The sequence below is a fragment of the Lissotriton vulgaris genome, chromosome 1_1 (genome assembly GCF_964263255.1).
Source record: "Lissotriton vulgaris chromosome 1_1, aLisVul1.2, whole genome shotgun sequence".
Classification (NCBI taxonomy): Eukaryota; Metazoa; Chordata; class Amphibia; order Caudata; family Salamandridae; genus Lissotriton; species Lissotriton vulgaris.
The window spans coordinates 24,098,412-24,242,590 of NC_141685.1; the positions used below are offsets into that span (position 1 = coordinate 24,098,412).

The 144,179-nt window shown below is 47.6% G+C and overlaps 2 pseudogenes across 2 annotated transcripts in view; both read right to left on the minus strand.

The window, feature by feature from the left end:
• Positions 1-7,466: 7,466 nt before the first annotated feature.
• Positions 7,467-97,164, minus strand: LOC147737012 (uncharacterized; annotated as a pseudogene). Its single transcript, XR_015308507.1, has 2 exons — positions 96,965-97,164; positions 7,467-11,545 (listed from the first exon to the last, which is right to left on the minus strand). The product of XR_015308507.1 is annotated as an uncharacterized LOC147737012 (transcript).
• Positions 97,165-142,242: 45,078 nt separating this feature from the next.
• The window catches only part of LOC147737013 (uncharacterized), a 99,892-nt pseudogene continuing 97,955 nt past the window's right edge, over positions 142,243-144,179 (minus strand). Inside the window, exon 2 of the transcript XR_015308542.1 lies at positions 142,243-144,179. This exon is cut by the window's right edge and continues 2,115 nt beyond it. The product of XR_015308542.1 is annotated as an uncharacterized LOC147737013 (transcript).

Consider the following 144,179-nt stretch of genomic DNA (forward strand, 5'->3'; position numbering starts at 1 on the left):
CTGAACTCGGACAAGACGGAGGTCCTCATCCTCGGCTCCTCACCCTCCGCCTGGGACGACTCCTGGTGGCCTCCCGCCCTGGGCACCGCACCCAAACCGACAGACCATGCACGCAACCTGGGCTTCATCCTGGACTCCTCCCTCTCCATGACCAGGCAAGTCAACAACGTCTCCTCGGCGTGCTTCAACATCCTACGCATGCTACGGAAGATCTTCTGGTGGATCCCCACCGAGACCAGGAAGACTGTCACCCAGGCCCTCGTCACCAGCCGACTGGACTACGGCAACGCCCTCTACGCCGGTACCACCGCCAAGCTCCAGAAGAGACTCCAGCGGATCCAGAACGCCTCAGCCAGACTAATCCTTGACATCCCACGAACCAGCCACATCTCCGGACATCTGAGAGACCTTCACTGGCTCCCCGTCAACAAAAGAGTCACCTTCCGCCTCCTCACCCACGCACACAAAGCCCTACACGACCAAGGCCCGAGCTACCTCAACAGCCGAGTCAACTTCTACGCTCTCAAACGCCACCTCCGATCAGCCAACCACGCCCTCGCCGCCGTCCCCCGCATCCGAAGAGCGACTACAGGAGGAAGGTCCTTCTCCTACCTGGCCGCCAAGACCTGGAACTCCCTCCCGACCGACCTGCGCCTGACCCAAGACCACCTCTCCTTCAGGAAGAAGCTGAAGACCTGGCTGTTCGAGCAGTAGCGGCACCCCCCCCCCCCACCCCCAGCGCCTTGAGACCCTACGGGTATGTAGCGCGCTCTATAAATGTCATTGATTGATTGATTGATTGAGCGCTGAGTTCAGAAGTTTGATGTCTTCGGGGGATTATAATTTGAGATAGAGTTGGGTGTCGTCAGCGTACATGTGAAAGTGTACATTAGATGCTTGTAACAAAGTGGTGAGTGGCTCCATGACTAGGTTGAACAATGTTGGGGATAGGGAAGATCCTTGTGGGACGCCTAATGTTTACGGGCACAGGTGGGGACATCAAGTTGTTGCTCTTGAATTTCTGAGACCGGCTATGCAGAAAGGAAATAAACTACTTGAGTACAGTCCCTGATACACCCATTCTGATATTTAACAGCTCAAGTACGTTCTCGTGTTTGACAGTGTCAAATGCTGAAGAGAGATCAAGTAGGATGAGGAGGCAGGTATTGTTCTGATCTAGGTTTTGGAGGGCGTCATCAATTATGTGTGTCATAGCTGTTTCCGTACTGTGTAAACTGTAGCAAGTACGCTGGTGTCATCGGCATTTCATTGCAATCATCGGTGTCATCAGCATTTATTTTTTTTTAAGCTTCAATGCAGCTCTCGATGATCCCAGAACTTCGGAAAGCAGAGAGCACCCGGATCGTTGTGTGCATCGCCGGGCACAGTCTGCGGGTCTTCTCCCAAAGGTCCCGGGAACATCAAGGGGGCCTTGGGAAGTCAGAGCCACGAGGCGAGGACCAAGATTGGTAATGCGGGCAGGGGGCAGATCCACGAAGCAAAGACCAGGATCGCCAATGCGGGCAGCGGGCAACTGGGGGCCAGGACGAAGGTGAAAATGCCGTCATCGGGAGCAAGAGCCTTTGTCAAGGCAGTGCGATGACACACACCGGGGTTCGGGTCGGTTCCCCAGCCTGCCTCGATAAGAGTTGCCGCGAGTGCCCCAGGACCGCTCCGTGAGGCTCTGCCCAGTCTGCCCCTAGCGCTCCACTCCGGACGCTTCACTTGGGCATCGACGCCAGCACTCCAAGTGCAGACCCAGTGCAGACCCAGTCTTCAGCAGTCCGGTGAAGGTGGGGATGATTCCAGACGATTCGGACTCCACCGATGGCCAGCACAGCTTCCCAGGAGACCGCAGGACTTTCAGCAGGCTCCAACCATCCGCCTCGGACTCCACCTATGGCCAGCAGCAGTCCGGTGAAGGTGGGGATGACTCCAGATGACTCGGACGCCTCAGATGGCCAGCACAGCTTCCCAGGTGACCGCAGGACTTAAAGCAGGCTCCAACCATCCGCCAGTCAGGTAAGAAGAAACAGTAAAGATTGCTGGTTACAATCCAGTTACTTATGTGTGTTGAGTTCCTCGAAACAGTGGGTGCAAACAGGGGTATTTCCAAAAGTGGGATCCCAAGCACTAAATAATTGCAGCACCAATAAATTACGTTCTGCCCCCTGTGGGCAGTTCTCTTTCAACATTTAATTTTCTGTCATAGTGGTGTTGTTTTACAACAAATACTGTGTGCTTTCCAAAATTCCGGCGTAGTTTGTGGAGTCTAAATATAAATCCTCAGCATCAAAGGCAGCATAATATTTCAAATCAGAAAAGAGAGCTTCAATGGCTTGGACATCTCAATCATCAGAACGGATGTTGTGTTTCACAACATCTCTCATTGAAACACGAAGTACATTAGGAACATTAACCACCTCTGTGGGTCCATGAATTTGAAATTTTACAGCATCTCATATAATCCCATCTAGCACAGGCTAGGCTGTGTTGTTGATAAAAGTATGGTCTCTTTTCATGATGTGTGATGAGGAGTGTGGGGCCAAAGTCCCATCAATTAATATGATTTTTGATCATTCAGTTATATAGTGTCCATTTACCAGACGGAAAAATACCATCACAAATCCAATCGACATGAACAAAAAAATGGAGATGAGAACCAACCACATGTAAGTCCAAGGTGGAACCAAAAAATGTCTTTTAAACCAAATAACAAAAATAGAAAAGCTCAATTGTACACTCGATGTTATAGAGTCAGAGTCAAAGGAAAAAAGTGACTGGTCAGCTAGACTAGTTTACACACCAGGCAATGACAAATCTGTGGGATATGTATTCTCAGTATCTTCATGTGGATCGCCAGCTGACGAATTTAATAATGGATTAGTGACTGTGAACATCTCTATAGCAAGGTCAGGGATGTTAGTGTCAGCAGAGGCCAAAACAGAATTTCTCAGCAGTGCTGGACAAGAGACAGCAGGAGTCATACTAAGAAGAATCGGCCACTCGTTGTAGTTTGACATTGTCAATGGAGTCGTACCTGTTTCCCTTGCGACCAGGAAGTGGTGGTAAAATGAATGGTCTTGTGACCTGCATGCCAAGCACTGGAATGGGTGCATGAAATGAGGGGCTGAACTCCTTGTTCTCCACCTTCTCACAGACCAGGTCACCAACTTGGGGTAGCCAGCTAACTACCGGAATTTACCGGAATCTGTAGAGCAGCTTCAGCTCCATATCTGGAGGGCAAGTGTTCCTTTGCAAGACTGTCTCGAGTCTCTTATAGGTTCTGTAACACAGCAGAAGGATTATCAACGTCAAAGAATACGGCTGTCGCCGCCATTTCTAGACCATCAAGGTCCGGGACAAACATTTTTATGCCAAAAAGCATTTTGTGCGGATCTGCCCACCCAGAGATCTTCTAGGAAGATTATTTAGTGCACGTAGTACCTAAAACCCTAGCTGTCAAATATTGCTTTAAGTCTCGGTTCATTCGCTCCACAACAGAATTGCTCTCAGGCCGGTATGGAGAAAAAAATTTCACCTGCACCCCAAAGACCCCATGGCTTCCTTGTACACCTTAGAGGTGAACGCTGGAGCTGATCAGAATGGAAGGTGCCACATGCAAAAATTCCCACAAGGACATGCAAATCTCGGATGACAGTTCAAGCATCAGCACTCCTTTGTGACCAAATGCAGAGAAAACGTCCACTGCAACTAAGATATACTTATACGCAGTATCAGCAGAAAAAGGTCAGCAGTGATGAAATAAACACAACCAAGTGGTCTATTAGATATGTACAGCGGAGTTTGTGGTGGCAGTGCAGCAGTTGAAGGTTTAATCTGCTGACATACATAACAAGAAAGGACATATTCCCAAGTTTATTTATACAATCCACGCCACCACTAACGCTGCTGTAAGATAGAGACATACGCTGAAACGTCGGCATGAGCCGAGTCTATGCCTTTGCGAGCGACTGTTATCAAGGGTAACCTGCGGTCCGCGTCATGAATCAGCCTGTCACGTTGTTAATTCTCACATAGGGAACCTTATCAGGACTTAAATGATAAGGGTATTTAGAAGGGAAACCCTTAGGGTAATTATCGCCGATCTCTGTAGCAGCTATAGCTGCCAAGATGTCATCATCATTCTTACTGTTGGATCTTGTAACTGCTGCTACTACATATGTTGCTACTGCCGTCTTTGCTGCTTCATCAGCAAGACTGTTGCCAACAGCGTGTACTCCTACACGCTGGTGACCAAGAGTATGAATAACATTTACGAGAGGCAGACGTTCTTTAATAGGGATTCCCTGATTTTGGTGTAATGCCGGTACGAGTAGTCTCGTGCGATTGGAATTTTTCCATAATAGACTATAAAAAACAAAGCTTGCTCTGACGCACCTTTCTCAAACTTTGCTATAATAGGGGGTTAAGAGTTTCCCCATGCCGAGGGCAAGCTTGACAAAAAAGAGGGACCATTGCTCAATAAACGGCTAGTAAGGGATTGGGACCTTTTACCCCTCATTCTCAGTAACCCAAGCACTAGAGCACGTAGCTCTGCCAACTGGGCGGTACAGTCACCTAATGTCTGCATGTGCATGACATCGGACTTGAATTCTCCATTCACCATGGTACCAGCCACGATTGCGCAGGCCACTGAATAAGAATGCTTAGATCCTCTCGCCAGTTGCATAATCGGGAATATAAATACGCCCGAATTTCAAAAATCCCAGCAAGAATTGTAGTTTTTTTAGAGTTGTAGGAGACCATAAACATGCGTATTTCTCCAGGAAGTGAGGTGCAAGACCTCTACCTTCATTGTTGAGCCCAGGAACAACACTGTGAACTCCGCAATGTCTGACTTTGCAAAGATAAATTTATAACCGAAGTCCGCAAACATAACTATGATGCGCTCAATGCGACACAGATGCAGCCATAATTTGTCATCCATTAGATAAATATCATCAATGTACGAGTACGCATCAGGATCAATGCCATCTAAGAAAGAGATGACACGTGTGGCAAAGACACCTGGGCTGTTTTTATAGTCTATGGCCAATCTTTTAAATTGTTTTTGTTTGCCGCCACAAGTGAACGCAGTCCATTGACTACTAACGGAGGACAGCTTATGACTATAAAAAGCCATTTGAAATGTCGTGTTTGATCTTAAATCTATTTCGCATCAGACTGTTAACGAGAGCTGAACTGTGGGTGTTCTGTACCGCACATGTACGACAATGTGAATTTAAATATTGATAATCCAAAACCAGAAAACACAAGAATATGTCTACACCCAATTAATTTTCAAAAACTTATTTCAGATCATAGGAGAAACACAAACTTATTGAGTTTGACCCGGTATTTTTATTTATACCTGTCGATTTCGGGAAAAAAAAATTCATTCTTCTTTTGAAAGTTTCGCAAAAAAGGAAAAAACTGTACATTCAATACATTCAAATTCCAACACAAGTATCATACATTCCACAAAAAATTCACTGTACAAACACAAAAAAATTGAAATTTTCAAAAAAGTGAATCTGAATTAATAAAGAATGAAGTGACAAAGTCAAAAGGAAGGAGCACAGCCTAAAATAAGGATGACTTTTACAACCAGCCAGAGCTAGTTCAAACGCTTAGTGATATTGATTGCTCCCTCAGATGTGCCGACGCGTTTGTAGTCCGAGGAAACCAGTACCCAGACTTTCATCAGCGCTTTGTCACTTTTCTGTGTAAAATGCAGAAAAACAATAAAGTTTTAATTATCTAGCTTGAAGCCTCTATTCTTTCTGGTATTGCACTAAACGATCTAAAATATGTACCTGTTGGTCTCTGATGTCCTGGCCTCTAACGCTATCGTCAGGCTCAGGGAAAACTTTTTTATGAATCTTTGTATTCAAGGAAGTGGCTCAAGCTGTGAAATAGGACATTTTATGTTGACTGCCTGTGATAGAAGGAAAAACTCTGATTTTCTCCACTCATTTATGTACACGAAGCGGGGAGGAGGAAGAAGATACAATCTTACTCATTCCTAACTCTTTTCCAGGCTCAGAGTCATAATAGCTGCAAGTGGTCTCCTGTGCTTCTGTTTTCAAAAGCAGGTTCTGATAAAAGAAATTGTGACAATATTGGACCCATAATCTTGTGTACCCAACACCAGCGTCATTTGTTGCCACCAGTTTGCTATATAACGTACCTTTGTCAATGCGTAGGTACTGGATTGAATTACTATATCCTGATTACCATCAATCACCAAGCCCGGCAGGGGAACACGCTCCCTGTGTCAAGAGAAAAGATCGATACATTTGTATCCGACCTGAGCAACACGTCTAAGTCCAAACGGATGGCTTCCTACATGAGGTGGGCTGTACATAGTTGATTCTTTTCTTTAAAGGTGTAACCCGAATAGCTTGTCTTTATCGCACGGCTCCTAAAATTATAACAAGACTTATTTACCACGTGTAGCTTTTAAATACACACGTGCTGTGCCGCTTACAGAGTCGGCATTTTTAAAGAAAATTTATTAAAACTTGTTCCGCTGCAAGAAACATATTGAACCTAAGCCCTATGTACCCCAACAAAAGAGATATAAAGTTGACACAATTCGTCAATCGGAGCATTGTGATAACGTGGATATGGTGTGAACCCGGCTAAGACTGGTCAAGTGGCCCCGGAAATTGACAAGGGACCTAACCGAACCAGATTGACGGTATGGGGGAGGGTGCCATTAAACCAAACACGATGCTGCCATGCCGAAATTGGAATCTCTTGTGTCCTATATGGAGTATAGTTTACCGGAATCGCAGTGTGAGTGTATGTATGAAACGTATCCTCATCCGCATTTATTGCAGGAAACATGATCCAAGAGTAGAAAAGCTCAAAGGGGAATGCCGAATCAGCAATCACCACAAAGATAAGACATACCATCGTCTGGTACTCCAAACTGCGCCAGATGACGCCGGAGCGCTGCCCAACTATGGTGAGCTATGTCAATATCACCCATGAGGACATAGAGAAGAAAAACAATTTATATAAATTGCAGTACAACAAAAAAGAGTAGTAATTCAAAATGTGAACCTTTTTATTAATCTCATGCTTGAATTAACCTATAACACATTCGTATAGGTAGGTTAATCCGTCACGCCTGTTAACCGGAAAAGGTGTTGAGGGTATTGTGAACAGATACAAGCACTAATCAAGACTTTGGGCGCCATGTTGCGGGAATTCTGCTCATGCACAGAACTATGCGCAGGAAACCAGGACCTCAGTGTAATGTGGTGTACCAAAAATCCACCTCAGTGCCCAGAACCCCTATCCGACTAGCAACAGTGTCTCATTCATTCTCCGTACTACAGCGAAGCTACCAATGAACAAGCGACTTTGGGACCTCTCAGGAATAGTGGGAATCAAGAACACTCTTTTGTTTTTATTCTCATAAATGTCCATAACATGAGCAATCAGAGACACTGTATAGTTTAAAATGTTTATTTTAACTACGTGCTCTAAGCTGCAGTATCTTTGCTAACATAAGTAAAAAGATGCATAAAATCAATACTATCAACATTGTTACAATTCCATAAAATACAAAGGGAGAAATCATATAATGATAGTGGAACCAGGTCTATAGCGCCTTGTGTACCACCCTCCCCTTGCTAGGAGCTAGGTATTATAATAATACAAGATCTCTAGGTTAAAACCGCGAACCCCATACCTCCAAAGTCAGGTGAAGTGAATGACATCCCAGATCAGCACAGCTCTTTCTTGATTGAAAGGTTTTTTCCAAGTGCTAGTCTCATGCATGCAGTGCAATATTAAAAGCACCTGAGTTTCAGAAATGAGCAGCTGTGTTTGTGTTGTGTCTAGAGCGTGGGCCGATCAACCTGCATCAACAGCATACATTGTTATTTTAACCTTGAACACTTTGTGCAGACTTGAGGTCGCAGTGCGAGTCTAGAGATATGAAAAACAGACCGTTCTCATGTGAAGGAAAAGCAAGCAGTTTGTCTTTATAAAAACAGAGACATGTAGTGTCATGTGCAAAAGCAGCAAAATGGCGTTTTCGCAACTAACTCACTTATGCTAATATAGCAATGTGTGCAGGCAGAATCATATTCATCCCTACACTTTTACAGGTAGCATGAACAGGAACACTTGGATGTTTTTCTTTGTAAATCTTCATCGCCAAATAAAAACCACCAGTGTTTCTTTTCTTTTATTCCACATTGAGCTAGTGTCCCAGTGGATTTCCTGTTATATAACGTTGTTGTTTTTATGTGCACCGAAGTGAACAATCACTGGGAACAGACACTTTCAATATTCTACAAATCTTTGGTTTTCTTCATTTCTTCTAGTCTTCATTCATCTGGTATTTGAATAACCCACATAATTATATACTTGTTCCTATAATTCCTTCATCTCACAATAACTGCACTGTTCTGCTCCTGTCTATATCCTCAGATGAGTTAATATTATTGTTAATGTTCTTAAGTTCTTTTTGAATTTACTGCATCTCTAGGATTATTTCTAAGTGAGTTAAATGAAGGTGTGTGTTCGCTGAGGCTATGTAGGATCAGAAATTGACAAAACCTCGTCACACTTTTAGTGCAATTGTACGGTTTACCCCAGGTGTGTTTGCAAGTGACAAAATCACTTCTGACATTCATTGCAATGCTCTTTTTTACTCTGCGTATGTTAGTTTATGTATCTGTAGGTTTAATAACTGACAGAAGATATTCACACATTCACTGCACCTGAAAGGATTTTTCTCTGTGTGCATTAACTGATGAATCCTTAATGCGAAAGATTTCCTAAAGGTACTTCTACACTCACTACAGTTGTACGGTATTTACAGAGTGAGTGCAAGCTGATGTCTATATAGGCTTGATAATTGACTACATTTCTTCACACATTCATTGCACTTGAAGGCTTTTCTTCTGCGTTTGTTCGCTGATGCCTGCTTAGGAGTGATAATGGACTACAGCTTTTCAAGCATTCAAGGCATTTAAAAGATTTGTTTCCCCTTTGTGAGCTCGCTGATGATTTCGTAATGCTGAAGAGTAAGTAAAACTACTGCCACATTCACTGCAATCGTATGGTTTTTCCCCTGTGTGTATTCGCTGATGTCTCTGGAGGGCTGTTAACCGACTAAAGCTCTTTACACATTCACTGCACTGGTATGGTTTTTCCCCAGTGTGTATTCGCTGATGTCTGCGGAGGTCTGTTAACTGACTGAAGCTCTTTACACATTCACTGCACTGGTATGGTTTTTTCCCTGTGTGTATTCTCTGATGTGTGTGGAGGTTTGAAATGTTACTGAAGCTCTTTACACATTCACTGCAATGGTATGGTTTTTCCCCTGTGTGTATTTTCTGATGTGTGTGGAGGTTTGATAGTTGACTGAAGCTCTTTACACATTCCTTGCAATGGTATGGTTTTTTCCCTGTGTGTATTCTCTGATGTGTGTGGAGGTTTGATAGTTGACTGAAGCTCTTTACACATTCCTTGCAATGGTATGGTTTTTCCCCTGTGTGGGTTCGCTGATGTTTTTGGAGTTCTTGTAACCGACAGAAGCTCTTCACACATTCACTGCAATGGTATGGTTTTTCCCCTGTGTGCATTCTCTTATGTGTGTGGAGCTGTGAAATTTGACTGAAACTCTTCACACAATCACTGCAATGGTATGGTTTTTCCCCTGTGTGCATTCTCTGATGTCTATGGAGGTTTGATAATTGACTGAAGCTCTTTACACATTCCTTGCAATGGTATGGTTTTTCCCCTGTGTGGGTTCGCTGATGTTTTTGGAGTTCTTGTAACCGACAGAAGCTCTTCACACATTCACTGCAATGGTGTGGTTTTTCCCCTGTGTGCATTCTCTTATGTGTGTGGAGCTGTGAAATTTGACTGAAACTCTTCACACATTCACTGCAATGGTATGGTTTTTCCCCTGTGTGCATTCTCTGATGTCTATGGAGGTTTGATAATTGACTGAAGCTCTTTACACATTCCTTGCAATGGTATGGTTTTTCCCCTGTGTGGGTTCGCTGATGTGTTTGGAGGAGTGATAACCGACAGAAGCTCTTCACACATTCACTGCAATGGTATGGTTTTTCCCTTGTGTGTATTATCTGATGTCTATGGAGGTCTGAAATTTGACTGAAGCTCTTTTTACATTTGTTGCAATGGTATGGTTTTTCCCCTGTGTGTATTCTCTGATGTGTGTGGAGGTTTGATAGTTGACTGAAGCTCTTTACATGTTCATTGCAATGGTATGGGCTTTTCCCCTGTGTGTATTCTCTGATGTGTGTGGAGGTTTCCAATTTGACTGAAGCTCTTCCCACATTCATTGCAATGGTATGGTTTTTGCCCTGTGTGTATTCTCTGATCTGTGTGGAGTATTGGAATTTGATTGAAGCTCTTTACACATTCACTGCAATGGTATGGTTTTTCCCCTGTGTGTATTCGCTGATGTCTTTGGAGGTGTGATAACCAACTGAAGCTCTTCACACATTCAGTGCAATGGTATGGTTTTTCCCCAGTTTGTATTCGCTGATGCTCTTTTAGGGTTTCTAATTGGCTAAAGTTCTTGACATATTCAGTGCAATTGCATGATTTTTCTCCTGCCCATGTTTCCTGAAGGGTCAGCATAGTTAATAAACCACTTGCGTTATTTTCACATTCCCTGTATGTGTGTGATATTTCCGATTTAACAATAAAATACAAGACTCACTAAATACCTGCCACATTCATAATATCAGTAAGGCTTCCTTGTGGGTGATTGCATCTTTAGAATGGATAATGGCTTTGCATGCTTGCGGGTAAAGCTTAATCTTCCTTCCGGTAGGTGCAAATTGGGACAATACTCTGTACTTCAGAGAGCAGAGCTCCGCTTTCCTTTAGCCTTCAGTTACTAGGCTCCACTTTGTTGTGCTTTTCCCTGGAGCCTGTGGTTTGGCTAGAAAGAGTTAACAATACACCTAGAGCAGTGAATGCTGGTCTGGTGCCAGTTTAGATAGCGAAGCACTGCTCTAGCCATATCATGATGGGGAAGCGACTCGTAATGTGTACAGCTACTCCAAAGAGTGTCCCGGGGCAAAGCACAGGTCAGAAAAGAAAGAAAATCGGTTGTTTCAAACATGGTCAAAAAGCCAAGTTTCCAACCATTTTTTAAACATTATCATGTTACTAACAGCTCAAAGCTGAAGAGGGAGTTTGTTCCAAGCTATGGATCCCAAATAGACACGAGACCTTCCTCCAACTCTCATACCGGCCTCATGATCAAAGCTGGTGTTGGACGCTTGACTATACAGCAGGTGGTTTGTCAGTTTTGTTGTCTTGGTTTTGTTGAGGTAATTTCTTCGTCTTGGGGTGTCTTGGTGCAGATCTCAGACTCGGACACTCACTGAATTGCCTTTGACTGCTTCTTCCTGGATCTGTCCTCTGCCTCTGATTGCACTGATGTTTTTGGAGCTCCTTATTTTTGATAATTTTTGCAGGTTTGATGTGTTATCTTCATTATTCATAATCAATCCGTGCTTTTAAGGCTTATTTTCTGTTGGATGTAAAGAAATGTAATATTACTAAATGCAAATGTAATACAATGTGAATACACAATATTTAACCAGCTGGATAAAACATCTCTTCTCTACCATATTTGAAATTTAGTAAGGAACATTTTACCATACATGGATATTTCTTTAAAACTGTGGTTGAACATGTCACATCTTATTTACTTCTGAGAAGGCAGTGATTTACCATTGTTCAGAGTAAATTACTAAGGAAAGGGCAGCTACAGAGCACTCATGTGCTACAGGTACAGTTTTGAGTAGATACACATGGATAAGATTTCATTTAAACAGAACAGATTGTGGAAAAAGAGAGGAATCAGGAAGCGCTACCATTAACTCAATTTCAGGAAGTGTCTAACTTAGGTAGCTCTTCAGGAAGTTTATAACCAAGGTAAGTCTTCAGGAAGAGTATAACAAAGGTAACTCTTTATGAACTGTATAACAAAGGTAACTCTTCAGGAAGTATATATGACAAAGGTAACTCCGGACATCTTTTTTCACAATGCTTTTCTGTTCACCCTGGATCAGCTCAAATGCCAACTGCCGCCTTTACCTTGCTTGTTCAAATCAAATCAATAAACTTTATTCGGATAATACATTATCCATAAAAGTACACACATAATTGCATACATAATCAAGATAAAAGAAAAATCACATTAACATGAGGTAGTATTGCTGAATATTTCCTTATTAAAACGGTAACCACAGAAAAGTACAAGGTGTCATTAACACATGTTTCGTGCGTCAATTAGAGCAAGAGCTTGCTAGGTCATTTAGCAGCATTATTTAAGGTGCCGGTTTTATAAAGTGCATAGTGTATGAATCCTGATTTGTAGACCATCTTAATAAAGTGCAAAGTACAATGTCAACCATTGATTGTTAAAGATAGACAGGATTCTACAACTAAGTGTATGCAGACAGAAAATAAGTAACCTCCTAGTTATTTTGTTTCATTATATTTACAAATAGCAACGTAGGTTAAAATATGGATGTGCAAAGTGCAAAGTGCAAATAGGCCTCTTCCAAGTACATATTAATCACTTTGATCTAGTTGAATGAATGTTAATTCATGGAGGAACGGGATCGAGTAGCCATTTTTAGTAAAAGCATAACAGTCATAAAAGCATACATTACAATAGCACAAAAGATCTACAGGTTAAAAAATATGAGCCCAACTTTTGAGTACAATTTCCTTTTAGTTTGCATTCATTTTACAGGATTAACATTAGAGACAATACCAATACAACTAGTTGTCCCTTAATTAAGGCAATTAATAACAGGTAAAATGAAAAACTTTCCATATGTAAATCAAAGATAACTATTATACAGTATTTCAAATCGATTGGAAGTGGAGATATTACAGCCACTCAATGCGCAGACACTTCTGCCCATCGGATGGTTACACTTTAGATTTGGTCTTAATGGGCAGAGGTATGACATACTGGGGTAAAAGTCATGTAGATCCCAGGTGGATATAGGGCCATCTCCTTTTTGGGGCTGCCAAGTTTGAAGATATGGGACAACGTGTTTCTTCCTAAATTTTACTAGTACTAGGTCGCCGGCAATATCTTTTGGGAGGAATCCTAGCCAGCACACACTTCTGACACTCATTATTCTTCCGTCCAAGTTAGAGGGGAGGGGTCTATTGTTTGTTAGCCAGAATGTGACCTTATTTATTAGGTCCTGATGTCTTTCGACTTTTCCGCTTGAACACAAACGCGGCCTCCGGTGGTAGGTGTATATCATGGGTACTCACAAACTTTCTCTAAGGGGCCAAATTTACAGTGTAGTTTGTGGCCGAGGGCCGCACCGGTGGGGGCGTGGTCAGTGAGAGAGGGGGCGGGGCTAGAGACAAAAAAAAACCTGTGACCATGAGGTTGAACACAGGCCCTGGCAGCGGATGTCTTTGTCCACTGAGCCACCAGACCGAGCATACACACATATCTCTCTCTCTCTCTGTCTCCCTCTCTCTCTCTTTCTCTTCCTCCCTCCCTATCTCTATTTCTCTACCTCCCTCTCTCTCTCTCTCTCCGTCCCTCCCTCTCTCGTCTCCCTCACTCTCTCTGTCTCCCTCACTCTCTCTGTCTCCCTCACTCTCTCTGTCTCCCTCACTCTCTCTGTCTCCCTCACTCCCTCTCTGTCTCCCTCCCTCTCTCTGTCTCCCTCCTTCTCTCTGTCTCCTTCCCTCTCTCTGTCTTCCTCCCTCTCTCTGTCTCCCTCCCACTCTGTCTCCCTCCCTCTCTATGTCTCCCTCCCTCCCTATCTCTGTCTCCCTCCCTCCCTCTCTCTGTCTTCCTCCCTCTCTCTTTCTCCACCTCCACTCTCTGTCTCCATCCCTCTCTTTCTCTCCATCCCTCTCTTTTTCTCCCTCCCTCTCTTTTTCTCTCCCTCTCTCTCTGTCTCCCTCACTCCCTCCCACTTCCTCCCTCTTCCTCCCTCCCTCCCTCCCTCTATCTCCCTCCCTCTCTCTGTATCCCTCCCTCTCTTGGTCTCCCTCCCTTTCTTTGTCTCCCTCCCTCTCTCCGTCTCCCTTTCTCTCCCTTTCTCTAACTGTCTCCCTCCCTTTCTCTAACTGTCTCCCTCCCTCTCTCTCCCTGTCTTCCTCTCTCTCTCCCTCTCACCCTCTTTCTCCCTCCCTCCCTCCCTTTGTCTCCCTCCCTCCTTATGCCTCTGCCTCCCTCCCCTCACCTGACTCTCTCTCTCTCCCTCCCTCTCCCTCCCCTGACTCTCTTCCTCCCTCCCCTAATACTCCCTTCCTCCCCTCAAACTCCCTTCCTCTGTCTCTCCATCCCTCGCCCTCCCCTCACACTCCTTCCCTCTGTCTCTCCCTCCCTCGCCCTCCCCTCACTCTACCTCCCTCTGTCTCTCCCTCCCTCGCCCTCCCCTCACTCTCCCTCCCTCTGTCTCTCCCTCCCTCGCCCTCCCCTGACTCTCACTCTCCCTCTCCCTCACCCTGCCCTGGCTCTCCCTCCCTCCCTTCTCCCCTGACTCTCCCTTTCTCTCCCTCCCCTGACTCTCCCTCTCCCTACCTCCCTCCCCTCACTCTCCCTCCCTACCCTCACACTCCCTCCCTCTGTCTCTCCCTCCCTCGCCCTCCCCTGACTCTCACTCTCCCTCACCCTGCCCGGGCTCTCCCTCCCTCCCTCTCCCCTGACTCTCCCTCTCTCTCCCTCCCCTGACTCTCCCTCTCTCTACCTCCCTCACCCCCCTGGCTCTCCCTCTGTCTCCCTTCCCTGACTCTCCCTCTCTCGTCCTCACTCTCCCTTCCTCAACCTCCCCTGCCTCTCCCTCCCTCTGTCTCTCCCTCCCTCTGTCTCTCCCTCCCTCTGTCTCTCCCTCCCCTGACTCTCCCCTCCCTCTCTCACTCCCTCCCTCGCCCTCCCCTGACTCTCTCACTACCTCAACCTCCCCTGACTCTCCCTCCCTCTGTCTCTCCCTCCCTCGCCCTCTCTCTCCATCTCTGTCTCCCTATCTCTGTCTAGGCAAGGTGTATTAATTCTATTAGAAATATCACGAAAAGCAAGAGCTATTTGCTGCACACATCGAACCACCTTCCCCAGCCTTCCCAAAATCTGCAGCACATTATTAGTGACTCCCTAATGTAGAGGGTGCACGAGAGCTGGCTGGACCACTGCAGCAGAGATCAGGTGTAATCGGTAGGGCAGAGATTCCAAATAAGGCTGGGCTGATTCAGACGTTCATCCCTTCAGTGTCGATAAAACAAATGCTACTTGAGGCTGCGCAGAGTGATCTCCAAGTTTATGCTCGGCTCGGTTCAATCAGTCACGGGGTTTGTCCTGGTCACTGTAATTGTCCAACAATCCCCCCCTCCTCCCCCCCTCCTCTGTGCTAGCCCGGGATGAGTCAGCTTGCCTGGCGCGCACACAGCAGGAGCACTTCACAGGTCTTTAAAAGACCATTAAATCGTTAATGAGGCTTTGTTCTGTTTTACCTCTTCTGAGGCCCCTGCAGCTCCACTCTATGGCTGGAATTTCCCGCCCCCCCCTAGAGCAGAGCCTCTCCGAGTCAGGCTGCATCAACCGGCGGTGTTTACTAAAACTCTTGAATTTTTTTTTAAAACTGGTACATGTCTGCAAGGTCCGGCGGGCCGCCAAGGAAGGCTTGCCGGGCCGCCACCGGCCCGCGGGCCGTACTATGAGTACCCCTGGTGTATATGATTAACAATTCTTGGCGTGTTGCCATGGTTAGCGACTGTCCCCTTATGGAATATGGGTTCTTTGCTCAACCCTACTCTTGCGGCAGTGCGCTGTGCTAATGTAGAATTGGTGGATACTCTGGGAATGTTTGGAACTGACGTAGCTGATGCTACTGGTTGGATTTGGACATTATTACTTTGTGCAGTTAGTTTGGGCACTTCTATGGCAGCCAGAGACTGCGCTTGATTAGGTCTTGCAATGTTTTTTGAGAGTATCAAATTGGCCTTGATCGTCTCCTCTATTCCCGTAAGCCTATCCCCTAGACTGTTCATTTTTTCTATCACCGGGGATATTATAGATTTGACCAGGTGTTCAATCTGGGCCAATAGGGTTGCCTGGGTAGAAGATGCAAAAGAGTCTGGTTTCCCAGCAACCTCTGAGGCTGGGGGGGGGGAGGTGATAACGGCCAATTGGGGGCGTGGGCACAATTTTAGTTGTTTTGCTTGACTTCCTTGGTGTTCAACCCCATTTCACTTTTTTTTCACTAAGGGGACCTGAGGGAGCACTATGTTTTGGGAGATGACTTTTGCAGATAGTAAGTGGGGGGTACCTAACAGACTATCATTTAGATGGGGTGATGTACTAGTCTGGGGACTTGTGCTTACTGTAGGACAGTTAACGGCACTAGTTTGCTTAAATCTCGGTTCCAGTGGAGCGTACTTGGTTTTACATAAACTGTTTAGTTCCTCCAGTAATGTTAGGTTTTGTACTATGTCGGCTGCCTGTGAGGGGGATCGCTTGTTGGGTGTACTATCTATGGGCGGAGATCGTTCAGGTTTCTCAGTTTCATGGGGAATGGGCGATGTTGTCCTATTTATGTAGTCGTCAAGTGTCCCGTTGAACGAACTCCTCTGGGAGATAGCATTTTTGGTAACCCCAGTGAACGCCAAAACTGCGGCAAATCTGATACTATCGGGGTTCACAAGTTAGTATTCATTGGAGAGGTCCGTAAGTGGGCATTAATATAATATCCAGATCTCTTTACCTCCTCTTGTTGAGATGCCAAGGGAGGTGGCCGGACCCGTCCTCCTCGGGTCACAGAGGGCCCGCCCTTTGCCCGGGCTTAGCCCGGCACGTCCCGCGTGCGTCCTTGCGGGACAAAGGAGCAGGCGAGTCTTTATGCGCCTCCTGGCACGTGGGAAATGCGCGTTCTGCCCCTGAGGCTCCTGGGGCTTGTAGTCAGGCGATGCAGTCCGGAGCGCTGGACCGGCGGAGCGAAGCCCGGCCGGTCGGTGAAGGCGGGGGGGCAAAGCTAAGCCCGGCCGCAAGGAAGGGAAACTACACAGCAACGAACACCAAGGGACTCTGCAACAGGCGAGTCTTTATGCGCCTCCTGGCGCGTGGGAAATGCGCGTTCTGCCCCTGAGGCTCCTGGGGCTTGTAGTCAGGCGATGTAGTCGGGAGCACTGGACTGGCGGAGCAAAGCCCGGCCAGTCCGTGAAGGCGGGGGGCGGAGCTAAGCCTGGCCGCGAGGAAGGGAAACCGCACAGCAACGAACACCAAGGGACTCTGCAACAGGTGAGTCTTTATGCGCCTCCTGGCGCGTGGGAAATGCGCGTTCTGCCCCTGAGGCTCCTGGGGCTTGTAGTCAGGCGATGTAGTCCGAAGCGCTGGACCGGTGGAGCGAAGCCCGAACGGTTGGTGAAGGCGGGGGAGGTGGAGCTAAGCCCGGCCACGAGGAAGGGAAACCGCACATCAACGAACACCACACCTTGCTTGTTACTAAAGACAGGGGTCCCTGGTTATACAGAGTGGTAACTCCTTGAAAACAAGGGAGATGTCTTCAGTCTTCTAGTCGGTATAGAATGTCGAAGGTCCAAGAGTTTCATTTCAGATTTTCGTTCCAGGATAATCTAAAGTCCTGGGGACACAGCACCTATCTTTATACTAAGAAAATGGGCTGGATTACCACCTAGGTCCCTCCTATCGGTGCACCTGGGAAGGGGGTGGTTACACCCCTTACCCTTTGTCCAGTATCGCGCCAGAGTGGGGCTGGAGTGCCCCAGCAACTGGTTTGAACCGGGCTATGCATGGAGGATCTTGTGTGCCTCAGGCAGTGTCTGGAAAAGCATTGTTCCATTCAACCCACACTGCCCTAATACACTACAGGCAGTCTGGGGAGGTCCTACCACCTTCCTCGACCGGAAACCCATTGTCCAGGCCTCCCTTGCTGGAGTTTCATCCAGCAGCAGGAGGTCAGCCTCGTGTCTGTGGCAGCAGCATCCATTTTGTGATGCTGAAGCTCTGTTTAACTCTAACCGGGTAAAGCAGTAACATACATGTCTTTTCCCTCTAGAATGGTGGAATGCTACCAAAGTGTTTGACACCTTACATCACATGTTTTGATAAAGCCACATCAAAGTTAGCATTTAACCGCAGGGATTATAATGCACTTAAGAGTATATGGTATGGCTATATCATAGAACAGCTATAAAGACATGGTTCTGAAAGCTGCAGAGAGGCTCAGCTCATGCTAGGACACCCTCTCACATAAAACCAAGCACTCTGCCTTGAGCATTGTCGGGGCCTACCATGGGAGTGACTTATAGGTGCATATGTGTCTATATATAAAGGTAGATAAAGGTATACTATATCTAAGTAAGGGGTGATTACACCACCTTACTCAAGCTGAGTGATCATCCTGTGGTGTCAGTTTGGATGGCCAGCCAGGGGTGGCATAATACATGCTTCAGCCCTTGGTAGGCCTTGGATGCACCTATGCCCTGGGTACCTTTGGTACACTACACAGGGGCTCACAGAGGTGACCCAATACCCAATCTGGTATGTACCTAAAGTACATGGAGTCCATTTTATAGGGAGAGCAGATAGCCTGGGGCCCTGAATAGCAGGATCCCAGGCCAACTAAGTCGAAAACCAGCAAAACACAAGTAAAAAAGTTGGAGTAACCATATAGTCAGATATCCACCTTCCTACATTAAGTGTCTTCTCAGTGTTGGAAATTATCAATTTTATTAACAGCACAATATTAACTCACCACTGCTGTGGCTTGCAGTCATAAGGCCATTATGAACGGACTATGTTGTGTGCCAGAATACCTGTGAATAGTTTAGCAAGAATGTTTGGGGGGGAGATTGGTCTCATGATGAGCAGGCCTATGGGGTTTTGCCAGGGTCTGTGAATAACTGTTATTACTGTTTCTCTCTTGGTGTCAGTGGGCTTGTCTATGTCCTCAGCTCTTTCAACGATGTTTGAAAACAAAACTAGTCAGATGATAGCTGCCAGGTGTACATGTTTTGCATGTGTAGAATCACACACTAGTAGCTGTAGTGCATGCATGATTCACTTTGTCAGTTTGTGAGCAAGTGAGCATTCACAGACCCCAATCTGACTATTTCTGACACTGGAAACAGTTAGAGTTTCACTTCAACAAAATGCTGGAGTAACTCTCTTTCCAGGGTAGGAAGAGAAATGGATCACCCTCTAAACGTGGTGGCGAGTAGTGCTATAGTGCTTATCTGGGAAAAACTGGGGAAATGGTACAATGCACTGGGAAAATGGCATGTGATGACAATGTGACATGACATTCCTACTAAAACTGCTTTTACACTTTTTTGAGCTGTCTGTGTTCAGTTTATCAAGGCCCAGGGTTTAGTTTCAAGTCAAGAGATAGTGCAGGAGTAGACTAATTATAATGTCATACATTCCAACAAATGCCTTTACTACGCAATGCCTTTACCCTGCAATGCCTTAAACACGTATGCCTTTACCACGTAACACCTTTACCATGCATATGCCTTGACCAGGCATAATGAATGATTTACAAAAATGGCCCTGCCAGTAAAGGGTGGGTGCCCTTGAGCCCATCCAGGGCACCCACATGATCAATGTTGAGGGCACCGAAAGTCCCGATGACGCCAGCGGGAGCCAGTATTGTTCCTACCCGTGGAGAGCAGCTTAAAAACCTGTGCTCTGCGGGCAGGAACAACTTTTTCATGTGTTTCTCTGCCCGCTTTATAAGCTGTATATTTAACAACAAGGGGTGGTGATGGACAAAGTCTCTGAATTAAGCAGAATACTCTCACCCAGTCAAGAGATCAGGGCTAGATCCAACACCGTTTTTTAGCTCACTGCACCATCCCAGCTCAGAACCTGGCTATATGCAAATTAGTCTGTTCCTGTCCCAGTGCATGATGGGAACAGGGCAAACCAAACTACCAAGCCAATTCTTACACTTGGAAGGAAACAAGCTTCCGGGAACCGGTTTCTGGCATTTCAGCCGTCGTCGGCACGGCTTGCTTGAATCCTGATGGTGCAATGAGCAAGGGACTCACATCTGAGTATACCCTTCCACGCTTAGGGTGGACAAAATATTTAACAACAAGGGGTGGTGATGGACAGAATCTCTGAATTAAGCAGAATACTCTCACCCAGTCAAGAGATCGGGGCTAGATCCAACACCGTTTTTAGCTCACTGCACCATCCCAGCTCAGAACCTGGCTATATGCAAATTAGTCTGTTCCTGTCCCAGTGCATGATGGGAACAGGGCAAACCAAACTACCAAGCCAATTCTTACACTGGGAAGGAAACAAGCTCCTGGGGACTGGTTTCTGGCATTTCAGCAGTCGTCGGCCCGGCTTGCTTGAATCCTGATGGTGCAATGAGCAAGGGACTCACATCTGAGTATACCCTTCCACGCTTAGGGTGGACAAAATATTTAACAACAAGGGGTGGTGATGGACAGAGTCTATGAATTAAGCAGAATACTCTCACCCAGTCAAGAGATCAGGGCTAGATCCAACACCGTTTTTTAGCTCACTGCACCATCCCAGCTCAGAACCTGCCTATATGCAAATTAGTCTGTTCCTGTCCCAGTGCATGATGGGAACAGGGCAAACCAAACTACCAAGCCAATTCTTACACTGGGAAGGAAACAAGCTTCCGGGGACCGGTTTCTGGCATTTCAGCCGTCGTCGGCCCGGCTTGCTTGAATCCAGATGGTGCAATGAGCAAGGGACTCACATCTGAGTATACCCTTCCACGCTTAGGGTGGACAAAATATTTAACAACAAGGGGTGGTGATGGACAGAGTCTCTGAATTAAGCAGAATACTCTCACCCAGTCAAGAGATCAGGGCTAGATCCAACACCGTTTTTTAGCTCACTGCACCATCCCAGCTCAGAACCTGGCTATATGCAAATTAGTCTGTTCCTGTCCCAGTGCATGATGGGAACAGGGCAAACCAAACTACCAAGCCAATTCTTACACTGGGAAGGAAACAAGCTTCCGGGGACTGGTTTCTGGCATTTCAGCAGTCGTCGGCCCGGCTTGCTTGAATCCTGATGGTGCAATGAGCAAGGGACTCACATCTGAGTATACCCTTCCACGCTTAGGGTGGACAAAATATTTAACAACAAGCGGTGGTGATGGACAGAGTCTCTGAATTAAGCAGAATACTCTCACCCAGTCAAGAGATCAGGGCTAGATCCAACACCGTTTTTTAGCTCACTGCACCATCCCAGCTCAGAACCTGGCTATATGCCAATTAGTCTGTTCCTGTCCCAGTGCATGATGGGAACAGGGCAAACCAAACTACCAAGCCAATTCTTACACTTGGAAGGAAACAAGCTTCCGGGGACCGGTTTCTGGCATTTCAGCCGTCGTCGGCACGGCTTGCTTGAATCCTGATGGTGCAATGAGCAAAGGACTCACATCTGAGTATACCCTTCCACGCTTAGGGTGGACAAAATATTTAACAACAAGGGGTGGTGATGGACAGAATCTCTGAATTAAGCAGAATACTCTCACCCAGTCAAGAGATCAGGGCTAGATCCAACACCGTTTTTTAGCTCACTGCACCATCCCAGCTCAGAACCTGGCTATATGCAAATTAGTCTGTTCCTGTCCCAGTGCATGATGGGAACAGGGCAAACCAAACTACCAAGCCAATTCTTACACTGGGAAGGAAACAAGCTTCCGGGGACTGGTTTCTGGCATTTTAGCAGTCGTCGGCCCGGCTTGCTTGAATCCTGATGGTGCAATGAGCAAGGGACTCACATCTGAGTATACCCTTCCACGCTTAGGGTGGACAAAATATTTAACAACAAGGGGTGGTGATGGACAGAGTCTATGAATTAAGCCGAATACTCTCACCCAGTCAAGAGATCAGGGCTAGATCCAACACCGTTTTTTAGCTCACTGCACCATCCTAGCTCAGAACCTGGCTATATGCAAATTAGTCTGTTCCTGTCCCAGTGCATGATGGGAACAGGGCAAACCAAACTACCAAGCCAATTCTTACACTGGGAAGGAAACAAGCTTCCGGGGACCGGTTTCTGGCATTTCAGCCGTCGTCGGCCCGGCTTGCTTGAATCCTGATGGTGCAATGAGCAAGGGACTCACATCTGAGTATACCCTTCCACGCTTAGGGTGGACAAAATATTTAACAACAAGGGGTGGTGATGGACAGAGTCTCTGAATTAAGCAGAATACTCTCACCCAGTCAAGAGATCAGGGCTAGATCCAACACCGTTTTTTATCTCACTGCACCATCCCAGCTCAGAACCTGGCTATATGCAAATTAGTCTGTTCCTGTCCCAGTGCATGATGGGAACAGGGCAAACCAAACTACCAAGCCAATTCTTACACTGGGAAGGAAACAAGCTTCCGGGGACCAGTTTCTGGCATTTCAGCCGTCGTCGGCCTGTCTTGCTTGAATCCTGATGGTGCAATGAACAAGGGACTCACATCTGAGTATACCCTTCCACGCTTAGGGTGGACAAAATATTTAACAACCAGGGGTGGTGATGGACAGAGTCTCTGAATTAAGCCGAATACTCTCACCCAGTCAAGAGATCAGGGCTAGATCCAACACCGTTTTTTATCTCACTGCACCATCCCAGCTCAGAACCTGGCTATATGCAAATTAGTCTGTTCCTGTCCCAGTGCATGATGGAAACAGGGCAAACCAAACTACCAAGCCAATTCTTACACTGGGAAGGAAACAAGCTTCCGGGGACCGGTTTCTGGCATTTCAGCCGTCGTCGGCCCGGCTTGCTTGAATCCTGATGGTGCAATGAGCAAGGGACTCACATCTGAGTATACCCTTCCACGCTTAGGGTGGACAAAATATTTAACAACAAGGGGTGGTGATGGACAGAGTCTCTGAATTAAGCAGAATACTCTCACCCAGTCAAGAGATCAGGGCTAGATCCAACACCGTTTTTTAGCTCACTGCACCATCCCAGCTCAGAACCTGGCTATATGCAAATTAGTCTGTTCCTGTCCCAGTGCATGATGGAAACAGGGCAAACCAAACTACCAAGCCAATTCTTACACTGGGAAGGAAACAAGCTTCCGGGGACCGGTTTCTGGCATTTCAGCCGTCGTCGGCCCGGCTTGCTTGAATCCTGATGGTGCAATGAGCAAGGGACTCACATCTGAGTATACCCTTCCACGCTTAGGGTGGACAAAATATTTAACAACAAGGGGTGGTGATGGACAGAGTCTCTGAATTAAGCAGAATACTCTCACCCAGTCAAGAGATCAGGGCTAGATCCAACACCGTTTTTTAGCTCACTGCACCATCCCAGGCCATTTATAAGCTGTGCATAATGGGGAGTGTAAGTTATAGTTAGCCTTAGCCGAGGTAACTATAACTGCTCACTTTCTACTATTTTGAGTATGTAAAATCTGAACCTAAGTAAACGTCTCTGTAACCTTTGTTTTTTTCGGTGTATTTCTAAGGTTTTTTTTTTTTTTTTACATTTTTGGAAGACCTTTATTGAACGAAAATCGCACATACAATCCAGCAAGGAGCCCGAGGGCTCACAGATACAGTACATTGCAACAGAGAAAGGCGCAAAGGATATGGTACAGAGATACTGAGGTCTAATTTTGAAAGGTTTTTTCTGAAGAATAGACAGAAGCAGGATATCGCAGAACAACGAGTTGGTTCCGGCCTCGTAGGAAAGGATAGACAAATACAAAATGTAATAAAATGCCAGAATCGCTGCCTACCACACATGTAGAAACGTCTAAACCCAGAAAAGAAGGAAAAAAGAAAAAGAATAGAAGGCCCATAGAACCAAAAAGAAAAAACAAACCCCCCCCCCCGTCCACCCCCGCCCTGCACCCCTGCAGCTGGCTACGGCCTAATCCCCCCTAGCAGTGTGCCTGTCGCCCAATAAAAGGAGTCCCGAAATATAGAGAGTAAGAAAAGAAGCCTAATCTACAACTCTCACTAAATAAAGAAAGGCGGGGAGGAGCCCACCACCCGTCCCCCGGCTACACCATCCCACAAGTTCACGAACAACACAATGTAGAAAGCCCGGCGATATTAATCAGTACAATCAGAGTAAATTGAAGGTACAGAATCGACATACAGCGCAGTAAAAGGCAGCAACACACCACCCACATGCCCAGGTCAGCAACAGGAAACCACCAGACCATAAGAATAAATGTTCACCCCTGGCCCGTTCTCTCTCCGCTACCACTGCGAACCATGGAAACCCAGATAGCCCAGGGAGACGTACAAGATAGTCCAAATGGGAAACATTGACCTGAGCACCCAACCATGTCGTGTATACACAGGACCAATGTTATCATGCTGGACCAAAAGTACATCATTGTGGCACAGAGCGAGACCGATCCAGGGAAAATAGTCTCAATGTCCGGCCCCTTCTGGAGCGATCTTCGGGTAGAGGAAGACACGGTGCAGGGAGAGAACTCCCGTCGTGATTGCAGTCCATGGTGTTCACTTCGGCCCGGGGATTAACCATCAGCAGCACGAGTTACCCCGGGACCTGGGGTCACTGAGCCATCACCACCACGCAAAGCCGCCATCTTGTCGCAGGCAGACGTGGAACAAAGAACACTGCTACAGTCCGGCGAGGCAGCCATTTTCAAGCATCCAGAAGCACTTAGTATAGCGTCCACCTTGCCGGTCAGGGTTCGTGCAGAGTATAACACATCGTGACGAAGGGAGTCAATAGCCGCCAACAGGTCTCCATAGCCCCGAACAGTTCCACGCTCCCTTCCGATCGAGTCCCCTTGCACCACACGTCCACGATCACTCCATAACACAGGCTCCCCAAGGCTTCCCTCCATTATGCGCTTCGCGACCACCAATGGAAACCCCTCGAGTAGTGCGGGGCTGCCGACAAGGAGCCTCAGGTTTACAACTCAAGGAAGGGCGTAAAACAGGTCCGAAAAGTGGCCATAGGCACTGTCCCTTAAACAAGCCGCCTGCTCGATATTGAAGGGGTAGAAAATTCGGGATTCTCCCGCTGCTAGCGGGGCTGTATGCAAGCATTCCTCCGCAATCGCTGTGTGGGTTTCTGCACTCGCGCAATCCTCCCGGATAACTCGCCAGGCACATCCAACTCAGTACCTGCAGTCCAGTGGGGCGCGCGTTCCAAATTCGGCCGCATCTAATGGGAGTGGTCCGACCGGTTCCAAACAGCTGCTGACGCCCGGTGTCGTTCACCCGGCAGCCGGCCCCAGCATCCACTCGAGGCCCCGGTCTCGGGTCCGCTGCGGGCCGCAAACTTCAGTCGGACATTACACCCGCTTGCAAAGGATCGCAAGCCTCAGGATTTCTCCACGGGCCGCCTGAGCACATCGGCTTCCGCAAAGTGCCTTCTAAAAACAGGATCGCCGGCAGGATAGACACAAAGAAGGAGACGGTCTCCGGAGCCGGGGGACTACACGTCCGATCCGGTCGCCATCTTGGCTCCTCCATTTCTAAGGTTTTTGATGCTATTTCCTACCTATAACGTCTCTGTAAACTATGTTTTTTTTTCAGTGAAAATATCTTTCTATTTCTCTCTCTCTCTCTCTCTATATATATATTACCTACTGGCGGTTGCCAGTAGGTATATAGTTAGGATTTTTTCTCTATGGAACTTTTGAAAATTCTATGTCTAATAACTTTGGTGTTTGTGGATGGAACCGGCTGAAATTTTCAGGAAAATAACATTTTGTTTCTGAGCAGCCCCTGAAAATTTGGGGGGGTTTCGTCAAGGGGGGGCCGAGAAAAAAGGGGGGTCCCAAAACGCGTTTTTCCCATTCATTTTTCCATAGGGCGTTTGGCCTCACTTTTAGCTTGAACGGCTGAATGGATTTACACGAAACTTGGCAAAATTGTAGGGACTGTTAGCCCGATGTGCCTTTGCTGGGTCTCAATATAAGTGCTCCAGTGGATTTTGAGAAATTAACGTTTAAAAAAACAGATATATCTGTGACCGTCCCGGATAGCGCTCCAGATCACGTACTTTTCGCGTAACGGAGCTTTGCGAAGCGAAGCTGATTGGCTCTCCGGTGTCTGTCAACATTCTAAACAGTCCGGTGCGGCCGCCATCTTGTCTCTCGGTAGGATCGCGAGACAAGAGGAGGAGAAAAACGAAGGGGGAATTTAATGAAAGGGGGCAAGGTAGACTCCTCTTGACCCCCTAGGAATGATGTTGGGGTTATTAAAGGGTCCCGTGGGGCAAATAAAAAAAATTTGATTTTTCGCGGTAGAAGCGCTTCTCGGTTCGCGAACCGGGTCGCAAACTGGTAGCGAAACGTGAATTCGCCATTTTGTGTTTCAATTTAATTAAATTACAAGATGGAGGAAAAGCAATGTGAGTATTGGGTATAAGGGGGTATGGGAGACGTATCCTGACCCCCTATGTTTTCTGAGGGTGGTTGAGGAGGCTCATATATGTTGATACTTGTCTTCCAGCGGTTGCGCGTGAGCGGTTTTTTTTTTTGCCGCTTGACTTCTGTTAACGTTCGATTCGAAGGAAATCAGGAAGTGTTAACATATTTTGGCACTGCAAGTAGATATATTGTTAAAAATAATTGTTATAAATTAATCCGTATTGATAAACATTGTCTGCGCCATCTTGCTTTTTTTCCAATGCCACACTTTTGTCGTGCACGGCAGCCATTTTAGATGCCTTGACCAGACCCACTCTCTGCACGCCGCCGATCCTCAGCATGGCTCCCCACCCTCGCAAGCATCTCCCCCACGCACTGGTCACCCCTGCTCTCTCTCTCATGCATGGGCCATAAACCTCCCCCCATCTGTGCTGCTCTTCCCTGAGTATCACACCCTGTGCCCGCCCGACACCTCCCTTTCACCCTATTCACTGTCGCACCCTCTGACACTCCTCCTCCTCTGTGTCTGATTGTCCAGGCCGGTCCCAGGCTATCACCTAGCCCTGCGGATGTAGTTTATGGCCCCAACTGTAAAGAATCACCCCTGTTCAAAGGAGTTACAGTAGATCAAGGCCCCCACCTCATGAGATCCGTCACACCACACGCGTTCCTACTATCTGATAACGATCCTGTATTGTGATTGGGGAGGGGATTCTCACTGTAAGGGTGTGTGGGACCGAGCCTGAAGCGGAAGATTCCAGGGATGCCTTTTTGTACATCAAAGTCTTCACAATTATGTGTCACATTAAAAATATATAGTACTCCAACAAAGTAGTAGGATTATAACACTTTAATAACTTATAAATATATACAACGCTCCAACAAAGTAAACAGGTTAAAAAAAAACTTTTTAAACAACTATTTACATGACATTGCTTTAACCAGGATAGACAAAGAAATGAAACAGTGATGTAAAAGTTTCTGAAAGAAATGTCAAGAACGTCCCATGTGAAAGTGAATTTTATCTGGCAATTTTTTTCTTTTCCTTCTCATGAAAAGAAAGTTAATGCCAGGTTCGTTACCTGCCTCATCTGCAAAAAAAACTCCCGAGAGGGACCGAAAAAAAATATAGCTATGGTAATCATACCATGCATCGCCACATGGAGAGGTGGCACCCTCTTAATTATTCTAAAGCACAACTTCGAGATTTGGTGGATAACCCCCGACCGGCAAAAACATCCACCAATGACTTAGCAATAAGTGAGTCAGAGGCAAGGGAAACGGTCCCAAATCTGCAAAAGAACTTTGGGCAGATGAAATTGACTTGTGTAGCATGTGGAAAATTAATTTCATGCGGAGAGATGAGTATTACTTTAATAAATAGATCATATGAAAATCATCAATGTCCAAAACGTCCTAGAAAGTAATTTTTGTCATTTTTGAGGAAGAGAGAGAACCTACAGTGGTACGGGGTCATTTTCGTTCGTACTAGGGGGGCCAGGTGGCATTCCTTCGGGGTGGCTTAGGGGCATTTAAAACAACTTCCCTGATACAGGTAGCATATAAAGTAGAGGCTAAATACCAGGATCTTTATCGATTGCTTTATGCTGTACAAAAATGAAAAACACATACAACAAACCTGGACCATTCATATTTTCAATGTTTCTGCGTACTATACTTTTTAACCCTTAACTAATTGAGCCGCTTCATTTCACCTGCTTTAAAAAAAAAAAAAAATCCGAAACAGTGGCTATTTATTCGAAACTTACCAATCTACGCGTTACAACTACGTTTGCTTTTTCAAAAACCTTTAATAAAAATGTTGGTGCCCAAATACGGGCCTACAACCCCGTGGGCCGGCCACGGAGCAGGCTGGCACTGTAAATGGGGGGAGGGGGGGTATTTATTTGTGGAAAACATAACAGAGAGTCAGTGGTCGTTGATTTCATAGTAAAAAGTGCGACAAGTGCAACAAAATCATATTGATAATTCATTGTGAGCAAGTACCAAAAGTGTCGACAATTCGAACCTTCAATAATAAATACAGTAATCAATGATGCATTAGAACTTAATATCAATTCATTGTTCGAACGTGTAATCAGTACCCGTCCCATGTCAATTCATTGTTCGAACGTATAATCAATACCCATCCTGGATCAATTCATTGTCCGAACATATAATCAGTGTGAGAAGTTGGCCTGGTATATAATGCTCACTAATTCTAGTGATCACTTTGTACCATGCCAAGCAACCCTTATGATGATGGTTGTAATTCAACCTTGTAGACCAGTTATCCTAGTGGTAACGTGGACAAAGCAGTCTTAGGCTAAACTCTGAAAGGCATGTGAAGCCAGCTGTTATACCATACAAAACCCCCTTGAATACCAAATGAAAGGGACACCACACAGATATATATTGAAAATATATATTGATTTATTAACTATTAAAATCCCCTGGACTCTTTATGAGCACAGAAGCACAAGCGTTAAATCACAAGACAGTTTAAAATACACAAAAGTTGCACAATATGGATGAGCCCTAGGGGCCACCTAAACCATATACTAAGAAAGTGGTATAAGAGATACCAAGAGGAAAGTGAAGAGGCCTAGGGCCTTGGGAATCGCTGGAGCTATTCGAGACTGGAGTTAACTAAGTCGGGAAAGGCCCACGGGACTCGGGTGCAGTGTTCAAAGTGCACGCACTTCTCAATACAAAGTCTATGGTGCGTAAAAAGCACAAAGTTAGAAAGTTAGGAACCTTCCGAGTGACCTACGGAGCTGAAACTTAAAACACAGGCCCTTGGGATGTGTACCAGTGCAGGAGCACCGGCGGAGCTGAGTTACCTCACCCACAGGAAGCGGGTGCACAGGGTCGAAGTTGTGTCGGGTTTCGTCACGCTGGTCGATGGTGCTTGGAGCTGAAGATGCTGCAGGCGGCTCGATGAGAAGAGTTCCGGTGGATCCAAGGGTGGATCAGAAGAGGTGAAGACCTGAAAGCAGAGGGGACAGTGTTCAAAGTCACTAGCCAGTGACTACCGTGGAACCAGATTGGAACCAGGCGATGTCGGGTGCAAACAGGCGTTGTCGGGTAGCTTCTTTCTGCAGCCACGTGGATACCCGGGGTCGAGGACGTCCAGGAGTCTGTCACGAGCTGTCCCACGTAGGCTTCTCGCTGTTGGTGGTGTCGGCGACCTGATCGGAGCAAACAGGCCTTGGCAAATGCAAGCCACGCAGAAGTTGAAAGATGCTGTTCACTCGGACCAGCAAGGTCAGAGCGGGTGCTCCTTTTCACAGGAGCTTGGGTAGGTCTGGAGCAACCAGACCTGCTGTGTAAATCTTCGGGTTCGTCGCCAAGATGGCCGCTGACCACGTGGCTAGTGGCCGGGATGGCGCGTCGAGTGGCACAATGCAAAAGGGCCCCACGCAGATCGTGGAGATGCTGGAGGGCTGATCTTCGGTGCAAGGGCTGCTCGGTGGTGGGGGTTCTCAATCCCCAAAGCACAACGTCGAGGATGCCTCAGAAGCTGCGCAGTCAGCTTTTCGAGTGTCTTTCAAGAGGTCCGGTCCCACGTCACTCGGTGCCTCCATGGGTCCCTTCTTCGCAGGGACTGTGGATCGGGCTCTGAGAGGTCTGGGAGTCTGGTTCTTGTCGGGCTCTGGGCTCGGTCTCCGGCGGGAGGCGGCGGCAAAGCAGACGTCGAGTTGCTGGTTGGTACCTGTGTTCACAGGGTGGCCACTCCTAGGCCACAAGGGAGATTCTCTTCAGTCTTCTGTGCAGCAGAATGTCGAAGTCCAGTCTTCTTCTTGTTTAAAGTTGATTTCGGGATGATCTGCTGTGCAATGGCACTGCTCCCCCTCTTATTCCCAAACTGGGGGTGGATCACCTACTAGGTCCCTCCTCTGGGAGGAACCAGGAAGGGGGGCGGTTACACCCCCTTTCCTTTGTCCAGCTCCGCGCCAGGACTGGGGCTGGAAGGCCCCAGAACCGGTTTGGACTGGCCTATACACGGGGACACCTTGTGTGCCCCGGGCATGTCTGATTCTATTCAGCCCTGTCCTACCCAATACACAAAATCCTGTCTGGGGTGGTGCTCGCACCTCCCAAGGCAGGAAACCCTTTGTCCAGGCCACCATCTGCCGAGTTTCGGTCAGCAGCAGGAGGCCAGACTTGTGTCTGTGGTGGCAGCGTCCATTTTGTGAAGCTGAGGCTCTGTTTAACTTTAACCGGGGTTAAGGCTACATACATGTCGTGTCCCTCTAGAAGGGTGGAATGCTATCCCCGTCGCCAGAATTGGCGAGGGGATAGTATTCCAATTCGTATGACACCTTACTCGACATGTTTTGATAAAGCCAAACCAAAGATAGCAAATAACCGCGAGGATTATAATGCACTTAAGAGTATATGGTATGGCAATATCCCGGAACAGCTTAGGGAGTTGTTCCCGACAGCTGCAGACAGGCTCAGCTCATGCTAGAGCACCATCTCACATATTTCCAAGCACTCTGCCTCCAGGATTGATGAGGCCTTCCATAGGAGTGGCTGATAGGAACATATGTGTCCAGTTTAGGATTAGGCACAGACATACTGTACCTAAGTAAGAGGTGGTTACACCGACTTACCCCAGCTGAGTGATCAGCCAGTTGTTACAAATATGGAGGCCAGGCCAGGGGTGGCACAATACGTGCTGCAGCCCCTGGTAGGCCTTGGATACACCTATGCCCTGGGCACCTAGGGTGCACTATTACAGGGGCTCATAAGGTGAACCAGTTCCAATTCGTAATGCACCTAAAGTGCATTGGCATCAATTTAGAGAGAGAACAGCAGGCTGTGGGTCTGATTAGCAGGCCCACAGCCACATTAAGTCAGAAACCAGTGAAGCAAAAAGCAAAAATTTGGGGTGACCATAGGATAGCAGACCCTACTCTCCTACATAACCCCCCCCCCCAAACGCAGGGACATTAGACTAACCTTGACATGTTGTGTCTTCATGTTCTAAGTGGAAGTACCTGGAGAGACCATCTGCGTTGCCATGGTCAGTCCCTGGGCGGTGCTCCACTGTAAAGTCCATCCCCTGTAGGGAAATGGACCACCTGAGTAGTTTGGGGTTTTCACCCTTCATCTGATTAAGCCATAGGAGGGGCTTATGGTCGGTCTGAATCTTGAAGTGAGTGCCAAATAAGTATGGTCTCAACTTCTTCAGGGCCCACACCACAGCAAAGGCCTCCCTCTCTATAGCTGACCAACGTTTCTCTCTGGGGGTCAGCCTTCTGCTAATGAAAGCAATGGGCTGGTCCTGGCCATCTACATTAAGCTGTGAAAGCACTGCTCCCACTCCCAACTCAGAAGCATCTGTTTGGACAATGAACTCACTTGAGTAGTCAGGACTCTTCAGGATAGGTGCAGAGCACGTGGCCTTCTTCAGGTCATCAAATGCCTTTTGACAGATTTCTGTCCACTGAACCTTTTTGGGCATCTTCTTGGATGTCAGATCATTAAGAGGAGTCACAATGGACCCATAGTTCTTAACAAACTTCCTGTAGTACCCAGTCAGGCCCAAGAAAGCTCTGACCTGAGTCTGGGTAGTTGGAGGGGACCAGTCCTTGATGGTCTGGATCTTACTCTCCAGTGGTTGAACTTGGCCTCCACCTACAAGGTGGCCCAGGTATACAACCTTGCTCTGCCCTATCTGGCACTTTGTTGCCTTGATAGTGAGGCCTGCCTTCTGCAGAGCCTCAAGCACTTCCTTCAGGTGGACCAGGTGATCCTCCCAGGTGGAGCTAAAGACAGCAATATCGTCCAGATAAGCTGCACAAAAGTCATCCAGCCCAGTGAGGACTTGATTCACCAACCTTTGGAAGGTGGCAGGTGCATTTTTCAAACCAAAGGGCATCACCACAAACTGATAATGCCCACTAGGGGTAGAAAATGCTGTCTTGGCTTTAGACTCCTCAGCTAACCTGATTTGCCAGTAGCCAGCTGTCAAGTCAAATGTGCTCAAATATTTGGCAGAAGCCAACTTGTCAATGAGCTCATCTGCCCTTGGAATAGGGTGTGCATCTGTCCTGGTGACAGCATTGAGTCCTCTGTAATCCACACAGAACCTCATCTCTCTCTTGCCATCTTTGGTGTGAGGTTTGGGGACCAGAACCACTGGGCTAGCCCAGGGGCTCTCTGAAGGCTCAATGACACCTAATTCCAGCATCTTTTGCACCTCAGTCTTTATACAGTCCCTGACGTGGTCAGGTTGCCTGTAAATTTTGCTCTTTACAGGAAGACTGTCACCAGTGTCCACCACATGTGTACACCAGTTAGTCTGACTGGGTGTCAAGGAGAACATATGCCTGTATGCCTGTAGAACTTGTCTGCAGTCATGTTGCTGATGTCAGTGAGGCTGCCACCTAAGGCCACACCATCAACTGAGCCATCCTCAGGGTTCTGAGTGAGCAGGTCTGGGAGAGGGTCACTCTCTTCCTCCTGTCCCTCATCTGTAGCCATGAGCAAGCCCATGTCTGCCCTGCTGACATATGCCTTCAATCTGTTCACATGGAGCACCCTGTGGGGGCTCCTGGGAGTTCCTAGGTCCACCAAGTAGGTAACCTCTCCCTTCTTTTCCAGAATTGTATGGGGTCCAGACCATTTGTCTTGGAGTGCTGCTGGGACCACTGGCTCCAACACCCATACCTTCTGTCCAGGCTGAAATTCAACAAGGACAGCCTTTTGGTCATGCCAAGCTTGTTGTAATTCTTGGCTAGCCTCACGGTTTTTGGATGCCTTTTCCATGTATTCTGCCATCCTGGAGCGGAGACCAAGTACATAGTCCACTATGTCCTGTTTAGGCTTTTTGAGAGGTAACTCCCATCCTTCCTTCACAAGACACAGGGGTCCTCTTACAGGGTGCCCAAACAACAATTCAAAGGGGCTGAAGCCAACCCCCTTTTGAGGGACCTCTCTGTAAGCGAACAAAAGGCAGGGCAGAAGGATGTCCCATCTTCGCCTGAGCTTTTCAGGTAATCCTTTAATCATGCCCTTTAGGGTCTTGTTAAATCTCTCAACAAGCCCATTGCATTGTGGGTGATAAGGAGTGGTGAACTTGTAGTTTACACCACATTCCTTCCACATAGCTGTCAAATATCCAGACATGAAGTTGGCACCTCTATCTGATATTACCTCCTTAGGAAACCCCACTCTGGAGAAAACTCCAAGTAAGGCCCTGGCCACAACAGGAGCTGTTGTGGTCCTAAGGGGAATTGCCTCTGGGTACCTGGTGGCATGATCCACTACCACCAGTATGAATCTGTGCCCAGATGCTGTAGGGGGATCCATTGGACCAACAATATCAATCCCCACTCTCTCAAAGGGAACCCCCACCACAGGTAGTGGTATCAGGGGGGCCTTTGTTGTTCCACCTGCTTTACCACTGGCTTGGCAGGTTTCACAGGAGCGACAAAACTCCTTGGTGTCTTCAGACATGTGAGGCCAGTGAAAGTGAGGGACAAGCCTGTCCCAGGTCTTGTTCTGGCCTAGGTGTCCTGCTAAAGGAATATCATGGGCCAAGGTGAGTAGGAAGCCCCTAAATTGCAGAGGTATAACCAACCTCCTGGTAGCACCAGGCTTGGGGTCTCTAGCCTCTGAATAAAGGAGTCCATCGTCCCAATATACTTTATGGGCACCTTGAGCATTCCCAGCAGCCTCAGCAGCAGCCTGCTGTCTGAGGGGTTCAAGAGAAGGACAGGTTAACTGAGCCTGCCCCAAGTCTGCCCTAGAAGGTCCCCCTGTCCCCAGAAACTCAACCTGATCAGGTTCAAGTTCTTCAGGGACAGTTCCTTCAGGGGTCTCAAGATCAGTTTCCTGTGAAGCCTGATCCTCACTTGTAGGCAGTTGGGAAGGCGCAGCCTTAACCCTCCTGTTCTTCTTCTTGGGAGGTACTTGGTCCATTGTTCCAGGATCCAAGACCTGAGGTTCAGAGAGGCACTTTTTGGCCTGTGACCTGGTCACAGCAAGGACATGTGACGATATCCCTAACATCTCTGCATGAGTCCTGTACTCAACTTCTGACCATAGAGAGTTCTCCAGGTCATTGCCCAACAAACATTCTACTGGGAGATCAGCACTAACCACAACTTTCTTTAGGCCAGTTACCCCTCCCCAGGAAAAGTTAACAAGTGCCACACTATGTGTAGTAGTGACATTGCTGGCATTGGTCACCAGGTAATCATCGCCTGGCATGTATTGTCCAGGGTCCACAAAGTTAGGTGTCACCATAGTGACACTGGCACATGTGTCCCTGTAAGCTTGAGCCACTTTGTTGTTAATCAAAGGCGTCTGTCTGTATTTGCCCAGGTTACTGGGACTTATGTCAGGGGTCAAATCTATGTCCCCTTCACAAACCAGAACAGCCTGTGTAAGAGTTCTGACTAGGTCAGAATCTCCTTCAGTTCCCAAAGTGATTCCCACTAATCCCTTGGCTTGAGGACCAGCACTGCTAACTGTACTAGTGGGTGCAGGTGCCTTAGGGGCTGCAGTGCTGGGGGCTCCACCCTTTTTACACTCACTTGTCCAGTGAGAGGTGTTCTTACAAGTTTTACACCAGGGTTTCTTCTGACCTTCTTTCTTCTTCTTCTTGGAAGTTTGGGACCCACCCTCTGTCTCAGTTTGGGGCCCTGTTGAAGACTTCTGGTCTTTAGCTTTCTGCTCCCCACCCTTCTGGTCTGTTTTCTTCTGGTCACCACCCTGGTTCTGGTTCTGGTTCTTTTGCTTAACTCTGGTTCTTACCCATTTATCTGCCCTCTTTCCCAATTCTTGGGGAGAGGTCAAATCTGAGTCAACCAAATGTTGATGCAACTGCTGGTTCTGACAATTATTTAAAATTTGTTCTCTCATCAGCAAATTATACAATCCTTCATAGTCTGTAACCTTGCTTCCCAGCAACCATCCCTCCAGAGCCTTAGTGGCACACTCAACAAATTCAGACCAGTCCTGAGTCTGTGTCTTCTGGGTATCTCTGAACATTAACCTGTACTGTTCAGTGGTTAAGCCTAACCCATCAATCAGAGCACTCTTCAGGACCAGGTAGTTTCTAGAATCCCCATCACTAACTGTGAGGAGTCTGTCTCGGCCTCTACCTTCAAAGGAGAGCCACAAGATTGCTGCCCACTGCTCCTGAGGGATCTGCTGTACTCTGCAGGCTCTCTCCATTGCAGTAATCCATTTATGGATATCATCCCCAGCTTTGTAGGGGGGCACAATCTTACTCAGGTTTCTATTATCAAAAGACCTGTCTTTATCCTTGTGGATATTGCTGCCACCAGTGGGTTCTATTACCCCACTCTCTCTAGGCTGTCTTGCTCTAGCAAGTTTCTCTTGGGCCAGGGCAATCTCTAATTCTTGTCTCTGGACTCTCAATTCAGCCTCTCTAATTTGAGATTCTCTCAATTTGGTCTCATGTTCCCTTCTCTGAGGGCTAGTCATCCTCCTTCTGGAGTGACCATGAGAACCTCTAGAAGCATAGGAGTTGTCAGAGTCACCTGAGTGAATCCTTCTCCTCCTAGGCTCCTGGTTAAGTCCACCTGGGGGTCTGAATGGGTTGTTACCTGATTCATTCCCAAGTTGACTTAAGTTAGCCTGGTTCAGTCTACTGACCAGCACCTGACTATCTCTGTCATCATCTGACTCACTGCTTTCCACTTCCTCCTCCTCTTCTTCTTCCTCTACATCTACCTGAGGAGCTCCAGTGGTGGAGGCTTCCTCGTCTACCAGGATGATAGGGGCAGGGGTGTCTACAGTGTCATCCTCTGAAGGATGGCCTCCTTCAGCATCCCCTGTGGGGTTTGCTTTAGAGGTCTTTAGAGCCTCAGACTGATCCAAGAGCTCTCTTAGGTGGTCTGTAGTAGGGGAAGGCCCTGTCTTCAGACCCCTTAAGACACAAAGCTGTCTTAATTCCTTAAAGGGAAAAATAGCAAACTGGGATGGTGCCCTTGGAGGGTCACTCTCAACAGGAGTAAGTCCACTGGACCCCTCTGTTCCAGACATTGCTCTAGTGTGGGTGGATGTGTTGCAATCTACCTACACTGGTGTTTACCTACTAAACCTATCTAGTAGTTGTAGCTAGGGTGTGCTACTCCCTTTGCTCTACAACAACTAAGTTCAGTAGAACTTAAGTATACTAGTCTTGTTTTATATGTACCTAGCAGGTACCTGTATGATCTTTCAAATGATAATCTCAAAGATTGTAATGGTAAAACAACAGCAAGCTCAGATCCCAATCCGCTGCTCACCAATGTGAGAAGTTGGCCTGGTATATAATGCTCACTAATTCTAGTGATCACTTTGTACCATGCCAAGCAACCCTTATGATGATGGTTGTAATTCAACCTTGTAGACCAGTTATCCTAGTGGTAACGTGGACAAAGCAGTCTTAGGCTAAACTCTGAAAGGCATGTGAAGCCAGCTGTTATACCATGCACAACCCCCTTGAATACCAAATGAAAGGGACACCACACAGATATATATTGAAAATATATATTGATTTATTAACTATTAAAATCCCCTGGACTCTTTATGAGCACAGAAGCACAAGCGTTAAATCACAAGACAGTTTAAAATACACAAAAGTTGCACAATATGGATGAGCCCTAGGGGCCACCTAAACCATATACTAAGAAAGTGGTATAAGAGATACCAAGAGGAAAGTGAAGAGGCCTAGGGCCTTGGGAATCGCTGGAGCTATTCGAGACTGGAGTTAACTAAGTCGGGAAAGGCCCACGGGACTCGGGTGCAGTGTTCAAAGTGCACGCACTTCTCAATACAAAGTCTATGGTGCGTAAAAAGCACAAAGTTAGAAAGTTAGGAACCTTCCGAGTGACCTACGGAGCTGAAACTTAAAACACAGGCCCTTGGGATGTGTACCAGTGCAGGAGCACCGGCGGAGCTGAGTTACCTCACCCACAGGAAGCGGGTGCACAGGGTCGAAGTTGTGTCGGGTTTCGTCACGCTGGTCGATGGTGCTTGGAGCTGAAGATGCTGCAGGCGGCTCGATGAGAAGAGTTCCGGTGGATCCAAGGGTGGATCTGAAGAGGTGAAGACCTGAAAGCAGAGGGGACAGTGTTCAAAGTCACTAGCCAGTGACTACCGTGGAACCAGATTGGAACCAGGCGATGTCGGGTGCAAACAGGCGTTGTCGGGTAGCTTCTTTCTGCAGCCACGTGGATACCCGGGGTCGAGGACGTCCAGGAGTCGGTCACGAGCTGTCCCACGTAGGCTTCTCGCTGTTGGCGGTGTCGGCGACCTGATCGGAGCAAACAGGCCTTGGCAAATGCAAGCCACGCAGAAGTTGAAAGATGCTGTTCACTCGGACCAGCAAGGTCAGAGCGGGTGCTCCTTTTCACAGGAGCTTGGGTAGGTCTGGAGCAACCAGACCTGCTGTGTAAATCTTCGGGTTCGTCGCCAAGATGGCCGCTGACCACGTGGCTAGTGGCCGGGATGGCGCGTCGAGTGGCACAATGCAAAAGGGCCCCACGCAGATCGTGGAGATGCTGGAGGGCTGATCTTCGGTGCAAGGGCTGCTCGGTGGTGGGGGTTCTCAATCCCCAAAGCACAACGTCGAGGATGCCTCAGAAGCTGCGCAGTCAGCTTTTCGAGTGTCTTTCAAGAGGTCCGGTCCCACGTCACTCGGTGCCTCCACGGGTCCCTTCTTCGCAGGGACTGTGGATCGGGCTCTGAGAGGTCTGGGAGTCTGGTTCTTGTCGGGCTCTGGGCTCGGTCTCCGGCGGGAGGCGGCGGCAAAGCAGACATCGAGTTGCTGGTTGGTACCTGTGTTCACAGGGTGGCCACTCCTAGGCCACAAGGGAGATTCTCTTCAGTCTTCTGTGCAGCAGTATGTCGAAGTCCAGTCTTCTTCTTGTTTAAAGTTGATTTCGGGATGATCTGCTGTGCAATGGCACTGCTCCCCCTCTTATTCCCAAACTGGGGGTGGATCACCTACTAGGTCCCTCCTCTGGGAGGAACCAGGAAGGGGGGCGGTTACACCCCCTTTCCTTTGTCCAGCTCCGCGCCAGGACTGGGGCTGGAAGGCCCCAGAACCGGTTTGGACTGGCCTATACACGGGGACACCTTGTGTGCCCCGGGCATGTCTGATTCTATTCAGCCCTGTCCTACCCAATACACAAAATCCTGTCTGGGGTGGTGCTCGCACCTCCCAAGGCAGGAAACCCTTTGTCCAGGCCACCATCTGCCGAGTTTCGGTCAGCAGCAGGAGGCCAGACTTGTGTCTGTGGTGGCAGCGTCCATTTTGTGAAGCTGAGGCTCTGTTTAACTTTAACCGGGGTTAAGGCTACATACATGTCGTGTCCCTCTAGAAGGGTGGAATGCTATCCCCGTCGCCAGAATTGGCGAGGGGATAGTATTCCAATTCGTATGACACCTTACTCGACATGTTTTGATAAAGCCAAACCAAAGATAGCAAATAACCGCGAGGATTATAATGCACTTAAGAGTATATGGTATGGCAATATCCCGGAACAGCTTAGGGAGTTGTTCCCGACAGCTGCAGACAGGCTCAGCTCATGCTAGAGCACCATCTCACATATTTCCAAGCACTCTGCCTCCAGGATTGATGAGGCCTTCCATAGGAGTGGCTGATAGGAACATATGTGTCCAGTTTAGGGTTAGGCACAGACATACTGTACCTAAGTAAGAGGTGGTTACACCGACTTACCCCAGCTGAGTGATCAGCCAGTTGTTACAAATATGGAGGCCAGGCCAGGGGTGGCACAATACGTGCTGCAGCCCCTGGTAGGCCTTGGATACACCTATGCCCTGGGCACCTAGGGTGCACTATTACAGGGGCTCATAAGGTGAACCAGTTCCAATTCGTAATGCACCTAAAGTGCATTGGCATCAATTTAGAGAGAGAACAGCAGGCTGTGGGTCTGATTAGCAGGCCCACAGCCACATTAAGTCAGAAACCAGTGAAGCAAAAAGCAAAAATTTGGGGTGACCATAGGATAGCAGACCCTACTCTCCTACATAACCCCCCCCCCAAACGCAGGGACATTAGACTAACCTTGACATGTTGTGTCTTCATGTTCTAAGTGGAAGTACCTGGAGAGACCATCTGCGTTGCCATGGTCAGTCCCTGGGCGGTGCTCCACTGTAAAGTCCATCCCCTGTAGGGAAATGGACCACCTGAGTAGTTTGGGGTTTTCACCCTTCATCTGATAAAGCCATAGGAGGGGCTTATGGTCAGTCTGAATCTTGAAGTGAGTGCCAAATAAGTATGGTCTCAACTTCTTCAGGGCCCACACCACAGCAAAGGCCTCCCTCTCTATAGCTGACCAACGTTTCTCTCTGGGGGTCAGCCTTCTGCTAATGAAAGCAATGGGCTGGTCCTGGCCATCTACATTAAGCTGTGAAAGCACTGCTCCCACTCCCAACTCAGAAGCATCTGTTTGGACAATGAACTCTCTTGAGTAGTCAGGACTCTTCAGGATAGGTGCAGAGCACATGGCCTTCTTCAGGTCATCAAATGCCTTTTGACAGATTTCTGTCCACTGAACCTTTTTGGGCATCTTCTTGGATGTCAGATCATTAAGAGGAGTCACAATGGACCCATAGTTCTTAACAAACTTCTCGTACTACCCAGTCAGGCCCAAGAAAGCTCTGACCTGAGTCTGGGTAGTTGGAGGGGACCAGTCCTTGATGGTCTGGATCTTACTCTCCAGTGGTTGAACTTGGCCTCCACCTACAAGGTGGCCCAGGTATACAAGCTTGCTCTGCCCTATCTGGCACTTTGTTGCCTTGATAGTGAGGCCTGCCTTCTGCAGAGCCTCAAGCACTTCCTTCAGGTGGACCAGGTGATCCTCCCAGGTGGAGCTAAAGACAGCAATATCGTCCAGATAAGCTGCACAAAAGTCATCCAGCCCAGTGAGGACTTGATTCACCAACCTTTGGAAGGTGGCAGGTGCATTTTTCAAACCAAAGGGCATCACCACAAACTGATAATGCCCACTAGGGGTAGAAAATGCTGTCTTGGCTTTAGACTCCTCAGCTAACCTGATTTGCCAGTAGCCAGCTGTCAAGTCAAATGTGCTCAAATATTTGGCAGAAGCCAACTTGTCAATGAGCTCATCTGCCCTTGGAATAGGGTGTGCATCTGTCCTGGTGACAGCATTGAGTCCTCTGTAATCCACACAGAACCTCATCTCTCTCTTGCCATCTTTGGTGTGAGGTTTGGGGACCAGAACCACTGGGCTAGCCCAGGGGCTCTCTGAAGGCTCAATGACACCTAATTCCAGCATCTTTTGCACCTCAGTCTTTATACAGTCCCTGACGTGGTCAGGTTGCCTGTAAATTTTGCTCTTTACAGGAAGACTGTCACCAGTGTCCACCACATGTGTACACCAGTTAGTCTGACTGGGTGTCAAGGAGAACATATGCCTGTATGCCTGTAGAACTTGTCTGCAGTCATGTTGCTGATGTTCAGTGAGGCTGCCACCTAAGGCCACACCATCAACTGAGCCATCCTCAGGGTTCTGAGTGAGCAGGTCTGGGAGAGGGTCACTCTCTTCCTCCTGTCCCTCATCTGTAGCCATGAGCAAGCCCATGTCTGCCCTGCTGACATATGCCTTCAATCTGTTCACATGGAGCACCCTGTGGGGGCTCCTGGGAGTTCCTAGGTCCACCAAGTAGGTAACCTCTCCCTTCTTTTCCAGAATTGTATGGGGTCCAGACCATTTGTCTTGGAGTGCTACTGGGGCCACTGGCTCCAACACCCATACCTTCTGTCCAGGCTGAAATTCAACAAGGACAGCCTTTTGGTCATGCCAAGCTTTTTGTAATTCTTGGCTAGCCTCAAGGTTTTTGGATGCCTTTTCCATGTATTCTGCCATCCTGGAGCGGAGACCAAGTACATAGTCCACTATGTCCTGTTTAGGCTTTTTGAGAGGTAACTCCCATCCTTCCTTCACAAGACACAGGGGTCCTCTTACAGGGTGCCCAAACAACAATTCAAAGGGGCTGAAGCCAACCCCCTTTTGAGGGACCTCTCTGTAAGCGAACAAAAGGCAGGGCAGAAGGATGTCCCATCTTCGCCTGAGCTTTTCAGGTAATCCTTTAATCATGCCCTTTAGGGTCTTGTTAAATCTCTCAACAAGCCCATTGCATTGTGGGTGATAAGGAGTGGTGAACTTGTAGTTTACACCACATTCCTTCCACATAGCTGTCAAATATCCAGACATGAAGTTGGCACCTCTATCTGATATTACCTCCTTAGGAAACCCCACTCTGGAGAAAACTCCAAGTAAGGCCCTGGCCACAACAGGAGCTGTTGTGGTCCTAAGGGGAATTGCCTCTGGGTACCTGGTGGCATGATCCACTACCACCAGTATGAATCTGTGCCCAGATGCTGTAGGGGGATCCATTGGACCAACAATATCAATCCCCACTCTCTCAAAGGGAACCCCCACCACAGGTAGTGGTATCAGGGGGGCCTTTGTTGTTCCACCTGCTTTACCACTGGCTTGGCAGGTTTCACAGGAGCGACAAAACTCCTTGGTGTCTTCAGACATGTGAGGCCAGTGAAAGTGAGGGACAAGCCTGTCCCAAGTCTTGTTCTGGCCTAGGTGTCCTGCTAAAGGAATATCATGGGCCAAGGTGAGTAGGAAGCCCCTAAATTGCAGAGGTATAACCAACCTCCTGGTAGCACCAGGCTTGGGGTCTCTAGCCTCTGAATAAAGGAGTCCATCGTCCCAATATACTTTATGGGCACCTTGAGCATTCCCAGCAGCCTCAGCAGCAGCCTGCTGTCTGAGGGGTTCAAGAGAAGGACAGGTTAACTGAGCCTGCCCCAAGTCTGCCCTAGAAGGTCCCCCTGTCCCCAGAAACTCAACCTGATCAGGTTCAAGTTCTTCAGGGACAGTTCCTTCAGGGGTCTCAAGATCAGTTTCCTGTGAAGCCTGATCCTCACTTGTAGGCAGTTGGGAAGGCGCAGCCTTAACCCTCCTGTTCTTCTTCTTGGGAGGTACTTGGTCCATTGTTCCAGGATCCAAGACCTGAGGTTCAGAGAGGCACTTTTTGGCCTGTGACCTGGTCACAGCAAGGACATGTGATGATATCCCTAACATCTCTGCATGAGTCCTGTACTCAACTTCTGACCATAGAGAGTTCTCCAGGTCATTGCCCAACAAACATTCTACTGGGAGATCAGCACTAACCACAACTTTCTTTAGGCCAGTTACCCCTCCCCAGGAAAAGTTAACAAGTGCCACACTATGTTTAGTAGTGACATTGCTGGCATTGGTCACCAGGTAATCATCGCCTGGCATGTATTGTCCAGGGTCCACAAAGGTAGGTGTCACCATAGTGACACTGGCACATGTGTCCCTGTAAGCTTGAGCCACTTTGTTGTTAATCAAAGGCGTCTGTCTGTATTTGCCCAGGTTACTGGGACTTATGTCAGGGGTCAAATCTATGTCCCCTTCACAAACCAGAACAGCCTGTGTAAGAGTTCTGACTAGGTCAGAATCTCCTTCAGTTCCCAAAGTGATTCCCACTAATCCCTTGGCTTGAGGACCAGCACTGCTAACTGTACTAGTGGGTGCAGGTGCCTTAGGGGCTGCAGTGCTGGGGGCTCCACCCTTTTTACACTCACTTGTCCAGTGAGAGGTGTTCTTACAAGTTTTACACCAGGGTTTCTTCTGACCTTCTTTCTTCTTCTTCTTGGAAGTTTGGGACCCACCCTCTGTCTCAGTTTGGGGCCCTGTTGAAGACTTCTGGTCTTTAGCTTTCTGCTCCCCACCCTTCTGGTCTGTTTTCTTCTGGTCACCACCCTGGTTCTGGTTCTGGTTCTTTTGCTTAACTCTGGTTCTTACCCATTTATCTGCCCTCTTTCCCAATTCTTGGGGAGAGGTCAAATCTGAGTCAACCAAATGTTGATGCAACTGCTGGTTCTGACAATTATTTAAAATTTGTTCTCTCATCAGCAAATTATACAATCCTTCATAGTCTGTAACCTTGCTTCCCAGCAACCATCCCTCCAGAGCCTTAGTGGCACACTCAACAAATTCAGACCAGTCCTGAGTCTGTGTCTTCTGGGTATCTCTGAACATTAACCTGTACTGTTCAGTGGTTAAGCCTAACCCATCAATCAGAGCACTCTTCAGGACCAGGTAGTTTCTAGAATCCCCATCACTAACTGTGAGGAGTCTGTCTCGGCCTCTACCTTCAAAGGAGAGCCACAAGATTGCTGCCCACTGCTCCTGAGGGATCTGCTGTACTCTGCAGGCTCTCTCCATTGCAGTAATCCATTTATGGATATCATCCCCAGCTTTGTAGGGGGGCACAATCTTACTCAGGTTTCTATTATCAAAAGACCTGTCTTTATCCTTGTGGATATTGCTGCCACCAGTGGGTTCTATTACCCCACTCTCTCTAGGCTGTCTTGCTCTAGCAAGTTTCTCTTGGGCCAGGGCAATCTCTAATTCTTGTCTCTGGACTCTCAATTCAGCCTCTCTAATTTGAGATTCTCTCAATTTGGTCTCATGTTCCCTTCTCTGAGGGCTAGTCATCCTCCTTCTGGAGTGACCATGAGAACCTCTAGAAGCATAGGAGTTGTCAGAGTCACCTGAGTGAATCCTTCTCCTCCTTGGCTCCTGGTTAAGTCCACCTGGGGGTCTGAATGGGTTGTTACCTGATTCATTCCCAAGTTGACTTAAGTTAGCCTGGTTCAGTCTACTGACCAGCACCTGACTATCTCTGTCATCATCTGACTCACTGCTTTCCACTTCCTCCTCATCTTCTTCTTCCTCTACATCTACCTGAGGAGCTCCAGTGGTGGAGGCTTCCTCATCTACCAGGATGATAGGGGCAGGGGTGTCTACAGTGTCATCCTCTGAAGGATGGCCTCCTTCAGCATCCCCTGTGGGGTTTGCTTTAGAGGTCTTTAGAGCCTCAGACTGATCCAAGAGCTCTCTTAGGTGGTCTGTAGTAGGGGAAGGCCCTGTCTTCAGACCCCTTAAGACACAAAGCTGTCTTAATTCCTTAAAGGGAAAAATAGCAAACTGGGATGGTGCCCTTGGAGGGTCACTCTCAACAGGAGTAAGTCCACTGGACCCCTCTGTTCCAGACATTGCTCTAGTGTGGGTGGATGTGTTGCAATCTACCTACACTGGTGTTTACCTACTAAACCTATCTAGTAGTTGTAGCTAGGGTGTGCTACTCCCTTTGCTCTGCAACAACTAAGTTCAGTAGAACTTAAGTATACTAGTCTTGTTTTATATGTACCTAGCAGGTACCTGTATGATCTTTCAAATGATAATCTCAAAGATTGTAATGGTAAAACAACAGCAAGCTCAGATCCCAATCCGCTGCTCACCAATGTGAGAAGTTGGCCTGGTATATAATGCTCACTAATTCTAGTGATCACTTTGTACCATGCCAAGCAACCCTTATGATGATGGTTGTAATTCAACCTTGTAGACCAGTTATCCTAGTGGTAACGTGGACAAAGCAGTCTTAGGCTAAACTCTGAAAGGCATGTGAAGCCAGCTGTTATACCATACACAACCCCCTTGAATACCAAATGAAAGGGACACCACACAGATATATATTGAAAATATATATTGATTTATTAACTATTAAAATCCCCTGGACTCTTTATGAGCACAGAAGCACAAGCGTTAAATCACAAGACAGTTTAAAATACACAAAAGTTGCACAATATGGATGAGCCCTAGGGGCCACCTAAACCATATACTAAGAAAGTGGTATAAGAGATACCAAGAGGAAAGTGAAGAGGCCTAGGGCCTTGGGAATCGCTGGAGCTATTCGAGACTGGAGTTAACTAAGTCGGGAAAGGCCCACGGGACTCGGGTGCAGTGTTCAAAGTGCACGCACTTCTCAATACAAAGTCTATGGTGCGTAAAAAGCACAAAGTTAGAAAGTTAGGAACCTTCCGAGTGACCTACGGAGCTGAAACTTAAAACACAGGCCCTTGGGATGTGTACCAGTGCAGGAGCACCGGCGGAGCTGAGTTACCTCACCCACAGGAAGCGGGTGCACAGGGTCGAAGTTGTGTCGGGTTTCGTCACGCTGGTCGATGGTGCTTGGAGCTGAAGATGCTGCAGGCGGCTCGATGAGAAGAGTTCCGGTGGATCCAAGGGTGGATCTGAAGAGGTGAAGACCTGAAAGCAGAGGGGACAGTGTTCAAAGTCACTAGCCAGTGACTACCGTGGAACCAGATTGGAACCAGGCGATGTCGGGTGCAAACAGGCGTTGTCGGGTAGCTTCTTTCTGCAGCCACGTGGATACCCGGGGTCGAGGACGTCCAGGAGTCGGTCACGAGCTGTCCCACGTAGGCTTCTCGCTGTTGGCGGTGTCGGCGACCTGATCGGAGCAAACAGGCCTTGGCAAATGCAAGCCACGCAGAAGTTGAAAGATGCTGTTCACTCGGACCAGCAAGGTCAGAGCGGGTGCTCCTTTTCACAGGAGCTTGGGTAGGTCTGGAGCAACCAGACCTGCTGTGTAAATCTTCGGGTTCGTCGCCAAGATGGCCGCTGACCACGTGGCTAGTGGCCGGGATGGCGCGTCGAGTGGCACAATGCAAAAGGGCCCCACGCAGATCGTGGAGATGCTGGAGGGCTGATCTTCGGTGCAAGGGCTGCTCGGTGGTGGGGGTTCTCAATCCCCAAAGCACAACGTCGAGGATGCCTCAGAAGCTGCGCAGTCAGCTTTTCGAGTGTCTTTCAAGAGGTCCGGTCCCACGTCACTCGGTGCCTCCACGGGTCCCTTCTTCGCAGGGACTGTGGATCGGGCTCTGAGAGGTCTGGGAGTCTGGTTCTTGTCGGGCTCTGGGCTCGGTCTCCGGCGGGAGGCGGCGGCAAAGCAGACGTCGAGTTGCTGGTTGGTACCTGTGTTCACAGGGTGGCCACTCCTAGGCCACAAGGGAGATTCTCTTCAGTCTTCTGTGCAGCAGAATGTCGAAGTCCAGTCTTCTTCTTGTTTAAAGTTGATTTCGGGATGATCTGCTGTGCAATGGCACTGCTCCCCCTCTTATTCCCAAACTGGGGGTGGATCACCTACTAGGTCCCTCCTCTGGGAGGAACCAGGAAGGGGGGCGGTTACACCCCCTTTCCTTTGTCCAGCTCCGCGCCAGGACTGGGGCTGGAAGGCCCCAGAACCGGTTTGGACTGGCCTATGCACGGGGACACCTTGTGTGCCCCGGGCATGTCTGATTCTATTCAGCCCTGTCCTACCCAATACACAAAATCCTGTCTGGGGTGGTGCTCGCACCTCCCAAGGCAGGAAACCCTTTGTCCAGGCCACCATCTGCCGAGTTTCGGTCAGCAGCAGGAGGCCAGACTTGTGTCTGTGGTGGCAGCGTCCATTTTGTGAAGCTGAGGCTCTGTTTAACTTTAACCGGGGTTAAGGCTACATACATGTCGTGTCCCTCTAGAAGGGTGGAATGCTATCCCCGTCGCCAGAATTGGCGAGGGGATAGTATTCCAATTCGTATGACACCTTACTCGACATGTTTTGATAAAGCCAAACCAAAGATAGCAAATAACCGCGAGGATTATAATGCACTTAAGAGTATATGGTATGGCAATATCCCGGAACAGCTTAGGGAGTTGTTCCCGACAGCTGCAGACAGGCTCAGCTCATGCTAGAGCACCATCTCACATATTTCCAAGCACTCTGCCTCCAGGATTGATGAGGCCTTCCATAGGAGTGGCTGATAGGAACATATGTGTCCAGTTTAGGGTTAGGCACAGACATACTGTACCTAAGTAAGAGGTGGTTACACCGACTTACCCCAGCTGAGTGATCAGCCAGTTGTTACAAATATGGAGGCCAGGCCAGGGGTGGCACAATACGTGCTGCAGCCCCTGGTAGGCCTTGGATACACCTATGCCCTGGGCACCTAGGGTGCACTATTACAGGGGCTCATAAGGTGAACCAGTTCCAATTCGTAATGCACCTAAAGTGCATTGGCATCAATTTAGAGAGAGAACAGCAGGCTGTGGGTCTGATTAGCAGGCCCACAGCCACATTAAGTCAGAAACCAGTGAAGCAAAAAGCAAACATTTGGGGTGACCATAGGATAGCAGACCCTACTCTCCTACAATCAGTCTTATCCCATATCAATTCATGTGCTAAAAACTGCATACATATCTCATGATATCAAGGCCGAGCAATAGGGGCACAACAAGGAGTTGAGAGTTTCATTTGTACCGGCGCCATTTTGGGTGAGGTCAGGAAGGTCCAAGTATAGTCAAAATGTCTCCACCAACTCGTGGTTGGACCGGGACCTCTTTCGGCAGTCCAAAAGTTTTCGTTGAAGGGTAGCAGAGGGAACTGCCGACATGAACCATCAGTCAAAGTGGGGTGGGAAGCAACAATCTCTCCTACTGGGTCATACTGGTGTCCCACCGTAACTGATCAAGTTGGTAGTCTTGCAGGATTTTGGTCATTTCAAGACTGAGGCCGGCACCGGCATGAGCGCGCCGACGTCCCGCGGCTACGTCGTGGTCGTTCCGTGGGTGATCAAGGCAGTCATTCCCCATCGGGGGTGTCTGCGGGGGTCGGGGGCCCCCGTGGCTCTTATAGAATCTTCAAAGTTGAGGAGAAGGAGAACGTTTCTGGACGCAGGACTCATTTTCTAGTTGAACTCAGAAGCGCCGTTGCACCGCAACAGTGGACGAGACCGCCGCTGGGTGAGCGGAGCATCATTGCCTCGCAATAGTGGACGAGACCTTTTGTCGGGTGAGTGGGGCGCCGCTGCATCGCAAGAGTGGAGGGAGTGGAACGTTGGGGGTGCAGCTGAGGGGCCCCCACCTGGGGGGGGGGGGAGAGGCTCGTTCGTGCCGCCTCTCCCTCCCAGCGCACCCCACGCCGACTCCTGGCGTTGATATCTGTGATGTCCGGACCAGGCGATAAGAGGGGGGGGTCGGAGGCAGAGGCAAGACATCCCCCCGTGGCCTGCAGGGCGCCGCTTCAGGACCGAACGGGGAGCTCATACCAAGCCGGGGCCAGACCAGGAGATACGAGGGGAGGGGGGGGGTCGGTGGCATGTGCAAGACATCCCCCCCCGTTGTCACAGCCATTATTTTAGAAAGAAGAAGAATCCCGTCGGCCTCGGCTCCTCTCCTGGCCCACCTTAGGCGATGACCTCCCCGGCCGACGGCTGCCAGCAGGACCCGCCCTACACGTGCCAAAGGCCTCGTCTTCCGGATGGGCGTAGCCGCGAACCTGTTGCACTTCGGGAGTTTCCGGAATGGGGGTAGGTATCTGCTGATTTGTATCTATTTCATGTTACCGTTATTGGGTGTGGCGGGCGGTGGGACAGACATGCTTGGAGCAGTGGGGGGGTGGCGGAGCCTAGCTACCTCGTGGCTGCAGTAACGTCAAGCTTGGCTTCTTTCACTACTTTCATGTTTCTTATTTCTAGCGAAGTCAAAAACTCATCAGTGGCCTACTGATTTTGTTCGATTTCTTTCCCTTCCTTTTCAAGTGTGTTTCATGCTAAAGTTTCTGTTTAACAGGATACAGTGATTACTTCGTATTTTACATATGTCTTCTTAATTAGGTGTTATCTCCGGTTGAGCCAGATGATGTACCTCTAATAAATGGTCCGGGTGGAACTAGTTTCTCAATCAGTGGGGAGTAGATGGGCATGACAGATTACAACGGGGGACAAAGGTCCGCATTACCCACCCTTCACTACTTGCAAAGACTAGACAGAATATTTCTATTCCACGTTATTTGCAAACAGAGAATACCTCGAGAGAACTATTCCTTGAACAATAAATGTCCAGCCAATCAATCAATCAGTGGGGAGAAAAACAGGCATGACGGATTACAACGGGGGACAAAAGTCCGCCTTACCAATCCTTCACTATCTGCAAAGGGAGACAGAATATTCCTATTCTTCTCTGTTTGTAGACAGGGAATATCTCAAAGAGCAATAATCGATAAAAAATTAGTAGGATTATAACACTTTAATAACTTATAAATATATACATCGCAACAAAAACAGTAAACACCTTAAAACATTTTTTATTAAAACAGAAGCAACAATGACAACTAACAGTAGTGATATCCTGGGCGGGTGATGGAACTGGGATTGTTAATGGAAAAAGATCTACAGAGAAAGGTATTGGTGAATTATACTTCTCCGGAAATTTAAAACTCACAAATGTTTTATTTGTGTAATCGTTTCAGGTCAAACGGATTGTGGGACAATGTTCAGAATGGAAGAGTCACCAAAAGGCAAAAAGTACACTCATGTATGAAAATCTTACTATTAATGCTTGACTGAGGCCAAGGAGATCAGAGTGCATGAGTCTCATGCTCGATCGATTGAGCTAGCCGGATCGGGCAACAAAAAGTATAAAATAGTTATGTAAATAGTTATTTAATAAAATGTTTTACCCTGTTACTTTGCTGGTGTGTTGTATATATTTATAATATTTGCATAGGGTTTGTCGTTATTTTGGGTGGGGTGGGTGGCGGAGCCGAGCTGTCTTGCAGCCATCATGGTGTGGAGCTAAGTTCATGTCACTAGTTTCGTATTTCTCATGAGGGGTTGTTCTTAATGTTTCTATTTTAGCGAGGTCAAAAAGAGATCCCATTAGTGGCCTACTGATTTTGCTTGATTCCTTTTGTTTTTTTAAACGATTTTTCACTATCTGCAAAGACTAAACAGAGTATTGTGATTCTGTGCTTGTTTGTAAATAGAGAATGAACCAAAGAGAACCAATTCTAAAACAGTAAATGCTTGGATAACAATCAATCAAATAGAGAGGGCAGCAGGCACGACGGATTATAATGGGGGTAAAGGCCTGCGTTAAATAACCTTCACTATCTGCAAAGAGAGAGTACTCCTAAGAGAAAAGAGGGGGGGGAGGGGGGGCAGCGTTCAAAGCACATCAGCGTGCATAAACACGAAAATGTTTTTACCTATCACGTACTTGACATTTGACAGCTTTTGATATTTGCTATTAAAAAAACCATTGAAATTCACTGAAAAAACCATAGGTTATAGACCATATATAGTTAGGAATTAGCATTTACAAAACCTTGAAAATTCACTGAAAAAACCATAGGTTATAGACCATATATAGTTAGGAATTAGAATTTACAAAACCTTAATTTACTCGCACAAAACCATAGAAATTCGCATATATAGCTAGTTGCAATAACTATATATCGCGCACCCGCAATCCACTGCTGATGATGTCACATATTACATCATTCATGATATAACTATATATGCGAATTTCTATGGTTTTGTGCGAGTAAATTAAGGTTTTGTAAATGCTAATTCCTAACTATATATGGTCTATAACCTATGTTTTTTTCAGTGAATTTTCAAGGTTTTGTAAATGCTAATTCCTAACTATATATGGTCTATAACCTATGGTTTTTTCAGTGTATATATATATATATATATATATATATATATATATATATATATATATGTGTGTGTGTGTATATATACATAAGTTATGACTTATTATTAGAGACAGTTCTATAAGGCCTTGTAGAATGCATTATTTATAGATTGTAAATAATTGTTGTGACAGAATACCTTACTGCCATGAATGAGGAAAGGATATCATCATCTCGCACACAGCACTTTAAGAGTACTTCACAGGAATGGAAGGAAAATAAAATGGCGATTGTATTGAGCCATAGTTTGTAAATGTAATGTAAATGTCTAGTGTTTAATGAACACAAAGAAGGGTACTACCACTGATCACTTTTGATAAATTTACTAGACGCCTGGGACCCTATGGTCCAGTTGAAGGCTAATTGTAGCCGAAACGCGTAGGCCGTCCTATTCTTGCACGTTTTTGCACATGGTGTTTTAAAAATAAAATAATTTACATAACCTACCTGCTGTCGTGCCGTGACTTCCCCTGGGAAAAGAAAGGTGGCAAGAGGTATCGAAGGAATCTATGGTGCATGGGCTGGGACGGACATCACAGGCACTCATGAAGGAGGCAAGGTGATCTGGGAAAAATTCCAGTCATTTGAAGAATCGGAACAAGATGATCGACGCTTTTATCATCTGCCATGTTTAAACGCATCCGAACAAACGAGAGAAAACGGATGCCTGGAGTCTGAGCGGCAAAGACCCGGTGGTGAGTGAGCGAGGCGGGGGGTGGATGGTGTCTGTGCAACTCAGTAGCGTGGTGGAGGCGGCGTATGAGGAGCGGGGGCCCGCGGCTGCCTACTCTTGTCCACTCATGATGCACTGGGCCAGGGACAGACTGATTTGCATATAGCCAGGTTCTGAGCTGGGATGGTGCAGTGAGCTAAATAACGGTGATGGATCAAGCCCTGATCTTTGGACTGGGTAAGAGTGGTCTGCTTAATTCAGACACTCTGTTCATCACCACCCCCTTTTCTGAATCGTTTTTGGCCACTATAGGTGTGGCAGGGTATACTCAGACATGAGTCCCTTGCTCACTGCACCATCAGGATTCAAGCAAGCCGGGCCGACGACGGCTGAAATGCCAGAAACCGGTCCCCGGAAGCTTGTCTCCTTTCTGGTGAAGAATTGGCTTGGTAGTTTAGTCTGCCCTGTTCCCATGATGCACTGGGCCAGGGACAGACTGATTTGCATATAGCCAGGTTCTGAGCTGGGATGGTGCAGTGAGCTAAATAACGGTGATGGATCAAGCCCTGATCTTTGGACTGGGTAAGAGTGGTCTGCTTAATTCAGACACTCTGTTCATCACCACCCCCTTTTCTGAATCGTTTTTGGCCCCTATAGGTGTGGCAGGGTATACTCAGACATGAGTCCCTTGCTCACTGCACCATCAGGATTCAAGCAAGCCGGGCCGACGACGGCTGAAATGCCAGAAACCGGTCCCCGGAAGCTTGTCTCCTTTCTGGTGAAGAATTGGCTTGGTAGTTTAGTCTGCCCTGTTCCCATGATGCACTAGGCCTGGGACAGACTGATTTGCATATAGCCAGGTTCTGAGCTGGGATGGTGCAGTGAGCTAAATAACGGTGATGGATCAAGCCCTGATCTTTGGACTGGGTAAGAGTGGTCTGCTTAATTCAGACACTCTGTTCATCACCACCCCCTTTTCTGAATCGTTACTCTTGTCCACCCGTCGCAAGTAGGGTTCCTTAAGAATAGACTGTCTAGCGATAACATGCGAACCCTGGCACATATCATAGAGAAAGCAAAATTAACCAACTCCCCCACGGTAGCAGTGACCTTAGATGCCGAAAAAGCCTTCGATAAGGTTGACTGGGCCTATTTGGAAGCAACTCTACATAAATTTGAACTGGGGATGGATTTCATCCGCATGGTGATGGCCCTATACGCTAACCCGTCAGCAAGAGTAAGGGCGGGTGGTTGCCTCTCAAGCTCATTTGAGCTTCAACAAGGTACAAGACAAGGCTGTCCCCTCTCCCCCTCGCTGTTCCTTCTAGCGATCGAGCCCTTCTTATACTCTTTACGACACAACAACCTTATTAAAGGCATAGGTTTTGGTGATGTCAAAGTCAAAATTTCGGCTTACGCCGACGATGTGTTGGTGGTATCCGAGAACGCGGATTTAGCAGAAGTATTAGGATACAAACTCAATAAGGATAAGACGGAGGTTAAGCTACTTAATAACATAGGTGATAAAGGCATCCTAGGTGACTTCGGTTTATGTTGGCAAACAAAGAGCTTTAAATATCTTGGCATCGAATTCGAGAAAGACTTAATCAGCACTCTCAAAATTAATGAGCTTGCCTTATACAAAAAGATATCATTATTGGACGGCTGGTCTCCAAAATTCTTATCTTGGTGGGGCAGAGTGGAAACTCTGAAAATGATGATCATGCCACTCGTCAACTATTTAATAAGCATGCTACCCATGTTGCTGTCTGATGAGTTCCTTACCAAACTACAAAAGACCTTTAATGCCTTCCTGTGGCAAAATAAGAAAACAAGAATATCCTTACGGAAACTTCAATTGCCAAAAGATAGAGGAAGTCTAGGTCTACCAAACTTTAGATGTTATCAGACGGCATATCTATGCAAACAAGGTGCTAACTGGTTCCACAACTATCAGGAATATACTCCTGTATGGATCTAAGTTGAAAATCTATCATTAATGATTTACCGCTTCCTGCCATAATGACTATGGACGCCACAGCCTTCCCTCAGTCTAAGTATATATTCCTCAATACTAAAAGGGCTCTCCTTAACCTAGAGAGGCACTGTAAAGCAAAAATAAAGTTCTCTAAATCTAATTTAACTTCGTTCTGGTTCAACCCGACTTTGAAAGATGAAGGTCATCTTCTTTTCTGGGAAGAATGGTCCAAGAAGGGAGTAAACCTATTGCAAGATATTTATGAGGGATCCACACCTTTACCCTTTGCCACCTTACAAACACGGCTCGACCTCCAACCACTTGACTTTTACAAATTCCTACACCTTAAAGCACTAATAACGGCTAAAGATATCACACCACAGAATCCTACAATGTGTACTAAATTAATTCAGATTACATCTATGGGCCATATGGTCTCAAAAGTATACAAGATCTTAACATCTATGCCTCAAAAAGCACACAGTAAATGCGAACGGGATTGGGAGAGTGAACCCAACACCTCCACAATGACCTTAGACTGGGACAAAATCCACCTCACTCCATTCTATTACAAAATATCCCCGATTCTCTCGCAGACCAAATTTATGCTGATAAACAGATCACACTGGACACCGGGGAAACTCTTCAAACTGAAACTTATAGATAGTCCTCTTTGTTGGAACTGCAAATCAGGTGTGGGCGACCTAGCACACATGCTTTTCCACTGTCCATTACTGCAAAAGTACTGGGATGAGACATATAACTACATCCAACGTATCTTTCACTGTAGGCCTCCTAGGGAGTTCAGCTATGTTCTTCTGGGGGCAATTGATCCGCACATAATAAGAGATCATGACAGGCACCTTCTAGACCTCATGATTACTCTTGCATGCAAAGTAGTACTAAGTAAATGGAAAAATGCTTCCGACGTCACTTTCAAAATCTGGCAGGAGTGGCTGGCGTCACTGAGGGGTGCTGGTAATGACGTCCTCCATTCATCTCCCTGGCAAAAACCTCACACCAAACTATGGAGCTTGCTTAACTCTTTAGAGCTTTGTTACGACCCGCCTTAAGCTACAATGCCTCACATTGTACCTGTGTCAGCTACCTGTATCAGCAAACTGTGTATCCTCTCTAGGCATGGGCGGAAAATCCGTTCCGCTCGCGGATTTTGCGGATTTTCGGGAAATCCGCAATCCGCGAGATTCGCGAATCTCCCGCAAAATCCGCAAATCCGCGAGCAGCGGATTTTGCTCGCACTGCTCGCACTGTTCGCGTGAGTTCGCGTGCGTTCGCGCCCCGCGAATAAGTGCAAAATTGCAGAAATACGATCTTAGCAAAACTGAAAGTAACTACTTACCAGGTTCAAAAGTTCAGGCTCATCATTAGTAGCCATTTCCTGTAGTGCTTCCTGAGGGGCCCCTCCAGAGTTCAGTTGCCAGTTGAAACTATTATGTGACCCTGCTCTGAACCTCAGAATAGTTACACATATGCCACAAAGGTCCTGAATTACAGCTAAGGGAGACAAGCAGGAGCCAGGCTGGAAGTTAAAATCCATTAATCAGCCCCTAATTCATTATTGTCAGTTGGGGCAGGGCAGGTGTTGTAACTAATTTTGCAACAATGAAAGCACTTAGCAAGTGCAAAAGATCACTAATCGGGGCGCACTAAGGAAGCAGGTGCCAGCTAAAAAAATATTCTGTGACACATTAATCAGCCCCAAATTAATTCAGGTCACTTGAGGCAGGGAAGGTGTGCTTTGCTTTGCCGAAAATAATGTACACTGGACAACCAGAGGGTGTGGTGATGAAACAGAGGGTGGCATGGGTGGGCCAGAGGGTGGCATGAGTAGTCAGAGAGTGGCAGTGGTGACAGAGAGTGGCAGTGATGAAGAAGAGTGTCCCAAACCGGCTGGACACGTAGAAACAACAAGTTCGCAAAACTTGCGACCCGACAGGTAAGTTCGCAAATTGCGAAATTGTGAAAAACCCTCGCGAACTGGCAGAAACACGGGCGAACACAAAAAAAAAATCCGCAAATTCGCGGGAATTCGCGGATTTTGCGGATTGCGAATCCGCAAATCCGCAAAATTCACGAACGCGAGATCCGCAAAATTCGCTCATGCTTAATCCTCTCCCGTATTGTGAGCTCGCTGCTCCACCCTGTATGTAGTGTCTAGTGCCATCCTGCTGCTGCCTAGACCTCCACCCCCCTCCCTTCCCTTACCCTTCTCCAGCATTTATGATCCTTGGTTCCAATATGTTCAAATATGTTATGTTTGGATGGTAAATATTGCTAATGATTGTCACTTACTCATCAAGGTGCAACCTCATGTACATCTTATGTATTACAGTATATTGGCATACGAGTATCTCAACTACAGTATTGTATGTATATACTTATGCAATATTTGATATTGTTTGTTCCCCATCTTTGATGTACCATCCTTACGTTTTATATTCATATCGCACTTTATTGTGATTATCATATCTTCATGGTATTCATATTTTTGTTTTCCTTGGTGTATTTTTGTATTGTCTTGATTCTCAATAAAAAAGATTTGAAATAAAAAAATCACTACTGTAACTAAAACACTTTTACTCAACTGTTTACAGGAGATGTCCAAGGACTGAATCTAGGACCCAGTCCAGTGGTTAAGAAAGTAATCCATAAAGTAAGTAATTGCATGTAACTAGAAATTCACATTGAGGTCAATGTTGCATTCTGTTTGAAATTGTGTTGCCCATCGCAACAACTGTAACTACTGCACTTAAGTCTATTGCCTATTTGCAAAGTATTTAAACTAAAGTAATTAATTCTAAGAAAGTATATTTTGTAATGTAATGTATAATGTAATTATAATGCTTTTAAAAAAAATAAAATATTTAAAAATAAATTATTTAAAAAATGTAGTAAATCAGTATCAAAAAAATAAATATAACAATTGATACCTTTAAAAATTGTCATTAACAAAACCTTCGAAATTCACTGAAAAAGCCATAGGTTTCAGGCCTGATATAGTTAGGAATTAGCATTTAAAAAACTTTAAAAATTCACTGAAAAAAACATAGGTTTTAGGGGTGTTATAGTTAGCAGGACATTTCACTCGTACAAGACCATTGAAATTCCTCCGATATAGTTAATAGTACTCACTATATCTTGCCCGCCCGCTATCCACTGCTAATGATGTCACATATTACATAATTCATTACATGGTCAGTGACATCACTGATGACATCTCAAATGACACATTGTCTCTTTCAGCAGATTAGCTCTAGCACTAGTCTGAAAGAATATGCATCCTGATACATTGTAGATAAAATATAAATATCTATACCCAAATGTAAATGTGTAGGGTGTCTGTAATACGAGTGGATATAGCAGTAATTTACTTTCCAGTTATTTACTGTCCAGTACGCTGTATAAACATGTACAATGTTAGTCAGTCTAAGATGGCGGCTCCATTGAACTGTGAAGTCTAACTGTGTAGGTTACACCTCTTCTATGTCTATGAATCACCACATGGTGTGTATATTATGATTTGACCTGCAGGGGTTTTTCACGTGTGATCAAGACAAGAATCATTGTCAAAACGCGTAGCGTGTTAACTGGGCAATAAACTCGTTATGCTGCAGTATTCCTGAGTGCGTCTAGTGCTTTCAAGCAACTTCCACCAAACTTGGCAAAATTGTAGGGACTGGTAGCCTGGTGTGCCTTTGCTATGTCTCAAGATATGTGCTCCAGTGGATTTTGAGTAATTTAGGTTCAAAAAAATATATATATCTATGGCCGCGCCCCGGTACGTGCACCGGGGAGCGAAGTGGGCGCGACACGCGAGGTGCGCACGGAAATCTGATTGGCTGTCGGGTGTCTATAAACATTGTAAACAGTCTGGAGCGGCCGCTATCTTGTGTCTCGGTAGGATCGAGACACAAGAGGTGGCAAAAACAAAGGGGAATTGACCATAAGGGGGCAGGGTAGACCCCCCTGAGCCCCTAGGTTTGATGTGGGGGCTATAAAAGGGCCCGCGGTGCAAAATAATATATATTTTTTGATTTGCGCGGGGGGAGTGCCCGGTACGCCACCGGGGAGCAGACCGGGGACCGGCCCTGGGGAAAGAAGAATGACAGAGTTTTTAAAAAATGTAGCCTTTTTTTATGAATTGGAGGTAGTTCTAAAAAGAACTGTTTTTTTCTTCTTTTTGTTGTTTTATATTTTTTTAGTGTTTTTGGAACATTTTGTACTTTTTTTGGCTTTTATGAACTTTTTTATATTTTTTTTATTTTTATGGGGAGAAACGAAAAAACAGGGAATTGAAAATGGCTCAACTGGAGCAAAAAAAAATAAGAAAAAATTAGGGGTTTTTGGGGCATTTGTGGTTGTACCCAGCAAGGACGATGAGCTTTATGCTCAGTTCACCATAGGAGATGGTCTTACCACAATGAATACATGTTATTCGGAAATCCGCAAACCGTGGCTGAAGGGATCGTCTCTCTTGCCTCTGGTCCTGATGGAGTGGGTTGCTTTCTTTTGGAGCTGGTGCTTGAAGATTGGGGAGGGTTACTGGCCAGTTCCCTCATCTCTGCAGCAGAATAGTTGATCGGATGCTTGCGCTGCATGTGGAGAATCATGGTGTTGTTTCCAAAAGAGTATTTTTTGTTCGGGTTCCCCCTTGAAAGTTCCATGCCACAGATTAGGCAAGTCACCTTGGCCGCATTGACTTTTTTCTTGCCCTCTGGGATTGAAAATAACTCCCATACAATGTGTGGTCTTGGCTGGTATGGGGTATTGTGGGAGTTCTGGTTCTAGGGAGTGATGAAATTGTAGTATTGAATGTACCACTTGTATTTTACAATTTTTTATGTTTTACAACAAATTTTTGTCTGTCTGTTGTATTGTGCAGGTCACAATAGATTGTATTATTAGTTAAAATTTGAATTGTTTCTTAGAAATTGTATGATGTATAAATGTAAACTGTTTTTATTTCTGTTACTTTAATAAATTGATGTGTACCTTATGCTTAGAATTGTATTAGTTCATGATTTTTGGTTGCTTTAAAGCTAAGTTTTAGCTTATCCTGTATATGTCTCAAGGGAACTAGTTTAATTTCTGGGTACATGATACGGTCAGGAACCCTGTGTGCACGGTCGAATTCCAGTGGGGTGTTGAAAGAGAGGTTCGTGACTTGAGGAAACCAGGATTCCAAGAATGCTATACACAATCCATCGTTATCCTCTGCCCCTTCCGGAATCCCAAAAATACGGAGGTTCCCTCTCCGATTCCTGTCCTCCAACTCCGAGATGCGCCGTGACATGGATGACGTGGATATAGAGAGGTCTTTAAGAGATTTGTTCACCTTCTCCTCCGAGTCGTCTAGTTGGCCGATCCTGCCTTCAACTTCAGACAGCCTTACGTTAGTTTCTTTAATATCTTGTCTTACTGCCGCAATTTCCTCTCTGGTAGTTTTTGTGATTTTGTGCACTTCTGCTAATTTGAGGAGTATTGTATCCAGCGTCGCGTTGATGTCAAGGGCCCCTTTTGTTGTTGATACTGGGTTCCGTGGGTCGGACTTCATCCTTTTAAGAGTTTTAGCTTCCTTCTCTCCCATGGTTAGTGCTTGAGCCACTCCAAACACTCAGCTATTGTTCAGATGACCTTGATGCCAAGACTAGAATTGTCGTGCTTCAGTAGTTGAGTGCAAATATGTACTTCGCATGTGTGGATTAATGATGAACTGTACATTGTACGCCCTGACTAAGATAGTCTGGTTTGGTGTATTGGCTATGTCTGTCCCTCAATGGCCTTGTGATTCATGGTCATACTTCAGATGTCTTTGCCATTATTATCACCTCCGATATGACACTGTAGTACTCAGACAGCAGACTTGTGAATTTACCGGTCATGAATACGTGGAGGATGTCCCCGGTTGAATGATCACAGCCCTTTTCCACAAAATGGTGGATCAGAGTACAGCCTTTGCGCCCTCATCAATTTTCATTGTCGAGAAATGTCCTCATTGTCAGTCATTTTGGAGTCAATCCGGGTGTAGTTGGTACAATGTATGCAATTCCTTATAACAACGATAACCTTCCTTAATGCAACCTTGTTTGACTGGTTTGGGCTCCTAGGAATATTGAAAGCGCCTAATTAGTGGTCAAACTTCAGCATTTGCCTTTCATCATGCTTAGTTAATAGGTGGTGTCTCAGGTTTCGGCCATTTCGGGGTCAGGCATTGTGTAGATTAATCATTTTACTCAGACTCTTATTAATGCAGTTAGCCTCTATTGCTGCTGCTTTGCGTAGCACTGCTGTTGTTAGGAAATCATGTACGATCAGTAACTGACCTTCAGAGGTGCTGGGATCGTCCCTTCAACTCGTTGTAGCTCCGCAGTCATTACGGTGAATTGGGTGCATCACGTTAACAGCAGACATCCTTGTAGGATTATTGACAATAATTAAGGCTACGCATCACACCCATGTATATCATCCTTTTACAGTTCGCTTGGGGATTAGTTTATCAGCAGCGCGGCAGCGTTCCAAGTCATTAATACTGGCATTCACGGTATCTAGCCGGATTTGCGCTGGGCGTTCGCCATTTTACATTAGCTGAGCACGGTACCTGTGATTAACGAAGTGCTCCGATACATTCAGGGTTCTGCACACGGCGTCCTATCAATCATGCCTTTATGTTTGACAGCCTTGTGAGACGTGGACCTCCTGCAGTATTTGTGATTCCGCTTTTTCCGATTCTCGGCACAGCGTCCGGCGGAGTCCCGTAATGGAGTCCATGCGGTCTCGGGAGTCATTTAGCATGCAGTCTTTACACAAAGTTCCAGGCGCTCAGGGGACCACAGTCATGCCCCTGGTGTGTTCTGATATCTCCTCGCGGTCATTAGGGTCGTCGGGTCCTGCAGCAAAGCACCAGAAATGCAGATACGGTCGGCACCACGGGAGGAGAGAAAGGCTCAAGCGGCCATCTTCTCCGCCGTCCAAGCCACGCCCCCCCCTACCGTAGTGATTTTTAAGGAATATTATTGTATTTTAAAAGTTGACACAAATATTTTCACATAGAATCACCAATGGTATCCTATAGCAGGAAATTCCTTTAGCAGATAAGAAGTGCTATAGTCAAATTCAAATTCAAAATTTCTTTATTCGACTGTCAGAAAAGCAGTCATAAAAGCACAAAATACAATAATATACAATTCATTCATAGAAAATTTTTAACAGCAAGCACGTTTAAAAGAGAATAAGCAATTTGCGGGAGAATTTTAAAAAAAAGACAAGATACAGTAGTCCAATGTGAATGTACTTAATCAAGACGAAATTATATCTGTAATATAATTCAGCTTGGGATCATCCTTCCATACTTAACCTAAACCTCAAGGCTGTTTTTAAAAACTTGCAGATAAAAAAAGTGCTGTCTTCGTGCAACATTTGAAGGTATAAGAGTGCAGGCTTAATTTGTTTAAAATTCATCTTTTTGAGCAAGGGTTTTAAAAACATATTTCGTGGACTCGAATAATAAGAACATAGGAATAAAAAGTGAGCCAAGTCTTGCGGAGACTTATTGTCGCAGCCGCAAGCTGGCAACACTTGACCTCTATGGGCTCCACTTGGCACGGCTAGGAGCAGATGGTAGAGACCAAATCGGAATCTGCTCAGCAGGAAGCGTTCATATCTGGATATATTCCACGATAAATATGGCTCTGAGAACACACAGGTCTTTGTTAGTGCGTGGCTCCTTACGCTGGACTTTTTTAACTCAGTTTCTTCCCTGTCAAGTTGTCGCTTCAGTATAAAAGTATTTTTTACAAAATTGACATCTTTCTTGGTGGTATTCTGGGGTGTTAGGTAAAGGTCTAATCTGCCCAGATCTTTACAGCAGTTTCGAATGTATTTCAGCCAGGGTAACTTGAGTTGTCCTTCCCAAGTAAGGGCTTCAGCAAGGATGTTATGAGTCAGTGGAATAGATATATTGCGCCAACAGTTTAACCAGCAGAGCAAAGGGTTTGCAGCGATTTTGTCAGCTAGGTACGGTGTGCCCAATTCCTCATGTACAGAGAAGTTAGTGGTACTCTTTGGCAAATTCATGACCTGTTTCAGAAAGTTGTTTTCAAGAGTCACTAGGGCATCTACTGATAGGAACCCCCACAGTTCGCTTCCGTAACATGCCACCGCAACACTTTTTGCCTGATAAAGCTTCAATATAGCGGACACTGGAGTGTTACCCAACTTGCGAGCAAAATCCATTATTCCAGAATTGGTCCTTAATATTTCGCCTTTCTTTTTGGTTATGGCAGGTGAGTTTGTGGTCAAACAGTACTCCTAAATACGAAAATGTTTTTGTTAGTGGTATGTTTTCCCCATTGACTGAGAAGGGGTATCGTTTTTTGGGAGTTAATCCAACCGTCATAACAAAAGATTTGGAGTTATTGATATTTAGGCCACGTGAGGACATGAATTGAAAAAAAGAATCCAATAATTTTTGGAGTCCGAGTGCGGTTCTGGATAAAAGAACGTCGTCGTCCGCGTACAACAGGACCGGCACGCCGCTTTTCCCAATTCGAGGGTAATCCGTGTCTGTTTTTACCAAGTGATCTTCGAGTCCATTTATATATAGATTAAAAAGAAAAGGTGCTAAGATACAGCCCTGCCTGACTCCCCGGTTAATTTTAAAATCTTTCGTTACTTTCAAGTCTCTTGTGAAACGTACATTTGCACGGGTGTCGTTGTGTAGATCAGCCAGAAAGTTGATCAAATTATTTTCAACGCCCATATTTTGCAGAACTTCCCATAATTTGCTCCTATCGACACAGTCAAAAGCCGAGGAAAGGTCCATAAAGGCCATATACAAAGTTCCCTCTCTTGCTTGGGTGTATTTACCACTAATTAGATATAAATTCAGACACTGTGTAGTTGTTGCGTGTCCTGGTCTGAATCCATACTGTGCAGGGGTCATTATGTTGTTTTGTTTGGCCCATGCGTTCAGCCTCTTTAGTAATACCCGCCCACTACCTTCGCAACAGAGTTTATCAGGGAGATTGGTCTGTAACAGGCCGCTTTTGTTCTGTCACCCTTTTTGTAAACAGGGACGATAGTGGATGCTCCCCAAGATTTAGGAGCCCCCACTTCGACCCCAGCATTGATGACGGATGTGAGAATGGGTGCCCATAAGGTGATGTTAGATTTGAATAGGTCAGGTGGGAGACCATCAGGGCCCGGGGCTTTGTTACTGGATAGACCGAGTATCCCTAGTTCAATTTCTTTAGTTGAAAAATGTAGCAGACTGCTTTCAGGGAGATGAAATGGTTCTAAAGACTGTGAGGCATCGCTCTTGAAGATAGCTCCAAAGTGGGTGATCCATTCATTCTCCGGTATGACTGTACCGAGACTCTCATCATTTGGGTCGCCAAAGAGTGGTTTGTTTATTATGTTCCAGAATTTTGAACTATTGCCCAAGGTAGAGGGGTCGAGCAAAGATTCCCAGGTTTTAATTTTGATTGACTTTTTGCGCGAGGCAAGGGCGTTTTTATAGTCTGCTCGAAGGGCCTTAATAAGTGCAGAATCTCTCGGTTTGTTTTTAAGAGCAGCTTTTAATTTACGGTTTGCAGAAGAACAAGCGTGATCAAACCAACGGGGGTGTTGAGCAATTGATCCCTTGGTTGTTACCGTCAATAGTTGATCAATTCTTTTGGACACTACAGCAAAGGCGGATAAAATAGATTCTGGTGGAGCGGAATTTGTGGCACAGAGCTTAAGTTCAGGTTCACAATGTAAAGCAACGGCCTCATACAATTTGTCGCTATTAACCAGGTTCCATTTTAAGCGGCGGTTATTGTTGACCGTATTAAGTACCCTGGAGTCCTTAATGTATTTTTGGAGTACTAAAGAGCCGCATTGTAGTTCAAGGTGCAAAGGATTGTGATCACTATGGATGCTATCAAGAATGTCGAAGTTTAAAACCTGTTGGACAACCCCAGCAGAAAGGAGGATATGATCTATAAAAGACCCTGACTCAGATCCTTTATAGGTTGGCTCTTTGAAGGAAAAGGAGTCGTCTTTCATAGATAGTGCCATGGTCAAGTTCATGGTATCCGTTAGGGTGTTCAGTTTGGTTCCAAGATGGCAATGTGTGAAGTGGGGACCTGTTCTGAATCCGCAGCCCAAGGATCCCAAAGTGGTTAAGAGAGGATTGCCGCAAATATGTGTATTAAAATCACCAAGAAGAAATTTATCCTGTGGTAATTTTGACCCAATTTCATTTAGGTAACTTTCAAGTCAATGTTACAGTCATTCGAATTTGCGACAGAGTTGTAGAAGTTAATTAGGGTTATAGCTTTCTTCCCCCTTCTGAGAGTCAGTACCTGTATGTTCCTGCTATCCAACTGCACTCGGTTAATCTGCATTTTAAGAGACAGACTAATGAATATTGCCAAGACCCCCTTTGCCCTGCCACTGGGCGAAGGGGATGCGGGAACAAAAAAGCTTTGAAATCCCTCAATGAAGATGTTGTTATCTATCAGCCATGTTTCCTGAAAACACAGGATGGTGTAATTTTTGACAAAAACTTCCCACGACGGGTCATTAATTTTAGAGGCCAATCCTGCAATATTCCAAGACAATATTTTGATTGAATTAGGGGCATTGTGCTCTAGGTTTGATGCAGGTGTTGTGATAGAAAGAGGGCATAGTTCTGGATTGTCCCTTATCACAGGGTTCGTCCTTGGAATTACAGGTGATGGTTGAGGTTGGCAGGCTATCGGTGTGAGAAAACTACCTACCTCGTCCGCTAGAGGGGCCGGGGCTTGATTTGCTTGAGGGCTGTCTGAGTGGCTTAATCTCATTGTGAAGGTGGTATTGGATGGAGTGACCACTGGGGGATTAGATGTTTTAGGTGAAGTGGTCATGTTTTCTACATAGCTATTTGATTTATCAGGAAGTGAGACGGGAACCAAGTCAGATGGCAGTCAATCAACCTCATCCAATTGATCGTGGTTGTAGAGAGCATCGTATCGGTTAGCTGTAGGAAACCCGTAGTCATTATATTGTGAGGTAGTGTGATTATAGGCTCGGTAGAAGCCATGCCCTTGACGATCAACTGTTTCTATTGGTTGGTAGTTGTGCACTTTATTTCCCCATGGGTGAGAATATAAGTGTTGGTCAGAGGCCAGCCAGGGTTGATTATTGTGCTGTGTCCTGTAAGGTCCTTCTTGGGTATAATTGTAATTGGTTTTGTTCCTGTAGGAGTCTAAACGGACTGGATAAAAGTAGCTTAGCCCCATGGTTCGAATCAAGCTTTTTGTCCCAGGGCTTCTCCATCCTGCGATGAATTTTGCCGGTCCTAGATATTTAAAGGTGACCACAATACAGTCACCCTCTGTGGATTTGAAGCGAGTACCCACCCACTCTACTCTTTTGACATGTTGGATGGTACCTATTATGTTTGGGGGGAGGGGCCTATGTGTGGAAAGCCATTGCATTGCTTTGTTCCTCAGTTCCTCCCGTGTTTCCTCCCTGTTGTCAGCAACTTTTGGCACCCCAATCATAACTATTGTATAGGGGTTGGACTGTGGAGGCAGGTTAATATGTGTTAGTGGTCGTGTTGTAATAGGTCTGGGGGGCTGTATTCCTGTATCTTTGAGTTGAGTATTACCTTTAGGAAGAGCCGTGCGACTTTTGTCCTCAGATGCGCCTACGTTTGTATTAGGTAGGTGACCCTCTGCAGCCCACTCACTGTCATCCTCATCTATTTGAGTATTTGATGTGTTAAGCATGGGTGTCATTGTGATCACAGTCGTGGTGGAAACTGATTGTGAATTTGGTGTTTGAACAGTTAAGGGTAGGCTCTGAGGTTGTGGTTTATTTAGTTTTCCTGTGTTCTTTAATGAGTTATCTACTTTTTTCAATGTTTTTGAGTTTTTTACATTAAGGGTTGTTGAAGATGGAACAAAGGTGGTAGGCGTATTAGTTGTTTTGAGCAATCTGAGGATACTAGAGGATATATCATTCTGAGCCCTCTCAAATTTACTCAGCACCCTTTCTATGTTATCGATCTGATGGCTAATAGGTTGTAGAAGTGTTTTGATTAGGGCTTCAATCTCTCTCATTGATGGTAAGATCGCACTACTCTGCTTATCAATGTGTCCTGTTTCCTCATTAACTAAAGAAGTACCTATTTTGGAGTTAGAGTTTCCACATACATCATAGACTAATGGGGAAATTGATAAGGGCCCACCCCGTAACGGGTCAGGGAGTTTCTCTAGACTTTTCTTCTGCCACATGTCTTTGAGCGATCGCTTGGATTTGCCTGATATGTGGTGGATTTTCTTCTTCGGAAGTATGATTCTAGGCTTTTTTCGCTTGGTCTTTGGAGGATTGCATTGTTTTGAAGGTTGAGTTTCAGTTATAGCAATGGCTAATGGAGCATTCTCCACAGTGTGAACTTCCAGTGCGGAAGGGGGATCTTTTGCCTGCTGGATGTTATTTGCGCTGCTAGTTAAAATCATGAGACTGTTATCCAGGGTGTTCGCTAATAGCTCCATGGAAGAAGAATTAGAGGGTTTTTCCTTGATATGTGATCTTGGTAGTTGCGAAAATGATTGCATTAGAAGGGACTCCTGTGATGAGGCCGTGTCCTGCATATTTTGATCTTCTGTACTAGTATGTGAGGACAGATCTGGGAAACATAGATTAGGTGTCAGAGAGAGCCTCCTCTCAGTGTCCTGAATGGCATCCGCCACAACATTTATAGTTTTTTGCAGCATCTTATCTATAGCAGTAATAGTGGGCAAAGGTGTACTCACTGTTTTTAGTCTGCTGGTTGATCGTGTGGCCATCGGAGTTTTACAAGTTTTGGTCATCTTTGAGCAGTGTTTACCGCCCCTATCCTCCGATTATAGCGTGGAATTGGCTTACGGCTTCCGAAGGGCGTGCTTGGGGGGGTGGCCCGACCCGGCCACTTCAGGCCCCTGAGGGCCACAGAGGGCCCGCCCTTTGCCCGGGCTTCGCCCCGGGCGTCCCGCGATGCGGGGTCTCTCCGGCTTTTATGCTCCTCTTGCGCTCTCAGGAGCGCGACCCGCGCCACTGTGCACGCGTCGCCGCGAGGCCTGCCGGGATTTGTGGTCTCCCGGAGCGGCGGCGCGGAGTCCGGTGTCCTGGGACTCTTGGCGGTGTCGGCGGCGTCCCCTAGAGCCTTCTCTGCTGTTTAAATGACTCGTGGCGGTGGCGGCAGAAAGGTAATTGACTCCCCCGCTTTGCCGGGTCTCTCCGGCTTTTATGCTCCTCTTGCGCTCTCAGGAGCGCGACCCGCGTCACTGTGCACGCGCCGCCGCGAGGCCTGCCGGGATTTGTGGTCTCCCGGAGCGGCGGCGCGGAGTCCGGTGTCCTGGGACTCTTGGCGGTGTCGGCGGCGTCCCCTGGAGCCTTCTCCGCTGTTTAAATGACTCGTGGCGGTGGCGGCAGAAAGGTAATTGACTCCCCCGCTTTGCCGGGTCTCTCCGGCTTTTATGCTCCTCTTGCGCTCTCAGGAGCGCGACCCGCGTCACTGTGCACGCGCCGCCGCGAGGCCTGCCGGGATTTGTGGTCTCCCGGAGCGGCGGCGCGGAGTCCGGTGTCCTGGGACTCTTGGCGGTGGCGGCGGCGTCCCCTGGAGCCTTCTCCGCTGTTTAAATGACTCGTGGCGGTGGCGGCAGAAAGGTAATTGACTCCCCCGCTTTGCCGGGTCTCTCCGGCTTTTATGCTCCTCTTGCGCTCTCAGGAGCGCGACCCGCGTCACTGTGCACGCGCCGCCGCGAGGCCTGCCGGGATTTGTGGTCCCCCGGAGCGGCGGCGCGGAGTCCGGTGTCCTGGGACTCTTGGCGGTGTCGGCGGCGTCCCCTGGAGCCTTCTCCGCTGTTTAAATGACTCGTGGCGGTGGCGGCAGAAAGGTAACTGACTCCCCCGCTTTGCCGGGTCTCTCCGGCTTTTATGCTCCTCTTGCGCTCTCAGGATCCCAGGGTCCACCTCTTACTCAGAGGTGGACCCTGGATCCAGCACTGGTGCATCTCCTGTAAACAGTTGAAAGAATGCGTTTGTCATACAGGAGATTTTTAAGGAATATTTTTAGTTTGTGAAAATAGACACTTTGAAACTTTTCTGGTGAAAACCAGACAATAGATTCCTATGGAAGGAAATACAAGTTACTGGTAAGTATGGTTAGAATTACTTTTCAGGGTCAGTGCTGGGCTAAAAGATGCAGCACTGGGTTCTCTACTGATAACAGGTGAGTAAATTGGAATTTGTTGGTCGGATGATTTTAGGTGAATATTTTAAAGTTGCGAAATTCCACACTTAGAAGATTTTCCAAGTGAAACCAGTCAATGTTAGCGTATCGAAGGAATTTCAAGTTACTGGTAAGTATGGTTAGAATTACTTTTGGGTATCAGTACTGGGATCAAAGACACAGCACTGAGGTCTCTCCTGATAACAGGTGAGTAAATCGGAAATCCTAGTACATCCAGTAAGTGCCACAGAGCTGCGTAGCAGAGAGATGTAAAAAGGGCACGGCATGCAACGCAGCACAGTAGCGCTTCCTGGAAGCACCTGGTGGACTACTTGGCCCCCATGGTCCCTCAGGTTTGAAGTTGAATTTTTTCCCCAACTTAAAACGCTCCTCAGGGCACACATCACGTCAGGCCCCGTCCCCTCCCTTCACCACTGTGTAAACGCACCCTGTCACTGTTCTAAGTTGAGAGATTAAGTCCCCTTCAATCCTAAGGATCCCTAGGGTCAAACTAGCCCACTAGGTACCTCCAGTAGGTGAAAATAATGATGATTTACAAGTACAGTTTTTACACTGAAAATCTTATCATAATAATTGACTGCGAATACATAGAAAATTGGGTGTGCTAATGTAATTTAATGTGTGTTTTAATATATAGGGCAGGCATAGGGAATACCTCATTAAAAGAGGATTTCTATCTTCTAAGGAAGAGGTTAAGCACATTGATAGCCCTCCACGACACCGGCCCAGCGTACCTCAACAGACGGCTCAGCTTCTACACCCTCACCCGCAAGCTCCGCTCTGCTGACCTCGCCCTCGCCACTGTCCCCCGCATTCGAAGAACAACAGCCGGAGACAGATCCTTCTCCCACCTCGCCACCAAGACCTGGAACATCCTACCCACCAACCTACGGCAGACCCAAGACCTTCTGGCCTTCAGAAGACTACTCAAGACCTGGCTCTTTGATCAGTAGCAGGGTCCCCTCCCCCCCCACCCCCCGAGCGCCTAGAGACCCTCACGGGTATGTAAGACGCTTTACAAGTGTCCTGATTGATTGCTTGATAAAGACAGAAAAGAGTGCTCCCACAAAAAAATACACATACAAAGAGATGCACAGACCCACAAACACACACCAAAAATTAACATACAGTCACCTAACTACCCACAATGGTGCAAACAAACACATAGAAACAAACTAACACCTACAAACAGATATTCAAATAGATGCACACAAACATGCACACATAAACAAACACACAGGCTAAAAGACACTCAGACACGTAAACCAGCACACACCTCATTGACACTGAAGTAAATAGGTAATAATGAGACACTGGCAGGCAGGAGCGTGGCTTGGGCAGTAAGATTGGAGGGGTGAGCTGTAGATTTTCTAAGAATGGAGCTGAGTTTTAATGTTAAAATGCATTATATGACAAGCAGGGTGCATGAGAGGGGCAATGGAAAGGAGACACACGCGGAGTGAGAGAAAACACGTTATTTTGTAATACAACCAACATTGTTAAAGACTTTCAAAACAGAAAGGGAAAAGTGTGTGTCGATAAAAATTCCTGTTGAAATGCGACAGACATCTCACCATACCCGACAAAAAGCACCTGTGCCCAACTATTTAGCTGAAAATACATTTTACTTTTACTGCTGGCATGGCAGAGAATGACACCGAATAGGGAATGAAGTAGAATTTCAAGTACTAGGGTCTCTACAGCAGCACACAGCATGGGGGCCTAACTTGGCCTGGTGCTCTAGGGGGGCCGTTCCCACTAAATCTGCAGCCTGATCTTGCTTGGCCAGGGATTAGGGATGGCGACGCGATAACTTAAGACACCCAGTGGGTCGGTAACAGGCAGGAAGCTCTGATACCAGCTATTTTTAGCCCACTGAGCAGACAAGAAGCCCATGTTCCAAAGGGGCTACTGCCCACTAGATTAGTATTCAAGGATCACAGACATGATCACATCCGTCCACAACAGCCCCTCAGAGATCACTGAACAGTGCAGGGGGGTAAAACTTTTAAATGTGTATTTAAAGGAAATTGGCTGAAACTCCGTGGAGATCGCTATAATCTGTCACAAAGACAAGAACTCCCAAATCTCCATTTTAAATAAAATTTTAAATAATTGATGTATAGAAGTATGTTGTAGCCCAACCGTGTAAAAATGCTACAAATGATTTTACGTGTTTATATAAGTATGCAGTAGTACTATTATGATGGTCATTGGTTTAATGGTTTTTGTTTTTAAAAGACTGATCACTTAGTATTAAATCTTTGTATTAAGCAGCAAAGGAATACATTGCATCTTGTACAGCCACCCGCACCTGCATGAGCACAAGGCGGCCAAGAACAGTTCAATAGCGTAAATACGGCTAATAGATGCTCCTTCTGTGAGCGTTAACACAGCAATCCGCCTACAACCCATCCGGGCCGGCCGCGTCATAAAGGCTGAAGTGCAGGTGCATGTGGCAATGATAATGAAACATGCATAAAAAGGGAAAACAGGAAGAAGGAAAAACAAACCCCTGCCCCCCACCCTCATCCTACAACCACCCCCCTCCTTGTCCACAGAGCAAAAATTGCGACCATAAAGGATCATCTCTCTAATAGGTTCCATCGGTTACAGAACTACCCGGGGTCTTGCGCTTGCGTGGCTGTGCCTTAGGTTCTGGGAGCGGGGTGTCCGCAAGGCGTAGCAGTCGCAGGTAGCGGGGGCCGCTCAGTTCTTGGAATTCTCCTGTCAGCAGGGTCAGAAACGGCCCCCAAAGTTCTGCAAATTCTACCCCCCTCCCTGCCTTCGCCAGTGATAGTTTCTCCATTCCCAGGATCGCCCATAGCCTATGTAGCCAGCCGGTTTGTAAGGGAGGTTGGACTGCTCTCCAATGCGCTACAGCATTTTGTATAGTTCCCCTAGTGCGATCGCAATAAGCCTCCCTCTCCAGGATCTTAAGGGGTACATCAAAGCATTAGGAAGGCCCAGCAGGACATAAGCAGGGAACCTGGGTAGTTGAGTATCTAGATGTGCGTCTATCAAGTCTAGGATTGAGTTCCAATAAGGCTGAAGGCGGTCGCAGCTCCAAAGTAGGTGCTCCAAGTTTCCAAGCTTCCCCCACCCTCTCCAACAGCGGTCACTAACCCGGGAGTCCCATTGATGTAGTTGTTCGGGTGTGTGGTACCAGTAGGTGGCAACTTTGATCATGGTTTCGGCAAGTCCCGTATGGTAGGCAGAATCCCTGGCTCTGTAGTACACCCCTTCCCATTCTTTGCATGTGAGTTGTCTCCCCAAGTCCCTCTCCCATCTAACCCTCCCCGCGTTGTAGGTGTATATGTTGGTGAGGAGCAGGTGCTGGTACAGATCTGAAATCAGTTTTTTATCGGAGGTACGTGTCAGTAGCCACTTCTCGTATGAGGTGAGAGGGCGCTGGGCACCGGGTTGGATCGATGAGTGTAAAGCCCAGTGGTGGACTTGCAGGTAGGGCAAGCGATCTGTTTCTGGTATGCCATAGTCCTCCTTCACCTTCTGGAAGGGAAGGATGCCGTTAAGGTCGAACATATGTCCCATGTCCCTACACGGTGTCGTCCTCCACATCGCGAATGCCCGAGGGTCAAGGCCGGGAGAGAAGTCAGGGTTGTCGAAGATCGGTGTCATTGGTGAGGGGAAGGAAGTGAGCTCTCGCTTAACCGCCACTCCAGTGCTAGTGATCAGTGAGGCGTAGAGGTTGGGGGGGTCTATGACAGCGTGGCAAGAACGGGATGCCCTGGAGCGGACGACCTGCCACCGCCTGGTCCTGAAAGAGCCAGTGTTTGCCAGATTCCAGTTGGTGCCACTCCACCAAAGTGCGCAACTGAGTCGCCTGAAAGTATAGAGTGAGGTCAGGCACGCCTACACCGCCATGTTAGGGGGGGGAGTGTAGCGATTGAATGCTTTAACCGCGGGCAACGACCATTCCAGACAAAGCGCGCCAGGTCCGATTGTGTCCTCTGAAGCCATCCCGCCGGAGGGCATAGAGGGAGGGTCTGAAATACATAAAGAATCTGCGGCAGCAGAGTCATCTTGGCGGCTGCGATACGACCCAGCCAGGATAGGGTGAGGTGTTTCCACCTTCTGAGGTCGTCACGAAGGCGGGAGCTGAGTCTAGCATAGTTGGCATCCGCAGTGGCTCGCACCGTTGGGGCCAACAAGACCCCTAGGTAAGGGATGGTAGACGCTGACTACTGTAGGTCAAACTCAGCCTTGGCGTCCTCTAGTACCTCTGGCAATAGCAATATATTCAGGGCCTCTGATTTTGCCATGTTAATCTTAAAGCCTGATGCCAGCGCAAAGGTGTGAAGCTCGATAAAAAGTGCTCGGAGAGATTGCATCGGGTTGGTCAGGGATAGTAAGATGTCATCAGCATACAGATCGTGTGTCTGTCCCCGCCAAACGGGATGCCCGTGATGAAGTTATGTTGCCTAACCCGTTGTGCCAACGGCTCCATATAGAGCGCGAACAGGAGGGGAGAGAGCGGGCACCCCTGTCTAGTCCCTCTGCCAATTGAGAACCATGGGGAGGTGTGGCCGTTAACCCGGACCGCCGCGTTTGGTTGGCGGTAACAATTAAATATATGGTTGCGAAGGGTTTCTCCTACCCTGAACCGCTGTAGCACCAGGTCCAGATACGGCCAATGCACCCTATCGAATGCCTTCTATGCATTGATAGTGAGGAGCATGCAGTCCGGTCTCGTCCACCACCCCGCTTCAATGAAGTGGAGGACTCGTCTGGTGTTGTCGCTAGTCTGCCGTTGCGGGATGAAGCCCGCCTGATCGGGCTCCACCAGCTGCTGCATATATGGTGCTAGTCGACCTGCAAGGATGCCGGTGTAAAGCTTCAGGTCGCTGTTCAACAGGGAGATTGGCCTGTATGAGCTACATCGGCTGGGGTCCCATCCGGGCTTGGGAATTACCGAGATAGTTGCTTCCAGCAGGTCCGGGGGAATGGCACCAGGATGATCGAGGGTGTTAAAAAGGTCTCTCAGCAGCGGGGCCACTTGTGGGCAGAAGGTCTTATAGAAGGCCGCTGTGTAGCCGTCTGGGCCTGGTGATTTCCCCAATTTAAGGCGGGAAATCGCCGATATGACCTCCTCAAAGCCAATGGGCCTATCAAGGAATGTTGTCTGTGCCTTGTTTAGGGATGGGAGAGCTGCCCCCTGCAGGTAATCATGGCCATCCTGCAGGTCGAGGTGGTCCTCTGTATAAAGATTAGCGTAATAGTCTCCAAAGGCCGCGGTGATGGCCGCGTCTTCCGTGATGGGGGCACGGTGGCTAGGCTGGAGGGTTCGGATGTGTTGCCTTTGGCGCTGCTCCCGCAATCTGCTCGCTAGCAGTTTCCCGCAGCGGTCCCCTCCGGTATAGTATGCGTGTCTGAGGTGCATGGCGGCATATTCCACGACATCCTGGTCTAGAGCTGCCAACATTTTCCGCTCCGTGCATAGCTGACGCCATGCCCGTGCCGCCCCCGTGCGCTGGTGCATCTGTTCCAGTTCCGCTACTCGCTGAGTGAGTTCGGCTCTCTTCTGTGCACGCTCTCTATAGTAAGCCATATCTATAGAGATAAATTCACTGGGGAGGACCGCTTTAAGAGCTGCCCACTGTGTGGCTTTAGAGGTATCATCGTTGGCATTGTGGGTAAGGAACTGAGCAAGTGCCGTCTTAATCCGTTCTAACGTGGTCGGAGTCTGCAAGAGGCCATCCCGCAGCCGCCAGTGCCGCTGTGGGCCGGGCGTGGCCGAGACAAGGAAGGATGCCACCACCGGCGAGTGATCGGACAGAGAGGCTGGGAGGATCTCCACGTCCTGTGCTGAAGTACCAGCTGGGAGTAACACAAAAGGTAATCAAGTCGTGCGTATGTTTTGTGGGCCGCGGAGTAATAAGTGTATGCCGTTGCCCGTGGGTGTGCGTGTCTCCACAGATCAACGAGATCCAGGTCTGAGATGTGAGTGTGCCCCACTGTTGACAGCGCCCCCACCTGACTGGACAGCTGGCCTGAGCGGTCCGTAGTGTTGAGAAACACAAGCTTAAGATCACCCGAGCAATAATTGTGGATGCGTGGTGGCTGTGGCCGCCTCTAGGGCAGTATGTAGAAAGTTCTCCTGGCCTTCGTTGGGTGGATATACAGTACCCACTAACAATGTCTGACCCGCCACTTGGAAGCGGTGGACTAGCAACCTACACCTGATCTCAGCCTCCTTCCGCAGGACCCTCCCCCCCAAAGGATTTGGCCACTAGTATTGCTACCCGGGCCACTTTTTTGTTTGCAGACGAGAAGAACTGCCAGGGAAAGGATCGGGACTTGAGTCTGTGTTGGTCTTTGGAAATCAGGTGTTTTCCTGCAGGAGGCTGATGTCCGCCTTCGAGTGTTCCAGGAGGGATAGGACTGCTTTGCGCTTGATAGGGTTATTGAGCCCTCTCACATTAAGCGAGAGAACAGTCAAAGGGTGTGTCATCCTTAGCGGTCAGCTGGGCTAGCTGCGCGCTGCGCCTGATCTGCGATAGTGAGGTGTGCCGCTGTGGCGGAGCCGTGCCGCAGTCTGCATGTGATGGCCTAGGAAACCTAAGAATAAACTCAAAATTCCGTGGACAAGGAGAACCCCCCTCCCCCCGAACCCCCCAATTCCAACATCCCCTCAACTACCACTGTCCCCTCCCAGCTCCCCCTCCCTACCCTTACCCCAACTATGAGTGACCCACTAGTGAACATTGTCCGAAGTCCAGCCATCAGTCTGGCTAGGCCTGTGGGTAAGTGTAACATTGATGGGGAAATAGTGGCGACGGTGACCCAATGGCCCCCTGCCCTGACCCCCTCGCCGCCTGGCGGCAATGCACATCAGTAGCCCCATGAGCTGTGTCTCAGAGCGCACTAGCTGTGTCCTTTGTCACTTCTTGGATAGCCGCTGCGTGTTCTTGCGCCACTGTCTCTGGGTCCGGTTTGCTGACCTTTTTCCTAGGTCGCCTGTGCCTCACCTTTTGCCAGCCGTCTCAGGCGCCCGAGGGGAACGTCGATTGCGAGATGGGAGCACCAGTCTCTTCCCTGGATCCCTCCTCTTCATGGGGGATGCCCAGTAGGTCACAAGTTTCACGTATAGATCTGAGTTGGTGTAGAGTCCCGTTCCAACTGAAGATGATACGGAATGGGTGCCCCCAGGAGTATGGGACCCCTTTGTCTCTTAGGAAAGCAGTAACCACCTTGAATGACCATCGTTACTGTAAGGTGATTGCGGACAAGTCCTGAAAGAGTTCCACTGTCTGACCCTGATAGATGAGGGGTTGTTTTTGCCGAGCCATTTTCAAGATGTGCTCCTTGAGGGGAAAATCAGGGAGGAAGGCGAGAAGTTCCGGCAGGGGGGCCCACTCTGTGCGCCCTGTCTATTCTGATCTCAAAGTCTTCAGGCTCCCCTAATATGTCTCGGAATAGGCCCTGGAGATAAGCCGCGATGTCCCCTCCCTCAGCTTTAGGGGGTACATTCCGGACGCGGATGTTGTTGCGTCGTGAGCGGTTCTCAAGTCAAGTCAAGTCAAGTCAGGGAATTTATATAGCGCACTACATACCCAGAGGGTCTCAAGGCGCTAAGGAGGGGGAGGAGGATTACTTGTCAAATATCCACGTTTTAAGTTGCTTTCTGAAAGCTAGGTGGTTCTGGGTAAGGCGAAGGTGAGTGGGGAGTGAGTTCCAAGTTTTAGCAGCCAGGTAAGAGAAGGATCTACCTCCCATTGTGGTCTTGTTGATGCGAGGTACAGTGGCGAGGGCTTGGCTGGAGGAGCGTAGCTGGCGGGAGGGGGTGTAGAAGGACAGTCTTGAGTTGAGGCATTCTGATCCGATGTCGTAGAGTGATTTGTGTGCGTGGGTTAGCAGTCGGAAAGTGATTCTCTTATTGACGGGTAGCCAGTGGAGGTCTTTCAGGTGACCAGAGATGTGTTCGTTGCGTGGGATGTCTAATATGATTCTGGCTGAGGCGTTTTGGATTCGTTGGAGTTTCTTTTGGAGTTTAGCGGTAGTGCCTGCGTAGAGGGTGTTTCCGTAGTCCAGTCGGCTCGTGACCAGAGCATGGGTGACTGTTTTCCTGGTTTCGGTGGGGATCCAGCGAAATGTTTTTTTGAGCATGCGAAGAATGTTGAAGCAGGATGAGGATACGGCGCTGACTTGTCTGTTCATTGAAAGTGAAGAATCCAGGATAACACCTAGGTTCCGTGCGTGGTCTGTCGGGATGGGTGCTTTTCCAAGGGCTTCCGGCCACCAAGAGTCGTCCCATGCAGAGGGGGATGTACCTAGGATGAGGACTTCTGTTTTATCTGAGTTCAGTTTCAGACGGCTGTGTTTCATCCATTCAGCAACTTCTTTCATTCCTTCGTGTAGGTTAGTTTTGGCGGTGCAGGGGTCCTTGGTGAGAGAAAGGATCAGTTGAGTGTCATCCGCGTAAGAGATGATGTTGAGGTTGTGTTGGCGGGCGATGGTCGCGAGGGGGCTCATGTATACGTTGAAGAGGGTGGGGCTGAGAGAGGAGCCTTGTGGTACGCCACAGATGACTTCGGTGGCCTCGGACTTGAATGGTGGAAGGCGGACTCTCTGGGTTCTTCCGGTGAGGAACGAGGAGATCCATTCAAGTGCTTTTCCATGTATTCCGATGTTGCTGAGGCGTTGTAGAAGGGTGCTGTGGCAGACTGTGTCGAATGCTGCAGAGAGGTCGAGCAGGATGAGGGCGACTGTGTCTCCATTGTCCAGCAAAGTTCGAATGTCGTCTGTTGCTGCGATGAGGGCGGTCTCAGTGCTGTGTTTTGCTCGGAAGCCAGATCCAGGTCTTCTGTGTCCGTTTGTAGATCCATCTGTTGCTCCTGAAGTCTAGGTATTTCTTGCTGAAGTGTGTGCACTTCCTCGCATCTGGCAACCTTTGCGTTTTCCACCTCTGCCACTCTCTCCCCAATCTCGTCCATTTCTCGCAGTTCTTTGTACCCTCCAGCCATCTCCTGCTTAAGGGTCTGAATATCCTCCTTGAGGGAGGTGAATAGCGCTTCCATAAAGGATTTTGTGGCTGGTGCTTCCCCGTCTGCTCGGTCCCCGTCCCTGGGTTGAGGCGTCTGCTTGTCAGGACTCTTCTCCCCTTTGGTCGTCCATGTAGGAGAGTAGGGTCTGCAATCCTATGATCACCCAGACTTTTTGCTTTTGTTTCACTGGTTTACGACTTTCTCAGGCTGTGGGCCTGCTAATCAGACCCACAGCCTAGCTGTTCTCTCACTAAATTGATGTGTGTACCAGCCGGGTCTGGTGGCTCAGTGGACTAATTCGTCTACTGCAGGGGCCTGTGTTCGACCTCATGGTCACAGGTTCAAATCCCGGCGGGTCCACTCAGCCTTTCATCCATTTGGGGTCGATAAAATGAGTACCATTGAGTTGGGTAACAACAAACATCTGTTATTTCAGCGCCAAGAGGTCCGTAGTGGTGAACGTGCGCTTTACAAATACTCATGTTATGTTATGTTAGGTGCATTACCCAATTGGAACTGGGCCACCCTGTCAGACCCTGTAACTCAGGGCATCGGTGTACCCAGGGCCTACCAGGGGCTGAAGCATGTATTATGCCACCCCTGGATGGCCATCTAAATCTGACACAACTGGCTGCACGACAGCTGGGGCAACGTGGCGTACTCGCCCGTTGCTTTAGGTATAGTATCCCTATATCTAACCCTAAAATGGACACCCGAGTTCCTATCAGTCACTCCTATGGCAGGCCTTGACAATCCTGAAGGCAGAGTGCGTGGAATCGTGTGAATTGGGCTCTGGCACGAGCCGAGCCCGGTTGCAGCTTGCGGAACCAAGACCCAATGGCTGTTCCATGATAACGCGTACCATATCAGTAACTTCGGTATGGCGTTATCAAGACATGTCGGTCGAGTAAGGAGTCATACGAATCGGGATGCTGCCCCCTCACCAATGCTGGTGACGAGGTTAGCATTCCGCCCTTCTAGAGGGACACGACATGTACGTAACCGTGAACCCCGGTTAAAGTTAACTGAAGCCTCAGCTCCACAAAATGGACGTATCCTGGGTAGGCAGGGCTTTACAGGAAGGTGACTGCGGAGTAGCACCCCGGTGCTCACTACGCATCTGCCAGCTAGAACCAGTTCCAGGGGCGCCAGCCCCTGACCTGGGGAAAGTCCGGCAGGGGAGAGGGGTGTAACTACCCCCCTTCCTGGTCCCACCCATAGGGCAGGACCTAGTCATGTACCCACCCCTTTCTTTAGGATAAAGGCCGGAGCGGGGACCCTTCCAAATTAGAATTAGAACTACTTTCTACGAAAGGACATTCGAGACTCTTCTCAAGATTTCTCCCTTGTGGCTAAGGAGTAGTCACCCTGCATCCGCAGGCACCATCTAAGAACTCTGCGGTTTGCTGCAAGTCCTTCCTCGGGAATCCGACGACCCAGCTCGACGAGAACCGGCTTCCCTGGCACCTCTGACCTCTACCCACATCGTCAGCTCAGCTGAGATCTGTGGGTGCGACGAGACCTCGAGGGACCGGCCATCATCAAAACCTGCACGCTTTCTTAACCCGCACGACCACCGAAGGAATCCTCTGGTGAGTGCTCTTGGGTCCGAGAAGCCCCGACCCTGCGCAGCTCCAGCACCGAAGTGCAGCCTCCCAGCATCTCCACGAGCTGCGTGGGGCCCTTCTGCTTTGCTGTTCAGCACGTTGTCCGATCACTAGCCGCTGGCTTGTGACCCTTTGACGACGAACGACAACCAACGTTGCTGGTCTGGTTGCTCCAGACTAGCCTTTTGCTCCTTTTTACGAGAGGAGCACTCCGGACCCTCCTGGTCCACTCAAGACGCCGTTTTAGGCCCACTACGTGGCCCTGAAATCTGCCAAGGCTTGTTTCCCCAATCCTGGGCCCAGCGACGCCGACAGCATCAACCTTCGTGGGACAGCTCGCACCTCCATCCTGGTCGCCGACAACACCTCCTGGTCCGTGAGACTGCAGAGCCTAGCGTCGCCCACTCACCTAGTCGAGGTGACGGCCATCCGGTGCCCTCCTGGTACCCTCTGACTACTGGCTAGTAGTACGAACTTGGTCCCCTCTGCTTTCAGGTATCATCGATCTCTGATCCAGGCTTGGATCCCTACGAACTATTCTTCACTATTCTTCACTGGTCGCCGGCCAGCAACTCCTTCCTTCCGGCTCCTGGCTCGTCAGCGAAGACCGCCGACGCCTGTAAGACTTGTGCAGCTGCAGCCCTTGTGGCTAGGTAACTTTGGCATTTCGGTGCCCGCATAGCCTCCTTACTTAAGGGTCCCGAGTCCCTCGCTTCCGACTTGCCTTATCGGGTCCGCCCGAGACCACTAAACTTTCCGTGCCCTCGGGCACTTGTATTAATTGTGCACTTGAAGTATTTTCCTAAGAGTTTTGTTCTGTGCTTAGTACCCTGTCCTCATAAAGAGTCCAGGGCTGTTGTGATTCTAATAAATACACTGTTTATTTTCAGAACACTTGTGTGGTGTCCTTTCACTTGGTGTTCAAGGGGTATGTGATGGTATAACAGCTGGCTTAACACGCCCTCTAGAGTTTAGCCCGAAGACTGCTCGTATCCACGCTACTAGGATAGCTGGTCTAAGGTTGACTTACAACCAATCACCATAAGGGTAGTTTGGACCGATGCATAGTGGTCACTAGAATAGTGAACGCTGCATATCGGGCCAACTTCTCACAGTCCCTTTTACTAGCATGTCCGTAATAGTGCGCCCCGCTCTGTGGTTGGAGGAGGACATGGCCGAGTCGCGTTTCGTGATGTCGGTGCTTCTCTCCCCCGGAGTGCCCCCATGATCAGGTCCTCACTGGGACCCGGTGATGTAGGCCCACAGCCTGCTTTGCGGGGGAGGGCGTCTGCTGTGGAAGTGGGGTGTTGAGATGTTCCAGTAATGGCCGGAAGTCGCGTGTGTCAGCCTCTTCCTCCGACATGCGAGGGCCAGACCCAGGCCCCTGGGTGTTCGGCCCCGCAATGTGGTCTCGGGCAGGCCGTCTGCTCCTGCGGTGCCCCAGTGCCCAGTCGCACCTAAAGCAAATGTTTCCCGAGGGTGGGCAAGGGTGCCAGGTACGCAGTCTTTTTGTCCGTTGGCAGTGGTGGCAGATAGTTCCAGCTTGCCCCCCTGGGCACCTAGGCGGCCACAGTTGGCAGGTCTAGTGTCCGTTTACCTAGGCAGGTGGACTGGGCCCCCACGGGGGCACCGGTGCGCACTTCACATGTGTCTACGGTGTCTGGCAGCATGGCAACCGGCGTGTCGGTTGCGGGCCGTCGGCAGCGGGCAGCCCGGGGGTGGCGGACTCCGGGCCAGCACGTGGGGGACAAAATCGCAGCTGGGGCCTCCTCTGACCAAGGACTGTGCGGGTTGCAGGGCCCTTCCGCCTCCCCTCTCGCGCTGATCTGCTCTTGAGTCAGCCAGGCCTTGCACCGGGGGCTCGAGCATGCCCCAGAAGTCTCCCACTCTCACCCCTCTGTGCCACTCCTCACCTCCGACCCTCTGGCCACCGCAGCTCCAGATCGCGAGGTGTCTGGGCACTCAACGCTGCAGGTCTCTGCTTTCTCGCCTCTGCCGCTCCCTGGAGGTTTCCGCTGCTTCCCGCCTGGCTGCACCTTCTGCCGTCCCACCGCTCAGCACCAGTCGCGGCTCAACCAACTCCGCAACGCCACCGGGCCCATCTCAGCAGCGGCCCGGGCCGTCTTCTTTCCCTCCGGCTCTCAGGACGCCCGCTCCATGTCTAGGGGGGTGCCGGGTCACACAGCGTGGGCACCCACCCATGTCGCGGTATCCTCTGCGGGGGTTTGCTGGGCCCGAGTCTCCGTAGGCCCAAAAGCCGGGGTTTCAAATTTCTCGACCTCCGGTCGGCTCCCCCTCGCCGGCCGGGCGTGGCAGCGGTGACAGGTGCCTTAACTTCACTCCCGGCCAAGAGTCACGAGCCTACCAGGCCCCTCCGCCGCAGGGAGTGGGACCGTCTTCACGCCTCTCCAGCCGCAGCTACAGGTCCGTGCGGGGCCGGCGATCACTCCGGGGCAGCCGCCATTTCAGGGATCGCGGTCGCGGGGCTCCACCTCTGCTGCGTCTCCCACCAGGTCATGCAGGTCCGGCAGCAGCGCCGATAGGGCGGACCACTACCGTGGTCAGTTGGCGACCCATAATATGATGTTCGGGGGAAGTTTGGCCGTGTCAAATGCGTCAAACCGGGATCGGGGCAGGGAGCCACAGAGACCTGCGTCCGAACAGGTCGCCATCTTGGCCACACCCCCAAGACTGATCACTTAAATAAATAAGTCTATACACAGGGACAGAGCACAGAGGTCGCCGTCACCAGCCATGGTTCCTCCTGAAGCCCTCGTGGTCTATATTAAATGGGCGCTAAGCGCAGTGGGGGTGACCAGAAGGAAACGAGGAACAACTGTAAAGATACAAGAGTCATAGCCAGGAAGAAGAAGTGTGAGGGAAGGAAGAGAAAGGGCACCTGGAGAAGGAGAGACCCTTGCATTTCACCCACCAGGCACTTAAGCAAGTGGCATGCGCACTGATCCCATCCCGGTTAGACTACTGCAATGCGCTCCACCTGGCTATCAACTGCAGCTGGTCTAAAATGCGGCGGCAAGATTGATTTTGATATTCCTAAATCTCAATCAGTTTTTGGAGAGATTCTGAAGCTCAATTGGCTACCTGTGACAAACCTATTACCTTCAAACTTTATGCATTGTTCACAAGACACTGCCTAACATGGGGCATGGAGATATTAAAGACATGTTTCAATGATATATTCCCTCCAGACAGCTTCAATCCTCAAGTCTAAATCTTGTAATTGCTCCTAAATACCAAAAGGCAAGTTGGGGAGTCCAGAGACTTTTCCGTGGCCGTATTCAAGCTATGGAACTCCCTTCTCCGTTCCATCTCCAGTCTTCAGGCTCACACTCCAATTTGTAAAGCCTTAACCCGCTTGTTTCGTGATTCGGCCAACGGCCGTCGCGAGCTCTACCTCCGTAGTGATGCGCACGTCCGTTGGCCAACACAGCCCCGCCCGCGCAGGGAAACATATGCACCGCAGCGGATTCTACGACGCGCTAAGGGGGTTAAAAACCTGACTTTTTATTCTGTCATGGATGCTTTCGGGGCTTGAGACCATGGAGATTCTATTTCCGTCTTCTTTTCCTTCTATAGGGATAATTGCTATCTGCGCCTTGACACCTTTGGGCATTTGTTTGCGCTCTATCAATCCTTTTCATTTCCTATAACGTTCGAGACGTCAAGACGAACAGGAAAATGTAAAGTGAAGGGGGTGAATGAGGAAAACCAGGAGAATGTCAGGCATAAACAATAGCTTGTTTTCTGGTCCCATTAGCTTTTCTTCCTGCCCTTCAATAGATGGGCACGAAGAAAAGATAATGGGACCAGAAATGGGGGCAGTGACAAAAATGCCAGTCTTATTAGCTGCAATAAAGAACTTAAAAAGCATTGTGTGTTCGGAATGGGAGGATATGTAAACTGAGCTCTCTTTGTGTTGTTGTTGCAGTAATTAAAATCATTTCAGTAGTTGTTATTATTATTGTTAATGTCTAATTATTATTGCGTACGCTAGGTCTCGAAGGAAGAATCAAAGCGCTAAGTTGTTCTCTCCTCCTGAAAACCACTGAAGGCTTCCAGGGGCCCACAACAAAGCCTGCTCAGTCTCATGCCCCGTTGTGAGCAGCACTCTAGGATAAACGGCAGCGCAATGCAAGCACCATCCAAGCTAAAAGGCAATTGTAGCACCGTTGTGAGTGGATGAATGTCTTGGTCAAATCAGTACACGCGCCGCCGCCACCCTTGGCCCAGATTGTACCGTTGTGTGAAAGCACTGGATAATGCTTGCGGGATACAGTATCTTGCAGGGACTGAAAATGCATGGCTCAGCAGTCTGTCTGCAAAAACCCTGAAGAGGCATGGCTGACGCAGCAATCAGAGCACAAATATATCTGAAGGATGCATGGCTCAGCAGTCTGTCTGCAACAACCCTAAAGAGGCATTTATGACTCCGCAATCAGAGCACAAATATATCTGAAGAATGCATTGCTCAGCGGTATGTCTGCAAAAACCCTTAAGAGGCATGTATGACTCAGCAATCAGAGCACAAATAGATCTGAAGAATGCATGGCTCAGCAGTCAGTCTGCAAAAATCCTTCAGAGGCATGCATGACTCAGCAATCAGAACACAAATATATCTGAAGAATGCATTGCTCAGCGGTATGTCTGCAAAAACCCTTAAGAGGCATGCATGACTCAGCAATCAGAGCACAAATAGATCTGAAGAATGCATGGGTCAGCAGTGTGTCTGCAAAAATCCTTCAGAGGCATGCATGATTCAGCAATCAGAACACAAATATATCTGAAGGATGCATGGCTCAGCAGTCTGTCTGCAAAAACCCTAAACAGGCATGCATGACTCAGCAATCAGAGCACAAATATATATGAAGGATGCATGACTCAGCAGGCTGTCTGCAAAAACCCTAAACAGGCATGTATGACTCAGCAATCAGAGCACAAATATATCTGCAGGATGCATGGCTCAGCAGTCTGTCTGCAAAAACACTTAAGAGGCATGCATGACTCAGGAATCAGAACACAAATATATCTGAAGGATGGATGGCTCAGCAGTCTGTCTGAAAAAACCCTTAAGAGGCAAGCATGACTCAGCAATCAGAGCAGAAATAAATCTGAAAAAATGCATGGCTCAGCAGTGTCCACTATCACACTGTTGCGTCGCATGCAGGCAGGAGGACTCTAGTATCACAAATATACTCTATGTAAGAAGAATGAGAGGCGATTTCTGTCCGTACATGCACACACTTATGCTGGACAAAGGACGTGCACGGCAATTGTAGCACCGTTGTGAGTGGATGAATGTCTTTGTCAAATCAGTACATGCGCCGCCGCCACCCTTGGCCCGGATTGCACCCGTTGTGTGAAAGCACTGGATAATGCTTGCGGGATACAGTATCTTGCAGGGATTGAAGAATGCTTGGCTCAGCCGTCTGTCTGCAAAAACCCTGAAGAGGCATGCATGACGCAGCAATCTTAGCACAAATATATCTTAAGGATGCATGGCTCAGCAGTCTGTCTGCAACAACCCTAAAAAGGCATTTATGACTCAGCAATCAGAGCACAAATATATCTGAAGAATGCATTGCTCAGCGGTATGTCTGCAAAAACCCTTAAGAGGCATGCATGACTCAGCAATCAGAGCACAAATAGATCTGAAGAATGCATGGGTCAGCAGTATGTCTGCAAAACCCTAAAGGGGCATGCATGACTGCAATCAGAGCACAAATAAATCTGAAGAATGCATGGCTCAGCAGCCAGTCTGCAAAAATCCTTCAGAGGCATGTATGATTCAGCAATCAGAGCACAAATATATCTGAAGGATTCATGGCTCAGCAGTCTGTCTGCAAAAACCCTAAACAGGCATATATGACTCAGCAATCAGAGCACAAATATATCTGAAGGATGCATGGCTAAGCAGTCTGTCTGCAAAAACCCTTAAGAGGCATGCATGACTCAGGAATCAGAACATAAATATATCTGAAGGATGGATGGCTCAGCAGTCTGTCTGAAAAAACCCTTAAGAGGCAAGCATGACTCAGCAATCAGAGCAGAAATAAATCTGAAAAAATGCATGGCTCAGCAGTGTCCACTATCAGACTGTTGCGTCGCATGCAGGCAGGAGGACTCTAGCATCACAAATATACTGTATGTAGGAAGAATGAGAGGCGGTTTCTGTCCGTGCATGCACACACTTATGCTGGACAAAGGACGTGCATGGCTCGTCTGTGTGCACACAACTACGCTGTAGAGGATACAAACATAACAAGCATAGCTCAACAGTCTTGTGCACAACTGCGCTGTACTGGATCCATACAAGATGTATGTGGGGGTGTGGTGTGGGGGTGTGTGTGTGTGTGTGACTAGCACACGGGTTAAAAGTAGGATGGCGCAACAGTGTGCACAATTGTACGGTATTGTAGTGCACAACTGCACTGTACAGCAAACCAAGTAGGAGTTAACAGTGTGCAGAACTGCACCATCCAGGAAGCATGCAAGGCGTAACTGTTTATACTCCGCAGCACAGCACACTAAATAAAGCATGTATGGTACTAAAGTGTGTGTACAATTGTACAGTGTAAAAAGAAAGCATGGCTCAGCAGTATACAAAAATTATTTTCACACTAAGCATTTAAGACCTAGCACTATGCACAACTGCACCTTAAACGAAGCTTGCAAGGCAAGAGAGATTGCTGCACGGTTGGCTATAGGATGCATTGAGGGCACAGCTCAGCAGTGTGCACAACTGCACAGCATCATAAGAATACCTGGTTAAGAAAGGCGCAGCAGAGGGTGTGCACAATTGTGCCATATAGAAATTATTTGTGGCTCATCAGTGTGGGCACAACTGAAATGAAGATGAAGCACGCGTGGTTCAGCAGTGTGCACAACTACCCGATATACGAAGCATGTTTGGCTCAGCAGTGATTGCCCCATTACAGTGCGTAGAAGTATGCAAGTTCAGCCGTGAGCGTCTGACTGGAAGCATGCGATGCTCAGCAGAGGGGTTACAATAGTGGTGTATAGGGATGCATGGCTCGCCACGGCACTAAATTGCACTCAAGGAACCATGTATTGCTCAGCAGTGTGTACTACAGCAAAGTACAGTGAGCATGCAAGGTACTGCAGTGTGCAGAAGGGTACAGTAAATGAAATGAGCTTGACTTTTATCACAAACAATAAAACAAATATTGAGAGAACACATGGTTTAGTAATGCATGCATGATTAAGTAGCTACTGCTGGTAATAGCAGAAGTGTCACAGCCAACCGTGTGTGACTACCCAGATCCTAGATGCCTAGGAAACATGTACTGCTCAGTACTTCATTTTGTTCCTGTGTGTCTCAGCACAAAGATTAGTTGTGGGATGATAACGTCTGTGTTTGTGGGTTGTGCATGCACCGCTGTGTGGTCCGCGTTGTCAGTTCGGTTACTAGAAAGCATACACTGCGCTCCTTTCAGTTCGCTGACCCTGTCCACGCAGGGATTTACTTTGCACTTGGACAGCGGATCTAACAGAGCAGAGAGGTCACTGCAAGCCCTAAAAAAAGCAAGCCCCTTTCACCTCTGTTCACATGCACCACAAACAAGTACTTCCCGATAAGCACATGGTTATTGAGAGTGTCAGCCCCAGTGCCCTATCTGTGCTCTGCCATAAGCACATGCAGAGCCGGATGCAAAGTGCAACAATTACCTGGGGGCTCCCATGCAGCTCAGCATGTAGACGGGGCCCAGGGGCTGAAGCATGGCTGAAGCGGGGCTGTCCGCTGACCATGGAGGAGAGAGCTTCAAGGTGCTTCCGCGAGACGGTCATGCTGCTAAATCTTTTTCTTTTTAATTACTTAAAAAAGAATCAATGGATTTGCACCAAATTAAAAAAAAGAGATCTTTCTGGAACAAGCCAAAATTTGTGTTATTCCGTTCAGTGGTCCGGCCTGTAGTCATGTCTAAAATCCCTATGGGAAATTGCATGGGGAAAAGGCATTTTGGACCACCCTTTTTCTCGGCCTCTACTGACGAATGACCCCCCAAGCTTTCCAGACAGCAGCTGAATTGAATAATAAACTGGCTTTAAAACTTTTGTAGACTCGTCAAATGGAGCCAAAGTTATTAGCAAAACAAAAAAAAATCTTCGGAAACTAGGTCCTAACTATAACTACCTACTGGTGACAGCTAGTGTTTTATATATACATACATTGAGCGCATTGTCTCACACACGGGGGTCCGCCGACACATAGAAGGGATCTAACGTGCAGTGACTAGGGTGCATTAGGTATTTACATCTACGCCACGCAGTATATGCTATGCACATGGCGTATACAGTGTTAAAGAAACGCGAAGCATCGGCTCATAGAATCTTTAAATCGAAGTCAGCTGTGAGACGAGATGGCGCCGCCGATGTAAGTGATGCGGGAAACAACCTTTACAACGCAACTTTTACAACGCACTACCATTACAACAAAACTTTTACAACGCAACATCCATCACAACACATGCATTTACACTGCAACCATTACAACGCATGACACTACAACGCACACCACTACAACGCATGCCATTACAACGCAGTCATTACAACGCACACCATTACAACGCATAGCATTACAACACATAGTACCCTTACACTATCCAACACTTACCCTACTGTTGCACCCCCTGGAGTTAGAATAGTAATTTTTACCCCTACACTATCCAATACATACTTTACATGCAATGTAATGTTATGCGTTGTAATGGTATGCGTTGTAAATGTAGTATGCGTTGTAGTGGAATGCGTTGTAAAGGTAGTTTCAAAGAATTCGTTGTAATGGCCTGCGTTGTAATGGTATGCGTTGTAATGGATGTTGCTGTGTAAAAAAATGCTTTGTAAAGGTAGGCGTTGTAAAAGTATACGTTGTAACGTCATACATCCAAGTGATGCCGATGGCCCAACCGGGACTTTGAAACAACGAGGAATTACACTGGAAAAAATTAGGAAAAGGGAAATCAGTCAATGGTGGGAAGCCACATCACTTCAAAATTACCTGGATGTAAACAGAATAACGAGAGGCCTAAGAAACTTTATAATCCCCACATTGGCAAATCCTAGACCTGAGCTACTGAAGGATTGGACAGAAAATACTCAGAATCCTGATCAAGAGTGCATGGATAGAGCATACGGATTTAAAAACAAAAATCAAGGGCATAATGGATGAATTTGAGAAATAAACAGATCAGGAAGGCGTTAAGAAAATACTTAAGCCAAATGAAGAACACCTCAAGACCCATGAAAAGGATGCATTAGAGCACAAACAACATACATTCCTTTGAGATGAACTGATTACGCAGCAGTAAGGATTGTGATATTTGCCAAAAAGTTTGATAAAGCCCACCAACAAATTGCTAAAGTTAGCAATGGAGCAGAGACAAATTGTTTCTTACCTGTCGGTGAAGTTTTGCAGCTTGAAGATCTTTCTGGATTCACTATGCTGTGCATTATTCCGCCGTCTAGTGGTTGGGTCCGGCATCGTAGTCTTTTCTTTCTTTATTTTTTTTTCATAGCCCAGGTGGGAGTCAACGTCCCACCTTTTGGTGTACTTCCTGTCACGTTGGCATGCTTCCAGCGGAAGCTCCCACCTTTGAGCATCATCTTCGGATTCTTATTTCTTGTTTTTATGTTCTGCTTGTGAATCCTTTGGCAATGTTTTCTAGTTTTTCCTCCAAGTAAATGATTTTTCCCGCTTTGTCTATTTAGCTGTCTGTTTGTATATTGTCCTTTTTATTTCCACCTTCTTCTCCTGCCTCATCTTTCTGGTGGAGATTTCTTCTGCCTCATCTTTCTGGTGGAGGTGGGTGGTAAATCCAGAAAGAATTTCAAGCGGCAGAACTACACCAACAGGTAAGAAACTATTCATTTTGCAGCGTGAATCTTTCTGGATTCACTATGCTGTGCATAGACTTTGTAGCGGTTTGTTATGTTTGTGGCGGGTGGGTGGAAGATAAGCGTTGGTTGTTGAATATATGTTGAAGCACCTTCTGTCCTACCTGTGCTTCCTTGTTCATCTGTATATCCACGCAGTAGTGCTTAGTGAACGTGTGCACTGAAGCCCATGTTGCCGCCAGGCATATGTCTTGAATGGGTGTATTATCCAGGAAGGCTATTGTTGCTCCCTTCTTCCTGGTAGAGTGGGCTTGTGCCCCCTCTGCTAGTTCCTGGCCTGCCTGTTTGTGGCAGTATAGTTTCTGTGATCCATCGTGCGATGGTTCCCTTTGTTACTGGTCTACCCAGCGAAGGACACAAATAACTGATTTGTTTTCCTGTGCTCCTTAGTTCTTTCCTTGTAATGCATTACTGCTCTTCTAGCATCCAGAGTGTGCAGTGCCCTCTCTGCGCTTGTGGACGGTTTCTGAAAGAAGCTTGGTATTTGTACTGTCTGGTTCATGTGGAACCTAGACACCACCTTTGGCATAAAGTGTGGGTCAGTTCTCATTACCACCCTATTATTGTGTATTTTAATGTAGGATTTCTGCAGTGTCAACGCTTGCAGTTCGCTTACCCTGCGCAGTGAGGTGAGAGCCACCAGAAAGGCTGTCTTCATTGCCAGCATTTATAGGGAGGCCTTATGAATGGGTTCAAAGGGCACTTTCACAAGCTCTGTTAGGACTAAATTAAGGTTCCATGCCGGTGGCGGCATCCTCTTAGGTGGTGCAATCCTTTTTGCCCCTTCCAGGAATCTCTTTACTACTTGTGACGTAAAGAAGCTCTTTCTTGTCTCTCCTCTTGTGTAGGCTACTGTTGCTGCTAGGTGTACTCTTAGCGAGGATGAACTTAGTTTTGCTTTCAGCAGGTGCGTGAGGTATCTTAGCACTGTTGATTCCCTTATCTTCTTGTGTAGTTTCTTCTTGCTGCACCATTGTGTGAACCTCTTCCATTTTGGCACATAGCACCTTTGTGTGCTAGGTCTCCTTGCCTCTCGTAGCACCCGCAGGGTGCTCTCAGGTAACCTTAGGTGTGCAAACTCTATGTCTTCAGGAGCCATGCTGCTAGGCTGAGGCTCTCTGGCTCTGGGTGTAGTACTTCTCCGTTTTGCATGTAGAGTAAGTCTTTTCTTTTCCTGAACTTGTGGGGTGGTCCCTGTGCCATTTCCATTATTTGTGAGCACCAGGTCTACCTTGGCCACTGTCACAGGATCAGTGTCATGTTGCTGGTTCTGCACTTGATGAGTACCCTGTGTATCAGTGGTATCGGGGGAAAAGCTAAGGCAAATGTTTTTGACCAGCAGTCCCCTGGGATTGTTCCCCTGGTTACCTCAATGCGAAGTGTCAGTATTTTGCATTCTGGTGTGTTGCAAATAGGTCTATCGTCAGTGTTCCCCATCTCCTGAATAGCCTTTGCGTTTCCTGTGCATTGAGCTTCCACTCGTGGGATGCTGAAGTTTGTCTGCTGAGCCAGTCTGCCTCCACGTTGTCCTTCCTTGGTAGGTGTATGGCTAGCAGGTCTATTTTAAGTGGGATGGCCCATCTCCATATTTCCTGCACTAGGTTGGATAGTGCGACTGATTGTGTTCCTCCCTGTTTGTTGATGTAGAACATCGTTGTTGTGTTGTCTGTTTGTATCAACACTCTCTGGTTGTACAGTTGTTTCTGGAATCCCTTCAGGGCGAGAAACACGGTCTTCAGTTCCAGGTAGTTGTTGTGTCTGACCGCATCTGCAGGAGTCCACAGACCTCTCACTTTGAGTTTGTTCATGTGTGCTCCCCATCCCATCTGTGATGCATCTGTGGTGATGGTTACCGTTGGGGTTGGTGGTGTTAAAGGCTTCCGTTTTGTTATGGTCTCCCTGTTCCACCACATAATTTCCTCCTGCACTGCGTGCGTTACAACCACTAGATCTTCCCAACTTCCTGTAGCTTGTGACCATTGTTGTTGCAGCCATTCCTGGAATGGTCTCATGTGGAGCCGTATATTGGGGACCAGGTGTATGCAGGAGGCCATCATCCCCATGATCTTACTCGTGGTCCTCACTGTCAGAGCTCGCCCCTTCTGGTAGTGGCGTGTCTCCTTCAGCAGGGCCAGTGTTCTCTTGTCGCTGGGGAACACCTTGCGCTGTATGGTGTTGATCTGTGCCCCCAGGAAGATCTTCACTTGCTCTGGTTCCATTGAGGATTTCACCCAGTGTATGGAGAAACCCAGGTCTGTCAGTGTTTCTGTGACTCGCTGTGCATGTTCCTTGCATATCCTGTGTGAACTTGCTTTTATTAGCCAGTCGTCGAGTTAAGGGTACACATGAACCGCTGCCCTGCGCAGGTACGCTGCCATGGCTGCGAGACATTTGGTGAACATCCTTGGTGCGGACTTTAGTCCGAAGGCTAGGGCTGTGAACTGGTAGTGTTCTTTGTTGATGGTAAATCTTAGTAGACGTTTGTGCTGCCTGTTCATGGGAATGTGCAGGTAGGCATCTTTGAGGTCTATGGTGGACATGAATTCTCCGTCCTTTATCTGAGGAATGACCTCTTGTAGGGATGTCATTTTGAATTTTTGTGTCTTTATGTATTTGTTTAGGAACCTTAGGTGAAGGATGGGTCTTAGCGTTTCGTCCACATTTGGAACTAGGAAATAGTTTAAGTACACTCCCTTGTTCCTTTCTCTGAATGGAACTGGTACGTTAGCCTCCTTTCGGAGGAGTTCTTGTGATTCCTCTAGGAGTAACGATAGTTCTTTTCCTGAATGTGCCTTCCTTTTTGGTTTTCTGTTTGGTGGTTTCTTTTCCAGTTCTATGCAGTATCCAAACTGTATGATGTTGAGTATCCATTTGTCTGTAGTTATCTTCTTCCACTCCTGGAAGAAGTGTCTTAGCCCGCCTCCTACTGGTGTTACATGTTCGTCGATGTTTGGTCCGTGTAACCCCCTCTTTTTGACCTTGTTGTGCCTCACCCTCGGAGGGGTCATGTGGGTGGGCACACTTTGCGTGACGGAGTCACTTTGAGGTGGGTTGTTGGCCCACTCTTCTTGTTTGCTCTCGTCCATTTGCCCTCCCGCGAAAGGACTGGCCCCAAGGTTGGTACTGCCAGGCCTTCTTTTGCTGTCCCTGCTGCGATTGATTGACGCCCTGGTGTGCCTGCTGGAATGTCTGGTGAGACGTTCCCGGCTAGTTTCCTCCCCTTCCGTTTGGTCTCCATGTCGGGGTACCCCTTCTCATCCCTCTGAATTGTAAGGCCCCCATGGACCTTGGAGTTTCATTTTATTTCTTGAGTTGGGTGAGTTTCTCATCAACCGGTGCCCCGAGCAGTGTCTCTACATTAAACGGGGTGCTCAGAATGTTGTTTTGTACTTCTGGCGTCGGGTCCTTCTCCTTCGAAGTCGAGTGGTCCTTTCCGGGGACGTGCTTCGACGACCTTGGCTTTTCGCCGGTCTTCGCTGCCTGGGAGTCCTTTTCGAAGGATTGGCTGGGCTGTTTGTCCTTGGATGCAGCTGCGGCCGTCGAGATTTTCGGCGCTAGTGCTCCCTTCGAGGACTTAGACTCTGTTTTTCGAGAGTCTGACTCGGGCTTTCGAGAGCCTGTCGGGGGTTTAGGGGTCGACGTCCCTCCTACCTCTTTAGATGCCTTCTTAACGGTCTCTACGACCGTGTAGTCATCTGGTCCCTCGGCGATGTTGTCCTCTTCAACGCTGGAGAGGCCCAGGTCCCAAAGCGACAGAGGTTGGCTTTTGCCTTGCATGGTGTAGTTGGCTTTCCTCTGTCTCTCTCTAACCCTGAGTGTCTTCGGGGTGAAGGCGGAGTAGGCGTTGCAATGCTTGCTCTTGTGGTCAACTGGTAAGCAAAGGATGCAGACCGGGTGCTGGTCCTTCTGCGCATATTTGTGGTGGCAGTTACGGCAGAATTTAAAAGGTGTTTTGTCCATTCCTGCTCTCAAGGGGCCACCTGTGTGCCCATTCTCCATTGAAAGTCGAAGATCTCAAAGTTATCCTCCTTCTTCGTCATCCTGGCTTGGTGATCTCGTTCCTCTGTATCTTCTCCAATCTTTCCTGTGTAAAATTCGTCTTTTTCCTCTTCTTTTCTCCAAAAACTCTGGAGCCTCTTGGTGACAATCCAGACCCAATGGCGGAAAAAAGAATCTGAAGATGTCTCCCAAAGGTGGGAGCTTCCGCAGGGAGTGTGCCGACGTCACAGGAAGTACCCCAAAAGGTGGGACGTCGACGCCCACCTTGGCTACGAAAAAAAAAAAGAAAAGACTATGATTCCGGACCCAACCACTAGACAGCGGAATAATGCACAGCATAGTGAATCCAGAAAGATTCACGCTGCAATAGTATCAGAATCAGGCACGGACCAGAGCTCTGAACACGGATCGTTAGAAGATCTGAGAAACAAGAAGGCACCAAAGATATTTTTTTCCAATGAACTTCAGATGCTCCAAAAAGAAAACAAACACTCATTTCAGTCAAAACAAAGAGGTAGAGGAAGGGGCACAAAAGTGAAAGCCAGAGAAGAAGGCAACGAAGGAAAACAAACAAACAGCGGACTGGGAATATGGGGCGAGCAAGGAAAGAACAAGTAATGGCAGTGCAATCGAAGGAAGTAACGGTAATAAACCTCTCTAAAACACAAGCCTCACATGAGGACATTGAGACTCTTAAACTTGGACTATCCTTTTGTCCTACATCACAAGTAAATTATGCACAATTAAGGATTGATTCATTTAAGTTATTTAGGAAGGTGAAATTGTACAAAATACATGCATTCCATGATGTGAGATCAACTACCAATTCTCCTCAGACTGCCCTTACAATAAGAGACCTTGAGATATTACAAACACTACACAGTTTAGAAGGAATGGAAGAGACCACAATCATATCTAGTAATTCCAATGACTCTCTAGATCCCACTAATATTGACTATATTAACAACCTCCTTGGTATCGACACAGGGGGTACTGAGGCGACGAATTTTAGAATACCATCTAGATCCATACCCCAACTACCCCAAGACAATATTCTCAGACACAGTTGCAGAGGACATTTTGAAACTAAGTAGAGAACACTTGAAACAAAGTAACTTGAACAAGAGACAATGGAACACATTAACTGAGTTACAGAAAGATCAGACAATAGTCATCAAACCCTCTGACAAGGGGGGCAACATAGTGATAATGTGTAGAGAGAACTATGTAACAGAGGGACTCAGACAGGTGGGCAATAGCACCTGTTACGTTAGAACTGACAGAGAATATTTACAAAATGTAATTTCACACTATAAAGAAAGAACACCAACTACTCAGTTGGGATGAACTACAGTTCCTATCAAATGAAACACCTACCAACCCCACACCTGTTACCAAAGGTGCATAAGGATGCACTAAACCCACCAGGTTGTCCCATTGTTTCCTCAAAAAATAGTATTTTTGAAAATACCTCAATCTATGTAGATCATTTTCTGGCGCCATATGTACAGAATTTGGATTACTATATCTGAGATACGCAAGACTTCATCCAAAAATCCAATAATCTGTGTTGGGACAAGGAATGTTGGCTAGAGTGCTTAGACGTGAAAAGTCTGTACACTAGTATTAGGCATCAAGATGGAATGAATGCCTGTAAATACTTTCTCAGAATGAGAGATGCTAAGGTTCTACAACACACACAGATGATCATGTAAATTATCAAAACTTGTCCAAAGGAGAGCATATTCCTCTTTGAAAATACATTGTATAAGCAAATACAAGGAACAGCCATGGGAACATGCTTCGCCCCAGCTATTCCAATCTTTTGGTGGGCTGGTGGGAGGAGCACGTCCTATGGAATCAAGATCAGAATAGATTAATTGATCAAATAAGTGTGTGGCTCAGGTATATTGACGACGTCTTCCTCGTTTGGGAGGGGAGTGAGGAAGACCTTAAAATCCTTTTATCTGTCATCAATAACAACATCAATCTGAGATTCACCATGAATTACAGCCAGGAAACAGTGGATTTCCTTGATATCAAAGTTTCACTCAAAAATGGCACACTCCAGGACTGATCTCTACAGGAAGAACACTGCTGGCAACTCGATCCTCCTTTCGGATCTATCATCCAACAAGCTACTGCTGGAGTATCCCCATATAGCAAGTTTTGTCAGAGCCAAAAGAAACAATAGCAACAATTAAGGCTATAGAAGAACCAAACAGGACAGATCGCCTTAGTGCCAGAAAGTATCCTATGAAAAGACTTATAAAAGCTAGCATAAGGGCTGATGAAAAATTGAGAGATGAACTTTTACAAGGAAAACCACACATATCAAGGGAACCTGACAATGAACCGATACGATTTATCACCAAGTTTACATGTCAGACAAACAACTTATGCAAGATCTTAAAGAGTAGATGGGCAATACTAACACATGATACCACCTTGAGAACGGAGATAGGCAAACACACCCAACATCACTTTTAAGAGAAATGTTTTCATAAAAGACATGTTAGTACACAGTCATCTCACAAGTAACAGACAAACTTGGATGCAACAGAGTCTAGGTTTCAGAAAATGTGGTCACTGCAAGGCTTGCAAATTCAGCACTAGAGTCTATGAGATTACCCTAGACAGGATTAGGAAGAAATACTGTATCACTAAACCAATAACTATAACTTATGCCTCTGCAATGCACTGCTTATGACCTCACATATTGCATCACTCATGACATGGTCAGTGACATCGCTAATGGCAACATCAACAGAACCACTCACACACCCACTCCTACCCCATAGAACCTCTCATACATCCAATCCCAACCCCACATAACCCCTCACATACCCATTCACAGACCCATACCAGTATTCACATAACCAATGACTCATCCAAAGAGCGACTCACAAATCCACTCACTCACACAGCCACTTACATACCCACTAAGTCACCCATACAACAACTCATGCACCCACTCACTCACCAATACAACCACTCACATATACATACAGACAGATACTTCCACACCCACTCCTACCCCATAGAACCTCTCAGACACCCAATCCCAACCCCACATAACCCCTCACATACCCATTCACAGATCCATACCAGTAATCACACAACCAATGACTCATCCAAAGAGCCACTCACAAATCCACTCACTCAGATAGATACAGCACATTCCTGCCCTTTCCCGATCACGCAGTGCAGCTAGGTGGCTTGCTAGGCTGCGCTGTGTGCCCCTAAGTGTAGTAGAAGGACCTGCAGAATGGACAGATTTATCACACTGAAGAGCAAAGAGCGGTGCAGCGCGCCCAGAGTTTCTCTTTTTCAAACGCCCCTCGGACTGTAGTAAAAAGTCATTCTGTTTGCAGACCACAGATGGGCTCTAAAGACCCTGCACAGAGTAGTCAAAGGCAGAGGAGTCTGCACAGATATCCTCTTTTATTTTAAACCCCTCACAGTGTAATAAAAAGCAGTGCAGTGTGTGCACATTAGCTTTCCTGTCAACAGCCCTCATAGAGCAGTGAAAAGCAATGCAATGTACAGATTTTATCGGTTCCTCACAGGTTTCTCACAGTGTAGTAAGATGCAGAGCAGTGCGCATAGAATCCTCACAGTACAGTAAGAAACAATGCAGTGTGCATAGATAATTCATAGTGCAGGAGGATGCAGTGCAGCATGTACAGACTGCTCATAGTGCAGTATATACAGTGCAGCGTGCAGAGATTTCTCACAGTGTTGTATGATGCAGGGCGGCGTGGACAGATTTCTCACATTGCAGTAAGATGCAGTGTAGAGTGCAAGGATTCTTCACAGTGTTGTAAAGATGCAGTGCAGCAGCACATATTCCTCATGCAGTAAAATGCAGGGCAGCATGCAGTGATTTCCATTGTGCAGTGAGATGCTGTGCAGAGATTACTCATAGTGCAGTCAGTTGCAGTGCAGTGAGTACAGATTCCTCACAGTGCAGTAAGATGCAGTGCACAGACCTCTCATAGTGCAGTGAGATGCATTGCAGCTTGCACATATTATTGATAGTGCAGTAGGATGCAGTGTAGAGCACAGATCCCCTCTTTAACACATATGATGCCAACAAACAACCCCCAGGGCGGAAGGAAAGTACCCCAGGGCCCATAGATAGAAGAGCCCAGCTCAGCCACCAGGGGCCCCTGGATAGAAAAGCCTAGCTCAGCCCCAGGGACCCCGGATAGAAGAGCCCAGCTCAACCCCTGGGGCCCCCTGGATAGAAGAGCCCAGCTCAGCCCCAGGGGCCTCAGATAGAAGAGCCCAGCTCAGCCTCTGGGGACCCAGATAGAAGAGCCCAGCTCAGCCCCAGGGGCCCCCCGAATAGAAGAGCCCAGCTCAGCCCCAGGGGCCCCGGATAGAAGAGCCCAGCTCAGCCCCAGGGGCCCCCCAGATAGAAGAGCCCAGCTCAGCACCAGGGGCCCCCGGATAGAAGGGCCCAGCTCAGGCCCAGGGGCCCCCTGGATAGAAGAGCGCAGCTTAGCACCAGGGGCCCCCGGATAGAAGGGCCCAGCTCAGCCCCAGAGGCCCCCGGATAGAAGAGCCCAGCTTAGCTCGGCTCCTGAAGAGATTCTCTCCAGGATTATTCAGTATATTTCCACAAACACAGCAGAAGGTGCTGACAATCTCCTACCTGAACCGAGACCTGTTCAGACATGTCCAGCCTATCTCCTCCTCATGGGGCGGGGGGCATGGGCAGATATGGGGTCTGTGAGGGTCTGCAGATGAAGGTAACTGGACACCAGACAGAGCTCCTTCCTCCTCCGCTGCAGGCTGAACACACACAGAGAGGCAGGAATTTATGTAATCACCACTGCTGATGCTGTCTCTGCCGCTGCTGACCCGGAAGAGGAAACCCTTCTCCCTTTCACCCAATGTGCAGCTCAGTGTTTCATCAGCAGGCAAGGAGCGCCCTCTGGTGGCCGCTGACGGAACCACCGCCTCCAGTCTTTAAGAGTGAATTGGAAACGACAGCCAGAATTTCATTAAATACATGAAAATGTAAGAAAACTGCTAGAATTAAACTAGTCAACGTTTTCTTTATATTTGATAGGGCTGTGTATATTCAAACAACTTTCCAACGATTTACCCCAAATTAAGTTTTGCATTTCTCTGCAATTTTTACCCACTCACTCCCCCCAAAGTTTCACTTATAAAACAAAATAAAGTAGATTGCAGTCTCAATACATTCATGAGACAGAACAATCGGGTTTGACTCTCACAGATTTCTCCCTCAGTGGATGGTCCCATGGCAATGAGTGAACGGTGCCGGGTCTGAGGATGCGAGGGTATTCCAGCACTAACAAATGTCAGAGTTCTGCATACAGGCTCTTATTAGAGTTACCACCTGCCTTTTGGTCATGTTTTAAGATTTTGCAAAGGCCCGGATATTATTCTTCAATAAGACTTTGAATAAAATTGTTTGTATTAATTTTTAACATGGCTTTGCTGTCTTTGTTTACCTAAACTCTCAGTCAGGATTCATTAAGGCAGCTCTAGAACACTTTCTAAAGTGATTTCTGCTTATACTTGATATTTTAAGTTTGCACTGATTAGAGGAAAAATGCCAGCTTTAAGTAATCTTCCTACTTTTGTATTGTCCGGGACATGAAAATACAGGCCATGCCTATAAAAGACCGGCCAGGTCGTAACCCTCTCTCCTATCATAGGACACTCTTCATCCACGCACTATCAATGTGCGGGTGCAGGAGGGCTTCATAGCACCGTCAGGCAAGTTGCATTTGTTGCCTCGGCAGTAACATCGGATCCAAAAATGCATACACATCAGATGCTTCAAGTCTCACTCATCATGAGTGACACTCACACATTTAGAGGTCGTGCTGAAGTCTCACTCACACCTAGCTGAATCTTATAACTGGGAGGCGGGAGGGGGTTCTAGTACTCCATATGTGACTTTGCTCGCACTTCTACTGTGTGCAGAGAAGCCGCTTACAACTAAAGAGGGAGACACTATTCAATTCATAGAGTTCAGCAAACCCACTGTCCTACATTTTGATAACACTACATTTTCAATATTTCCCCTTGCGGCTGCACATGTTATACTTTTGGTGTAATGTTAATTTGGATGTCTGTATTAATGATTTGGATGTTACCTCTGTACTCATCATGTCTAGAATTTCACTATTGTATCTTCCTCTGACATCATCAAAGTCAAATGTTATTTTACATCACTTCCTGTGAGTTCATCAATAGGATAGTTTTGTTTTGGCTCCTAAGAATCTCAAAACCTTGACCTCTGTGAAGCCCATACATGTGGCTCATCTGGAGTAAGGGGGAGGAGCATGCTCTTCGCTCAGAGATGAAAGCATCTGGAAGCGGTGCAGGCGCTACACTGACACGTCCCTGCCAAGCTTTGCTATCAGTATTCAGGCCAGAAGAGTGCTGATCTCTGCAAAAAGAAATGACATGTTTGTTTCAGTTAAATTGCACTTCATGTCAGTGTTGTTCAACTTTACAATGGTCACAAAGTGGTTCCTGGCTTGAGTTCTTGAGAGTACCTTTAGTCTCTTAACTTTCACACTGTACAGTTTCTGCAATGACATTGGCCTTGGAAGAGCAGACTGTTTTTTTCTGAGAGGGAAGGCACACTTATGTTTCCTAGTGAAGTGGTTAAAGGCACTGTCTATATTTCTGCTGATTCCTGGATTTGACTGAAGAGAGTTACAAATTCTGTGCCTGGGTGGGTTCACTAAGAGAAGCCCTTCAACATGTACATTGATGCTCTCAGTGCCTTGGCTAAGATCTGGAGGACAGGACCTCTGCCCCACTGGGCTGTGTCTGGCCCACAAGCTATTGCCTTTGAACCTCCTTCAGTTCACACTGACACATACAGGGGATTCAAAGGGCGTCTGATGAAATATCTTCATCCCACAAAGAACACAACATCAACCGAGGCGGCATCAAAGAATCTAGCACAAAGAAGTCATTGGGGGTAGAGGTTACTCCTGCTGCAGACAGCCTTCACCATACCCAGGGGTTCAGGGGAAAAAACACGCATGTGGCAACAGAGACCATTATGAAAGGACGGACTTCATGTTCAGCTTTTCTGCACAATACAAAGCCCCTGAAAGAGAAGAGTAAAAGGACTCTATAAGAAAACGGGCTCTTCATTCAAAGTGCATCACTCCTTTTGCTTGCTTGCTTCTATTTTCACTTTTTGCCATTGAGTTTCACAGTTGTTTATTACATATGAGTTGGGATGTCTGATACTTCTAAGATGGAAATATAGGGTGGGGGTGTTAGGGAGATGGATTTTAGTTTAGATTCTTCAGGGTTTCATTTTGTTCCTGTTACCAGGCACATGCCCCCGCAAGTTGTACAGGATCATTTTGATTCTAATGAGTAACAAATTGTTGTCAGACTGTGAGATGGGATATAGTATAAAGTGATGGAATGATAATAGTTTGAATACTAAAATTAAGAGGGGGCAGTTATCACACCCCTGATATCCTGTTACTTCAAGATACTCATTTACTAGGAACAAAGTGTATGTTCCTGGGTAGTACACAGACACCTGTGTCCATCATGCAATATTTACTCAGTGGTCCACAGAGGGTCACCATTCTCCATTTGTCTCTATAGGTCCTTCCCATTTTGAGTACAGACAGTTCATGTAGATGACATAGGTAGCCGACTGATGAGGATTATGAATCCGAAATCAGTCCCAGGATACTTTTTTCCGGTCCAGGGAAAACATGGCTTGGCAGTTCGGGCTGGACTGTTCCCATGAAGCACAGGGTCAGACTGATTTGCATATGGCCATGTCTGAACTGGGTTGGTGGAGTGAGCTAAAGAATGGTGATGGATTAAACCAAGATCAGTTGACTGGGGGTGAGTGTTTGATTTACTCAAACGCTTCGTCCATCATCCCCTTTGGTATCGCATAGTTTTGTCATAAGTAAAACTGTTAGCGCTCTAGTTGTTCTTTAGAACACTCTGTGAGGCTGCAGTAGAACACTGGGTATCAGCTGACAATCGCTGCTCCTGCTGGAAGTACACGATTTACTGAAAATGTCAGACTTTATTCTCACATGGCTGAGAAAGACAGTGTGGATTCACAGGAAACATGCTCTCATTTTAGCTTCTGGAGCACCTTCCATGCCCCTCTGAGAAAATCATGAGAAAACTGATTTCTCTTAAACATGATTTATGAAATCTCATAAGCGAATCAGCATTTTTCACAGGGTAAAATCAACCAAGAACAGACCACAATACCCAAAATAAGTATGGTACCATCAACAGATGATTTGTATTGCAACAGTTGGCATCCTTTAATTTCAAAGGGTATGTCCAAGAGTCCTGTAACGGCTGCCACGGCATGTTGTCCATGTTCTGGCCAGCCTGTAAAGGGGGAGTTCCTTTCGGGTGTCCATACTCGGCCCCATAACATATTTTCTAGGTTGAGCATCAGCGCATGCGCTGTTTGCAAGACCTGCTGTAATCTTTACAAGGAGTGTGATCCCACCTGGCTACTTGCCATTGGTTTACTCCTCCATCACTCTTCTTTGTTGGCTTCTGATTTGGTTGGCACTCCTGTAACATCTCTTCCGGTTTTCTCTCAGGAGCACCAGACAACTACAGTTTGGTTACGCTGTAGTTGTATATATGTTCTTTTGTGTACTACTTCTTTTATTTCAACGCGTGCATAACTTTTCTCCACACAGGCGCCGCTCTTCATGTTTCAGCAGGGCGCCCATTTCTACTTATTTTGTTTATTGTTACGGTTCAGAAATTGCCTTTGTGCAAGGCCGTCATTCCCGTTGCTAATCTCATCAAATGGTAACTTGATGGTTCAGCAATAAATAACAGTGTTATATAAGCCAAACAAGGCAAGTTATCATGAGAAAATAGATATTTTGGGTGCAGCCTGGCAACAAGAAATTTGATTTTAGCGATAATAAAGCATTTTTGAAAATGTGTTTTTTTTGTTTTGTACTAGTCTAAGTCACCGCCTCTTCAGAGGTCATAGAGGCTGGTGGTGCCATTGTAGGATGAGAGAGGTGAGCAGAAGCTTGCTGCCGGTGCTGCTAGCTCAAGAAGCACTGGTGGCACTGAAGCATTCACCGCACAAGGCTGTACGAAGCAGACCGAGACAAAGGCAGCGCAAAGCCAGCATTCCGTCATGTTCATTTCACCCTCTACCCCCTTTCTTACATGTGGGCAGAACACCAAAATCCAACGGCCCTTGCACCTCAGGTACAGTAACACACATGCATTGTACCGCGCAAACACTAGTAATCCTTACACGCGCTTTCTTGCACACAGTTGCCTATTTAGTGCCACACACAACCATGCAGTCATTCATACCCAGGCCTCTCTCATACAAATCATCACGTGTGTCCTTTTCACTCCCATCACCATAGCAGCTAAAGTTGTGGCCACAAAACAACACAAGAGAAACAGTGGAGGTGGTTTCACATGATAGAGCCACATGCCTGGGGGGTGGAGGGGAAGAGGATAGGAGAGGGAGAGGGGTTTGTTCACTTATTAGTTGTTTAGATAGATATGTGTGTAGATGAGAACAGACAACCGAGAAGCTGATCTCCGATATAAAGACTTTGAATGTAAAGTTGCGGGAGTTGTTTGGAATTTGGTGCGTGGTTGCCCTTGCGGTGACAGCTATAAGGGGCGAGAAGCGGGGAGCAGGACTGAATAGATGCAACCAAGCTTGTTGACACCCGCTGCTTAAGTTAAGATGAGACACACTTGTTGAAATGTACTGCTACTAATTGACAAGATGAAAATGAATAAAATCTGTTTACAAAAAAAAAAAAAGAGAGAGAAACAGCAGAGGTGGTTGCGACTGCAATCTCATCCTGAATAACAACTGGCTTCTCATCACCACCGTAGTGGCTGTGGTGCTTTGTATGTGCTCCTCCATTCCTCATTTCTCCACACAAATCCCATCAACACCCATGGTGACTAACCGTCCCTACTTTTCACGGACTCTCCATAAGAATGACTTTATACAAAGCCATTTGTCTGTAATTTTCATTATTTTGGGTGACAGCCAATGAAGCGGTGTGTTTCACCCTCTAATGGTTGCCCCAGACTTTTTGTGGAGAGCTACTATGACTGGCTTGAAAGCCATCAGCCAATCCTAGTGCTCGCTGCTCCACTGCAGGACTTATATGGGCCAATGAAAACAGCTTTGGTTACCCAGCCTTGGGTTGCTTTAGCTCCCGCAAATCACGCTTTCAGTGTTATTCTAAATTGTTTACAGTGTCCTGCACTTTTGAAACTGCAACTCCGTTTGAAACCGGTGTCCAAGTCAGCCATGGGCTTCATTACCCCCTTCAATCAACTTCTCCAAGGTAAGTGGAATAATTATGCTTTTCATGTTTTGAAGTTTTACATTTGCGTTTAGTTTCAGTAGAATGAAATGTATCTATGGTCTTGGTGTTTTCACTCTTCCTCTCTGTCTCCACATGTGTAGTCATTCCTTCGCTCTTTTCATCTTTCTCTTTCCCTATATCTCTCTGCTGGTTCACATTCCCAGTGCACTAGGTCTCGTATTTACGAGAGTTTGTGTTATTGGCATTGTACATGATAATCCCTTTTATTTACATTTTGTTTATTAAAACATAAATAAAAGGCGACGTCATTTACAATGCTTATAGCTTGAACTCTTGCAGATGCGAAGCCTATTGCATTGAAAATGCTTGTGTAGTTAATTTATTATGTCCCTAAGTCTGGTGAAGGCTGCCAAAACATATTGTTCAGGTTGAAACCAACCAATCAGGATTGACTACTGTCTCTTAATTTGGTCAATCAGAGCACATCTGGACACCAACTGCCTAAATATACTATTATTTTTGACACTTCATTTCTCAAAAACTACTGATCGGATTTACACCAATTAAGAAAAAATCTAAATCTGCAGGCCATGATCTAGCTTCATGACAAATTTAGAGTAATGCTGTTCAGCAGTTTTTGCTACAGAACTGTTTAAAGAATTCTATGGAAAATTCAAGGGGGGACCCCTGTTTTTCTCAGCCCCCGCCTGATGGATCACCTCAAAATTTTCCAGGAATGAGCTGCTTTTTATAATGCCCCCGGGTGGGCCAGATCCTGGGGGATAATTAGCTTCAGAATTAGGAGAGAGGGGGTGCACGTGGCCCCACTTCCCCAGACCAGTTATGGCCCTGGAGACCACCACTCCCCAGCCATCCAAACATAAGGGGAGGGGGCACGTGGCCCCTCTACCAGGCTGATTCCAGCCCTGGAGACCACAATACCACCGGGGTCTAGCTTTTCAAACAGGGGAGAGGGGGCAGATGCCCCCATCCTGGGCCAATTTCAGACCGGGGAACCCCATTGCCTGGGGCCCAGCCGTAATTGTAATGAGGGGAGCCATGCAGCCCACCTCCCCGATTTTGGATCTAAAGGGGGGCATTCCCAGGCACGAAGCAAAAATCATGAGGAAGGGGGGCACAAAGCCCCCTCCTTAAGGTCAATTTCAGCCACAGGGACCCCATCCTGGGGGCAGGCTGTAAAAGCAAATGGGAATGGGGCAACATGCACCCCTCCCAGGGCTATTAATAAGCCTGGAGACCCCATACTCCATTGCCGGCTTGGCTATGCCCTGTGGTTCCCACACCCAGAGCAAAGCAGTTTCCCTGCCCGCACTGGTCCAGACACGGAAACCTGTGCTTGCTCTCGCTTCGTGAGAGCAGCATTTTTAGCTTCTCCCTGCGAGCGGGAGCAATGCGGGTTCATGCCGGAGGCGTGGAGCATCTGGAGCAGTTCCCTAAGGTAACTATAACTCGCACCCTGGCCATACACTGCTAATTACCCCACATATTACATCACTCATGATAACTTCGATGCCATCATTGATGATATAATTTGCAGTAAAATTATTGATAAGAAAACTGCATGGTGGGCGCACAATTTATAGTCACCCGAGGGCATGTGTTATAATTTCTATAACTCTAAACATTACTGCTGAATTTCTATGGCTTTATGTACAAATCGTGAACCGAACTATACCGTCCCTGTAACCTTTGTTTTTTTAGCTAATTTCTCAGGTTTTTTAAATTCTATTTCCTAACTAGAACGTCCCTGTAAATTATTTTTTTCCAGTGAATAAATATATAAATATATATATAATATTTATAGTTAAGCATCTATAGAACTATGGAATTACTAGCCCCTAGACAATCTCATAAAATTCTCTTGTTCAGGTAACTTGGCAAAGGTGTAAGAAGATTGTACTCAGTAATAACAGTGAAGTAGCTCCATAGATAGCCTTTGCTAGGACGTTATCACTGTAAGAACAAACAGGGGCTCAGAAAAATAGCCTCTCATACTATGAGAAAAAGTATAAAACGATGAGTTAGTCCGAGACCGAGGAGGAGCAACATTCTGGATTATGACCTTTGCAGGAGCGTTTCAACAAAAAACAAAAAATCAAATAACCATTACTTTATAACTGATTACCCTTCACCCTTACTTGGTCCTCATAGGTTTATGAGAATCTCTTTGTACTGAGCTCCTCCAATCCACAATAATTCCTATCAATAATTTTGCCGTCATGCATTGATTCTGTCCTAAACCAGTTAGAATTTGGTTGAATGAATCTCTGTAAATAAGAAACTCAAAACATATATTTATAAAATTAATCTAACCGGGACTCATTTACACAGCCAGCTGTGACCAAGATCAGGCTCGATGATAAACACCTCTGGTATATATAATTCACCTGACCACGACTCATTTGTACAGCCAGCTGTGACAAAGATCAGGCTCGATGATAAACACCTCTGTTATATATAATTCATCTAACCATGAATCACTTACATAGCCAGCGGTGAGCCAAGATCAAGCTCGATGATAAACACCTCTGTTGTATACAATCCATCTAACCATGAATCAGTTAGAGTCAGCGGTGAGTTAAGGTCCAGTTTGATGATAAACACCTCTGTTGTATACAATCCATCTAATCGTGCATAAGCTACATAGTCAGCAGTGCGTAAAGATCAAGCTTGATGATAAACACCTCTGGTAAAGGGCCATTATGACGGGTGCATTTACAGACGCAATGATGGACAATGGAGTCACTTCTTTCATGTCAGGGCTTGGGTGGTAAATGCAGTGCACTGCAAGCATTAACACAGAGAGTCACAGCTCACATTCTTCTCCTTTCATTCTTCCATGTCAGGGCCTGGGTGGTAAATGCAGTGCACTGCAAGCATTAACTCTGAGAGTCACAGCTCACATTCTTCTCCTTTCATTCTTCCATGTCAGGGCCTGGGTGGTAAATGCAGTGCACTGCAAGCATTAACTCTGAGAGTCACAGCTCACATTCTTCTCCTTTCATTCTTCCATGTCAGGGCCTGGGTGGTAAATACAGTGCACTGCAAGCATTCACACAGAGAGTCGCAGCTCTTATTCTGTTCCACACTTGTTCCGCGTCAGGGCTTGGGTGGTAAATGTTGTGCACTGCAAGCATTAACCCTGAGAGTCGCAGCTCACATTCTTCTCCTTTCATTCTTCCATGTCAGGGCCTGGGTGGTAAATACAGTGCACTGCAAGCATTAACACAGAGTCGCAGCTCACATTCTTCTCCTTTCATTCTTTCATGTCGGGGCTTGGGTGGTAAATGCAGTGCACTGCAAGCATTAACACAGAGAGTCACAGCTCTCATTCTTCTCCTTTCATTCTTGCATGTCAGGGCCTGGGTGGTAAATGCAGTGCACTGCAACCATTAACCCTGAGAGTCACAGCTCACATTCTTCTCCTTTCATTCTTCCATGTCAGGGCCTGGGTGGTAAATGCAGTGCACTGCAAGCATTAACCCTGAGAGTCGCAGCTGACATTCTTCTCCTTTCATTCTTCCACATCAGGGGTTGGGTGGTAAATGCAGTGCACTGCAAGCATTAACCCTGAGAGTCGCAGCTCTCATTCTTCTCCTTTCATTCTTCCATGTCAGGGCCTGGGTGGTAAATGCAGTGCACTGCAAGCATTAACCATGAGAGTCACCGCTCACATTCTTTTCCTTTCATTCTTTCATGTCGGGGCTTGGGTGGTAAATGCAGTGCACTGCAAGCATTAACCCTGAGTCACAGCTCACATTCTTCTCCTTTCATTCTTCCATGTCAGGGCCTGGGTGGTAAATGCAGTGCACTGCAAGCATTAACCCTGAGAGTCGCAGCTGACATTCTTCTCCTTTCATTCTTCCACATCAGGGGTTGGGTGGTAAATGCAGTGCACTGCAAGCATTAACCCTGAGAGTCGCAGCTCTCATTCTTCTCCTTTCATTCTTCCATGTCAGGGCCTGGGTGGTAAATGCAGTGCACTGCAAGCATTAACCATGAGAGTCACCGCTCACATTCTTCTCCTTTCATTCTTTCATGTCGGGGCTTGGGTGGTAAATGTAGTGCACTGCAAGCATTAACCCTGAGAGTCACAGCTCACATTCTTCTCCTTTCATTCTTCCATGTCAGGGCTTGGGTGGTAAATGCAGTGCACTGCAAGCATTAACCCTGAGAGTCACAGCTCACATTCTTCTCCTTTCATTCTTCCATGTCAGGGCCTGGGTGGTGAATGCAGTGCACTGCAAGCATTAACACAGAGAGTCGCAGCTCTCATTCTGATCCTTACATTCTTTCATGTCAGGGCTTGGGTTGTAAATGTTGTGTACTGCAAGCAATACCTCTGAGAGTGACAGTTCACATTCTTCTCCTTTCACTTTGCTTTTGGAAACTGTTCTCTGACCGCTGTCACTGAATCATTACTGTTGTAGAAAACAACCAAACACCACAATCAGCTGCGACTATTCACCAGTGTGTGCTTGTTAAATTAGTTCTTTTTGCAGGGACTCAGTCCAACTGTGTTGAGTTTATATGTGTATTCACTAATCCCTAAAGTTAGCTGAAAATACCCGTCGTAGTCGAAGCATTGTTTCTAGAGATGCTTTTGTTGCGGGGATTCTGCTCATGCACAGAACTATGCTCAGGAAACCAGGACCTCAGTGTATTGTGGTGTACCAAAAACCCACTTCAGTGCCCAGAAGCCCTTTCCGACTAGCAACAGTGCCTCATTCATCTTGGTATGACAGCGAAGCTACCAATGATTAGACAAACCAGAACAAGTGACTTTGGGACCTCTCAGGAATAGTGGGAATTAAGAACACTCTTTTGTTTTTATTCTCATAAATGTCCACAACGTGAGTAATCAGAGACACGGTATAGTTTAAAATGTTTATTTCAACTACGTGCTCTAAGATGCAGTATCTTTACCGACATAAGTAAAAAGAAGCATAAAATCAATACAATCAGCATTGTTACAATTCCATAAAATACAAAGGGAGAAATCCAATTATAATGATAGTGGAACCAGGTCTATAGCGCCTTATGTACCACCCTCCCCTTGCTAGGAGCTAGGTATTATAATAATAGAAGAAGATCTCTAGGTTAAAACGGGGTACCCCAAACCTCCAAAGTCAGGTGAAGTGAATCACATCCCAGATCAGCACAGCTCTTTCTCGATTGAAAGGTTTTTTCCAAGTGCTAGACTCATGCATGCAGTGCAATATTAAAAGCACCTGAGTTTCAGAAATGAGCAGCTGTGTTCGTGTTGAGTTTAGAGCGTGGGCCGATCAACCTGCATCAACAGCATACATTGTTATTTTTGCCTTGAACACTTTGTGCAGACTTGAGGTTGCAGTGTGAGTCTAGAGATGTGAAAAACAGACGGTTCTCATGTGAAGGAAAAGCAAGCAGTTTGTCTTTATAAAAACAGAGACATGTAGTGTAATGTGCAAAAGCAGCAAAATGGCGTTTGAGCAACGAACTCACTTATGCTAATATAGCAATGTGTGCAGGCAGAACTGTATCCTCAATACACCCTCCCTTGATCGGACCAATGCACGAAAAGAAACATAAGAAGAATGCAGAGATCAAGTTCATCTAAGAAAGAAATTAAGTTCATTCTTGCCAAAAAATGGGTCACGAGGAAATGAAAGGGGCAAAAAGAAAAGAATGTCTATTAAAAAAGAAAAAGAATACAAGTGAGAAGAAAAAATAACACCACGGGCAAAAGCAAAAAACTTGAGTGATGCATCGCATGCTGGATCGTTGCCAATCGAATCCATCAGCGTGTATGCACAGTATGTCGCGAACACCCTTCAAAAGGAAGTCATTGTTATTGTCAGCAAAGAGTTCTGCCATTCAGTTTAGTAACGGAAATGAACATACATGTTCTTCAATTGCGGGAGCGTCTAGCACGATCAGAGGACAACTTGCGTTTACGTCAAGATAACTTCCTTCCAGGAAGTCATGCGCAGCCGTATATATGTTCCAATTCGGTAAAACTCAGTGCGCCGCTGCACAGACCATAATCCCGATTCCAGAACAGGCCAACTCATGAGCCACTAAGGAACTCATTAGATGGTCAAAATCTGGAGCAGGAGACACCGTATTTGAGAGACAGAGTTCTAATGCCCATTCGAATTGGCAATCCAGGCAATGGAACACGGGCTAAGCGCAAGTAAAGTTTGAAAAGCGAAATGAGAATCCATTTGCCACGTCCAATGTGCCCAATGGCAGTACTCTGTTGAAGATAATTTATATAGGCAGCAGGACACGTCTACTGGTTATTAAGATGGATTTATTAAGTTACATAGAATAAGACAGCAAAGCAGTAAACCTCACAGCTGACCAGACCATCAACTGCCAAGGCTGGAATCTTCACACACAAGATAAAACACTCTTAGGTAGTATGGGAGGTAGAGAAGGTAGGGACACTAAGAAAGGACTACAGACACCAAGTAATCATATTGAATGAAGTATACATATACAACATATCTTCTCCCTTTACAGATAAAACTAAATAAAAGACTCAAACACATTGAAAGAATTAAAGGATGGAAAACACGAAGAAGAAAACAAATAACACATAGGAGGTCAGCGACCTCATGAACTTCCAGAACACGAAGGAAGAGAATCAGGATCAAGATGAAAACGATGATGAAGATCATGAAGACCACCTTCTCCCCTTCGATTGACAAACATGAAGAGCCAGTCCACTCTCTACACTCCGTCATTGTGGCCATCAAAAACGGAAATAGAGAGTTCACTTTCTCTAATCGGTGTCTATCCGTAGCGGCTTCTCGGTCGAAGATAGAACAGTTCTGGAAAAATGGTCCCGAAGATAAATTTAGAGCCAGAATTCTTACAGTCCAAAATCTAGTTCAAGTGTCTAGGATCAGGGTCTTCTCCTCGGGTTGTCGGCCTCTGATTGTAGTTCGGACCTCTAAGTTCCCTCAAAATTTCATTACTTTTGTGGACTTCCTTTGTCCTCTCCCGGTACATATCTTCCAGTCCTGGTACTTCCTCTGTCCTCTCCCGGTTTGAATTCTGGGATCTTTGTCCCTTTCCAGTCCTGGAACATCCTTCGTCCTCTCACGGTACTTATTCTGGGTAACGCGTCTGAATACCTGCGCGCACTAAGCTTCTTGCGACTTATGGCAAGCGCACTTGGAAACTATAGTAACGTGTCTTAATACCTGTGCGCGCACTAAGAGTCTCACGACTTATGGCAAGCGCGCTTGGTAATTGCCACTTTCCAATTTTTTAATTAGTATTCATCAATTGAAAACTACATACTTTCAATACTTTTGCACAGAGACATCTCTTCTTCTGAATTAAGTCTTGTTTTCTTTTGCCTCACATCTCTTGTAGCTCGCTTTTCCACGCTTCTCCTGCTATATCTCATCACCATTAAAATATTTGCTGTTACAGTTCTGAACTTGCACCTTTAGTTTTATCAAAGAAATCCATAATGCGACAATCAAATTCTTCATTTAGTAAAAATAAGCCACACATAAATTAATTTAACGACCACAAGGTGGCCCTGTTGTCCAACGTTTTATACAGTAACTGACATTAAACAAACGTACGAGTGCAGGGAGAATAATTTCCGATATATCGAGACGTTTCCGATGCAGAAAATAATGGTGACTGTCAAAAATGAGTACACAATGGAAGACAGTCGACAGTTAATGTGAGTAAACTGGCTCACCTGGCTTGTCTTTGTTGGAGATTAAAGAAACAGGAAACGGAGACTTCTGGATGATCGTGACTGGACCTTGAAGCATCTGTCTCTTCAGTGACCTCCAAATAGTTGAAATGATTTATTAGCATATCACGTTCATGACATAGGCTTGCTTAGGAATTATATTTAAAATTAGTCGTATTATTTGACAGTTTTCTTTCTCCAAATTAATTGTTGCATTAGTTTGAATACAACATTCATTGCTTGTGGCTGATTTCCTTTTATTTATTTTTTTAAGGTCTATTGTCTATTGGATTCACTACTGCAGGCAGTAACAGGGCAATACATGTGGCAGATTACTAAAATGAACATGTTCCCTTTGAGGAAGTTTTCTTTAAGATGACAGATTTTTACATAAAAACTATTGCTGCAGTATCACAATGTGTTTTCAAATTTCTCAGTTACTCACAGTTGCTTTATGCATATTTTACGCGTTACACAGGATTAACTTGCTGCTTCTTTTGTGGATTTTTCCTTGTAGTTTGCGTCAAATCTCATCAAACTTTCATCTTTCAAGTGTAAGTTGGGTTTTAGTTGCTTTTAATCTTGTTACAGACGGCAGTAAGGTGGGTTCTTTGTTGTGAGGTCCTGCTCATGCTGTGTTGATTTTCCGTCTTCCTTTTGGTCTGCTCCTCTGGTCTGCTTCAGATGTCGCCAACATGTTGTAGATAATTTATATAGGCAGCAGGACACATCTTCAAGTTATTAAGATGGATTTATTAAGTTACATAGAATAAGACAGCAGAGCAGTAAACCTCACAGCTGACCAGACCATCAACTGCCAAGGCTGGAATCTTCACACACAAGATAGAACACTCTTAGGTAGTATGGGAGGTAGAGAAGGTAGGGACATTAAGAAAGGACTACAAGGAGTACAGACACCAAGTAGTCATATTGACTCCATAGTGTTCAAGCTTTCGATCATGAAGCTGCGTGAGCCTGGGTCGGCTGTCGCTTGACACAGACAGTGCAGCCATTTCGGAGCAAGCAAATCAACAGCAGCACACTGGCAGCGAAGGCGAGAAATAGAGGGAAGCCGCGAAAGACGCTGGACACAATAGAATGAAAAAATGCCGGTATCACATCAAATATAGTTTGGAATGAGGTCACAATGCCAGAGCTAACAGTTTAAAAAAAGTGGGCCAGGCCTGTAGTGGTTGAGGCATTAAAGATAGTGTGGATTAAAGTGCCAAAATGAAGTGGGAGATCCGTATTTAAAAGCACGTGTACTTCTGTACGCGTATTAGTAACATGAAGGACAAATGTTTCATGACAAGAAGTGAGAGCAACTTTTTTTTGAGACAATAAAGCTATTATTCTGTTCAACTTGTTGAACTCTGCTTTCAGGGTCGGAATGGAAGGCCACATAGAGATATCAAGCCTTCAATGCGGGGGTGGGAAAAGCACATTTTTACAGCAAACTACTTGCTGTGAAACAGTGACAATGTACGGAATTCCAGCCAACATCCCGCAGCAAGCTTCATTATTTAAAAGGAAATAGCTACCGTTAGCTAATAGTGTGAATGTAGGTATGATAGCTGGCACAGGAATTCCATTCATAATGCTAGCTTAATTCGGAGCCTCCACATTACACGTGCCGTGCAATTGAACATTCTTGCATACGAGTGAATGATCAGGTGTGGAAGTGCACTCCTCCCCTTTTAAGTAAACCTCTTAGCCATCCCTCAGACATCTGTATGAGAAGGGTAGAAACCAAACTTCAAGGAGAAAAGCGGTACCAAGTGGTTCATATCTACCCAGGGCATAGTGTTTCATACATGAACTAAACTTAAACAGAGGAAAAGGCAATGTTATTAAACCATGGATGAGCCACTCAGCTGAATTTAGATTCAGCTACAGAAAATGGTAATGGTTCTAATTTTTAAATATGCAATAGAGAATGTGACGCATCCTTCATGGACATGAACTGTTGTTTTTCTGTTAAATTAAACGGTAAAAACACAGACGAAATATTAATGTAGACCCAAGGCACTTTCCCAGATTTTAAAGTTTGTAAGGTCCATGCAAACTGCGTGATGGACCGCAATTGATTTTGACCATAGAACTTGGTCTATTGCTCTTAAACGGGAAGCAGCCTCAACCTGCGACAGTTTCCAAACTTCATTATAAATCGCACATATATATATCTTTTAGATCTTCCACTCACAGGACCCTTAACAAATCAGTTAAATCAACATTGTCGGTGAACAAAGATAAATGATGTTTAACAGTCGAAAGGGTGGAATGTTTCAGCAAATTTTGACATCATTTCCCCACTGACTAGGTGGTAACTGAATGGGAAGTTTCAAAAAGGGATCAGTTCTTTCCTGTGTAAGGCCAGGGGCTAAACCCAGAAAGCCATGTTGACAAGAATTAGAACTTGTTGGCCACAACAGCCAACCCTCAGGGTCCAGGGACGAAATGTTAAAGGAGGAATTTTAAATGAAAGATTGTAATTCATCAAGGGATCTATCAGTATGATTGTTCCAATAAGGGTAAGCATGCAGATTAGGAATTTTAGGGGTATTCATGTGTTTTGTAGTAGCCAAACTAAGACAAGTTGTTTGTGAGATCATACTATTTAAAAACAACATGTGGCCCGGAATAAGACATGCTCTGTGTAAAGCTTCAGTGCCCTGCACTTGCCAGGGTCTAGAACCCCAAACAGATTTAAGATCTATGGTATCTTTCCATAGCTTGTAGCCACCCACTGATAACTGATCCATAAAGGATTTGGAATACTACAAATTTGAGTGAGTAAGTCTCACTTTCGAATTCGATTTGTAATTTAATTTAAAATAAAATGATTGCGGGTTAGACTGATCAAAGTCAGTAAAATATGTGAATTTATTCAAAAGGGTATTTGAGCTGCCTTCTGTGGGAGTAGGACAATGTTCCCATTGGTTGTAATTAACCACATTTCTAAATGTATTAGCCTTATGCAGAAAGTGATGGCCATTATTTATTTATTTTTATTTTGAAAATGTTATATAGCGCGAACAAGATCTTTGCAGATATCAGAGCGCTTTACAAAAACAAGGGGTAAGAAAAACAAGAGAGTGTTTAACAGACTTTTTAAGCACAGAATATCAACATCTAGGAGCATAGTCGATCAGACAAAACTAATAGAAGAAGTAGGTGCAGAGTCTCAAATAAATCCAGGGTAAATGTTCAGGTGAATTTAGCCATGAGGATAGCTTTTACTTCCTTCTTGAAAAATGCAGTGGAGGAGATAAGTCTGGTTTCTGGAGGGAGTGCATTCCAGATCCTGGTGCCATTCCTGAAAAGGAGCGTTCATAAGTATTTTCCTTCCAGAATCTTCGAGGTTTCAGAAGAAGATTTTTTGTGCTTCTGGTGGCTCTTGAGCCACCTAAGATTGTCAGCTTCTGAGTGAGGTAGCTGGGCGAGTTGTGGTGTACAGCCATGTGTGCAACAGCTAGTGGAGGACCACTGGTATACCAAACGCACAGCAATATTTAAACGTATTACACACGAAATCACTAGAATAAAAAAATGCTAATCACATTTATCATCAAAGAAACATTCTTGAAACCAAAAAGTTGTGTGATGTAATCATTGTAATTTTCATGAACAAAATACAGAATTTGGGTATCATAAACAACATTCAATTAATTTCAGTGTATTACAAACGAAAGATTCAATACTGTATATTGACAGTACAATTGATTATTTTGAAAACTTGATAAACAACACATAGTGGAGAAGTGTGGCTCAGGAGTTAGAGGCGGCAGACCCGGAAGCTGAGATCGGTCCTGGACCAGGGTTCAATTCCCTGCCTCGGCGGGTCTTGGGCTCAAAAATTCCACGGACTCGATAATTCTCGTTCCGGTGCCTACTCGACTCACGGGTTCACACTCTGCAACTCTGGGCAATAGCTTGCTTAATCTCCACTACGGCCCCTCGCGGCGGGATGCCTGGCTTTCACCTTGTGGATACCCTGCTGGGGTTATCTCACAGGGGAATACCATGACGGGTTCCCAAGGCAAGCACCTTGATGCCTTCGGGTGATACGTGCGCTATATAAATCACAATACATTCATACATACAATAATAAAGCCCAATGCATTTCAGGAAGTTCTCCCTTCTTCAGGGGCGCTTGTAAGAAAAAGAAAAACATATTCAAAGTTTTAATACTAATCCATCATATACTGTTGACTCTATACTCAATTTGATTATGATGCTTCTTTCAACAATGGCCAAGTGTAAATTTTAACCAGAATGTAAGGTGCCTCATGTGTCTACTAGAGGTCAAAACGTCCAAATGTGTGCAAAAGAAAAGCTGTCACCAACTGTGATAGTGTTAACGTAAATCCACTAATATCAGAAATCAACTTATGGTGCATACCAAATCTTTTCAATAATTATCACCATGAAGCGTGTTCAACCCATCTATCCCTCCTTATTCCTAAATTAAGTTTGGAAATGCAAGCTGACTCACTGTGCTTTTCAAGTCTATGCAACTACTAGCTGGGAGACTCAGCGATGTAAAAAACGTCTCTGCATGAATACAAGGGTATCCAATAAGCTGTCTGCCTCCACTATTTAGTACCATTAATAAAACGCTAAACTCGCAAACTCACTTTTATTAACGGTAGGGGAGGGTTATGGTGGAGGACGGGGAGAGTGAGGGTGGGGTGGATGTAGGAAGAGGAGTGATCTACGCCTGGGATTGAGGGGTGTGAGGTTCCTGTAACAGGTGGGTGAATGACTAGAATACTGGGGGGAGGGAGGAGGGGTGTGTCGTTCTGATGCTGTGCTAGGTTAGAAGGAGGGAAGGTGGGGGAGGATAGGCGATTAGTGGTAGGAGGCGCTGTGGAGTCAAGGTGCTAGGCTTAGAGGTCAGATGGATTGGAGTCAGAGGGTTGGAGATATATTCTTTGAAAGTGGGGAACACGTTGTCGAATAGGTCAAGGTTCCTGTTTGTGGATTGAGTTAAGATAATACAGTTGTTGTAGATAGTGATGGTTGCTCTCGCTGGGAAGAGTTGGGATGGTGCGGTGGAAAGTGTTAGGCCATGAGCGGATTTCTCCATTGTGCTCTACGTATAGTGTAGAAGATAATATTGGTGCTCTTGGCTCCATTGTTTAGTGAGAAGTACGTGTCCACAAAGGGGGTTTCAGGGTGGGACTTCAAGAAGTTGTGTTTAAAACATGTGGCGTTTTTTTGGGGGAGATCGGGGGGGTAATTAATTTTATATGTGTGCTTACCCGTGGGTTCCATGTTGAGAGTAGAGGTGTAGGTAGGTGAAGGAGGTTGTGTGGGTAGGTGTAGATACAGGGCTATAGTAAGTGCATGTAAAGTGTGGGTGGTTAAGCTATATAGTGGGCATGAAGGAATAGAGATTATGACCAGTCTAAAATGGCCGACTCCTTAGGCATGGTTAAGTAATGAGGAATAATAATAATAATAATAATAATACAGGGTTTTATAAAGCGCGAACAGTTACCTCAGTAGAGGTGTCCCGGCACTAAGTGTGCAGTGCAAGCAAACGCATGATGGGGCAGAGGGAAGGACGCTCATTGCTCAAAGAACCACGTTTTCTGTAGCTTCCTGAAAGTGGCTTCAGATGGTGCCAACTTTATAACCAGCGGTAGAGTGTTCCATAGCATCGTCACGCTGGCTGAGACGGTCCTGCCCCCCATCCGGACACGCCTAACTCGGGGGACACAGAGTTGGAGCAAGGAGTTGGAGCGGAGATGTCTTGACTGAAATATCTGGGGAGACGAGCCTTAAGGTAGTACGGACAGGTTCCATGCAAGGCTCTAAATGCCAGGTTTAGGGCCTTAAATTTAATTCTGCTAGCTACCGCAAGCCAGTGTAGTCTATACAAATGTGGAGAGACACGTTGCTTGAATGGAATACGCTTTACCAGTCTCGCAGCCGCATTTTGAACGGTTTGTATCCGTTGGATCAGATATTTCGGAAGGCCCAAGTATAAACCGTTCGCATAGTCCATCCTTGAGGTGACCATAGCATGGATTACCGTTTTACGGCATCCCTCTGGCAAAATGATTAGTCTAAGATGGCCAAAAAGTTGGGGAGATAGAGAATAGTATTGTAGTCCTCCGTTTGTTTTTATGCTTTGAGACCAGGGGAGTAGACCAGTTTCGCTTTCTAATCCGGGACAGATCGAGATAGTCCAGTTTCTTGCTTTCTAGGTGGGGAGGACAAGTCCTATATCTATTTTGGTGATCCCAGTGCCATGCAGAGTTGTTTATTTATTTATTTATTTTCAGAGTTTTATATAGCGCGAACTAGATCCTTGACAGATATCAGAGCGCTTCACATACATATGAGAAGAGGACAATAAGGGGGAGAATGACATAAGGAAATTTGTGCAGGGTAAATGATGCATACAGAGTAATACAAGGGGGAGAACAAACAGGTGAACTGAGCTGGTAGTTTATGTTCATGTGAATTTAGCCAGGAGGATCGCTTTGACTTCTTTTGTGAAGGATGCCGAGGATGAGTTAAGTCTGGTTTCTGGGGGGAGGGTGTTCCAGATCCTGGTGGCCTTCCCTGAGAAGGAGCGCTTGTATGTCTTTTTCTTGTGTAATCTTTGTGGTTTCAGGAGGAGAGTTTCTGCGCTTCTTGTGGCTCTAGAGCCTCCGGAAATTGTCAATTTCTGGGCGATGTAGCTGGGCGAGCTGTGGTGTAAAGCTTTGCGAGTAATCCAGGCGATTTTCATATGTATTCTAGCTTCAAACTGTAGCCAATTCAGGGATTTTACGTCAGGAGAAATGTGAGAACGTTTTTTTGTTCCAGTTATGAGCCTTGCTGCAGCATTGATAGAGGCTCTTAATGGAGCAGTTGTTGAAAGGGGGAGGCCACAGAGGGCGGTACTTCCATAGTCAATCCTAGGGATAACTAGCGCTTGGACTGCAGTTCTGAAATCGTTGGGTGTGAGGAAGGGTTTCAGTTTCCTTAAGGTATTAATTTGGAAATTTGCTCCCTTGGTTGCATTACTGAAGTGTCGTTGCATATTCAGATTGGAGTCGAGGGTGATACCTAAGGATTTAGCTGAGTCTACAATGGTAAGTTGGGCGTTGAGTGCAGTGAGGTGTTTCAGCCAATCCTTAGCGATGGGGATTTTGGAAGGGGGTGCGATTAAGAGGAATTCTGTTTTTAGAGCATTGAGTTTCAGATGGTTCTCAGCCAGCCACGTCTGTGTGACCTTGAGTGTAGAGTGGATTAGTTTGATGTCTTCAGGGGATTGTAGTTTGAGGTAGAGTTTGGTATCATCCGCATACATGTGGAATTGCACCTTAGATGCATGAAGCAGTGAGTGGCTCCATGATTAGGTTGAACAGGGTCAGGGATAGGGAGGAACCTTGTGGGACACCAAGAGTAACTGGTACAGGTGTGGACATGGTGTTGTTAGTTTTGAATTTCTGAGTCCGGAATTTCTGAGTGACCGTCCTGACTCGTTCAGAAGCGGTCGCTCCACTACGCTCCCTGGCCACTTAAGTATCACTGCTCTTGTTTGCTCTCATCGCTCACTGCTGATATTGCATTTCCTGTGTTTTGTCTAAAATCGTAAGCGGCGATTTGCATCTCAAATCCGCTCTGCTTGAATTTAATCGCAGCGCTTCATTGCGCTCCGTGCTCACTGTTGTAACCGCATCTGCTGTGCCTGTGTAAAATCGTAAGCGTCGCTTTGTATATCATATTCCTCTGTGCTTTAATCTATTCGTAGCACTTCATTGCTCCCAGTGCTCATTGCTGTAACTGCATTTGTTTGCTTGTCTAAAATCGCTAGCATCACTGTGCATCATCTTTAATTTCTCTGCGCCTGAATACAATCGTAGTGCTCTATTGCCCATTACCATCACTGTTTTGCTCGCAGTGATCGGTATATTACATTTTGACTGATCGTGCCGGTGCCACTACTGCCCATAGCCTTACTCCACACCCCAATCTCGTCCTGCTTTGGTTTTGTTTATTTTGCGGCCATTTTGCTGTTGTTTTTCTGCCTCCTGGCCCGTCTCTACACCCCGCCCCCCGCCTCCCAGCTGACCCTCCCTCGCCCCTCCCCTTCCACTATCCACATATGACAGTTGCATTTCCGTGCAGCGGTCGCGCCCCATGCGCGCCGAAGGTGCGCCAAAGGTAAGCCCGTCTACGCCCATCCGCGGCTGGACAGCTCCCAGCGCCAGACCCCCTGGCCCCCGCAAACCCCACTCCTCCCGCATAATGTATGACGCCGTCACCCTCCTAGCCCTTAACCCCGGACGCACACCACAATGCTACGAAGCTGCCCCAGGACGTACCCACGGTCCCTTCACCTGCCACTCCTGCAAGTTCGCCTGCATCAAGACCCACACCAAATCCCCTAACTCCAAACACAGCTCTAACTCCAACCACCTGAAGTGCATCCTGCTGAACACCCGCTCGGTCCACAGACACGCCACTGAACTCTGGGACCTACTCGACACTGCTTCACCGGACATCGCCTTCCTTACAGAAACCTGGATGAACGCATAATCAACACCCGACATCGCCATAGCCATCCCGGACGCCTACAAGATCATCCGAAATGACCGCACCAACCAAACAGGAGGAGGCATCGCCATCGTCCATAAGAACACCATCAGAATCACAACCAGCTTCGACGATATCCTTGCAACTGCCGAACACCTCCACTTCCAGATCCACACCGACCCCAGGACCTCACTTAGAGGCACCCTCATCTACAGGCCATCAGGAACCCGTAAACAATTCAGCGAAGTCATCAGTGAATTCATCAGCCCACGTGCCCTTGCCTCCTAGAACTACATTCTACTGGGAGACTTCAACCTCCACCTGGAGAAGAAAAACGACAGCAACACCATCACCCTTCTGGACAACCTGGCCAATCTCGGACTCAAACAACTTGTTGACACCCCCACCCATGTAGCCGTACATACGCTCGACCCAATCTTCACCTCCAGCAAACACATCTCTTTCGATCGCACCACAGCTCTTCATTGGACGGACCAAAGTTGCGTTCACTTCAGCTACAAAACTACCTCGACCCACAACCCCCCACAACCTATTCTGCGAAGAAACTGGAACAAAATCACCACCGACCAACTCCTCACATCGCTCAACCAAAACCCTCCCACCCTCTCATCGGACCCAAACCAAGCTGCCACCAAACTCAAACAATGGATCACTCACAGCGTTGAAGAATTAGCACCCTTGAAAAACCACCAAACCAAACAGGGCAGCAAAAAGGCCCCTTGGTTCAACGATGACCTTAAGAAATCCAAGAAACTATGCCGCACTCTCGAGAAAACATGGAGAAAAAACCCAACCACTGACAACCTGACCACCTTCAAGACAGCCACCCGCAAACACCACCAATTGATCCGATCCACCAAGAAATCAGCATTCAAGGATCGACTCGGCAACAACGCCCGTAACAGCAAGGAACTATTCAACATCGTCAAAGAATTTACCAACCCCACCGCAGCCTCAAACGACATTACTCCATCCCAAGACCTCTGCGATTCGTTATCCTCCTTCTTCTACAACAAAATCGCCGACATGCATAACAGCTTTGAGAACATTTCCAAAGAACAGTCCACTCCACCCACCTCCGAACCTAAACCGCCCTCTAACAATTTTAGCGCCTGGAACACAATCACCACTGAAGACACCATCCGCCTAATGAACTCCATCCATTCAGGTTCGCCAACCGACCCCTGTCCCCACCACATCTTCAACAAAGCAGACTCCATCATCGCACCCCATCTCCGTAATGTCATCAACTGCTCCTTCAACTCCGCTATCTTCCCAGAAAGCTGGAAACACGCCGAACTCAGCGCCTTCCTGAAGAAACCCACAGCAGACCCCTCTGAACTTAAGAACTACCGCCCCATCTCCCTCCTCCCATTCCCTGCCAAAGTCATTGAGAAAGCCGTCAATAGCCAGCTCGCTGCCTTCCTTGAATCCAACAACTCCCTCGACACCTTACAGTCCGGCTTTCGAGCCAAACACAGCACCGAAACCGCCCTCATTGCAGCGACAGACGACATCCGAACACTACTGGACAACGGAGAAACAGTCGCCCTCATCCTACTCGACCTCTCTGCCGCCTTCAACACAGTCTGCCATAGCACCCTCATACAACGCCTCAGCAACATCGACATACAAGGAAAAGCCTTGGACTAGATCATCTCGTTCCTCACCGGGAGAACCCAGAGAGTCCAACTTCCCCCATTCAAATCAGAGGCCACCGATGTCATCTGCGGAGTACCACAAGGATCATCACTCAGTCCCACCCTCTTCAACGTTTACATGAGTCCACTCGCATCCATCGCACGACAAGACAACCTTAACATCATCTCTTACGCTGACAACACCCAGCTGATCCTTTCCCTCACCAAAGACCCTAACACCGCCAAAACCAATCTTCACGAAGGCATGAAAGAAGTAGCCGAATGGATGAAAAACAGCTGCCTAAAACTTAGACAAAACGGAAGTCCTCATCCTAGGATCATCCCCCTCTGCCTGGGACGACTCATGGTGGCCATCTGCCCTGGGCACAGCACCCATACCCACAGACCACGCACGTAACCTAGGCTTCATCCTAGACTCCTCCCTCTCGACCAGACAAATCAACGCCATCTCATCCTCCTGCTTCAACGTACTTCGTATGCTCAAAAAAATCTTCCGTTGGATCCCCTCTGGGACAAGAAAGACTGTCACCCACGCACTGGTCACTAGACGACTGGACTATGGAAACACCCTCTACGCCGGAATCACAGCCAAAGTACAGAAACAACTCCAACGCATCCAAAACGTATCAGCCAGACTCATTTTGGACATCCCTTGCCAAGATTACATTACCGGTCACCTGAAAGACCTCCACTGGCTTCCCGTCAACAAGAGAATAACGTTCCGTCTCCTCACCCACGCACACAAGGCACTATACAAACTAGGACCCGAATGCCTCAACACACGACTGTCCTGACCTGAAGGCGCTGAATGAGGCCCTACTGCAATAGCCAAAACAGAAAGGAGGATGTCCTTTCCACCGACAACATTTGTCCAAGACTCACAAGATGTAGTAGATGATCCTCTGGTAGCCACTATAGATGTTACTGATGATCTAGACCTAAGTCTCGGTGTTACCTCCTCTTTCGCCGAGCTCCCGTGTGCTCAGGCCCCCTGAGTTAACAGGGGATATAGAAAACACTCAGCCCAATTTAAGCACTTCACGGGATGGGGAGAAGTTGAACCCAAGCAATATAGTGCCAAAAAATGCTAGTGAAGCTTGTGCATACAAGAAAAAAAGGGCCAAAACAACATGCCAAACGACAATCTAGTGGCCCCAACCACCAATTCTACACCAGGAATACCTTGCTGGGTAGCAAATATGGTAGCTTATCTCAAGGCAGACTTTGAAGATACGATCATCGTCCACATTAAACCACTTATGTCAAAAATGGACAGACTGACCTCCCTAATAAATAACAAAGGGATGGGTCCCACTAGGCAAGCGGGAAATGATGGCATATTAATTAAAGGGGGGTCTAAAGGGGGTACTACCAACAATACATCAAAATATAAGTTCACACCAGTTAACCAATTCACAGCTAATAAATCTAAGGAACCTACTATGCAAGACAACACTCCGACTGTGAAGAAAGCCCCTGCATCCCTGAACCCTAGTGTATCTAGTACCATTCCAAAGGTCCAACCGAAGCAAGGAAATGGAAATCCCTCAGTCTCAGATGATAAAACCGGCCAAAATTATAAAAAAAAGTACAAATACAGACACTCTCCAATTAATAAATCAAGCAGAAAAGGCAAGGTTGGCACGCTTCAAGACAATCAATCTTCCGCCTGAAGCTTTGCCCTTTGTGGTTGTATTGACAGGATTGCCACCCATGAAGGAGGGAAAAAAGGAAACACAAATTGAACTAAAAAATAAATGTGTGCAATGGTTACTGTTAAATAGACCTTTACCTCCAAATATTTCTGGGGAAACACTTACGGTCAGAAGAGGGGAAGGGATAGGCAGAAGTATAAAAACAATAGCAGGGGACATCATAACTATCAACTTTAGAGACATGGCTGCAGTGAACTACATATGCAATGCACCCCCTAGGGGAACTAATACACAAATCCACCCTTTACATCTCTCATATTTCTACCCAACCATACCCCAAAGACAAATGCAGAGAAATAGAATACCTATGAGCAGGACTTATCAGCAAGCGCCCCAGCATAGATTTCAACAACGGCAAATGCCCTGGCAAGGTACCCTTGATTTTGAACCTTTCTACTCCAGTACGTACACTGGAATAGGTTCTGTGTACTGGATGAGGTGGACTGACTCACATTTGAGGAAACCAGCACTCTGCTATGTGACACGAGACTAGACGAGGAAGGGCACATAATGACGGAAATCTCAACTTTATGCCCCCACCCTACCCCTGCACTAGTGTCTAGTAATGTTCAGTCCAAACCTTTAACTGTGTCTATGCCCTCAATTGAATGTCTGGGCCCCCAAAATAGCAATAGCAATGGGTATGATCTCAAGGGTCTAATAATGATTCTTAGTTGGAATCTAGCAGGTATTCACAGGAAACTGGGCTCACCTGAGTGGAACGGTCTGGTGGAGGCGCACAAGATCTGTTTGTTCCAGGAGACTTGGAGCCTAGAACCACTCCACCGTGTTGGCTATGTTACATATTTTGTGCCTGCAGTAAAACCTAGAAACAGGAAGGGACGCCCCTCGGGGGGGCCTGCTCATTTGGGTAAGCATTTCCCTTAATTGCTGCATAATATCTAAGCAGATCAATAGTCCAGATATTCTAGGAATTTCCTTGAGAGGTCCCCATAGGGGGTTAACCCTCCATTTGTTTAATATATATGTCAGAGGTACTAAACATGGGTCTATGTCCCCGATAGTAACCACTCTTGAAGTAGAACTCAGAGAAAATGTTGAGGGTGCCCAAATCCTAGTTGTGGGAGATTTTAATTGCACCTATGAGCCACTCTCTACAGATGACATTCTGGACTTGGGTGAGGATGACATTAGAAGGGGTATTCCAGCCCTAACTATTCCCCCGATCAAAAGATGGTCCCATTGTGCGATCCAGTTAAATGCTCGGACATTGGAGTTTGGCCTAAGAGCCACAAATGGTCGTACAACCTCAGACCCCTTGGGTGTTGCCACATTCAACAGAGCCAATCACACTTCGAGGATTGATTACATTCTGTTAGATTTTACACTATGGGGATTAGTACAGGACATGGTAGTTTTACCTACTGTAGAAAGCGATCACGATTCGCTCTCTTTATCTCTTACAAATCCTTGGCCCAACAAATCAGCTGAAATGTCCCCTAAACAAGCTCACAAAATCTCTGTTTCCTCTTGTGGGAGACGCTTGAAGTGGAATAAAATTTCAGCTGATGAAGCCAAACTTAATACTATTAATGAATTGCTTATGGCTTCACAAACGGAATTGGATAATATCAATCCGGCCTTGTTAACTGGAAGGGTAACATCTATCTTTGAGGACACACTTAGGTCTATGTGAGACATATTCTTGAGAAAGGGGCGTGTGGGGAGGAATACGGCACCCCGGAACTCTAGGGGCAAACATGACTGGTATACATCTGCATGCAGGCATGCAAAATCTCTCTTGATTGAGGCTGTCAAAGGCAAATCACAAGCCCTGATACAGGAAGCCAGGAAAGAGCACAAGCGAATATTGGCAAGTGCAAAAAAGGAGTGGGAAGAAGAGTATTGGCGTACTTTAAAAGAGGCAAGCACTAAGAAAGACTCAAGGTGCTTCTGGGATACAATCAGAACCAGAAACAGACCAGATAGTGACCTCATAACATGTAACATCACTAGCCAAGTGTGGGTCAACCACTTTTCCAAACTATACACTTGACAATCCGGACATAACATCATAGATACACCCAAGGATGATCAGGGATGGAAGGTGGCCCCAATTATGACCCAAAAGGATTGGGAAGCAGATCTAGTAGATCCAGACTTCTCAATAAAAGAAGTAGAGTATGCCATTAGTACCATCATGTCCCTAAAGGCGGCTGGCCCGGATGGTATTCCCGGGGACCTGCTGCGTTCAGACATCTCGAAATGGGGGAAACTCATTCATTGCCTGCTCACTGCCATCTGTAGGGGTGCACCGATTCCTACATCCTGGAAAGGGGCGGAGGTCGTCCCTATTTTTAAAAAAGGCGCTAGGGACCCGTCCAATTATAGACCTATAAGCTTGTTGCACATATCCCAAAAGGTAGTCGGTAAGGTATTGCTGGTTAGAATATTGGAATGGATTAACGATAATAATATCCTCTCCGACTACCAGGCAGGATTTAGAGAAGGTACTGGCACAATAGAACAAGCCTTCAGACTGATGTTAGTGCACTGGAAGGTGGTGGTTATAGGCAAAGGCAGTCTTTATCTCGCATTTATCGATTTAAAGACTGCCTTTGACCTTGTACCTAGGGAGACTCTCTGGAGAGTCCTTACTGACATGGGGACACCACACTACATTCTATTGTTACTTGTAAGGCTCTATGAAAATAGGTTTGCCCAGATAAGATTGGGTACAGAGGGAGAAAAAACCAGCAGTATCCCGGTGGAGAGAGGGGTTCGCCAGGGATGTGTTTTAGCTCCCACCCTTTTCTCCCTGTATATCAACGGAGTGGTTGAGCATCTGCTGAAAGATCCTTCAGATGAACCATCCCTGGCGGGGGAGCGTATCCCCAGCCTTCTCTTTGCCGACGATACGCTCTTGCTATCCAAATCCCCAATGGGTCTTCAAAAACTCCTTAACAACTTTCAGACCTTTTGTACAGAACGGGGCCTGGTAATCAATACCGACAAAACGAAATATCTTGTGATGAATCCCCCTAAAAAAAACTGTACGTCCCCCCAAAGCTGAACGCTGTACCTTTGGGAAGGGTAGATGTATTTGATTACCTGGGCATCCGTTTGTCGCACAATATGCAGTGGGCCCCTCACTTAGACAAAATGCTGCTAGCCCATAAGAGGGTAACAGGGGCTCTCCTGAAGGAGCAGCTCTCTTGCGCTATTAAACCCATAGTCCCTGTTATTGAAATCTATACAGCAAGGGTGGTAAGAGTTTGGTGGCAGCTACTCCCCGCTGGGCGCCGAGCCTTGCAACACTTGAATGCGTTTCGTTTTCAGAGGCACACTAGATAGTATTGGCGAACTCTGCCCTGTGTACTCGAGCTGTAACTTGAATTTTAATTACAATTTTAAAGCAATGAAGTGACTGTATTTGTTTTAGTATCACCCTGACAACTTGATACTTACTCGCACTCACCAGGGACTTGCATCATTTCACCTGAGGGCTGTTCTCGCTCCGTTTTGAAACAACCGGCACTCCAGCCAATCGCGGTTGTGAAGGGCGGGACAGGGGCGGCACCTAACGGAGCGTCGAGCGGTTAGCGCTCTAGACCTCCGCTTCCTGGAGGGTATTTAGCTACTCGTCGGCCCCAGCGCGCAGCGATGGCGCGCAGGGTAGGCGCCTTTGACTGCGCCAAAGACGAGCCTAAGACTAGCCCGTCTGTGCCCGTCCAGGCCAGGCCGGGTCACAGGGCGGGAAACGCTGCTACAGGTATGATCTCTGCGGATCAGCTAAGGGCTCTGCGCCCTAGTAGCAACGGGAAATGTACCGTCCTAAAACCTTCCCTAACGGGCACACAACCATGTCCCCACTGTGATTTTTCCCTATCTAATGTTCAGCCCTATCCAGAGGTTACACATATTCGTGAGTTACCTACCCAACCCTCTGATCAAAACCCCTGTGTTTTCACTTTTTATTCTGTTAATTGTAGATCCTTGCCCCAGCATAAATCAGATATTTTCCATCTCTTAGTCGAAGAAAAACCATGTGCGGTGTTTTTAACGGAGACCTGGCTGCATGAAAGTGCAGGTCCCGATGTAGCCGCCGCCTTGCCCTCTACCTATGCTATTGCCAGAGTAGATAGAGTGAGACATGTTGGAGGCGGTATTGCTGTGATTTTTAACAGGGAGTTCAAATGTGACCTTGAAGTGGTTCATATTCCTGGATGCGAAGCTGCATTTTTTTAAAATTTCACTTAATCCTAATTTTATGTTCTCGGGTTTCTTAATTTATCGCCCACCTGGAAATAGTAGTGTCTGGGCTGCGAATTTGGTTAATATCATTTCTCCCTATTTTCTTAATGCCCAAAACCTAACTATACTGGGTGATTTAAATCTCCACTTGGAGGACAAGTCCAATAGTATAGCTATGAACCTCCTGGAGGATTTTACTGCTCTGAATATGACATTGCGAAATGGGGGCCCCACTCACAAAGCAGGACATTTGCTGGACCCCATTATATCTAATATACAGGAATTAAAATGGCTTAAAACCGACTTCATTTGTTGGTCCGACCATTTTCTAACTCTCTTTAGTATTACCCTTAGAGAACCCACGCAGCTATGCTCCACCCGGCCTCCAATCCACATGAGAAATTGGAAAAGACTGGACCTGACCGAGCTGCAGAACGTACTGAAGAAATCCCCCCCTGTTTTAGGTTGTGATATGGATAAAAATGCGTTGGAAACCCATACATGGTTGGAGAGGGCAGTTGACATTTGTCTACCTACTGCCAGGTGTAGAGGGAATGCTCATCGCCTACCAGCTCCCTGGTACACTGATGACCTTAAATTAGAAAAAACTAAGTGTAAGGCACTTGAACGGAATTGGCGCAAACACTACGACCCTCTAAAAAAAGAGATTTACCGTAAGGCCAGAAACCTTTATCACTCGGCTTGTACGAGAGCAAAAGCCTGTTATGTAACAGAGACCATTAATACTGCTGCTAACAAAGCACAGACTTTTTTCAATACAGTGAAAGAACTAGCTGGTGCAAATTCTATGGCTGCTGCATGCCCCCTTACCACCCAAAAATGTCAAGACCGTGCCACTTATTTTGTGGAAAAGATTGAGACCATTATTGCCAATATCAACCCTCCTCTGAAGGACGGCAGAGAAGCTCCGCCTCCAGTTAAGTCAGTAGGATGTCGGCTTGAATCTTGGCCACCTATTACTTTGGAATCCTTGAAATCCCTAGCCACTTCTATTAAGTCAGGCTCCCCTTGTGACCCTCTCCCCATCAGCATTTTGAGGCAATTGGACGACTCTACTCTGAAGGTCATCTCTGAGACATTAAATACCTCGATTCATCTGGCAAAAGTTCCAGCGTCCTGGAAGCACGCCATGGTCAGCCCTCTGCTGAAGAAGCCTTCTGCTGATCCTGAGGTGTTGGCCAATTATCGCCCCATCTCCCTGCTGCCTGCCTTCTCTAAAATCTTGGAGAAACACATTCACGGTGCACTTACCACATTTGTGGAGAATAACAGCCTGCTCCACTTCTCCCAGTCAGGTTTCAGGGCTGGTCATTCCACCGAGTCCGCCCTCCTGGGTGTCACCAAGAAGATCAGGGGGCTCTTGGATGATGGGCAAACGGTTGCACTTGTTCTGCTAGACCTAAGTGCAGCCTTCGACACCATCTCACACGACAGACTGCTAACCAGGCTGAGTGAGGATGGTGTCGGAGGGACAGCGCCTTGGATTGGATTGAATCCTATTTGTGCAACCGGACGTTTCAGATCTCGTCTTCACAGGCCCAGTCAGACACCTTTTTTTCGCCCCACGGCGTGCCTCAGGGCTCAATCCTGAGTCCGCTATTTTTTAATCTGTATCTCCGCCCTCTCGCCGATCTAGCGGAGCGAGTTGGTCTAGAACTAATGACCTATGCGGATGATTCGCAGATTATCTTTTCTCTCACCAATTCAGATCCTTCATCCCCCTCCGTGCTGAAACTAGGTCTTCATGAAGTCTTCAGCTGGATGTCAACAAACCAGCTGAAGCTAAATGGGGAGAAGACGGAGATCCTTCTCTTAGGCAAAAACAGAGACCTTTGGCAGGATATTCACTGGCCGCCATCCCTGGGCGCTTTTCCTACTCCAGCTACCCATGTCAGAAACTTAGGGGTACACATCGATGACACACTATCGATGAAACAGCAGGTCAACAAAGTGGCTGGCATTTGCTTTACTATCCTCAAATGGCTGCGGAAGATTATCTGGATGTTGCCTGTTGATACCCAGAAGACCGTAGTCAATGCCCTTATTACATCACGGCTTGACTACGGTAACATCCTCTACCTGGGTTCAAACTTAGCCGTGATTAGGCGGCTTCAGCTTGTCCAGAATTCCGCAGCCAGGTTGCTGTGTAAAATCCCCAGGACAGCGAGGATTTCTAAGCACCTTAAGGACCTGCATTGGCTCAGGGTGGAGAACCGGGTCCGATTCAAAGCCCTGAGCTATATGTTCAAAATAAAGGCAGGAACTGCTCCAAAGTATTTGGAAAAACTAGTTAGGCCCTATTCTCCTGCACGTAATCTCCGTTCTTCAAATGCAGCAAATTTTGTGGTTCCCAGATTTAATCTGGCCAGAATGGGAGGGAGATCCTTTTCCTATCTGGGACCAGTCCTCTGGAACTCCCTTCCTCCAGCTTTACGAAAGGAGGAAAATTTCGCCAGCTTTAAGAAAAGCGTTAAAACTTGGCTCTTCAATAAATAAATGGTGGTCTCTGGCCGTTTTGCTTTCTGTGTTGTTGGATTTCTTAGTCCAGGCGCCGGGAAACCCTTTGTGGGTATCTGCGCGCATTACAAATGCAAAAAATAATAATAATAATAATAATAAGGGGAGTTAGCTCTGCTCTCTATGGGGCATAACTATGGGGCTCATGTAATATCAATGAATTGTCAAGTTCTGAGAGGATGTTTTGTAGGGCCATCATGTCACTTCCCCAAGGTACTCCCATGGCCCCATTAATGCTTGACTTAGGTTGTCGACCTATTGGAGATTTAGCAAAGTTCCGGCCCTTACTCTTATGGGCCCGGCTGTGGCGAGTTCCAGAGCTTGCCAAATATGTGAAAGGGCTCTCTGAAATTATGTCATTACCAGGGTGGCACAGAATTAAATGGTTAAGAGACATGAAATCCCTCTTGGTCGAAGAAGCAAGGTGCATCTTGGATTCAGGAGGATCGGCTTTACTGATCCTCCTGGATCTAAGCGCTGCATTTGACACTGTAGACCACGGGATCCTGATCCAGCGCCTCCTTAATCTAGGGGTGAGAGGCACCGCATTGCGATGGCTCACATCCTTCCTGAAGGACAGAACCTTCCAGGTATGTGAAGGGAACCCAAATGGTCGTCTCACTCTCACTGGAAAAGTACAAACTCAGAAAACTGCATGATTGCCTTGCAGGAATCTATAACTGGATGTGTGACTCGCGACTTAAATTAAATGGCACAAAAACAGAGCTTATGCTTCTGGGTCATTGAATAACATCCCTTCCCACCTCCATATGGCCATTGTGTCTAGGAGCTCTCCCACAACCAAAGAAAGAACTTAAAAGCCTAGGGTTCTGGCTGGAGCAAGACCTCTCCCTGAAAACACAGGCCAAAAAAACGGCTGGTACCTGTGTGGGCCTACTTCGCTCAGCCCGGTAGATTCTCCCCCTACTCCTGACACAGTCCCAAAAGTTGCTCATTCAAGGTCTCATCTTATCCAGATTAGACCACAGCAACACCCTTTTTATGGCTGCGCCTGAATCCACTATTAATATCCTTCAGCGCACCCAAAACGCAGCAGCGAGGCTGTTGACAGGCACCGCCCGGAGATCATCAGCAAAACCAGCACTCAGAGCTCTCCACTGGTTGCCTGTCCGGGAAAGGATTACATTTAAGGCTCTGTGTATCACCCACAGATCCCTTCAGGGTAAAGGGCCCCCTATGCTAGGGACAATACTCTATCCCTACAAAACTACCAGGTCCCTGCGTTCATCTCAAGGCAACCTGGCCACTGTTCATAGAGTCAAGAAGGCCCGCACTGCAGGGCGACGTTTTTCGGTCACGGCAGCAACCCTGTGGAACTCCCTGCCAGCTTGGATGCGAATTGAACCGAACTACATGAAGTTTCGTAAGCTTCTGAAGACACATCTTTTCCCACAATAGTTCTAAATTCATTCTTCATCCCCCTTCGCTCCCCTCAGTTTTCCACTGTACCCTCAGCGCTGGGACGCGGCCGGGCAGCCATGCGCTTTATAAATCCTTTTTCATTTCATTTCATTCATTCATTCATTCATTTCTTGTGCAACTTGGGTCTAAGTGAAGCCTGGGCAAATAGGTCCTCTCCACCAAAGGCAACACTCAAGAGGCTGTACTGGAATTGGATTCTGGCTCAACGGAGTACTAACCGCACATTGGGCAGAGGAGGATGCTGTTAGCCAGGTTTCAGTGAGTATGGTAAGGTCTAGGTCATGTGCGATAATGAGGTCAGCTATGTCAGAGGCGTGTTTGGGGGCAGTTCTGCAGTTAAGTAGAGTGCATTTGAGCCGGGGGGGGGGGGGTAGAGAGGGAGGCGGACTGGTCCAGAGTAAGGGTGACTTTCTTCAGATTGTTTGAGTTGGTGCCTCTATTATTTTGCGTGGGGGGCCTGTGAGGGTTGGAATGGATGGTGGGGATGGGAAGGTAGGTGGCGGCTGTGTGGGTCATGGGAGAGGTTGCGTAGGAGTGCAGGAGGCCACGAATGTCATAACGTGTGAGATGATTGATGCATTGGCGAGGGCGGTTGGGATTGTTATGGGCAGGAATGGAAGTCCAATGAGGGGGATTGTGTATGTGTAGGTGTGTGGGAGAGGTGTGTGGGTGGGGTAGGTGGGTACTAGGAGAAGGGTGATCATAGTCTTGTCAAGGATGGGGTTGGGAATGGTAGTAATGGGGGTAGTACAATGAGTTAAAGGTAGAGGGGGGATGGCTCGGTTGGGTGTGAGCTGAAAGGGGAGTGGCGAGAGTGGGGGTGGGAGGTGGATAGGATGTCGCGTATGTGTCAAGGGTCAGTGTGGAGGGTGTTTCGGAGGTGGAGACATAGGTGAGTAACGTAGGGGGGTGGGGGGCAGAGATAGGGTAGGGGAGGGTGTTAAAGGAGGGTGGGGGGCACGGACAGGATCTGGCTGGGCGGGAGCTGGAAGTGTTATGGGGGAAGGGGGCCAGAGGGTGACAGTGACGGAAACAGGGAGCAGGGTGGCAATCTAAAGGGGGGGAGTGGGAGGTGGAAGGGGGGTGGTGCTGTGAGAGGAAGAGTGGGGATAAGGTGTGAGGGGAGGAGGGGTGGAGATAGGGGGGTGTTGGAGTAGTGGGAAGAGTACAGGCGGTGGGTGTAGGGGGTGGCTGGAGGGGATGTGGCAAGATGAGGTGGTGTTAGATGTAGGAGGCGTAGGGGTGATGATAGACTGGGGGGCTAGATGTGAGCAGAGGAGTGGTGACATAGGAGGGGAGGCTATGTGGGGAGAGGAGATGTATGTTGAAGGGTGACACAGGGTTCTGGGCACCTAGGGGTCAGGAGGACTGGGGGTGGGAGGGTTGGAGTTGAGTAGGTGGTGGTGAGCGAGGGGCTGGGGGACTAGGGGTGAGAGGGGGGAAAGGGTAGGTGGAGGGCAGACTAGATGTAAAAGGAGGGGAGGTGGAGATAGAGGAAGGGGGGCTAGAAGAGAGAGGAGGCGGGTTGGAGATGGTGGAGGAGGGGATGGATATGAAAGGAGGTGAGGTGGTTATAGCCAGGGGGTGGTTAGGTGGCGAGAGGTGATGCGTGTTGTAGGGTGAGGTAGTAGGGTTAAGGGTGGCAGGTGGCTCTGGACATCTTGGAGTCAGGGGGGTTGGGAGTGGGGTAGTGTGGGACTGGGTTGATGAGGCGATGTGTTGAGAGAGGCGGTAGGTTGGGTCAGTGGATTGGCTACCTGCTCTTTAATGATGAGGAAAATGTTGTCAAATAGGTTAAGGCTACGATCCTTAGACTGGGTGAGAATAATGCCATTATTGTAAATAGTGATGGTGGCTGTCGCTTGGAAGAGTTGTGATGGAATAATATGCAACAGGAGACCATGTGTGGATTTCCTAGTGGAGGAGACTGAGTACAGCTAGGAAGGCTTTCATCCATTGTGCTCTGCGTTTGGTGTAGAAGATGATGTCGGTGGTCGTGTGACCATTATGAAGGGAGAAATAGGGATCTGCAAAAGGAGTTTCTGGGTGGGCTTTCGGAAAATTGTGCTTGAAGGTTTTGGCAGATTGTTTTGAGAGCATGTGGCGTAGTTGATTGTGTAAGTGTGGGTGCTGGTGATCTCTATGGTGAGAGTCGTGAGGTAATGTGATGTAAAGAGCTATAAAGGTGAGGTGGACGCTGGAGTGAGTGTGTTTGTGATTGGGCTGATTGCGGAGGGGCTATCCTAAAGCCTGATCAATACTCGTTGAGGAGGACCTGGGCATTAGGGAGGGGAGAGGTTATAAGGGAGCTAGCAGCTGATGAGTGTTCCAGGATTGCCTGCCGAGAAAGTCAGAGACTAGTCCAAAATGGCCGACATCATGGAGGGAGAGGTAGAGGCTGGATGGTCCTTTGTTAGTTTCCGTGAAAAAGTGAATAGGAGTTGTCCCCTCTCACTGTCTAGCATCTTCATGGGGTGTCCTGCTTTGCTAGTAGGGAGGAGGTGGAGGGGGAGAGGTCCTATTTCTGTTGTTATAGTTTACAAACAAGGAAGAAGTTAGGGTCTGACCAAGGGCTAGGTGTGAGCTTTTATCAGGACATTTTATGGCTCAGCCATTTTGTGCAAGAACGAGGGAAATGATTCATGGAACCTCCCTTTCAGGGAGAATAAGAGGAAGGTTGAAAGCTAAGCCAAGTGGTAAGCTTAAATAAATAAGAGTCACAGAAGCCGGTAGTTTTACATTTTTTACATAGCAGTTGGTGATGGGAGAAAAATGTGTAAAGTGAGCAGTGACCAGTTCCTGATGGAGTGGCAAGAGGCGCCGATAGAAACAAGGGTCATTGTTGGACAGGCCACATGAAGGGCCGCTCTCCCCCGGCCCGACCAGGCCCGAGCCCGGTCACGCAAGTACCACACACCACCATTGCACGTCCTCCGTCCCCTCAGGGACCCCTGCCTTCGAACATATCGACCTCGTGGGCCCGATCCACTGCTGGCCCGCGCGCCCATCCGGGACGCCATCTTGGACACTCCACCACGAGGCCGCCTGGCCCCCGATCGACCTCAACCCTGGGCCTAGCCAGGCCTCAGACATCCCGGCACCACCATCCACCCAGGAGGTGAGCGGGCTACTTGGCAAGTCAATGGGAGAGAGAGGTGTCGATGGCTCTCCCCCGCCAAGTGCCGCTCGGCCATCGCCTCCCCGGGCGCTGGCTCCACCCCCCTGCTGGGTGTCGGGACACCCTCATCCCGGACCTCCCGACCTCCAGGTGCGAGGGTCCGGACATCAAAGAACATCAGCCCTATAACTGGGGCAGCTCCAGAGCAGGAGGGCAGTTGTATCTTGGAGTCGAGAGACGCAAAGAAGAACTCATCCTTGACGGACTACTGGCGCTGCCGTAGCTCTGCCTTGTGCACCTTCGTCTTACCTGCTGGCGCTGCCGCAACCTTCGTAACCTTCCGATCCTTCATCGTCGTCGGGACCTGCTGGCGTGGCCGCGGACCGTTTGCAACCATCATCTCATCGGGACCTGCTGGCTCCGCCGCGGACCGTCGTTTCCTTCGTCCATCTCGGGACCTGCTGGCTCCGCCGCGGCCCGATCATCTAGAACGCCGAGCTCGAGGATTGAGAGCTATTTCCACCTTTTGGTAACAAGACTGTCCCGCTACCCTTTTCCCAAACCAGAGACCAGAATCGAGGGGACCCCTGAGTCCAGACCTCCTTGTACCATTCCATCGTACTTAAAGAATTGCCTATAAAGTCTCGTTGAACTTTACCCTTGTGTGGTGTCCGTCTGTGGGGGGGAAGTTACTTGTCTGTACGATCGCTGGAGACGGCTCTCCCCGGAGACCTCTCCCCTTATCCTCGGCCGACCCTCCCGGTCCGTCTAACATTGGTGGCCAGCGGCGCGATCCGAATCACCGCATAATCGTACAGAGAGTAGTTCACCCCACGACGAAATCACGATGACGACTAAAGAAAGCGGAGCAACCGAGAAATTCCAGATGGAGAAATTGGACGAGTACAGCCATCGTGAACTAAAACAATTCTGCATCGAACTAGGTATCGCTACCACCGGACTAAGTACCAAAGACGATTTTAAGCATGCCCTAGAATCTTGGGCAGAAACCGGGGCTGCCGGAACCCCTGATCAAAGCATCGCAGCAAAAACCACCACGGCCCCTGAAGAGCGAAGAACGGGTCTCTCGCAAGACGAGATCCAGGAACGAGAAAAAACCCGACTACACGAGCTGGAAATGGCCCGGCTCAAAATGGACATTGAACTTAAGTTGGCCGAACAAAAAATCAACTTAGAGCACCTGCGTCTCCGAGAAGAAAGAGAGGAGAAACAGAGACAAAGGGAGCTCGAGGAAAAGAGACTGGCATATGAACACGAGCGAAAACTAGCTGAGATCGACCTACGCAAGCAGAATAAAGAAGTAGGGGTGTCCGAGCAACCCCACACCCCAGGGGCAACAGAGAAAAAGGTACACATCCCCAAGGATGTCGTTCGAGAATACTTCCGAGAGGACGACATCCAGCAATGGTTTAAGGCCTATGAAATCGCTATGACTGCACACCGGATCGATAGAAGCGATTGGGGAGCCGGTCTATGGGGGAGATTCCTCAATGAGGGCCGCGACGCCCTGCTACAGCTCCCGGACCACCAGATGACCTCCTATGACCATATGAAAGCTGCACTCCTCACTCGCTATGGCCTCACACCTGAGATGTACCGTCAGAGGTTCCGAGACTGCACCCGCATCCCGGGTACAACTTGGGTGGACTATGTAAACTACTTTAGCCGAGCCTTCGAGGGCTGGATCAAAGGAAGCAAGGTCACAACCTACGAACAACTGTTCAATCTTATGGTATGGGAGCACCTGTCGAACAATTGCTTCATTGAACTCCGCCAGCACCTCCTCGACAGCAAGTTAACGGATCCCCGGCAGCTCGCAGCCGAAGCTGACCGGTGGGAAATCACCAGAGTGGGCCGGAATGGGTCCTACGAACAGAACCGGAACAACAACGGTCAGCACCGTCCCCGAGGAGGAGGAGGGGGCCAAGGACGAGGAAGAGACAACGCCCCGGTCGCCCCCGCTACCAGCACCACCCCCCCGGCCAACCGGGGCAGCACCCCGGCGCGACCGGGATACCGAGCCAATGTTACGTGCCATCGATGCCAACGAGTCGGCCACTATGCAAACGACCCAAACTGCCCCCAGTACCAGAGCCCAAGACCCCGCCAAGTAGCAGCTGCTGCTCTGGGGGAGGAACAGATCTCAGAGGAACAAGAGGAATATGAACAGGAACATCAAGAATGGGAGCCAGCCGCCATGGCTCTAGCCTGCTTAGGGGGGAAAGACATGGTCCCGCGGGTCCCCCTACCCGCTAACACCCAGAAGTACAGCCAATGGGTGAGCATCAATGGACGCCGGGCCGAAGCCCTTTGTGACACCGGGGCCAGTGTAACAGCCGTCCGCTGTCACCTGGTGACCCCAGGACAGTATCTACCAAACATTCTCTGCCCTGTACGTTCCGCCGATAACTCGGAAAGTCTGTGCCGGATGGCCTGCGTCCCCTTCGAATGGGGAGGGGTCACCGGCATGTTGAAGGTAACGGTCCGAGACGATGCCCCCGTAGACTGCCTCCTGGGGAATGACCTTGAAAGCTCCCCGTGGGCAGCCGTAGAACGAAGAGAACACCTGGGGATGTTAGGCGTCCCGGACTGGGCGTGTGTCACCACCCGGTCCATGGCCGCCCGTGCCAACCCCCGCCCAGAGGAACCCGAATGGCCGGCGCCGCCGCCTCCGGTCGCCCCGGCCGAAACCACCGACCGTGACGTCCCCCCAGAACCAGCTCAACCTCCAGACCTCGCTAACCTCGACCAGTGGCCTCAAGAGGGGGGGCCCACGCAAGAACAATTTCGCCAAGAACAGAAGACCTGTCCCTCCCTCGAGGGACTCCGCCAGCAAGCGCTCGCCCAAAGCGCAGGGGATACCTCCGGAACACACTGGATCTACTGGGACAATGATCTGCTGTACAGTGAGCAAAGAATCGCGGAGCTGGGGGCCAGCCGAGTACTAGTGGTGCCCCTCCGTTTTAGAGACTTTCTGCTAAACCTGGCCCACGATGTCCCCCTGGCGGGACACCTGGGTCAAGATAAAACCTACAGTCGTCTGGTGACCCACTTCTTCTGGCCCAAAATGAGGAACGATGTACACCAGCATTGCCGATCTTGCCCCACGTGCCAAGCCAGTGGAAAGAGCGGCCGCAAACTAAAAGCCCCCCTGCAACCTTTTCCCGTGGTCACCACCCCGTTCGAGAGGGTCGGGATCGACATCGTGGGGCCCCTGGACCCGCGTACAAAACAAGGCCATCGATTCATCCTGGTGCTAGTGGACCACGCCACCCGCTACCCCGAGGCTGTTCCCCTGCGAACTGTGACAGCCCCGGTAGTCGGCCGGGCCCTAATGGGGATCTTCTCCCGTGTGGGCTTCCCCCGAGAAGTCGTCAGCGACAGAGGCACGAACTTTATTTCTAAATATATGAAGTCCCTCTGGCAACAGTGCGGGGTTACCTACCGATTCACGACCCCCTATCACCCTCAAGGAAACGGACTCGTTGAGCGGTTCAACCGCACGCTCAAAGGGATGATCGGGGGGTTGGAAGAGCCCCTCCGTCGCCAGTGGGATGTGCTGCTGCCTTGCCTCCTCTTCGCATATCGAGAGGTCCCCCAGAAGTCCCTGGGCTTCAGCCCGTTTGAACTGCTGTATGGACACCCAGTACGGGGGCCGCTCAGCCTAGTCAAGGAAGGCTGGGAGATGCCCCCTCTCAAGAACCCACCAGATGTCTTCCGGTACCTCCTAACCCTCCGCAACCAGACCCGGCGGTTCAGAGAGCTGGCAAAAGCCAACCTAGAGGCCAGTCAAGAGGACATGAAAAAGTGGTATGACCGGAATGCCTCCTCCATCGAATTTGAACCTGGGCAACAGGTATGGGTGATGTCCCCCACCGAACCCTGCGCCCTGCAAGACAAGTGGACGGGGCCCTTCAAAGTAGTCGAGCGCAAGGGTCCCGCCACCTATCTCATCGACATGGAATCTTCCCGGAACCCCCTCCGGGTCCTCCACGCTAACAGACTGAAGCCCCACTTTGTGCGTTCAGAACTCAGCCTCCTGATGGCCACAGACAATGGGGCTGAAGAAGACTCCGAGCCCCTCCCTGACCTCCTACGGACTCGGGAGAAAGACGGCTCCGTGGATGGGGTCCGACTCTCAGAGGCCCTCACCCAAGAGCAACGCCAGGAGTGTCGAGCCCTCCTATCACAGTTCGCCAGCCTGTTCTCCCTCACCCCAGGTGTCACTTCCTGGTGTGTGCACGATGTGGACACGGGGGACAGCCCCCCTATCCGCCACCGGGCCTACCGCGTGCCAGATCGGGTACGGGCCTGCGTCCAGGAAGAGGTAGCAAAAATGCTCACGCTCGGGGTCATCGAGCCCTCAGACAGCCCCTGGGCCAGCCCTGTAGTACTGGTCCCCAAAGCGGCCGCCCCAGGCACCACACCGGAACTCCGGTTCTGCGTTGACTACTGGGGCTTGAATGCGGTCACCCGAACAGACGCACATCCCATCCCCCGGGCAGATGAACTAATTGACCGCATGGGAGCTGCCCGCTACCTCAGTATTTTCGACCTGACGGCGGGCTACTGGCAAATCGGCCTCACACCCCGGGCCCAAGAACGTTCTGCCTTTTCCACCCCCGATGGCCATTACCATTTCAAGGTCATGCCCTTCGGCATGAAGAATGCCCCCGCAACATTTCAGCGGCTCGTGAAAGACTATGGTACTATAGTGGGGCCCCTCACAGAACTTACGTCCAAAAATCAACCCAAGAAAGTCAACTGGACCGCAGATTGTCAAACAGCATTCGAACAATTGAAAGCCGCCATGTGTTCCGCCCCTGTGCTCCAGGCCCCCGACTACAGCAGGGAGTTCGTCGTCCAGACGGATGCCTCCGACCATGGCATTGGGGCAGTCCTGTCTCAAATGAACACCGAAGGCCTTGATCAGCCAGTGGCCTTCATCAGCAGACGACTCCTACCACGAGAACAACGCTGGAGCACCATAGAGAGGGAGGCCTTCGCTGTGGTATGGGCCCTCAAGAAGCTCCGGCCCTACCTCTTTGGCACACACTTTCGGGTGCAGACCGACCACCGACCCCTGCAGTGGCTGATGCAGATGCGGGGGGAAAACCCGAAGTTACTACGTTGGTCCATCTCCCTACAAGGGATGGACTTCACTGTTGAACACCGGCCTGGGCCAGATCACGCCAACGCAGATGGCCTGTCCCGGTTTTTCCGCCTCGACGAGGAGAGTCCCCAAGAGGATGGGTAACTCTCCCCGCCTTCAGCTGGGGGGGACGCATGTTGGACAGGCCACATGAAGGGCCGCTCTCCCCCGGCCCGACCAGGCCCGAGCCCGGTCACGCAAGTACCACACACCACCATTGCACGTCCTCCGTCCCCTCAGGGACCCCTGCCTTCGAACATATCGACCTCGTGGGCCCGATCCACTGCTGGCCCGCGCGCCCATCCGGGACGCCATCTTGGACACTCCACCACGAGGCCGCCTGGCTCCCGATCGACCTCAACCCTGGGCCTAGCCAGGCCTCAGACATCCCGGCACCACCATCCACCCAGGAGGTGAGCGGGCTACTTGGCAAGTCAATGGGAGAGAGAGGTGTCGATGGCTCTCCCCCGCCAAGTGCCGCTCGGCCATCGCCTCCCCGGGCGCTGGCTCCACCCCCCTGCTGGGTGTCGGGACACCCTCATCCCGGACCTCCCGACCTCCAGGTGCGAGGGTCCGGACATCAAAGAACATCAGCCCTATAACTGGGGCAGCTCCAGAGCAGGAGGGCAGTTGTATCTTGGAGTCGAGAGACGCAAAGAAGAACTCATCCTTGACGGACTACTGGCGCTGCCGTAGCTCTGCCTTGTGCACCTTCGTCTTACCTGCTGGCGCTGCCGCAACCTTCGTAACCTTCCGATCCTTCATCGTCGTCGGGACCTGCTGGCGTGGCCGCGGACCGTTTGCAACCATCATCTCATCGGGACCTGCTGGCTCCGCCGCGGACCGTCGTTTCCTTCGTCCATCTCGGGACCTGCTGGCTCCGCCGCGGCCCGATCATCTAGAACGCCGAGCTCGAGGATTGAGAGCTATTTCCACCTTTTGGTAACAAGACTGTCCCGCTACCCTTTTCCCAAACCAGAGACCAGAATCGAGGGGACCCCTGAGTCCAGACCTCCTTGTACCATTCCATCGTACTTAAAGAATTGCCTATAAAGTCTCGTTGAACTTTACCCTTGTGTGGTGTCCGTCTGTGGGGGGGAAGTTACTTGTCTGTACGATCGCTGGAGACGGCTCTCCCCGGAGACCTCTCCCCTTATCCTCGGCCGACCCTCCCGGTCCGTCTAACAGTCATTTATCGGTAGATCATCTCGTTGTGGCAGCCCTCTCTGAACGAGATGTGATGGGCGTTTGAAATGTTTTATCTGGGAGGGGCGGCCCGCATCTTGCTTACTTGTTATCACTGCGACTTTATCAGCTGCATCTGCGATCCATCTGCGAAGTCTCTGAGCAACACCCAGTGCCCTGCAAGACACTGCGTCACAATCGTCGAGTCGGCAGCCTCAGATCAAGCATTTCCTGCGTCACGATCATCAGTAGCAGCTCGAACCTTAATTCGGTAATGTGCTCCTGGTTGCAGGGAGGGGGGCAGGGTTCCGGGCTTTGTCCTCTTCAATCGGGAAAAGTCCGAGGGGGCGAGGTGTTAGTGAGTGGCCGCAGATTGAGTCCAGTTGTCGGCGATGCGCTTCGGGTGCTGAGCCCTGTCCTCAGTATTCTGGCAGAGTCTGCGGGCTCGATGACTTTGGGCAGAGAGCTGTAGGGGGAGGCCTGCATCCATGTAAGGTTTGCTCCTAGCGGAGTAGGCCGGCTGACAGGGACTCTGGACACGACGACGACACGCTGGCTTTGCCGGCAGGCCTGCACAGCCTTTAATACATGATTAGGCAGTACTAGCACTACTGGCCAGGCCACCGCCTGCCAGGCGGATTGATGCTGCCAGCTGCTCTCAACACGCTACGGGCCGACTTGGCCTTGGTGATGACTCGTCGTGGCGGTGGCAGGTCAGGTGAGGTTGTGCTGCTGCGCGCACTGTGGTAGTTATGCTGGGGCGTGGCACTGGCAATGTGGAAGAAAAAATCTGTGCAGTGTGCACGTTGCCACAGCCACACAGCCCCTATCCCGTCCTGACCAAATCCAGCCCAAATCTCGACCCACCCACCCACCTATTGGCAAGTTAGTGGCCCTGACGGACGTCGGACTCTAACCACTCAGACAGGGCTGCCGGCCGGCGAGGCGCGTAGCGCAGTGCACATGAGCGCCACCCTCAACACATTTAAAATGTATTTAGATCAGAAGTGGACAGGAGGTAAATAGTAATGCAGGAATCTATTCCTGTGGGGGTGGGGGGTGGGAGGCGGGTGGCTCAGATCAGGTCGGGAGAAGATCAAAACATGCTTGCTGCACAATTAGGTAAATAAAATAGAAATGTGATATGTGAGAGCGTCAGTGTCAGCCAGAGTGTAGACCCGGCCCTGTCACTTAAGTGCCGGTGCTAAGCACCGGAAAGCACCGGCACAAATTAAGCCCTGCTTGTTGCATTCCTGTGTAGCAAGTACGCTGGTGTCATCAGCATTTCATTGCAATCATCGGTGTCATCTGCATTTTTTTTTTTGAAGCTTCAATGCAGCTCTCGATGATCCCAGAACTTCGGAAAGCAGAGAGCACCGGGATCGTTGTGTGCATCGTCGGGCACAGTCTGCGGGTCTGCTCCCGAAGGTCCCGGGAACAGCAAGGGGGCCTCGGGAAGTCAGAGCCGCGAGGCGAAGACCAAGATCGGTAATGCGGGCAGCGGGCAGATCCGCGAAGCAAAGACCAGGATCGCCAATGCGGGCAGCTGGGGGCCAGGACGAAGGTGAAAATGCTGTCGTCGGGAGAGAGAGCCTTTGTCAAGGCAGTGGATGACACACCCAGGGGTTCGGGTCAGGTCGGGCCTTCTTGAATAGTAATGTGCATGCGCGGGCGGCCGCGCATGTGCATTACTATCAAAGACGGCAGCGTGGATCGCGCGATGATGAGAGGGAGCCCCGGGGACGCGATGGACAAAGTAAGTAGTTTTTAATAATTTTATAAAATGCAATTTAAGTATTTAGGGAGGGCGGGAGGGAGGCGGGTGGCGGGCAACTGGCGGACAACTTCGCTACGCCCGCGGGGTAGGCGTAGTGTTGCCTGCTACGCCTACTTCGCAAATGGCAAAGTAGGCAACACTATGTCCACTCCGTGGGCGTAGCGAAGTGCTACGCCCAGGGTTAGAATTAACCTATAACACATTCGTATAGGTAGGTTAATCCGTCACACCTGTTAACTGGAAAAGGTGTTGAGGGTATTATGAACAGATACAAGCACTAATCAAGACTTTGGGCGCCATTTTGAGGGAAATCTGCTCATGCACAGAACTATGCGCAGGAAACCAGGACCTCAGTGTATTGTGGTGTACCAAAAATCCACCTCAGTACCCAGAACCCCTATCCGACTAGCAACAGTGTCTCATTCATTCTCCGTACTACAGCAAAGCTACCAATGAACAAGCGACTTTGGGACCTCTCAGGAATAGTGGGAATCAAGAACACTCTTTTGTTTTTATTCTCATAAATGTCCACAACGTGAGCAATCAGAGACACGGTATAGTTTAAAATGTTCATTTCAAGTATGTGCTCTAAGATGCAGTATCTTTGCTAACTTAAGTAAAAGATGCATAAAATCAATACAATCAACATTGTTTCAAGTCCATAAAATACAAAGGGAGAAATCATATTATAATGATAGTGGAACCAGGTCTATAGCGCCTAGTGTACCACCCTCCCCTTGCTAGGAGCTAGGTATTATAATAATACAAGATCTCTAGGTTAAAACCGGGAACCCCATACCTCCAAAGTCAGGTGAAGTGAATCACATCCCAGATCAGCACAGCTCTTTCTCGATTGAAAGGTTTTTTCCAAGTGCTAGTCTCATGCATGCAGTGCAATTTTAAAAGCACCAGAGTTTCAGAAATGAGCAGCTGTGTTTGTGTTGTGTCTAGAGCGTGGGCTGATCAACCTGCATCAACAGCATACATTGTTATTTTAACCTTGAACAGTTTGTGCAGACTTGAGGTCGCAGTGTGAGTCTAGAGATATGAAAAACAGACCGTTCTCATGTGAAGGAAAAGCAAGCAGTTTGTCTTTATAAAAACAGAGACATGCAGTGTCATGTGCAAAAGCAGCAAAATGGCGTTTTCGCAACTAACTCACTTATGCTAAGATAGCAATGTGTGCAAGCAGAACCGTATCCTCACTACACTTTTACAGGTAGCATGAACAGGAACACTTGGATGTTTTTCTTTGTAACTCTTCATCGCCAAATAAAAACCACCATTGTTTCTTTTCTTTTATTCCACATTGAGCTAGTCTCCCAGTGGATTTCCTGTTATATCACGTTGTTTTTTCTATGTGTACCGAAGTGAACAATCACTGGGAACAGACACTTTCAATATTCTACAAATCTTTGGTTTTCTTCATTTCTTCTAGTCGAGTCTTCATTCATCTGGTATTTGAATAACCCACATAATTATATACTTGTTCCTGTAATTCCTTCATCTCACAATAACTGCACTGTTCTGCTCCTGTCTATATCCTCAGATGAGTTAATATTATTGTTAATGTTCTTAAGTTCTTTCTGAATTCACTGCATCTCTAGGATTATTTCTAAGTGAGTTAAATGAAGGTGTGTGTTCGCTGAGGCTATGTAGGATCAGAAATTGACAAAAGCTCATCACACTTTTAGTGCAATTGTAAGGTTTACCCCAGGTGTGTTTGCAATTGACAAAATCACTTCTGACATTCATTGCAATGCTCATTTTTACACTGTGTATGTTAGTTGATGTATCTGTAGGTTTTATAAGTGACAGAAGACATTCACACTTTCACTGCACCTGAAAGGTTTTTTCTCTGTGTGCATTAACTGATGAATCCTTAATGCAAAATATTTCCTAAAGGTACTTCTACACTCATTACAGTTGTACGGTATTTACAGAGTGTGTGTAAGCTGATGTCTACATAGGCTTGATAATTGACTACATTTCTTCTCACATTCATTGCACTTGAAGGCTTTTCTTCTGCGTGTGTTCGCTGATGCCTGCTTAGGAGTGATAATGGACTACAGCTTTTCAAGCTTTCATGGCATTTAAAAGATTTGTTTCCCCTTTGTGAGCTCGCTGATGATTTCTTAATGCTGAAGAGTAAGTAAAACTACTGCCACATTCATTGCAATCGTAGGGTTTTTCCCCTGTGTGTGGAGGTTTGATTGTAACCTAAAACTACTTCCACATTCACTGCAATTGTATGGTTTTTCCCCTGTGTGTATTCGCTGATGTCTCTGGAGGTTTGTTAATTGACTGAAGCTCTTTACACATTCAGTGCAATGGAATGGTTTTTCCCCTGTGTGTGTTCGCTGATGTCTTTGGAGGAGTGATAACCGACTGAAGCTCTTCACACATTCACTGCACTGGTATA